This window comes from Macaca thibetana, chromosome 9 (genome assembly GCF_024542745.1).
Source record: "Macaca thibetana thibetana isolate TM-01 chromosome 9, ASM2454274v1, whole genome shotgun sequence".
Lineage (NCBI taxonomy): Eukaryota > Metazoa > Chordata > Mammalia > Primates > Cercopithecidae > Macaca > Macaca thibetana.
The window spans coordinates 14,922,104-15,041,666 of NC_065586.1; the positions used below are offsets into that span (position 1 = coordinate 14,922,104).

Genomic DNA, 119,563 nt, shown 5'->3' on the forward strand with positions numbered 1-119,563 from the left:
AAAGCAGGAGCAAGAGAAAAAGCTGGATAGGGAGGTGCCATAGCTTTCAAACAACCAGATCTCACGAGAACTCACCATCTCTAAGACAGCACCAAGCCATGTGGGATCTGCCCCCTTGACCCAAACACCTCCCACCAGACCCCACCTCCAGCAGTGGGGATGACATTTCAACATGAGATTTGGGTGGGGACAAATACCCAAACTATATCAAGCACCACCTCCTGTGCTCCAGGTTTTCTTCCCAGTCAAAAGCATTTTATGCTTTCTTCTCGGGGCTCTGCATTGGGACACCACGAGGAAGCACAGAGATAGACCTGGCTCTTGGGGAGAAAGGGAGGCACGCCATTTCCACCTTAGAAAATGACCAAATCGCAGAGCATGGAACAAAAAGAGCCTGAGGTTTTGTAGCCCGACGTTGTCGACTCTCTCCTTTCATTGTTCATGTTCTTACTGAATCTCACACCAATCTCGGAGGCAGCTGAAAAAACCCAGGCCCAGAAGTGTGTGGTTTACCCATGGCCTACCAGGACCTGAGTGATTCTAGATGTTAGCCCACCTCCCTACAGCTGTATATGCCTGCAATGAGAAACCAGCAAAGGAAACTGCACAGCCCTGCTAAGAAGGTCCTGGCCCAGACGCTGATTAACTGTACATTTAAGTTACATTATTGCCTTTACATTGAATTGTGGTTACAGCTATTTCCTGGATGTCAAATCCTCTAAGAATTTTTATTTATTTATTTTTTAAAGATAGGGCCAGGCGTGGTGACTCATGCCTGTAATCCTAGCACTTTGGGAGGCCAAGGTGGGTGGATCACTTGAGGTCAGGGGTTTGAGACCAGCCTGGGCAAAATGGCGAAACCCCATCTCTACTAAAAATACAAAAATTAGCTGGGCCTGTTGGTGGGTGCCTGTAATCCCAGCGATTTGGGAGGCTGAGGCAGGAGATTTGCCGAACCTGAGAGATGGAGGTTGCAGTGAGCTGAGATTGTGCCACTGCACTCCAGCCTGGGCAACAAGAATAAGACTCCATCCCCCTAAAAAAGAGAGACAGGATCTCAGTCTTGCCCATGCTGGAGTGCAGTGCCACAATCACAGCTCAATGCAGCCTCAAACTCCTGGGCTCAAGTCATCCTCCCATCCTTTGCCTCCTGAGTAGCTGGGACTACAGGTACACAACACTGTGCCTAATTTTTAAAATTTTTTGCAGGGACTGGGGGGACTTGCTATGTTGCCTAGGTTGGTCTCGAAATCCTGGGGTCAAGCAATACTCCCTCCTCGGCCTCCCAGTGTTCTAGGATTACATCCTCTCAGAATTTTTAAAAGCAAGAATTTTTAAAAGCAGGCCTGTAGGCCAGGCACGGTGGTTCACGTCTGTAATCACAACACTGGGAGGCTGAGGCGGGCAGATCACGAGGTCAGGAGTTTGAGACCAGCCTGACCAACATGGTGAAACCCCATCTCTATGAAAAATACAAAAATTAGCCAAGTGTGGTGGCGCGTGCCTGTAATCCCAGATACTTGGGAGGCTGAGGCGGGAGAATCACTTGAAGCTGGGAGGTAGAGGTTGCAGTGAGTCAAGATCATGCCACTGCACTTCAGCCTGGGAGACAGGGCGAGAGTGTGTCTCAAAATAAATAAATCAACAAAGAAACGAGCAAACAAACAGTCTTGAAATAAGCCGCAGCAAAACTACAATTGCACATAACATTAACAACAACAACAAAAAGTGCATATTGTAAATCCAACAGCATCCACTAAAACAAGAAAACAAAGAGCTATGGCTAATAAGGCAATAGAGATATACGGAACAGTTTTTAATACTTTTATTTCTAACTTTAAAGAATTATTATCTTAGAAGCCGGCTGCGGTGGCTCACACCTGTAATCCTCGCACTTTGGGAGGCTAAGGCAGGCAGATCGCCTAAGGTCAGGAGTTTGAGACCAGCCTGGCCAACGTGGTGAAACCCATCTCTACTAAAAATGCAAAAGTTGGCCAGGCGTGGTGGCGAGCTCCTGTAATCCCAGCTACTCAGGAGGCAAAGGCAGGAGAATCACTTGAACCTGGGGGATGGAGGTTGCGGTGAGCTGAGATCACACCACTGCACTCCAGCCTGGGTGACAGAGCGAGATTCTATATATATAAAAAAAGTGTAAGTCACTAGTTGTAACTGTGGAGGCCAGGCACATCACATCAGGGGCCTAACCCATAGCTGGATGGCTTCCTAGATGAAATACGATACATTTCTTATGCACTATCCACAGGTGGCAGAGTGTCTGAGTGGGATGAAGGAACAGTATAGGAAATCTTATATTGCTGGTAGAACTTAGCCTGAATTCTCTACATATGGGGATGGGAGACATTAGACTTTCACAGCCTTATCAATGTAAGCACTGTTCTTTATGTAACTGGCAGCAACTTCAGCCAGAAATAAGAATAGCCCAGTGTCCTCTGTATCACCAACACAAAGAGCCACAGGCCAGGAATGCTGCCAGGATGAACCAGGAAAAGCCCTGCCCCAGCCCTCGGGGCAGACTGCAGGTGCTTGTGAGTCTTGGGCAATTTGAGTGGGGTTGGAGGGTGCCCAACACCCTGGGAACCCACTTCTTGCATTAGTGTGACCTGGATGCAAGACACGGCATCAAAGGAGATCATTTTGGAGTTTTAAGATTTGACCGCCCTGTTGGATTTTGGACTTGCATGAGGCCTGTAGCCCCTTTGTTTTGGCCAATTTCTCCCATTTGGAATGGCTGTATTTACCCAATGCCTGTACCCCATTGTATCTAGGAAGTAACTAACTTGCTTTTGAGTTTACAGCTAATAGGCTGAAGGCTGATAGACTTGCCTTGTCTCAGATGAGATGTTGGACTGTGGACTTCTGAGTTAATGCTGAAATGAGTTAAGACTTTGGGGGACTGTTAGGAAGGCATGACTGGTTTTGAAATATGAGGACATAAGATTTGGGAGGGGTCCAGAGTGGAATGATACTGTGTCCCCACCGAAATCTGATCTTGAATTGTAACTCCCACAATTCCCACGTGTTATGGGAGAAACCCGGTGAGAGGTGGCTGAATCAAGGGGTGGGTCTTTCCTGCACTATTTTTGTGCTAGCAAATGAGTCTCATGAGATCTGATGGTTTTAAAAATGGGAGTTCCCCTGTGCAAACTCTCTCTCTGTCTGCTGCCATCCATGTAAGACATGACTTGCTTCTCTTTGCCTTCCACCATGATTGTGAGGCCTCCCCAGCCATGTGGCACTGTAAGTCCATGAAACCCTTTTCCAGTATAGATTACCCAGTCTTGGGTATGTCTTTCTTAGCAGCATGAAAATGGAGTAATGCAGAGACATTGCAGGGGAAACAGCAGGGATGTGTTAAAACTCACTGGGAGGGCATGTGGGAGAATTGATGAAATACAGGTTCCAAGAGCATGGAGCAGTCATTTGGGCTGTTAGTACCAGTATTGCCCTGAATTCTTGCAAATATATTCAGCATCTTGACTGGGAATTGCACCTCAGGCTGGGTGCGGTGGTTCACACTTGTAATAATAGCACTTTGGGAAGCTAAGGCAGGAGAACTGCTTGAAGTCAGGAATTTGAGACCAGCCTGGGCAACATAGACAGACCCTCATCTCCAAAAAGAAATTTTTAGAATTAGGCACGTGTGGTGGTGTGCACCTCTAGTCCTAGTTACTTGGGAGGCTGAGGTGGGAAGATTGCTTGAGCCTGGGAAGTTGAAGCTGCAGTGAGCTATGATAGCACCACTGTATGCCATTCTGGGTGACAGAGCAAGACTATGTCTCTCTAAAAAAAAAAAAAAAAAAAAAAAAAAAAGGAATTGCAACTCAAAGAAAAGCTAGTTTAAAAATCTCCTAGAAGATTGCATGTGTGGCTAGGTGCCATGGTTCATGCCTGTAATCCCAGCACTTTGGGAGGCCAAGGCAGGTAGATCACCGGAGGTCAGGAGTTTGAGACCAGCCTGGCCAATACGGTGAAACCCCATCTCTGCTAAAAATACAAAATTAGCTGGGTGTGGCGATGCATGCCTGTAATCCCAACTACTTGGGAGGCTGAGGCAGGATAATCACTAGAATCTGGGGGGTGGAGGTCGCGGTGAGCCGAGATCGTGCCACTGCACTACAGTTTGGGCAATAAGAGCAAAACTTTGCCTCCAAAAAAAACAAAAAAAGAGAAGATTGCACTTGTAGGTGACTTTTAAGATGCTGCACTAGCACCCTTTCCCCATGATTGTATCTTTACTCACTCTAAGCATACGGGCAGCTACTGCTAGAAAGAGGCCTGTCTGTATTTTAGCCAAGACTCCGCCGGAAGAAGGCAACATTTTAGGATCTGGCCAACAGCAAGACTGTGCAGTTGTCAGTTTGGAAGTCAAGACCCCACAGGGAGAAGTCACTGTATCCCCTAAGAAGAAGGGCATCACTTATGATGATTTGTTAAGCAAAACTGATCCTCATCTTATGAGGAACCAAAAAGGTCACCTGTGCCAAGGTAGGTATACTTCCCGCTGTCTTTAGTTCACTTTGCTTCTGAACCCCTGAACCTCACAGTCCCACAAGAGCCTGTGCTTGGGTGGTCTTTTAGAGTGGTCTCACCTCCTAAGTCTCAGACATTGAAATTTCACCTTTCCACTGCAGCCATCAAACACTTTCCCCATGACCCATTCCTTCTTTCCTATGGACTTACTCTCTGTCCCCATCGCGACTTCCCATCCTGGGGCCTCTTTTTCCCTGGAAAGTGGAGCCCTCTCCTGCTGTCTCTTTGTCACTCCCCAGTCATAATCCCATTACACCCTTTCTCTTTATGGGGTACCCTCGATTTTCCTTCCCCGTTAGTTTCTGTCCTTCCAACCTGCCAGTTCTCATGCTTGGGCCAACCCATCTGTCCACCATCTTTGTTTCTGAGCCTATACTCATTGCTACAGAAGATCAAGAAAGCTGGCTGACACCAGTGGTGAAAGATACAGATTTCAGTGACAGCTATTGGCACCTGTGGATTCAGCCTTTCCAGTTGCTCCCACTATTGACCATTCCAACTTTATCCTAATCACGAGTCATCCCATAATTGCCCAGTGATCTCTCCTACATCCCTGGGAAAAGAAGCCATCTGTGTAAACTCTAACCTCTTCTGCTTCAGCTTCAAAATATCTCTATAGCATTGCTCCTTCCTTTCTTCCTTTCCCCCCATCCTAGATGAACAAGTTTCATCATGCCTTTTTAGCGATAACCGCTACCCCGTCTTCTACTCCTATTCATGCATTTATTGTTCATTCCGCATGATAGGAATTCCTTGTTCATTCTTGCATGGTAGGAAGAAAGGATGAACAAAACCACCAAAGCCTCCACACTCAAAGAGCTTACCATCTAGCAGGATAGAACATCGGTGATTATTACAAAAATCCTCTTTCTACTCCAGGACTTTGCTCCATCTCAAAGGGATGGTCTCAAACCATCCCTTTCTCTCTTTTTAATTTTCCTAAATTCTGCCTCCCTGTTAAGCACTCTCTCCCTACCTCAACCATCAGATTACTCATCGGATCAGTTTACCTGGCCAGCTCACTCTACTCCCATGGGGCTCCCAAGGCTTCTCTGTTGAAGATAGCAAACAACGTTGGTGCTCAGCCCAAATCCCCTATTGAGTAGAGTGGGTTTGCCCCAATTTCAGCAGCAAACCCCAGAGGGGCTCCCAGGCTACTGTGCTTTTCCCACAAGCAAAGAGAAGTACCCGAAGCTTCTCTTTCCTGCATTAGAATTATCCCATTGTCACCAGCATGATAGGATACTTTCAGTTCTTGTCTTCTCTGATCTCTTAGAAGCATTCCACACCTTTTTTTTTCTTTTTTTTTGACGGAGTTTCACTCTGTGGCCCAGGCTGGAGTGCAGTGGCATGATCTCGGCTCACTGCAAACTCCACCTCCTTGGTTCAAGCGATTCTCCTGCTTCAGCCTCCTATGTAGCTGGGATTACAGGCATGCACCACACATCTGGCTCATTTGTGTATTTTTAGTAAAGACGGGGTTTCACCATGTTGGCCAGGCTGGTCTCAAACTCCTGACCTCAGGTGATCCACCCACCTCGGCCTCCCAAAGTGCTGGGATTCCAGGTGTGAGCAATCGCACCTGGCCCACACCTTTGACCCGTTGGTATCCTCCTGGCTCTTCCTGAGAGGCCCAGTTACCTCTTTGTGCTCCTACTTCCCTGGCATCCCCATCTAACTCTTCTTTCAGCTTCTCTTTTTCTGCTTGGTGTTTACATGCCAGTGATTCTCAGGACTCTAGCCTACACTCTTCACCTGCAAACCACTGACTTTCAGTGAGTTGGTCACTGAGTTTGAGGAGAGTATCCACAACTCCCGACCCTTGAATGGTACCAGGCACAGATACAACAAATACACACGGTATTTTTCTTTTTTCTTTTGAAATGGAGTTTCACTGTTTTTGCCCAGGCTGGCGTGCAATGGCACGATCTCAGCTCACTGTAACCTCCGCCTCCTGGGTTCAAGCGATTCTCCTGCCTCAGCCTCCCGAGTAGCTGGGATTACAGGCACCCACCACCATGCCCAGCTAATATTTTGTATTTTTAGTAGAGACAGGGTTTCACTATCTTAGCCAGGCTGGTCTGGAACTCCTGACCTTAGGCAATCCACCTGCCTCAGCCTTCTGAAATGCTGGGATTACAGGCATCAGCCACCACGCCCAGCCCATGAGATGTTTTAATACAGGCATGCAATGTAAAATAATATCACGGAGAATGGGGTATCCATCCTCTCAAACATTTATCCTTTGTGTTACAGACAATCAAATTATACTCTTCTAGTTATTTTAGAGCCAGCCACTGCTGGCTCAGGCAGCCTGCTTTGATTCCCTTATCTGAACCCCACCTATATCCTGCTGATTGGTCCATTTTACAGAGAGCCGATTGGTCCATTTTGACAGAGTCCTGATTGGTGCATTTACAATCCATGAGCTAGACACAGAGTGCTGTTTTACAATCCTTTAGCTAGACATAAAAGTTCTCCAAGTCCCCACTAGATTCGCTAGACACAGAGCACTGATTGGTGCATTTACAAACCTTGAGCTAGACACAGCACTGATTGGTGCATTTACAATCCTGCAGCTAGACATAAAAGTTCTCCAAATCCCCACCCGACTCAGGAGCCCAGCTGGCTTCACCTAGTGGATGCCATGCCAGGGCTGCGGGCAGAGCTGCCCACCAGTCCCGTGCTGCAAGCCCGCACTCCTCAGCCTTTGGGCGGTGGATGGGACTGGGTGCCGCGGTGCAGGGGTAGGTGCCCATCCGGGAGGCTCAGGCCTTACGGGAGCCCATGGAGAGGGCAGGGCTCAGGCATGGTGGGCTGCAGGTCCCAAGCCCTACCCCGCGGGGAGGCGGCTGAGGCCCAGCGAGAAATCGAGCATGGCGTCATCGGGCCAGCAGTGCTGGGGGACCCGGCGCACCCGCCTCAGCTGCTGACCCAGGTGCTAAGCCTCTCACTGCCCAAAGCCGGCAGTGCCTGCTGGCTACTCCAAGTGCAGGGCCTGCTGAGCCCATGCCCACCTGGCACTTGCACTGGCCCACGAGCACCACATACAGCCCCACGAGCACCACATGCAGCCCCACTTCCCACCTGCTCATCTCCCTCCGCACCTCCCGGCAAGTAGAGGGAGCTGGCTCCAGACTCAACCAGTCCAGAGAGGGGCTCCCACAGTGCAGCGGTGTGTTGAAGGGTTCCTCAAGTGCACCAAGAGCAAGTGAGTGCTGCTAGCACGTTGTCACCTCTCACCAACTCTTTGAGAGCCCAAGGTAGGTGGATCACCTGAGTTCAGAAGTTCTGGCCAACATAACAGAGGTGGAGGTTGCCATGAGCTGAGATTGCGCCACTGCACTCCAGCCTGGGTGACAAAGCAAGACTCCATCTCAAAAAACAAACAAACAAAAAAAGACTTCAGTCCCTTCTTGCTCATGCTATTGTGCTCTCTTGCCCCCTGCCTTCCTTTATGGGATCAGACGCAGCACAAAAGCCCTCACCAGATTCCAGTGCCATGCTCTTGGACTTCCCAGCCTCCAGAACCATGAGCCAAATAAATTTGTATTGTTTATACATTATCCCCTCACACATATTCTGTCATGGTGACAAACTAAGTAACAGACTAAGACAGCAGACTAAGACAGCATCTATATCTGATGATACTAAACCCACTGTAATAGGCAGAATAATTGCCCCCCAAAGATGTCCACGTCCTCATCCCTGGAACCTGTGAATATGTTACCTTGTGTGACAAAAGAAACTTTACAGATGTAATTAGGTTAAATATCTTGAGATGCAGAGATTATACTGAATTTTCAGGGTGGGTTCACTGTAATCATAAGGGTTCTCCAAAAAGGGCACTGGATGAGTCAGAGTTAGAGAAAGTTACGTGATCATGAAAGCTAATGTCTGAGTGATGAGAGGAAGGAGCCACGCTGGAGAAAGCAGAAAGCCTCTTGAATCTGGAAAGGACAGGATAACAGATTTTCTGCCTAGACTTTCCAGAAGAAACCACACCTTGTTTTTACCAAATAAGACCCGTTTCCGACTTCTGGCCTCCAGAACTATAACAGAATAAACTAATGTCATTTTCCACTACTTGGTTTGTGCTCATTTATTAAAGCAGCAGTAAGAAGGACACCTACACAGATCAGATGGGGCAAATAACTATCCTTAGTCTTGAAGTCTACATAGCTTCAGTCATGGGCTTCCATTTTTTGGCCATGAACCACATTTTGGTTATAGATAGTATCCATTCCAAGGAAGCTGGTCAGGCAGTTTCTTCCTGGAACAGTTCCCAGTAATTAGCTTGAAGGTTTTAAATGCCACTTCATCTTTCTGCAGCAAGTCCTACTTCAAAAACATGACCCTTAGCACCATCGTATGCCATATGGGGTCCCTGTGACCAGGGTTTTCCCAGTGTATGGTATGATGGGCATAGCTGGTATTTTCACATCATGCCAACCTTTCTCAGAAGACAGATAAACTTTCTTCTTGGCCCCTTTGTGGCCACCTTTTATAAAGTGCCTGTCTCCAATAACTACCGTTCATGATGTTACTGAGAGGAACAGCTACACCCACTGCCAGCTGCTTTTAGTAGATGTATTTGTGTTGTGGTGTGGGGCTCGGCTTAGTAGATGTGTTTGTGCTGTGATGTAGGACTCTGCCCACAGGTTGTGGTCCATAATGGCAACAGCCTCCCTACCAAGAAAACAGCCCAGTCCTGCTCCATACCAGATGCTGGTGCCCAGCTTCAATCATGGGTTTTCTTACTCCCAATGGTGCACACAGTTGCCAGTTTCAGACTGCAGATCGAGATAGCAACAGGGCCAGAGTGTCAAGCTTTGGTCCAAAACTAGGAATGAATGAACATTCCTGAAGAATTTCTTTTGCTCCAGGGTCAGAAACCCGTGAGTTTTCTGCCCTTAAACTGTACATGGTGACAATGTCGAGAAGCCAACAATTGCTCTTTAACCACATATTACCCAAAGATCAGTGGTTCTCAAACCTGGTTGCACACTGGACTCTAACAAGGAACTTTTTAAAAAATACAAATGTCTAGGCTCCATCCCGTTACAGTTAAACTATAATATCTGTGGGTGGGACACAGGCATTGGTTTTTATTTTTAAAAAGCAAAAGCAAAATCTCCCCCAGGTAATTTTAAATGGTTAAAAAAACAACAATCGAGATTGAAAACTATTGCCCTAGATTCCTGCTTTCTGTAGAATGATGAGCCCAAATCCAGCCATCCCCTGGCTGCCACCCGTGGGCCTAGATCCCAGGTAAGTACTTAGAACACACAAAAACATTTTTTTTTTTTGAGACTTAGTCTTGCTCTGTCGCCCAGGCTGGAGTGCAGTGACGTGATATCGGCTCACTGCAAGCTCTGCCTCCTGGGTTCACGCCATTCTCCTGCCTCAGCCTGCTGAGTAGCTGGGACTACAGGCACCTGCCACCGTGTCCAGCTAATTTTCGGTGCTTTTAGTAGAGACGGGGTTTCACCATGTTAGCCAGGATGGTCTCGATTTCCTGACCTTGTGATCTGCCCACGTCAGCCTCCCAAAGTGCTGGGATTACAGGCATGAGCCACCGGGCCTGGCCCCACACAACAAAAACATTTTCAGGCATGCCTGTGGGGAAGCTTCTGTCAAAGAGTGGCTGGGCAACTCATCTTCAGCAACATCTTATTGCCCCAATCATACATCATGAGTGCCTATGGTTGAGGTTCTTGGCTAGCACATTAAGGATAAATTGCAGTAGGACTCATCAGGTTATCTGGCTGATTTCTATAAATCAAAATGATTGAGTTTTTATTCTATGAAGATCACCAAAGTGTTGACAAATTTGAGACCTCTACTACTTTCAGCAATGCCTGAACTAGATCAGCCTCCACAGGACACAAGACTTTATGAAACTAGTGAGAAGTGACAATGTGGTAGCAGCCTTCATTCGCTCTTGGTGACTCCTTGGCCTTGGTGTCCACTCTGGCCGTGCTTGAGGAGCCCTTCAGCCCACCACTGCACTGCGGTAGCCCCTCTCTGGGCTGGCCGAGGCCAGCCGGCTCCCTCTGCTTGCAGTGAAGTGTGGAGGGGAGGCACGGGCAGGAACCAGGGTTGCACGTGGCCCTTGCGGTCCAGCAGGAGTTTTAGGTGGGCGTGGGCTCAGCAGGCCCTGCACTGGCAGTAGCCAGCTGGCAGTGAGGAGCTTAGCACCTGGGCCAGCAGCTATGGAGGGTGTCAAGAATGCGTCAGTAAGGGCCACTACATCCGACCTTCCTCAGTCCTCTTTGTGGTATAAGAGGAAAACTAGTGTTTCTGTTGCTGCATCGGTGAGCACAACTATTCCAATCAGCCATTGAGGGCCAGGAGATTGACTTCCTCCTGGACACTGGCATGGCCTTCTCAGTGATAATCTCCTGTCCTGGACGACTGTCCTCAATATCTGTTACCACGCGAGGAATCCTGGGACAGCCTGTAACCAGGTATTTCTTCAACCCTATCCAAAAGGAAGTAGCTAGAGCGGTCATTGGTCAAATTCCCAACAGCAGTTAGGGTGTCCTGTTTAGAGGGGGGATTGAGAGGTAATCAGCCCTCACTCTCAGCGCCTCCTCGGTCTCAGCACCCACTCTGGTGGCACTTGAGGAGCCCTTCAGCCTGCCACTGCACTGTGGGAGCCCCTCTCTGGGCTGGCCAAGGCCAGAGCCAGCTCCCTCTGCTTGTGGTGTGGCGTGGAGGGAGAGATGTGGGTGGGAACTGAGGCTACGCGTAGCACTCGTGGGCCAGCGTGAGTTCTGGGTGAGCACAGACTCGGCCAGCCCTGAACTCAGAGCGGCCAAGCCAGCACCACAGGCCCCAGGCAGTGAGGGACTCAGCACCAGGCCAGCAGCTGAGAAGGGTGCGCCAGGTCCCCTAGCATTGCTGGCCCACCTGCACCATGCTTGAATTCTCACAGGGCCTCAGGTGCCTCCCTGCAGGGCAGGGCTCCGGACCTGCAGCTCTCCATGCCTGAGCCCTGCCCCCCATGGACTCCCACACAGCCTGAGCCTCCCAGACAGGCACGCCCCCTGCTTCGTGGCACCCGGTCTCATCGACTGCCCAAGGGCTGAGGAGTGTGGGCATGTGGCACGGGACACAAAAGCAGGCTGCCTGAGTCAGCAGTGGCAACCCACTCGGGTCGCCTTCCACACTGTGGAAGCTTCGTTCTTTTGCTCTTTACAATAAATCTTGGTGTTGCTCACTCTTTGGGTCTACGCCACCTTCATGAGCTGTAACACTCACTGCAAAGATCTGCAGCTTCACTCCTGAAGCCAACAAGACCACAAAACCAACAGGAAGAACGAACAGCTCCAGATGTGCCACCTTTAAGAGCTGTAACACTCACTGCGAAGGTCTGCAGCTTCACTTCTGAAGTCAGCGAAGACCACGAACCCACCAGAAGGAAGCAACTGCAGACACATCTGAACATCTGAAGGAACAAACTCCGGACACACCATCTTTAAGAACCGTAACACTCACTGCAAGTGTCTACGGCTTCACTCTTGAAGTCACCGAGACCAAGAACCCACCAATTCTGGACACACTGGGATGACAGGCGTGAGCCACCACGCCCAGCCCATGAGATGTTCTAATACAGGCATGCAATGTAAAATACTGTCATGGACAATGGGGTATCCATCCTCTCAAACATTTATCCTTTGTGTTACAGACAATCCAGTTATACTCTTCTAGTTATTTTAGAATGTACAGTTAAGTTATTATTGACTACAGTCACTCTGTTGTGCTATAAAATAGCTGGACATCACACTTCCTTCCTCCCTCTCCCATGGTCTCCATATCTAAGAAATGATCAATTCCTACTGGTTTCATGGTCAAAATAGCTGAGGAACCCAAGCCACCTTTTCATCCTCAGCTCCTCCACTTTAGCACAAAGGCAGAATGCATTAGGGGTGAACAGCATAGTTTCTGGAACCAGACTACTTGGGTTTGCCCTCTGGTCTGTTCCCTAGCCACGTGTCTTTCAGTCAGTTACTTAACCTCTCTGTGCCTTAGCTTTTTTTAATCTTCAAAATGGGGGACATAATACCTTAATTATTCTTGTGAATAATGCCTACATGATTGTAAACATGAAAAGTCTTAATAGGTATTGAAAGCTTAGAAGGGTGTTTGGCCCCTAGTGTTATGTGTTTGCTAATATCATAAGGCCAGGTATCACTCTTAATCGTCTAGATCTATAAAACAGCCTCTTGTTTTTACTGTCAGTCAGTCATTCTGAAAGTCAATTCACATTTTTCCACCTTCCAGTGGATTCTCTTCTTCTTTTCTTTTTTTTTTTTTTAGACAGAATTTCGCTCTTGTCGCCCTGGAGTGCAGTGGCGCAGTCTCGGCTCACTGCAACCTCCGCCTCCTGGGTTCAAGTGATTCTCCTGCCCCAGCCTCCCCAGTAGCAGGTGACTACCACCATGCCCAGCTAATTTTTTGTAGTTTTTAGTAGAGATGAGGTTTCACTATGGTGGCCGGCTGGTCTCGAACTCTAGACCTCAGGTGATCCGCCCGCCTTAGCCTCCCAAAGTGCTGGGATTACCGGCATGAGCCACCGTGCCCCACCAGATTCTCTTCCTCTTAAGATCAAGTCCAAACTCCTCAAAAGTTTTTGCTTATAAAGTCATTCATAACCTGCCTCCTAACTACTTTCTCATTTCTTCTTTACCACTTGCTCTCCCCCGTTCTGCCTTCCAGTTATTTTTTCTTTTTCTTTTTTATTTTTTCTGAGACAGAGTCTCGCTCTTGTTGCTCAGGCTGGAGTGCAATGGCGCGATCTCAGTTCACTGCAACCTCTGCCTTTTGGGTTCAAGGGATTCTCCTGCCTGAGCCTCCCGAGTAGCTGAGGTTATAGGCATGCGCCACCACATCCAGCTAACTTTGTATTTTTAGTAGAGACAGGGTTTCTCCATGTTGGCCAGGCTGCTCTCGAACCACTGACCTCAGGTGATCCGCCCATCTAGGCCTCCCAAAGTGCTGGGATTACAGGCATGAGCCACCGCACTGGCCTTGCCTTCCAGTTTAGTTAACTTCTTTTGTTTTCCTAATAGATGGTCCATTGTGTCTCTTCTGGGGCATAGCCCACGTTGTTCTTCCTGCTTTGTTCTTTTTGTTGTTCTTTCATAATGTTCTGAGATTACCTCATTTCCTGTGTCCTCTCTTCCTGTGGCTATCCAAAGAAAGTCATCTTTCAGACTGTTTGCTCAGAGTTCATCTCAAAACCTGGCAAGTGAGTATTTTATATTTTCAATTATCTAAAAATCCTAAGAGTAATACCTTCTCAGATATGTCTCATGTACACAGCTTATAATTAGATTATCTTTTAAGCTAATCTGTGAATATTGCTTTATATCTAGAGAATTTAGTCTGTTTGTGTATTGGGGTTTAATCTGTCATCTTGTATTCTACTTTTTATTTGCTTTACCTGTTCTATGTTTCTTTCCCTTTCCTTTTCTCAGTTCTCTTGTTGATTAAATAAACATTTGTCTCTTCCAGTTTCGATGATTTACAGTCTGTTTCTGTTCTTCTAAGGGCTAGCCTGAGAAATTAAGGCATGCATATTTATACAGTCTAAACTGAGTAAAACCTCACAGATAATGTAAGGACCTTTCTTTGCCTGTTCCTGACTTTGACATTATTTTTGCCTTGTGTTTTAATTATATATATATATATTTTTTTTTTTAATTTTTTTCTTTCTTTCTTTCTTTTTTTTTTTTTGAGATAGAGTTTTGCTCTGTTGCCCAGGCTGGAGTACAATGGCACAATCTCAGCTCACTGCAACCTCCGCCTCCCGGGTTGAAACAATTCTCCTTCCTCAGCCTCCCAAATAGCTGGGATCACAGGCGCCCGCCACCACACCCAGCTAACTTTTTAATTTTAGGAGAGATGCGGTTTCACCTTGTTGACCAGGCTGGTCTCAAACTCCTGACCTCGTGATCCGCCCGCCTTCACCTCCCAAAGTGCTGGGATTAGAGGCAAGAGCCACTGCATCTGTCCCTAATTTCGTATATATTTTAAGGTCCACCAGACATTACAATTACCATTTTATATAATCAATGTTCATTTACAATAGCTCACATATTTATCACTGTCTTTTTCATTCTTCCTTGCATCTCCTATGTTCCATCTGGGATCATTTACTTTCTGCTCAAAGTATATCCTTTAACGTTTCTTTAAAAAGTGTCTCTGGCGACAAACTGAGTTTTTACTTGTCTGAAAATGTCTTCACGTTGTGCTGTTTCCTAAAAGCTGTTTCTACTGGGTATAGAATTCGAATTTGGCAGTTCTTGTCTCTTAGTACTTGAAGATATCATTCTATTGTCTTCCATGTTTTTGCATTGCTATGAGTCCATGCCCACTTCTTCTCATCTCCTGGCTCCTTTTAATAATTTTCTTCTGTGTTTCTTTGTTTTGCTGTTTCATTGTAATACATCTCTATAAAGATTGCTTTTTTGGTAATCTAGTCTGCTGGACATTTGCTGGGCATGTTTTATCTTTGGAATAGTTTTATGCATCAGTTCCACAAAAATCTAAGCCATTATCTCTGGAGTATTGTCTCTGTCCCACTCTCCCTCTTCTCTCATCTGGTACTTCAATGAAATGAAAGCATCTAGAGATTTAACCTTGAGGAGAGAGTCGCTGTTATTTTTACCGGAGGATCCCTCCAGTGTTGAAAACAAAACCCAGGACATTTTACTCAACTTGGAAAACATTTCTTGAGTCAACTTGGACAGTGGTTAAATGGTTAATCCTGCCAGGTATTAGTTGGTCACAGACCATGCCAAATCAAAAAAAAAATGATACAAAACAAGGTTTTAATATACTTCAATTAGAAAGAGTTGCAGGAATTCAATCTACTTTTATGAAAACTTTGTAATGCTTCGTAACAACTTTTAATTCTCAACACCAAAAAATTTGAATCCCAGCTCTGACTGCCTCTTTCCCTTGGAAGAACTTGCTGTCTTTTTCTGCCTTTCATATGATTGCCAAGAAGGAACTATTTCCGTGTAAATTCAGTGAAATCCTCATGAGTCATTCAGGTGATTTTTTTCTGAGAGGTGATGATGGCTCTGGCCCAGAATTACTAAGAAAAGGCTCTAAGAAACAAACAGATGGGCTCCCAACCCTCCATAAACTTTCTTCCTCTATTTAGGAACATCTTTCTGTTCCTAAAAATGCCCTCCACTACGTGATAAAAACTGGAGGCTGAGGGATTCACCTGGGCTCTCTGGAATTGTGTTGAAAGTCACAACTAAGCCTGTCAAGTTAACTGTGGCCTTAAAATGAATACTTGGGATCCAAGGAGCTCCTAGGAAGTAAGAAGATAAAGACCTTTATAAATGACAGATCTGCACTTGAGGTCAGGAGTTCGAGACCAGCCTGGCCAACATGGTGAAACCCAAGTCTCTAATAAAAATACAAAAATTAGCCAGGCATGGTGGCGGGCGCCTGTAATCCCAGCTAAGGCACAGGAATCGCCTGAACCTGAGAGGTGGAGGTTGCAGTGAGCCAAGGGAGCACCACCACACTCCATCCTGGGCAATAGTCTCAAATAAATAAATGACAGATCTGGCCGGGCGTGGTGGCTCACTCCTGTAATCCCAGCACTTTGGGAGGCCAACATGGGTGGATCACTTGAGGTCAGGAGTTTGAGACTAGCCTGGGCAACATGGCGAAACCCTGTCTCTACTAAAACTACAAGTTATCTGGGCGTGGTGGCAGGCACCTATCCCAGCTACTTGGGAGGCTGAGACAGGAGAATCACTTGAACCTTGGAGGTGGAACCTGGGAGGTGAGCCAAGATAGAGCCACTGCACTCCAACCTGGGTGACAGAGTGAGACTCTGTCTCAAAAATAAATAAATAAATAAATAAATAAATAAATAAATAACAGATCTTTCAGTATTTTTCTTCCCTTTTCTGAATATTTGAAGCTTGCAAAATGGGAAGTTTGGCACAGCAGTGAAGCCTTTTTTTTAGAATTCCTCTTTCTTGAGATTTATTTTATTTTATTTTTTGAGATGGAATCTCACTGTGTCGCCCAGGCTGGAGTGCAGTGGCACGATCTCAGCTCACTGCAACCTTCATCACCCAGGTTCAAGCCATTTCCCAGCCTCGGCCTCCCGACTAGCTGGGATTACAGTCATGTGACACATGTCCAGCTAATTTTTGTATTTTTAGTAGAGATGGGGGTTTCACCACGTTGGCCAGGCTGGTCTCGAACTCTTGACCTCGAGTACTGGGATGAGCCACCATGCCCAGCCTCTTTCTTGAGATTTAAAAGAGTACACCTTTATAAACACCTAGAAAGCTAAGACATCTCTGTTGTCAAAACAAACATCCCTCACCCTTACCCTAATTTTCTAGTATGTATGGAATATTTTCTGCTCTTTTAGGAGCAGGCTTGTTTCATGGCTAGAGTCTGGAAATGTTGCATCTTTGTCTTTCTGTATATACGTTGGCAATCCTGATAATGGAAGCGCTTCCTGCTAATTGGATATGAATGGGGTTGGGTGGGGGTGGTGACTCCTTATCTGAATAACATCAATTGTGTTGCTTCTAACCCATTTCTTCTTCTCCTTTGTCATCACCACTATCACTTTATTCTCTTCCCTGTCTTCTCCTTCCTTTGCCTCTAACCTTCTTCATTTTTAACAGAAGTTGGAGCAGTCAATAAGAGTCAGAGCCTTTAAACAGAAATCTACTCACTTTTCTGTGTGCACAAGGCTGAGCAGAGGTTCTGCCTCTCAAGAGGAACTGAGTGCTGTTGGGCATTCAACACACCGCAGAGACCAGCAATCTTGCACCCTCACCTCACAGCATGGACAGAGGAGACCAAGCTAAGAGAACCAGGTAGGTCACTCCTTGCGCCACCAGGCTCTTCCTCCATCCCAGGGGCTCCGATACCCTGCCTTTGTGCGGCTCTCTTTTTAGTTTGAAAGAGGCTTCTAGGCCAGGTGCAGTGGGTCACGACTGTAATCCCAGCACTTCGGGAGCCTGAGGCAGGTGAAACACCTGAGGTCAGGAGTTCAAGACCAGCCTGGCCAATGTGGCAAAACCCCATCTCTACTAAAAATATCAAAAATTCGCCAGGTGTGGTGGCGCACACTCAGGATGGTGGTAATCCCAGCCACTCAGGAGGCTGAGGCAGGAGAATTATTGGAACCCAGGAGGTGGAGGTTGCAGTGACATGAGATCGCACCACTGCACTCCAGCCTGCTTAACAGCGAGACTCCATCTCAAAAAAAAAAAAAAATTAGTCTTTTTTGCTTTCATCTTTAAACTAGTAATGATGAACATAAGTGCCCAAGTAAAAAGCAGGGAGTTTTTCTCCAGAAATTATCTACCCACTGCAAAAAAAGTTTTCATTTGTGCCTAGGTTCATCTAAAATCTCTCATTTTATGGGTGTTCTCAATTATTTTGTTATGAAGAACAAAGTACCCGTTACAGAACACAAGTTAACCTGAAAAGGTATCAGTTGGTGTTAGTTTCTGATGTTTGTAGAGATCAACTGAAAAAACAAGAGAGGGGTATAACAGATTTCATCATTATATTAGGGTTTAGAACCTCAAATTTGGGAATATTATATATCTTTGTAAGGAATTTAATGGTCAATTTGGAAACTTTATAGAAATCATTGAAATTGTGGCGAGCACAAATGTGTACAGATAGGATGACTTTTTCAAAAAGAACTTTTCCTATATCACCTGATTGAGTACCTGGATCTTGGAATAAAATTCCAGTGACATTATAAGTAGATTGGTTTGTTTGTTTTGAGACGGAGTTTCAGTCTGTCACCCAGGCTGGAGAGCAGTGGTGCGACCTCAGCAGTCTGCAATCCCTGCCTCCTGGGTTCAAGTAATTCTCCGGCCTCAGCCTCCCGAGTAGCTGGGATTACAGCTGCTCGCCACCACACCCAGCTAATTTTTGTATTATTATAGAGACAGGGTTTTGCCATGTTGGCCAGGCTGCTCTCGAACTCATGACCTCTGGTGATCTGCCTCCCTTGGTTTCCCAAAGTGCCAGGCTTACAGGCATGAGCCACTGAGCCCAGCCTATAAGTAAATATAAAAAGCACTGTTTATCAAACATTCAGCAGGAAGTCAAAATTATATGCTCTATAAAACTGACATATAACTTGAAAGTGGCTCTGGAGATCATGAAGACACCAAGATTGAAGGTGCCCATGAACGGTTTGGATAAAACTATTCTCCAAATTGTGAAAAAGGCAATTTCTAAATTAACATTTATGTCACTTTAAGTGTGCATATAAAATGCACTTACTGAATGTTATATATAGGTATGTGACAATTTCACCTACATCCCTAAAAGTTTATTTAATTTAGAAATTAGAGACAAGTGCTGGGTGTGGTGGCTCATGTTTGTAATCCCAGCACTTTCAGAAGCCAAAGTGGGCAGATCACCTGAGGTCGGGAGGTCGAGACCAGCCTGACCAACAGGGAGGAACTCCGTCCCTACTAAAACATAAAAAAAATTAGCTGGGTGTGGTGGCACTTGCCTGTAATTCCAGCTACTCGGGAAACAAAGTGAGACTATGTCTTTAAAAAAAAAAATTAGAGGCAAGATGTCACTCTGTCACTGAGGCTGGAATTCAGTGGTGCAGTCATAGCTCTCTGCACCATCAAACTCCTAGGCTCCAGAGATCCTCCTGCCTCTGCCTCCCACGTAGCTGGGATCATAGATGTATACCACTATGCCAACCTAACTTTTAAATTTTTTGTAGATATGAGGTCTCACTATGTTGTTCAGACTAGCTTCAAACTCTTAGTTGCAAGTGATCCTCCTGCCTTGGCCTCCCAAATTGCTGGGATTACAGGCATGAGCTACCATGCCCAGTCCTAAAAGTCTATGCATTCAAATTTTCAGCACAGACTGTTGAAACCTTTTTGCCCTTTCTTATTGGAAAAATTTGCAATCGCTTTATATTTGAACATTTTTTTTATAATTAATAAAGATTTTCATTAAAACACAGGTAATTCAGTATGGGGAACTTAATTGATATACATAATGTTACATATATTTGAATTTTCTCTCTAGGAATGAAAACGTTTTCAACTGCTTATACAAAAACCCTGAGGCAACTTTTAAGCTGATTTGCTTTCCCTGGGCAGGAGGTGGCTCCGTTCATTTTGCCAAATGGGGCCAAGATACTCATGATTCACTGGAAGGTATGTTCATTTTTAACATCATTTAAACAATTTATAAGGGCAGATGACATAAATGTATTAGAATTTGAAGTTTGGTCAAGACTTTCCTTCCTGGTAGGTAATTAATAATAAACTTTCAAGATTACGCTTCCATAGAATAACTTTTATATTTCTAAAGTAAGTTGCCTTTACTTTGTTCTTATCGTTAGCGCTAGAAGGACCTTTTAGGAGATGATATTCTAATACCACATTTGTCTTTGGTATAATTACTGATATGGTTGAACTGAATCTACCATCTTGCAATTGTTTCCAATTTGTCCCATGATATGTTCTATTTTCCCTTTTTCTGTTTTGCTTTTGAGTACAATCTAAAAGACTGCTATAAATCTAGGTGCAGTGGCTCATGCCTGTAATAGCAGCACTTTGGGAGGCTGAGGCAGGAGGATTGCTTGAGGCCAGGAGTTCAAGACCAGTCTGAGCAACACAGTGAGACCCTGTCTCTATAATAATTATTATTATTTATTTATCTATTGTTTTTGAGTCAGAGTCTTGCTCTGTCATCCAGGCTGCAGTGCAATGGCGCAGTCTTGGCTCACTGCAACCTCCAACTCTCGGGTTCAAGCAATGCTCGTGCCTCAGCCTCCTAAGTAGCTGCACTTATAGGCATGTGTCACCACACCCCTCTAATTTTTGCATTTTTAGTAGAGACGGGGTTTCACCATGTTGGCCAGACTGGTCTTGAACTCCTGACTTCAAGTGATCTGCCCACCTCGGCCTCCCAAAGTGCTGGGATTACAGGTGTGAGCCACTATGCCCGGCCAACATGCTTAATTGTGGATAGTTTCTTTTTCTATGTTTAAGTTCACTGATCTTTTCTTCTTGGTGTGTAGTCTGCTGTTAATCCTGTCTGGTGTTTTTAAAACATTTTTCATATATTTTACATTTCTACAAGTTCCATTTGGCTCTTTGAAAAATCTTTAGTTTCTGTTCTTATCATGTTCATATTTTCATTTACATTATTGAGCACATTTGTATTTAATAACTGTTTAAGGTTCTTGTCTGCTGACTCCATCGTTTGTTATTTCTTGTCTGTTTCTTATGTTTGATGCTCCCCCTGGACCTGTTATGGGTCATATCTTCCAGCTTTTTGGCATGTCTGGTGAGTTTTGATTATATGTTAGACATTGTCAGTTTTGCTTTGTTGGGTCCTGGATTTTGTTGTATTCCTTTACAGTGTGTTTGATTTTGCTCTAGCAGCAAGCGAATAAGTTATTTGGGATCAGCTTGATGTTCGATTCTGGAGATGCTTATGTTGTGTATTCATTAGGAGATGACTTGTCATTGTTTCTGTTAGGCATCCTGAAGTGCTACTAGCCCAGGATCACTTCCAGTTATTTTTGCAGCTTCACTTTCTATAAATTTGAAGTTTATTTATGTTACTTGCACTCCAGTCTACCAAAGTAACATAAATAAACTTGAAATTTGCATAAATACAAGGCTTTGATTAAAAAAATGTAAGGGCAGATTTTTTCCTCCATCCAGAGCCAAGGGAAAATCAGAAAGTTCTTCTTTTCTCCTTTGCCATTTGGAAAATAAATACTTTATTTCTAGTCTACCTTTTTCACAGAGGTTCTAGAATTTAGGATTTCTTGGCTTTGTGTAAAGGACTCAGTTCTAACTCTCAAATTTAATGCTTTCCACTGCCTTATCTCCTGACCCTCTAGGTCACCCCTGAAACCTGATGTTTTATTTTCCTGATATAGGTAATGGCTGTTGGGGTAAGCATTTCATCAGCACATGATCATCAGTGGAATTTTCAGTTCCTTTTTTTTTCTTTTTCTTCTAGGTGTTCCCTTTATCTTATTGTGAGCAGATACTTAGTCTGCTATATTTTATGCTCTTGCTTTTATTATCAGCACATTGTAAAACTTTTACCTTGCTGCACTTAAATGTTATCATTCGTTTCCTTGAAATTTTTTCCATCACGTAAATATGAGCCCTTTTATAATATCACAATATCTCATTGACTGTCTGTGACTGTTCACTTGTGATTCTCCATCTCCAGTGCATTCCTTAAGGCTTCCTGGAAGAGAAAGCCGAATTGAAGAACCTTTTGCAAATGACATCTCCCAGTTAGTTGATGAAGTTGTTCGTGCTCTGCAGCCAGTCATCCAGGACAAACCATTTGCGTTTTTTGGCCACAGGTATTTGATATCCGTTTTAAAAATTTCAGGGGAGTTCCTTCTATCTTAAGTTTGTGGTTAATGTTGTTCTTTGTGTTTTGTAAGATGCATACCTTTTTATTGGTTAGACAGCATGTTGGGTAATTATGACCATAACAACTTTTACAATTAACCAGTTTGTATGGTAAGTATACCTGTTTTTTTTCCTTTTAGGCAAATAAAGTCAACACTTGTAAAACCAAGACTTTAACAGCAGCTTACATTCTATTTATTTTTGAAATAAGAAATTATGCAAAGTATGTGTTTCTTAAGCTACATTGTGTAATTTTCAGGTTAAGTCAGAGACCCTGGGCTTCTGGCTATCTCTTTTCAGTTGTATGAGCTTGCAAAAATTTCTTAGGCTTCTGAGTTAGTTTCTTTTTCTAAAGGGTACGATAACAACAGTTCCCACTTGTGAGGCTTAAATGAATACCGATCTTAAATAAATTGGTATATAGTAAGGTCTCAATAAATTTTGGCTATTATATCTTATAAGATTAACAAATATAGTCAAGAAGAAATTAAAAAACAAAAAGTACCCATCATCCTCCTACCCGGATAAGAATGCTTTAAAATTCTGATGTGGTTGCTTAGTATTTTTACACAGTGGGGTCTGGTTTTATATATTTACTTGGTCTTTTTCACTTAAAAACAATGTATACTCACAGGATGTGAAAGAAATTTATTGCTATATTTATCTTATAGTAATATTACATTAAATATATTAAATTAAATATATTTATATTATTGCTATAAATATCTTTCACATCCTGTAAGTATACATTGCTTCCTGATTTGCTTGATTAACCTCTTTTTGTGGATATGAGGTATTTCTGTCTTTTTCTGTTATAAACAATAGTTCAGTGAACATTCTTTTCTTTTTTTGGAGACAGAATCTCACTTTGTCACCCAGACTGGGGTGCAATATCATGATCTCAGCTCATTGCAACTGACACCTCATGGGTTCAAGCAATCCTCCCACCTCAGCCTCTCAAACAGCTGGGATTACAGGCACATACCACCATACCTGGCTAATTTTTATATTTTTAATGGAGTTGGGGTTTCACCATGTTGGCCAGGTTGGTCTCAAACTGTAGACCTCAAGTGATCCACTTGCCTTGGCCTGCTAAAGTGTTGGGATTACAGGCATGAGCTACCGCACCCAGCCCAATGAACATTCTTATAGAAAATTTAGTATACATCTCCTATCACTTTTTTAGGATAAATTCTCAGAATTTACCTTAAATAATATGCACATTCTTAAAGTTCTTTTCAAGACAGGGTCTTGCTCTGTCACCCAGGCTGGAGGGCAGTGGTGCGATCATGGCTCACTGCAACCTCTGTCTCCCAGGCTCAAGTGATTCTTCCACCTCAGCCTCCCAAGTAGTTGGGACTACAGGAGCACGCCACCACGCCCTGCTAATTTCTTGTCATTGATGTTTTATAGAGATGGGGTTTCGCCATGTTGCCCAGGCTGGTCTCCAACTCCTGGGCCCAAGTGATCCACCCACTTCTGCCTCTCAAAATGTTGGGATTACAGACATGAGGAACTACATCCAGTCTGTAAAAGTTCTTGATATATATTTCCAAATTACCTGCACTTTACACTCCGTGCACAATGAACATGATGCTGAGTTTCCTGTCTTTCATAAAATATATACATACGCAATTTACAAATAAGCAACCTCTGGCAGTTTTGTCTACCAAATGTATTTACATAATATCAATAGCAGTTCACAAACATTTTCAGCCCCAGTACCCCTTTATACTTTTAAGATGCATTGAGGAACTCAAAGAGCTTTTGTTTTTATATGATATATCCGGCGATATTTATCATACTGGAGGGAAAAACTAAGAAAATTTAAAGATATTTATTAACTTATCTAAAAATAACATTAACAAACCTACTTTACATTGATATAAATAATACATTTTTATGAAAAAGATTATATTTTCCAAAAACATGTGAGAAGGTGAGAAGAGTGGCATCATTTTATACTTTTGCAAATCTGTTTAATGTCTGACATAATAGAAGGCAGATGGATTCTCATTTCTGTCTCTGCATTCAAACTGTTGCTATATCACGTTATATAGCTTCTGGAAAACTCCACTGTGTATGCATTAGACTAAAAAAGGCAAATAACATTTTAGTATTTATCCTGAAAATAGCTTTGACCTCATGGACCATCCATTAGGAACTCAGAAATTTCCAGGGGTCCCTAAACCATATTTTGAGAGCTGTGGATATACGCTATCAAAGGCATAGTGACACACATCTTTAAGGAAGAAAAGGAAATTTAAATTAATTCGAAGAGTGAATTATCTAGGCTGTCTTTGAAACACTTTTTATGCTGATATAAATCACTGAAAAGATAGACTTCTTAATCATCTCACGCTTTTCTTTTGACTATTACATGATCTTTGTTGTGTTTATGATACTGTTCCTATCGGCTTTCTGTGGATCATCATGAGTTTCGGTTAACAGTTCTTGTCATGTTTTTCTTTCCTGAATTTAGTATGGGATCCTACATTGCTTTTAGGACTGCACTACACCTAAAAGAAAACAATAAACCAGAACCACTGCATTTATTTTTGTCAAGTGCAACTCCTATACATGTAAGTAATTTCGCTTTATCCTAGGAAGGGCAGTGGAGAGCAGGGAAATGGGGATAAAAATGAAGCCATTATTTCCCTATCTGGTAAATTCTGGTCCAGTATAATGATGATGGTAGGGACACTATTAGGTTGGTGCAAAAGCAATTGAGGTTTTTGCCACTACTTTCTTTTTCTTTTCTGAGATGGAGTCTCACTCTGCTGCCCAGGCGAGAGTGCAGTGGCATGATCTTGGCTCACTGCAACCTCTGCCTCTCGGGTTCAAGCAATTCTCCTGTCTCAGCCTCCTGAGTAGCTGGGACTACAGGTGTGCGCCACCACGGCTGGCTAATTTTGTATTTTTAGTAGAGACGGGCTTTCACCATGTTGGCCAGGCTGGTCTTGAACTCTTGACATCAGGTGATCCCCCTGCCTCAGCCTCCCAAAGTGCTGGGATTACAGGTGTGAGCCACCACGCCCGTCCTGCCATTACTTTCAATGGCAAAAACCACAATTGATTTTACACCAACCTAATACTTGCTGTTGAAAAATCCCTTGAATCTCTTTCAATATCATTCTCTCTCTGTTTCCCGGAAATGCATTTCAACTGTTCCCTACTGGTACTATTCCTGGCGTCTCTGAGCTAATGCTGACCATAGTGCTTTTTCCTTCATTCTGGGTCAGCTGGGAACGTAACCAACTTTGAGCAAAGTGACTGCATCAGAACCAGGAAAGACTCCTTGAAATTTTAAAAGAGGACAGTGATGTCAAGTTCTTAGAACTACCATGGCTTTTTAAACCCGGTGCTGTTGCTCCTGCTGCTCTTCCTCCTACCTCTTTGGTCTTCCCCACTTCATCTGGAGAAAGATCCTGCCTGTCCCAGGATTCTAAATCTACAAAGCCATTTTGGTGGCATTATGATGCTGCAGTTATTACTGATGAGCCTTCTTCTCCCTGCTTTCAAAACGACATAGTTCTTTCCTGAAGCCTATAGATAAAGCAGTCTCCTTTCCAGCCTTGGTTTAATGACTTTTCCCTTAGATCAACAGTTTTCAGTTTATGAGCCAAGTGTGTTATATGAAATATCAGGCCTGTGTTGTTGTTCATGTTTCAAGTCAAAGGCCTGGCCTCGCATTCCCAAAGAAGATGAATTGTCAGAAGAACAAATTAGTCATTACCTTACGGAATTTGGAGGCACCCCCAAGGATTTTGTTGAAGACAAGGAACTTGTGCAACAATATAGTCCCATGATAAGGGCAGATCTGAGCCTTGTTAGTAGTTGCACGTAAGTAACAGAGACAAGCTTTTTTCTTTCTTTTTTTGGTACAGTTACTTGTAGAAAAACATAGATTGGCAGTACTCTGAGGTTACTTATGTGGGAAGACAAAATTCTAAGAGTTTGGTTTCATTTCCTTTGGGGCCACCTATGGTATGTATACTGGTTTAGAATGGAGTCTAGGCACAGAAATTGTATCTATGAAAGATGTCCAGCATGGCCAGGCACAGTGACCCATGCCTGTAATTCCAGCACTTTGGGACACCAAGACTGGTGGATCAATTAAGGCCAGGAGTTCAAGACAAGGCTGGTCAACATGGCAAAACCCCATCTCTACCAAAAATACAAAACTTAGCCGGACATGGTGGTGCACACCTGTAATCCTAGCTACGTGGGAGGCTTAGGCAGGAGAATCACTTGAAGCCAAGAGGCGGAGGTTGCAGTGAGCCAACATCATACCACTGCCCTCCAGCCTGGGCAGAGCGAGACTCCATCAAAAAAAAAAAAAAATGTCTAGCTTGTATTTTTCTTTAAAAAGTATATGATTAGACATGCGTATTTTATCACATAATAACATAGTAAATATTTTTTGAGTAAATTAATGCAAAAGCATTTTCATCTTCTTAGAAGGGTCAGCAGAAATAGATTGTTCGTAATTTTAAGTGTGGAGGCAAACCAGTGGGGAGAAATATTCTGGTTTTGCTTTTTTGTAAATTTTGTTCCAGAACTCATTAAGTTCTGTGAATATCTCTTCATTCCCTTGTCTCATGGGATATCTGTATAGACACTTGATTCTTCTGATAGAACTGAAGTTCTGATACTCTGTATATCCTTCCCCAATAATCTTTTTTATTCTTATTTTATTTGTTTGTTTTGACATGGAATTTCACTCTGTCACCCAGGCTGGAGTGCAGTGGTGTGATCTTGGCTCACTGCAACCTCCGTCTCCCAGGTTCAAGCGATTCTCCCGCCTCCTGAGTAGATGGAATTACAGGCACCTGCCACTACACAGAGCTAATTTTGCATTTTTAGTAGAGGCAGGTTTTCACCATCTTGGCCAGGCTGGTCTCAAACTCCTGACCTGAGGTGCTCCACCCACCTCAGCCTCCCAAAGTGTTGGGATTATAGGCGTGAGCCACTGCGCTCGGCCAGGAATACGTGTTTGAGATCTACTGCACAGCATGGTGACTACACATGTATATTTCAAAATTGCTAAGAAAGTAGATTTTACATGTGCACATCATTTTAAAAAGTTTAAGTATATGAGGTGATGGATATGTTAATTTGCTTGACTTAATCATTCCATAATGTATACTTATATCAGAATATCACATTGTACCTCACCAATTTATACAATTGTTATTTGCGAATTTAAAACAAAATTGAAAAAAAACTGAGAAGTAATCCAAATCACTATGGACATTGAATGCAATCACAGATGCAAAAGCTGGCTTTTTTTTTTTTTTTTTTTTTTTGAGTCAGAGTCTTGCTTTGTCGCCCAAACTGGAGTGCAGTGGCACAACCTCTGCCTCCCCCGTTCAAGCAATTCTCCTGCCTCAGCCTCCCGAGTAGCTGAGACTACAGGCACAGACCACCATACCCAGCTAACTTTTGTATTTTTAGTAGAGATGGGGTTTCTCCATGTTGGCCAGGATGGTCTTGATCTCCTGACCTCGTGATCCACCCGCCTTGGCCTCCCAAAGTGCTGGGATTACTGGTGTGAGCCACCGCGCCCGGCAAGCTGGCTTTTAATAATTAAGCCTTGCACAATAGTGAAACATGCCAGCTTTAAAGTCGGCTTAGCAGACTGAAACACTGTGTCTTACTATGAGAATCTGAGCAAGTTTCTTTAACAGTTTGTTTCTCATCTGTCAAAGAAGGGATAAGAATAGCAACTATTCAAGGTGGTGTGTGAGAATTAACTGCTTGGTAGAGGGGAGGGTCTGGCACACAACAAACCACGAGCTATTTTGAAAAAACAAAACACAACCAAAAAAACTCACAACCAATGAGTTTTTTCACTCCAAAGAAAGCTCCCAAACACCACAAATAAAACATTAACATACATCATTCACGGGGTCATTGCACTCATAGAATGTAGAAAATGTTGACATTCTCACCCTTTCTCCACTGAGTCAAATTGCAGCAGTTACTCACAACTTTTAACTTCCTCTCTCCAAATTTCAAAAACTCTTCCAAATCTTGCCCTTTTGCTCCTTCTCCTTTTCAATCCGTCCTCGTTATGTCCCAGCTTTTTCCAATATAAATGAAATCAGGCCTACAGAGTGTTTCCAGTTCTCTTTCCCCATCATTACCACCAAAGCTCAGAGCTAGTGGCCGAAATGGAAATTGTCAGCCGAGAAGTGCCAGAAGCTGTGACTACTTCAACTCATATAAGCTGTCCTCCTCTCTTGCTTGGGACAATTGTTACCGTTCCTTCTCTGGGATCCTGATGCCACATATACTAGGGTGTTTCATAATTGATATTGTCCCAAATCTCTTGCAAGTTCTGTTTTGTCTCCTTTTTAAAAAAGTTTCTTTGTGTTTCAGTGTGAAGAATTTCCTCTGCCTGTCTTCAAGGTCACTGACTTTCTTCAGCTGTATCAAGTCTACCGATGAGCCTGTCAAAGGACTTCTTCATTTCTGTTATTTCTACAAATTCCATTTGACCCTCTTCTGGTTTTCACCTTTCTAATGAAATTCCCCATGTGTTCATGAATGTTACCCACCTTTTCCACTAAATCTGTTGACAAATTAATCATACGTATTTTAAAGTCCCTGTATGAGAGTTCCAACATCTGGGTCTTATCTGCGTCTGATTCTTTTGACTACTTTGCCTCTTAACAATGGGTTATTTCTTGGTTTCTTGTGTGTCTGATAATAATAATAATTATTATTCTTTGAGATGGAGTTTTGCTCTTATTGCCCAGGCTCTAGTGCTATGGCAGAATCTCAGTTCACTGCAACCTCCACCTCCTGGGTTCAAGCAATTCTCCTGCCTCAGCCTCCGGAGTAGCTGGGATTACAGGCACATGCCACCACGCCCAGCTAATTTTTTGTATTCTTAGTAGATACAGGGTTTCATTGTGTTCGCCAGGCTGGTCTCGAAATCCTGACCTCAGGTGATCCACCCACCTTGGCCTCCCAAAGTGCTGGGATTACAGGCATGAGCCACCATGCCCAGTGATAATTTTATAAAATCAAAACCCGGTTATCATGCACAAAAACAGTAGAGACCGAAGGTAATGTTTTACACCTAAATTTGAGCACGCCTCTCCTTTTTGACAGGCTGTTAGGGTGGGGAGTTGAGTTAGTCTAGACTGGGCTTGAGCTGGGTAGGGTTTTGTTGTTGCTGTGATCACCTGCAGTGCACCACCAGCTCTCAAATCCTCTGGTATAATTACTATGTGTCTAGTGTGGGATGCAGTTGTTGCAGAATTTTTCTCACCGGTCCTGCCCTACCTTTGGCGTTCAATGTTCCCTGTGACTCACAGAACAGCCTCTCTTCCTCCTGTTGCCCTCCCCAGTGTAGATAGCTGTTGCTTGTTACTCAATGTATGTTAGCCTGTGGGTAACACAGGGAGTTCCTGGACATCCTAGATAGTCTGAAGCATGAGTTCTAGGTGCCCTCCACCCCGGTGCCTGGTCTCTGTGAGTGGGGCTTTCTCAGCATGCCTGCTCCTTCTCTCTTGCAAACACATTTTTGCCTTGTATTTGTGGTTGCCTTGGTGGAAGATTCCTGCCCCGTCCTACAAGCAGCAGAACTCTGCTTGGTTTTGGTGTAGAATTGTTTCCCATCCCTTCCTCAGGGGTCAGGGCTTATGTTTTTATCCTCCCCCGCCACAGCCACAGGGCTTTGCCTGCACCATGGGGGTGAGAGAGTTTCATGCTCCTCCTCCAGCAGCTTAAGGCTTCTGCTTACAATGAGAGCAGACCTGGTCAGGTGGCAGTCTAGTGCCAGTCCAATTGCCACAGAAAATTAACTGCACTGTGGAGGTGTCTCTCTAGCCTCTTGCCTCACTCCTAATTTTTCTCGTCAACTCCTAGTGAAGGCCCATGAAAAAGAGGCTGCATGGTTGGGCACGGTGGCTCATACCTGGAATCCCAGCACTTTCAGAGGCCGAGGCGCGTGGATCACTTGAGATCAGGAGTTCGCGACCAGCCTGGTCAACATGGTGAAACCATGTCTCTACTAAAAATACAAAATTAGCTGGGTATGGTGGCAGACACCTGTAATCCCAGCTACTCAAGAGGTTGAGGCAGGAGAATCGCTTGAATCCAGGAGACAGAGGTTGCAATGAACTGAGATCACACCATTGCACTTAAGCCTGGGCAATAGAGCGAGACTCCATTTAAAAAAAAAAAAAAGACAAAAGAGGCTGTGAGTCAGTGTGAACACCATCTAACACACCATTCTCACTGGGTCTCCAACACTTTAAAATTTCGGCTGATTTGAGTCTTACCGCATGTATAGCAGATACCTCTTCTGCCTGGACATTGTGCCACCTGACCTTGTCTACTGGCCCCATCTCTCTGTAGTGGGAGTCTGTCCTCCTTGGAATTTGATTTCTAGCTTGCCTCGCAAACACAGCTCTCTGTTGAGTTCACAAGTCATGATGCTGTAGTTTTTCTGTTGTTTGTTTTTTTTTCTCATTTTTAGGATGGGGTGTGGGTGTGGGGTGCTGCTGCTTTTTTACATTCTGGGCATGAGCTAATCCTTGCCGGGATGATTGCAAGACCCACTCCCGTGGACCTATCACATACACTTGGTCCCGCTCTGATCCATTACCCACACTCTATCCAGAGGATAAAAGTCCAGTTTGATCATGGTGTACCTTGTTTGATCTTTTTGGTGACTTCCTTTCACTCTTAGGACAACCAAATTCCTTTATGTGGCCTAGACTTATACCTGCATACCTCTTACACCTTAATTTGTCCCAATACTCCACTTTGTTCTCTGAAAAATAGCCTTTGTTGTTGTTGTTGTTTTGTTTTGTTTTTTGAGATGGAGGTTCACTCTTGTTGCCCAGGCTGCAGTGCAGTGGCACGATCTCGGCTCACCGCAACCTCTGCCTTCCAGGTTCAAGGGATTCTCCTGCCTCTGCCTCCCGAGTAGCTGGAATTTCAGGGATGCACCATCATGTCTAGATAGTTTTGTATTTTTAGTAGAGACAGGGTTTCCCCATGTTGGTCAGGCTGGTCTTGAACTCTTGACCTCAGATAATCCACCCATCTCGGCCTCCCAAAGTGCTGGGATTATAGGCGTGAACCACCATGCCTCGCCTGGCCTTTTTTTTTTTTTTTTTTTTTTTTTTTAGACAGGGTCTTACTCTGTTGCTCAGGCTGGAGTGCAATGGTGCAATCACAGGTCACTGCAGCCTTGACCTCTGGGCTCAAGTGATCCTCTCACCTCAGCCTCCCAAGTAGCTGGGAACTACAAGTACATGGCCACACCTGGCTAATTTTTTCATGTAGTAGAAATGGGGTCTTGCTATGTTGCCCAGGCTGGTCTCAAACTCCTGGTCTTAAGCGATCCTCCCGCCTTGGCCTCCCAAAGTGCTAGGATTACGGCATGAGCCATCACACCTGACCTAGCCATTAATTTGTCATCTTTCTCTTCCCTCTCTCTCTGCTGGCTCTTTGCCCTTTGACTGGTTCTTTTCTATTCATTCAGCTTTCAGATCCTCTCCCTTTCCCCAGGAGATCTGCCTTGATCCTATCCCCACCTCCACCCTCCTGCCAAGACTTCTCCTTCTCTTGGACTTTGTAGCACCTTCCCTCTCTCTCTAGTTGAATGATTGTTTCCGTAATGTCTGTCTCCCAGCCAGTCTCTCAGCTGCAGGAGGGAAGGGACTGTGTTTGTTTCTCCACGTGCCCCTAGTGTCTAGCGCAGCACTGAGCCTCTGACTCAATAAACATGTTTGCTGCTGTTGTGAGGTTCTGTGCAGAGCAACCCTCTGCTGGGTCAATGAGAGCTGACAGTTACCAAAGAGGTCTTTGTTTCTGATGACAGTTTAAAGGACTGGCTCCACCAGCCTTACCTTGAGTTGAACTGTGTGCCCCCCAGTGCCATCCTGCTGCCACTTGTCACATCCTAGAAGTTAGATATTGGAAATTAGCCTCCACACTGAGTCTCAGGCAGGCTCTGACAGGTAGAAATGCCATTGGTGAAAAATGTTTTACACTGCTAGAAGTAGCCAAAGAAAAGAAGTGAACCCACCCTAAGTTTCATTGACATTAGGAACAGGAAAAGATTCTGGGATGTTGATTTTGAACAATTACTAACTGGCTCTTTTATGTTTACAGCTCTAACATACCATCTAAGGCTGTTCTTTCTTGTGACTTAACATGTTTTGTTGGATCTGAAGACATAGCAAAGGACGTGGAAGGTGAAATTATTTTTAGTCTCGGGTATTGTATTGAAATATATATTTGATGACTTTAACCTGTCACCCAGGCTGGAGTGCAATGGCGCAATCTTAGCTCATTGCAACCTCTGCCAGGCCAGCTTTTAAATTTTTTTTATTTTTAATTTTTTGGTTACATAGTAGGTGTATATATTTATGTTTGATGGTTTTTGACCAATGTCAACTAGCAGTTACTGCAATGAGCAAAAAATTAGTTGAAGTTGTATTTAGTATAAAAGGAGAGATGTTGGTCTTATGTAAAATAAGAGAACTGCTGTATACTGATAGGTCTCAAAGAAATAAAAAATGCAGGACACCTAGTATAAAAGTTAAAGAAAGAGGAAAGACACATGAAACACAGCTTAACAGTCAAAGACAGGTTTTCTTTAGATAAAACCTGAGAGGGGCTCCTGGCCGATTTCAGTCAGGAGCACTTTCTCTTACAGATGAAAAGTATATACTGGTTTTAGGGTGATGGGCTTATTACAAGCTTGGAATGTTCTGTGTGAGGGAGAAGTTTTATGGTGGGGTTGGAATGTCTCTGGGAGGAGGGGAGGTTATCTTGGGGCAGATATCTTTCTGGCAGCCAGAAGCAGGGTTATCTCAAGGCCTTCATCTTCCTGGCCAGAGGGGGGTTATCTTGGGGCTAACATATCTCTGGTTGGGGAGGAGTTTCGAATGTTTCTGGTTGGAGATGTTATCTATGGTTTATGGTTATGGTGACCTCAGCCATTAGACTGATGCCCTTTGGATTTAGGTGGTTTTTGATTAAGGTAAACTTTAGAAGGAGGGGCTTGGCCAAGATGGCAATGCTCCTGCTTTGTCACCTGGAACATAAGGCTTTGAAAGTAACTGTACTCCAGGGTGTCAGCTCTTAAAGAAATAATGTCTTGAAGTGAATCTTTAGTTGCTGTTGGGGTTGTTATTGAATATAATCTTGTTTATTTTCAGCCTGGAAAGATGTAACCAGTGGAAATACTAACATTCACCAGCTTCCAGGGGATCACTTTTATCTTCTGGATCCTGCCAATGAGAGATTAATCAAGAACTACGTAATCAAGTGTCTAGAAGTATCATTGCTTGCCAATTTTTAGATATTTTTCCTTTCACTTTTAAAATAATCAAAGTAATATGATACTCTTTTCAGTTATTCAGCTGTAGCTCAGTTTTATTCAGATTGGAAATTACACATTTTCTACTGTCAGGAAGATTCATTACATAAATATATTTATGTATCTTGGAACAAAGGTCAAGTCAGTAAAGAATACTTCTGGCAGGCCGGGTGTGATGGCTCATGCCTATAATCCCAGCAGTTTGGGAGGCCGAGGCAGGCAGATCATGAGGTCAGGAGTTCGAGGCTAGCCTGACCAACATGCTGAAACCCCGTCCCTACTAAAAATACAAAAGAATAGCCAGGTATAGTGGCCAGCTCCTGTAATCCCAGCTACTCAGGAAGCTGAGGCAGGAGAATCCCTTGAACCGGGGAGGCGGAGGTTGCAGTGAGCCAAGATCGCACCACTGCACTCCAGCCTGGGTGATAGAGCGAGACTCCGGCTCAAAAAAAACAAAACAAAAAAAAGAATCCTGGCAGAGTCTTTTCTCTTCATATTAAAATCTCACCTGATTCTCCTTTATGGGAAGTTTGTCAACAAAATTCATGATTGGTAAATTATCAATTTTTTCCTTCAGTTAGTTTAATGGTGAAGATGATTAACAGGGGAAACGCTTGAAGTAAATGATTGTTTCAACAACACACCATGGCTCAAAGCTTGGTCTCATTTTTTCAAATGTAGAATAGCCCGTATAGTAAGAAAATGTAATCTACTGCTTTCTTAAAAGAAGATAGCCCTAAATAATTATTGTCACCTGTACAAGCATGTCCTCAGAATGCTTATACCCCAGCCCTCTAAGGAGTTTCTTCCACATCACTTGCTTGGGGGGGTCTCTGCCACCCTGGCATGACTGGCTGGGACCTGGGTCCAGTCCCCCCAGTGGACAACCAATCTAGAGTCTGGCCCATGACAAAGGGAGTGGCCAAGCACAAATGTCGCACCTAAGAGGCTGCCTCAGCCTCACTCAGCAATAACTTGAACTTGACTTAGGGAGAAAGCACAACAGCTGGAAGTAAACAGGAATGAAGAGAAAAAGAAAAGCAGAAATAGGAGCCAGGCACAGTGGCTCAACACCTGGAATCCCAGCACTTTGGGAGGCTGAGTAGGAGGATCATTTCCGGTCAGGAGTGTGGGAGACCCCTGTCTCTACAAAAGATTTTAAAAATCAGCCAGGCATGGTGGTGTGCACCTGTGGTCCCGGCTACTTGGAAGGCTGAGACTGAAAGATTGCTTGAGCCCAGGAGGCCAAGGCTGCAGTGAGCTAGGATCATGTCATTGCATTCCAGCCTGAGTGACAGAGTGAGACCCTATCTCAAAAAATAAAAGTACATAAGGTCTTAGTAAATAAGATCAGTAAATAAGATTAAAGAAAATGCATACAGGTGGTATTTTCTGAAATTTATCACTCTTTTTTAAAAAAGTACAAAAAATATAAAATTAACTATTTGGGGAAGGCACTTTGAGTTAGAATTCATGTAATAAATTTAGGCTACAAATAGTCTTAAGCAAATTATGTTGTAGTATGTGTTGTACTTTATCCTTTAATTTGATACTATTTTCAGGGTTCCCTTACTGAAAGATTGGTACAAAAGTAATTGGGAGGTCGGGCGTGGTGGCTCATGCCTCTAATCCCAGCACTTTGGGAGGTCGAGACGGGTGGATCACCTGAGGTCAGGAGTTCAAGACCAGCCTGGCCAACATGGCGAAACCCCATCTCTACTAAAAATACAAAAAAATTAGCTGGGCGTGCTGGGGGGCTCCTGTAATCCCAGCTACTAGGGAAGCTGAGGCAAGAGAATCACTTGAACCTGGGAGGCGGAGCTTGCAGTGAGCCAAGATCGTGCCACTACACTCCAACCTTGGCGACAGAATGAGACTCTGTCTCAAAAAAAAAAAAAAGTAATTAGGATTTGTGATTATTAATTTGAAAAATGTTTAGTTGATATAGTCTGCAAATTGAAGTTTCGTGATGGAACCAATGCCAGGCTTTGGGGTGAGCTTTTTCCCCTGCATCTCTACTTGGTGGAGGTAAAGCTCATATGGGAATAACTTTTAGGAGTTCTCAAGCCCTCAACTGTAAGACACCAAGTCTGTCATTGCTGGTGTCTTCTCTTTGAAGAAATTAGGTCTTGATATCATTGTGGAAGACGTCTATCATCACACGAAATTTAGAAAGATGAGAATTATCTTGATTGCCAAAATTTTCCCGATGAGAAATCAACCTTGATTTTTAAAACTAAACTTTTTGAGATAACTGTAGATTCCCTTTTATTTATATGAAATAATACAGAGAGATTTGTGTAGTCTTTAACCCAATTTCCTTTAATGGCAACTGTTATAGGAAACTATAGTGTAATATCACAAGCAGGATATTGGTGTTGCTACAATCAGGACACAGAACATTCCATCACTGCAGGATCATCCCTCCTGCTGCCCTTTTAAAGCCACACCGACGTCCCTCCTCCCTGGCGACCACTATTCCATCCTTTGTGTCTATAAATTTTCCCTTTCAAGAATCCTGGCTGGACGCGGTGGCTCGTGCCTATAGTCTCAGCACTTTGGGAGGCCGAGGTGGGTAGATCACCTCAGATCAGGAGTTCCAGACCAGCCTGGGCAACATGGTGAAACCCTGTCTCTGTGAAAAATACAAAAATTAGCCGGGCATGGTTGCATGCATCTGTAGTCCCAGCTACTCGGGAGGCTGAGATGGGAGGTTTGCTTGACCCTGGGAGGCAGAGGTTGCAGTGAGCAGAGATCGTGCCACTGCACTGCAGCCTGGGTAAAACAATGACACCCTGTCTCGAAAAAAAAAAAGAAAAGAAAAGAAACAGAACGTTACATAAATAGAATTATACATGTAACATTGGGGACTGGCTCTTTCTGCTCAGCATAATTCCCTGGAAATTCATCTAGCAGACCTAGACAGTTCTGTTGTGGTGGCAGTAACATGAATTGATCTATTCCTCTGGTCATACAATTCCAAATATAAATTTTTATGCGGGGAATAGAGGTGTGCTATTTTAGGGGATATTTCTCTCTTTTTTTATTTTATTTTTTATTATTTGAGACGGAGTCTCGCTCTGTCGCCCAGGCTGCAGTGCAGTGGCCGGATCTCAGCTCACTGCAAGCTCCGCCTCCCAGGTTTACGCCATTCTCCTGCCTCAGCCTCCTGAGTAGCTGGGACTACAGGCGCCCGCCACCACGCCTGGCTAGCTTTTCGTATTTTTTAGTAGAGACAGGGTTTCACCGTGTTAGCCAGGATGGTCTGGATCTTCTGACCTCGTGATCCGCCCGTCTTGGCCTCCCAAAGTGCTGGGATTACAGGCTTGAGCCACCGCGCCCGGCCGGGATATTTATCTTAAGGAATCTCAAACAATTTTCTGAATTGTTAACAAGAAGACTATCTTCTTTCAAAGAGCCTGTGTACCTTCCAGAAAGACTGAGTAGGGGGCTAATATTATATTCCAGACTCTTTGGTAGAACTGAACAGATGGGGTACAGTAGTGGTACAGTTTATCACTAAATATTTTAGTTTGTTTTTTCATTTGTCTTAAATGTAAAAATTCAAAGAAAAACAGGAGATATTTCTATGGTGGCTTTTTAAATGTCTTTTAACTGCTATGGACAGACTTGTAAATTTCTTTTTTTTTTTTTTTTTTTTTGAGATGGTGTCTCACTGTGTCCCCCAGACTGGAGTGCAGTGGCGGGATCTTGGCTCACTGCAAGCTCCACCTCCCAGGTTCATGGCATTCTCCTGCCTCAGCCTCCCTAGAAGCTGGAACTACAGGCACCTGCTGCCACCATGCTCCGCTAATTTTGTGTATTTTCAGTAGAGACGGGGTTTCACCGTATTAGCCAGGAGGGTCTTGGTCTCCTGACCTCGTGATCTGCCCACCTCGGCCTCCCAAAGTGCTGGGATTACAGGTGTGAACCACCGCACCCGGCCTCTCTTTCAATTCTTAGAACAGCCCTTTGAGAGTGATATTATTTTCCCTCCTCTACAGATAAGGCTTAATAAGGTTAAGTAACTTGCCCCAGGTCACCTAGCACGTTCACAGATGAATGAGGACCTGAACCAAGTATGTTCTCTGGTTCACAGTCTCTGTATCACTGTGACCTCAAAGCCACATGGTGTAAGGAAGGAACAGTCTTACCATTGATTCTTTCTTTCTTTCTTTCTTTCTTTTTTTTGTTTTTGAGACGGATAATAATTTTTGTATTTTTAGTAGACATGAGGTTTTGCAGTGTTGGTCAGGCTGGTCTCGAACTTCTGACCTCAGTGATTCACCCACCTCGGCCTCCAAAGTGCTGAGATTACAGGCGTGAGCCACCACACTCAGCCTTGCAATTGATTCTTAATAACCTATTATTATTTCACCAGTAACATTAACTTATTGTAAAAGATGTGCCAAAAGAACAAACAGCTGTTCAAATCTGTACACATATTACCAGGGCGAGGCTTTCTAAAAAGTCAAACAACAACAGATGTGGAGAAAAGGGAATGCTTATACAGTGTTGGTGGGAATGTAAATTTGTACAACCTCTATGAAAAACAGCACAGAAATTTCTGATGGAACTAAAAATAGAACTACCATTCTACCCCGCAATCCCACTACTGGGCATCTTCTTAAAGGAAAAGAAGTCATTCTATCCAAAAGATACCTGCCTTGTATGTCTATTGCAGCACAATTCACAATAGCAAAGATATGGGATCAACCTAAGTATCCATCAGTGGATGACAGGATAAAGAAAACGTGGTATATGTATACCAGGGGATATTACTCAGCCATAAAAGAAAATGAAATTACAGCTTTTGCAGCAACATGAGTGGAACTGGAGGCTATTATCTTAAGTGAAAAAATTCAGAAAACAAAACAAAACAAAAACAAGAAAATAAAGATTTTTAAAAAACCCTCAGAAACAAACAAAAAAAAAACCATGTTTTCACTTATAAGTGGGAGTTAAGCAGTGTGAACAAAGGGTCCTGGAGTGTGGAATAATAGACACTGGAGGCTTGGAAAGGTGGGAGGGGGTGAGGGATGCGAAATTTGGGTGATGGTTACACTAAAAGCCCAGATTTCCCCACTACACAATATATCCATGTAACAGAACTGCACTTGTGACCAGGTGTGGTGGCTCATACCTGTAACCCCAGCATTGTGGGACGCCAAGGTGGGCAGATCACCTGAGGTCAGGAGTTCGAGACCAGCCTGGCCAACATGGCAAAACCCCATCTGTACTAAAAATACAAAAATTAGCCAGCCAGGGTGGCAAGCACCTGTAATCCCAGCTACTCGGGAGGCTGAGGCAAGAGAATCGCTTGAACCCAGGAGGCAGAGGTTGCAGTGAGCCGAGATCGCACCACTGTACTCCGGCCTGGGTGAGAGAACGAGACTCCTCAAGGAAAAACAAGCAAACGAACAAAAACTGCAGCTGTCCTCTCTAACTCTATAAAAATAAAACACAAAATACTTTTCTAAAAGAACTTTTTTTTTTTTTTTAAGTACCTTAAGTTCTGGGTTACATGTGCAGAATGTGCAGTTTTGTTACAGAGGTATACACGTGCCCTGGTGGTGTGCTGTACCCATCAACCGGTCACCTACATTAGGTATTTCTCCTAATGTTATCCCTCCCCTAGCCTCCCATGCCCCGACAGGCCCTGGTGTGTGATGTTCCCCTCCCTCTGTCCATGTGTTCTCACTGTTCAACTCCCACTTATGAGTGAGAACATGCTTGGTTTTCTAATATTGTGATAGTTTGCTGAGAATGATGGTTTCCAGTTTCATCCATGTCCCTGCAAAGGACAGGAACTCATCCTTTTTTATGGCTGCATAGTATTCCATGGTGTATATGTGCCACATTTTCTTAAAAAGAACTTTTAAAGACACCTGGTTTAAGTAAGTATAATTGAACTATCTATGTAGTTTCAGTATATTCCTAAGTATTACAATTCATGCTAATAACAAAAATCTACATGATACATCAAGTTAACAGTGTGCCTTTCCCTCTAAATGTTAGGTCATGATAGCATTAGGAAGGCTTCAAAAGCAAAAATTCCTCATATGCTGTATTCTAAATTCCATATTTTTCTATCAGCTCCTTTGCTTTAGAAATATAGGCACTCATCGCATCTTCCGTCGACAACCCTAGAAAGATACAAACAGGTTATCTCCCTGATTGGTGCATTGGGAAATTAAGAAAGTTTGCCATAAACTTGTGAAAGACTAAAAAACCTTTTTTGAGGTTCCATGCTTCCCATTTGGCTTTGCCTTTTAAATCTAGCATTCCTGGACACTCTGGCAAGAGGAGGACAGATGCGTTTGCAAGTTAACATTTTACTGTGCACTTCTATAAACATTGTTCAAACGGAGTATATTACTATATTAAGTAATGCTATATTATATATAATTATAATTAGCATATTAATTGTAACATAACATATTAATATTAATAATATATACCAATATTAATGTCTCCAATTATCGCTTGTTTGTAAAGCCCATAGAGTTCTTTCAGTTCTCCATCATCTGGTCTTGCTTTCAGCTTCCTCACATCTTCTGTAGCCCTGTCAAAATCAGCCTAAAGGGAAAAAAAAAAAAGAGCATTTTACCACCAAGGAATAGGAACTCAAAGAGCAGGAAGAGGAAGGTTTCAAACAGAAATGAACTTCTGCTGCTCTGGTTCTATCAGAATGATCTTAATTTACTTGAATTCCTAGGAGTTCACCTCTCCGGGGACTTACCTTATATGAAGAACTACAGAAAATGTTCGGTTTACCTTCTTTTTTCTTGAGACGGAGTCTCACTCTGTCACCCAGGCTGGAGTGCAGTACAGTGGCGCTGTCTCCACTCACTGCAACCCCTACTTCTGGGTCTCAAGCCATTCTCCCACCTCAGCCTCCCAAGTAGCTGGGACTACAGGTGTGCACCACCACGCTCGGCTAATTTTTGTATTTTTTGTAGAGATGGGGTTTTGTCATGTTGGCCAGGCTTGTCTGGAGCTCCTGACTTCAAGTGATCTGCCCACCTTGGCCTCCCAAAGTGCTGGGACTACAGGCGTGAGCCACCGCACATCTGGCGAGTTTGCTTTTTTTTTTTTTTTTGAGACGGTCTCGCGCTGTCACCGAGTCTGGAGTGCAGTGGCGCGATCGCCGCTCACTGCAAGCTCCGCCTCCTGGGTTCACGCCATTCTCCTGCCTCAGCCTCCCGAACAGTTGGGACTACAGGCTCCCGCCACCACGCCCAGCTAATTTTTTTTTTTGTATTTTTAGTAGAGACGGGGTTTCACCATACTGGCCAGGCTGGTCTTGATCTCCTGACCTCGTGATCCGCCTGCCTCGGCCTCCCAAAGTGCTGGGATTACAGGCGTGAGCCACCGCGCCTGGCTTTTTTTTTTTTTTTTTTTTTTTTTTTTTTTTTGAGAAGGAGTCTCACTCTGTTGCCCAGGCTGGAGTGCCATGGCAAGATCTTGGCGCACTGCCACCTTTGCCTCCCGGGTTCAAGTGATTCTCCTGCCTCAGCCTCCTGAGTAGCTGGGATTACAGGTGCCTGCCACTGTGCCTGGCTAATTGTTGTATTTTTAGTAGAAACGGGGTTTCACCATATTGGTCAGGCTGGTCTTGAACTCCTGACCTCATGATCTACCCACCTTGGCCTCACAAAGTGCTGGGATTACAGGTGTGAGCCACCGTGCCTGGCTGCTTTTTTTTGTTTGTTTGTTTGTTTTTGGCATTATTGGTACTCAATGGAGTTTCCTCAATTACGTCACAGATGCGTTCTTCCTCTTCTGCCTCAGTCCTACTTTACTACATGAAGGGACTTTGCTACCGGTTAATACCATCGTCTGGCGTGTTTCTCTTCCAGTGCCCTCATGCCTACATTCTTTAATATTAGCTTTAGACCTAGTCAGCTTCTGAGGGTAATCAATATTCCTGATTTGGTTGAGTTGCTTGTACAGATTCCTTTTCACACTAGACCTAAATTATAAGATTTATTGCAAGTGATTTCTAGAAAAGAGGAGTTGCTTAGCCAATTTAGAGCTGATTAGGGAAAACTGTATACCAGTATACTTGAGTAGTATGTTTTTAGACTTCCTGGAAACTCTATATACAATGTACTTAAGCCTGGTGTGGTGGCTCATGCCTGTAATCCCAGCACTTTGGGAGGCCGAGGCAGGGGGACCACTTGAGGTCAGGAGTTCGAGACCAGCCCGGCCAACATAGCAAAACCCTGTTTCTACTAAAAATACAAAAATTAGCTGGGCATGGTGGCGCACACCTGTAATCCCAGCTGCTCAGGAGGCTGTGGCACAAGAATTGCTTGAACCTGGGAGGCAGAGGTCGCAGTGAACTAAGATAACGCCACTGCACTCTAGCCTGGGCGACAAAGTGAGACTGTCTCAAAAAAAAAAGAAAAAAAAGGACTTAAGCAATAAGGCTTGTCCTGAGTTAACTCTAAAACTGGGACCAGCCTAACCCCGCAAGACCCTCAGGCTGGCCCAGGGTTCAGCCAGTAGCTGAAACAGACAAGGAAGTCCAGTGTACTCTGGAGCCTCAGGGCTCCCAGGTGCTTTATCCCTTTCCTTTTCTAACCTCTTAGTTTATACTCTATAAAGGGCTTCGTGATTATTTTCCTTTATAGATTTTTAAACTAAACTGTGTCTTACCTTATGTTATTTCTTAAAACTCAGGATAAGCAGGAATTGTCCGTAGGCTGGCTGTCAAACAGGGGAAGTTCAAGGATGTATGCTAGCTGGCCCCCGCCCCCCACACTTCTTCTCTGATGCCAGAGCTCCCTTTGGATCCAAAGGCCTAGGAGAGAAAGTAGATAGCCCCAGTGTAACCTCAGTACCCTGTGGGCTCAGCGGAGTGGCTGGCTCAAGTTTCCTTCCGGCCCCAAAGACAGGCAGTACTGTGGCCAGGTCCCCCTGACGGCTGAATAGGCAGGCCGCCATAACAACCGTGTCAGCACTGAGTGGTTACATTAAATATTAAAAGCAGAAAGAGCCAGCGCCCTCATACGAAGACGCCAACAACAGCCCACCAAGAGTTTTGCCCAGGCTCTTCCTGGGGCTTGAGGCATAACAACATAATGAAGGAATTCTTAACAGGACCCATTTAGGATTAAACAAGTTTTATGGGGGTCTGAAGAAAATCCCCAGGCCTCCACAAACAAGTTTTACTGGGATCTGAAGGAACTCCCCAAACCTCCATGATTTAGCAGGAAACGAGGGTAATCACTCCAGCACCTGGACCCATCTAGATTAAGGACATTTGCTGAGGCTCCAGAGGAAGGTCTTCAGGACTCAGCCCTTAGTTATAGATTAGAAGTTAGTCACTTAAGGCTTTAGATGAACGCACACTTACATGCAGACATATAACTTAGAAGGCATATAAAGCTCTAGAAACCTCTGTAATCTTGGCAATCATTTCCAGGTCTTCTCCTTGTACCCAGTTACAGAAACCAACTCTCTTCTTTCCCAGTTTATCTGCATCTCATTATTGAGCTGAGAGAATAAGCAGCGCGGCTCTCAGTTTGGTCCAGGAACAGTAGTACATGCAGAACAGTTGTTTTGTGAACAAAATCACCTGTAAGTTGGAGATCAGGGTCTTCAGCCTAAATAACCTTGAACATGGCCCATCCTCCTACCCATTTCCCACAGGGGACTGAGAAGCACGGGGGCATGGAATAACGGGCGCCTTGTCTTCTGAGTGTCTTCCTAAGAAACTCTTGGCTGCTTTATACTAATGCCATGGTTAAGAACATGGCTCTGGAGCCAGACTGCCTTGGTTGGAATCCCAACTCCATCACTTAAGAGCTGTGTGACCAGGCTGGGAGCAGTGGCTCATGCATGTAATCCCAGCACTTTGGGAGGCTGAGGGAGGCGGATCACCCAAGGTCGGGAATTGGAGACCAACCTGACCAACATGGGAAAACCTCGTCTCTACTAAAAAAACAAAAAAAAAATTAGCTGGGCATAGTGGTGCATGCCTATAATCCCAGCTACTCGGGAGGCTGAGGCAGGAGAATTGCTTTACCCTGGGAGGCAGAGGTTGTGGTAAGCCAAGATCGCTCCATTGCACTCCAACGTGGGCTACAAGAGCAAAACTCCATCTCAAAATAATAATAAATAAATAAATAAGTAAAATAACATGCTCCTTGATTTAACCATGGGTTTATGTCCCAATAAACCTATGGCAGGTCGAAAATGCATTTAATGCGCCTAGCCAACCTTAAACGTCCTCAGAACACTTACCTTGCCTGCAGTTGGGCAACATCGTCTAACACAAAGCCTATTTTATAATGAAGTGTTGACTATGTCAAGTAACTTACTGAATACTGCATTCTAAGTGGAAAACAGAATGGTTGTATGGGGACTCGAATTATTGAATGCATATTGCTTTTGAACCATAGTAAAGTGGAGATATGAATTGAACCATTCTACGGGACCATCTGTATGCAAATAAACCCTAAGTGTTTCATATAATTCAGTTTCACAAACCAGAAACTCAGGCATTGCTGTTCCCTGTTTGTGGACATACAGCTTGGTATTTTAGATATCAAATGTATTTATTTTCTATTTATTTATTTTGAGATAAAGTCCTCCTCTGTCACCCAGGCTGGAGTGCAGTGGCACGATCTTGGCTCACTGCAACCTCCCTCTCCCGGGTTCAAGTGATTCTCCTGCCTCAGCCTCCCAAAGTAGCTGGGACTACAGGCGCCTGCCACCTCATCCGGCTAATTTTTTAGTAGAGACGGGGTTTTACCATGTTGGCCAGGCTGGTCTTGAACTCCTGACCTCAGGTGATCCACCTGCCTCGGCCTCCCAAAGTGCTGGTATAACAGGCGTAAACCACCGCGCCTGGCCCAAATATTTATTTTTATTTATTTATTTTTTAAATATTTTTTTCTTGAGGCAGGGTCTCACTCTTGTCTCCTAGGCTGGAGTGCAGTGACTCGATCACAGCTCACTGTGGCCTCAACCTTGGGGGCTCAAAGAATCCTCCCGCCCTAGCCTCCCCAGTAGCTGAGACTACAGGCATGAACCACCACACCCAGCTAATTTTATTTTTTGTAGAGACAGGGTCTCCCTATGTTGCCCAGGCTGGTCTTGAACTCTTGCACTCAAATGATCCTCCCTCCTCGGTCTCAGAAAGAGCTGGGATTACAGGCATGAGCCACTGCATCCAGCCATTGAATGTATTTTTTATCAATTCTTTTTGTGGCACAACTGCCAGTAAAGAAACCACTCAGTCTGCAAGTGCTGAGTACTAGCAGAATTAGTACTGCCACTGAATTTCCTAGAGTCATTGAAAAATTTAATCAAGGAATTGTAAGTTGATCTTTCCTAATTTTAGTTTCATTTTGTGTTTTTAATAAAATGAAAGCAAGGACAAAAAAAAATAATTTCCACCACCACATATATAGCATAGTTACAGTAGTCACTGTCACTAGAGTTCCTATTATGGTGAAATTTACATTCATATTCTCTTTAGGTATTTTGGGAAAATAAAATTTTGAAATGCTTAATAATAACCGGAAGATGTCTACTTCTACTGAGATAAGTGGTGATTTCCCCCAAAGTCCAATCGAATACAGCATATTTTCTGCTGTTCTATTAAATGTAGCATTTTTATGTAGAGTTGCTGTAATGTTCTGAGCTGAAAGTGACAAAAGGTTACATAGATGGCATTCGAGAAAATACATTTTGAATGAATATGAGCAAAGTCAAGCCTAAAGCAAAAAGGGCTTGGATAAGACAAAAATTAAGATTGTATCACTGCATGTGCTTCATCTGTAAAAGTCTTGTAAGTAATACAGTCACTAAATTCATATAAAAATATGACTAATTTTGAAAGGTTTTTTTTTGTTTGTTTGTTTTTCTAGACAGAGTTTTGCTCTGTCACCCAGGCTGGAGTGCAGTGGCACCATCACGGCTCACTGCAACCACCGCCTCTCAGGTTCAAGCAATTCTCTGCCTCAGCCTCCCAAGTAGCTAGGACTACAGGCGTCTGCTACCTACCATGCCCCGCTAATTTTTGTATTTTTAGCAGACACGGGATTTCACCATATTGGCCAAACTGGTCTTGAACTCCTGACCTCATGGTCCACCCACCTCGGTCTCCCAGAGTGCTGGGATTACAGGTGTGAGCCACCGTTCCTGTCCTGAAAGTATTTTAATACAGTGTGTTCACTAACTTTTTGTTTTTTTCTTAGAGTTTTGCTCTTGTTCTCTTGTTGCCCAGGCTGGAGTGCAATGGCACGATCTGGGCTCACTGCAACTTCCACCTCCCAGGTTGAGTGATTCTCCTACCTCAGCCTCCTGAGTAGCTGGGATTACAGGAATGCACCACTACGCCCGTCTAATTTTGTATTTTTAGTAGAGACAGGGTTTCTCCATGTTGGTCAGGCTGGTCTTGAACTCCCGACCTCAGGTGATTTACCCACCTTGGCCTCCCAAAGTGCTGGGATTACAAGAGTGAGCCACGACGCCCAGCCTAACTTTTTTCTTTAATATTTCTTAGAACCTTTTTCCTGTGTAACATATCTATATTCCTGTGTAATATATCACATTATATATATGAATGAATTCTTGGGCTGTATCACATGTCCAACTCACCTCTTTGTCATAGCTGGTATATTGCTAGTATATTGTGCAACAGTGGAGTAGCGAACTTCCCACTAGAATGAATGGCATTAAAGGACAAAGGTTTCACTGAAGCATGGCTTATTTATTGTTTTGCCAAGTGTTCCAAATTTTACATAAATTTGTATAATACTATAAAACTGAACCCGGTGCGGTGGTTTATGCCTGTAATCGCAGCACTTTGGGAGGCCGAGGTACACGGAGCACTTGAGGCCAGGAGTTTGAGACCAGCCTGCAAAACACAGTGAAATCCATCTCTACTAAAAATATAAAAATTTGGCTGGGTGTGGTGGCTCGCGCCTGTAATCCCAGCATTTTGGGAGGCCGAAACGGGCAGATCACGAGGTCAGGAGATCGAGACCATCCTGGCTAACACGGTGAAACCCTGTCCGTACTAAAAACACAAAAAATTAGCCGAGCATGGTAATGGGTGCCTGCAGTCCCAGCTACTCAGGAGGCTGAGGCAGAAGAATGGCGTGAACCTGGAAGGCGGAGCTTGCAGTGAGCTGAGATCACGCCACTGTACTCCAGCCTGGGCGAAAGAACAAGACTCCGTCGCAAAAAAAAAAAAAAAAAAAAAAAAAAAAAAAAAAAAAAAAAAAAAAATATATATATATATATATATATATAAATTAGCTCTGTGGGGTGGTACGCATCTGTAGTCCCAGCTACTCAGGAGGCTGAGGCAGGAGAATTGCTTGAACCCAGGAGGCCACAGTGAGCCAAGATGGCACCACTCTACTCCAGCCTGGGCGATGCAGTGAGACTCCATCTCGGAAAAAAAAAAAAGAATTGCCTTAAAATGCAACATGGGCCTGAGCCTAAGTCAATAACTAAAGATCAAAAGTTTGTAAAAAGTCAACATGCTGACAAAACTCTGATTTTCTTTGATCTGATCAATGTACATGTTGGTATGTACATTGGAAAAAATGCAAACAGCAACGCTAAGGCTACTGACATAGTTTCTCCTTTTATCAGGGTAAGAACTGTGTGACTCATGCCTTCATTTAAATCTGGAGCTAAATTCAAACAACTCTGGGAATTATGATTTCAGAATGCAGTGGGCCCGGCGCGGTGGCTCATGTCTATAATACCAGCACCTCAGGAGGCTGAGGCAGGTGGATCATGAGGTCAAGAGATCGAAACTATCCTGGCCAATAGGGTGAAACCCCATCTACTAAAAATATAAAAATTAGGCCGGGTGCGGTGGCTCAAGCCTGTAATCCCAGCACTTTGGGAGGCCGAGGCGGGCGGATCACAAGGTCAGGAGATCGAGACCACAGTGAAAACCCGTCTCTACTAAAAATACAAAAAAAAAAATTAGCCGGGCACGGTGGCGGGCGCCTGTAGTCCTAGCTACTCAGGAAGCTGAGGCAGGAGAATGGCGTGAACCCAGGAGGCGGAGCTTGCAGTGAGCCGAGATCGCGCCACTGCACTCCAGCCTGGGCAACAGCGTGAGACTCCGTCTCAAAAAAAATAAAAATAAAAATAAAAATTAGCTGGGCATGGTGGTGCGTGCCTGTAGTCCCAGCTACTCAGGAGACTAAGGCAGGAGAATCACTTGAACCTGGGAGGTGGAGGATGCAGTGAGCAGAGTTCACGCCACTGCACTACAGCCTGGTGACAGAGCGAGACTACCTCTCAAAAACAAACAAACAAAAAAGAATACAGTGTAAACACCATAATCTTTAGAATGTTAAGTAATTCAACACAAATCTAAATAGGAGGAGCATTAGACCAACTTTCTTGTTTTTCATAGAAAAGAGTCCATTGGTACTTGTGACTTAGCCTCCTAGGTGTCTTCATTATCTTTTTTTTACTAACCACTAAGGGAACATTAAGGCTACATCTTTCATACTGAAGAAATATATGTCTGAAATTCAGCAAGTCTGTCCATTTTATTTCCATTTCCTATTTCTCCCTATTAAACCTAAGTAAAGCTAAATTTATGTCTAGTAAAAGCATTTATTATAAGATCCTTTTAAATAAAACTTTTAAGTCTATGTTAATTAATCATAGATTTAGCATGATTTTTGCCCAGTATGAAGGATGGATATTTCCAATTAATGTGATGCTTATTTTGAGTTTTCCTTTATATATGTATATAAGTGTGTGTGCGTGTGTGTATATATATATACATATATATATATATATTTTTTTTTTTTTTGAGGCAGAGTCTCACTCTGTCACCCAAGCTGGAGGGCAATGGAGCAATCTTGGCTCCCTGCAACCTCCACCTCTTGGGTTTCAAGCGATTCTCAAGCCTCAACATCCCAAATAGCTGGGATTGCAGGCACCTGCCACCACGCCCAGTTAATTTTTTTTTTTCTTGAGAAGGAGTTTTGCTCATGTTGCCCAGGCTAGAGTGCAATCGCAGTGCTTCCCCCAGCTGCGATCTCAGCTCACTGTAACCTCCACCTCCCAGGTTCAAGCAGTTCTCCTGACTCAGCCTCCCAAGTAGCTGAGATTACAGGCATGTGCCACCATGCCTGGCTAATTTTGTATTTTCAGTAGAGATGGGGTTTCCCCATGTTGGCCAGGCTGGTCTTGAACTCCTGACCTCAGGTCTCCCGACCTCAGTCTCCCAAAGTGCTGGGATTACAGACCCAAGCCACCATGTCCAGCCTTTCCTTGTTACACTTTAGTGTATTTCTTGACCTTTTTAACATAATAAGCATTTGTCATTGCGACTGAAACAAAATCATAAAATATTAATTTATTTACAGGATCTGACTTTAATGTGTTTCAGCCAATAGAAATATGTTTTAATAGAAGAATGGATTCAAGGAATCATAGTGAAAATTCTGGACACTTTATTTCGGTTAAATGACTGATATATTTTGTTCATAAAATAAGTAGCTGAGAAAACAAGTACAAGATTATGCCTTTGAAAAACTTGCTATGGCAGTTTGGTGAATAGACGATTACATGAACTAAAATCGTACATTTGACTTTCCAAGACTATTAGTGACCTCCTACACTGCTTTTAAATCCATGATCTCAGTACCATGACAGCCACACGGTGTACATGGAATCTGTGTTAGGCCATCTTCTCACATCGGTTCATGAAAAGATCAGGTACAACAGTGACCTCACTCAATGAATTGCAGCAATTGGGATTTCTCCAAGCAATTAAGAAGTGAAAAAGAATAAACGATTCCTTCCCAGAAACAAGAAAGGGAAGACAGTGAGAAGCCGGATTTTACACTCCCTTTTTGAGAGAGAGAGAGAATGCAGTTTTGAATGGAAGTAATGGAAAGGTGGTGGATATTTTGACAATCTACTGAGCATGTTTTCAGAAATGTGCCAACTATTACCTGGAACTCCAGTATTCGTATACAGCTTTTAGAACATCACTCCATAACTCCAACTCTGTGATTTTACTGATAAAGAAATAACAGTTTTCGGCCGGGTGTGGTGGCTCAGGCCTGTAATCCTGAGAGGTAACAATGTGCTAGCAGCCCTCACTCTCAGCGCCTCCTCGGCCTCCGGCCTGGCGTCCACTCTGGCGGTGCTTCAGGATCCCTTCAGCCCGCCATGGCACCATGGGAGCCCCTCTCTGGGCTAGCTGAGGACTGAGCCTCCTCCCTCTGCTTGCGGGGAGGTGTGGAGGGAGAGGCGTGGGCGGGAACCAGGGCTGCACTTGTGGACCAGTGTGAGTTAGGGCGGGGGCGGACGCGGGCTTGGCGGGCCCCCGCACACGGAGCGGCCTGCAGGCACCGCCAGCCCAGGGCAGTGAGGGGCTTAGCACTCGGACCAGCAGCTGCGGAGGTTGTGCCTGGTCCCCCAGCAGTGCGGGCCTGCCGTGCCGCAGTCAAATTCTCACTGGGCCTTAGCTGCCTCACCGCGAGGCAGGGCTCGGGTTCTGCAGCCTGCCGTGTCTGAGCTCCTCCCCCTGCAGTGGGCTCTGGTGGGGCCTGAGCCTCCCCCAGGGGCGCTGCCCCCTGCTGCCTGCTCCATGGCGCCTGGTCCCATGGACAGCCCAAGGGCTGAGGAGTGCAGGCGCCGCTGGGGACTGGCGGGCAGCTCCGCCTGCAGCCCAGGTGCAGGATCCACTGGGTGAAGCCAGCTGGGCTCCTGAACTGGATGGGGAATTGGAGAACTTTTGTATCTAGCCAGAGGATCGTATGTGCACCAATCAGCACTCTGTATCTAGCTAACCTAGTGGAGGCTTGAAGGACTAGCACTGTGTGACTCTGTGTCTCTCTCAAGGATTGTAAATGCACAAATCAGTACTCTGTGTCTAGCTCAGGGTTTGCAAATACACCAGTCAGTACTCTGTGTCTAGCTCAAGGTTTGTAAATACACCAATTTGTACTCTGTGAAAATGTACCAATCAGCTCTCTGTAAAATGGACCAGTCAGCAGGATGTGGGTGGGGCCAGATAAAGGAATAAAAGCAGGCTGCCCAAGCCTGCAGTGGCTACCTGCTTAGGTCTCCTTCCGGAGTGTGCAGGTGTTGTTCTTTTGCTCTTTGCAGTAAATCTTGCTGCTGCTCACTCTTTGGGTTCATGCTGCCTTTATGAGCTGTAACACTCACAGCAAAGGTCTGCAGCTTCACGCCTGAAGCCGGCATGGCCATGAATCCACCGGGTAGAACAAACAACTCTAGGTGTGCTGCATTTAAGAGCTGTAACACTCACCACCAGGTCTGCAGCTTCACTTCTGACAGCAAAACCATGAACCCACCAGAAGGAAGAAGCTCCAGACACATCTGAACGTCTGAAGGAACAAACTCCAGACACACTATCCTTAAGAACTGTAACACCCCAAAGGTCCATGGCTTCATTCTTCAAGTCAGTGAGACCAAGAACCCACCAATTCTGGGCACAATCCTAGCACTTTGGAAGGCCAAGGTGGGTGGATCAGGTCAGGAGATCGAGACCATCTTGGCTAGCACAGTCAAACCCTGTCTCTACTAAAAATACAAAAAATTAGCTGGGCATGGTGGCGGGCACCTGTAGTCCCAGCTGCTCAGGAGGCTGAGACAAGAGAATAGTGTGACCCCAGGAGGCGGCGCCACAGCACTCCAGCCTAGGCAACAGTGAGATTCCTTCTCAAAAAAAAGAAAAAAATTAGCTGGGTATGGTGGTACATGCCTGTAATCCCAGCTACTCAGGAGGCTGAGGCACAAGAATTGCTTGTGCTTGGGAGGCAGAGATTGCACTGAGTTGAGATTGCACCACTACACTCCAGTCCGGGCAATAGAGTGAGACCCTCTCTCTGAATCAATCAATCAGTCCCCCATCAACCTCATAGCTCAGGAGGAGTAAGTCTGAGGCGTATGTTTTACACTGGCTCTGGGAACTTCTCCAGTAGGAGTTAAGCTTCGATTACCTGCCACAATATCTGACTGGATAACATACTCTGTTGGGTTCCTCCCTGCCTTGCTGCCTCTTCCACCAGTTACCTACGGTTCTTTTCCTCCTGAATAACCTCCTTGTATTTGAAGCCTTATCCCAGGGTTGGCCTCTAGGTTCCCCCACCTGAGACAATGTAATTTCAATGTTGCCTGGAATCTCTACAGAAATAGCCTGGGTGTTGATGAGCAAGGAAGGCAGTACTAACCCGTAAGCCTTAAGAAGGCCCCTGCTCAAACATCAGTGAGTATTGAGTGCTTTGAGATGAGCTAGATAACAGATCCTTTTCATTTTAACTACTTCTTCACTGATAAGCTTGTTTTGGCCTCATTTCCAAGTTCTGACCTTTAAATAGATTTTTGTCTTTTTTGATTTTGTTTTTTTGAGACAGGATCTCACTCTGTTACCCAGACTGGAGTGCAGTGGCACAGTCATGGCTCATGGCAGCCTCAAACTCCTGGGCTTAAGCAATCCTCCTGAAGAGGAAATTAATGAATTTTACAATATGTAAGGCCAGAAAATCAACTTTCCCCTCAGGGCATAGTATAATGTAGCACCCCAGTAGTCTAAGTTAGAGAATACTAACAGCCTGTTTTTCCTTCTGTGCTTAGAGAACCTTATCTCTTCCCACTAGTTTCACATTGCTTGAGGCTCAGTGAGTTCCTGCTTCACCTCCCTAGTGCAGCTGCAAAGTTACAAAGTTGATACAGAAACATGGTTTCCCAGGGATGTAGAACATGTAGTATAGATAAATGTAAAAGACTGATCAACTGCCTTTGTTCTGGCTTCTGTAAGTACGCTTCCTGTATCACATAGCTCCCAGCCACCGAATGCTTAAAAGTTGGCTGCTTTCTTTGTCTGGTGCTCAGACTTTCTGGACCCTAGTCCTGCTGAGCCAGTGATCACCTTAATAATAAAGGGCTCTCCTGAACTCTGCTCGGTCTCTCCTGTTTCTGGTTTTCCTGTTAAGATTTCTGGGGACTCATCCAGGATTGGAGATGGCAGGTTTTTGTCTCCTTTGCCTATGGGCTAGAGCACCAGGATGCGGGAGACTTGGGACCCTTGGCACCAGAGGGTAAGACTTAGCCCAGAAGGAGAATGGCTCTCCGGTGTCTTTGAGCTTTCCCCTGACAGTGCAAATAGAACTGACTCGGGAGTTGCAGGATAGTCACAGGAGCAGAGTATAGGCAGAATACTGAACCGCAGTAAGGTTGGACCCTAGGAAAGCCTATCCCATGAGGACAGAAAGGGAGCTTGATCACCTCCCAGGGAACGACCACTAATCCAACCCAGAGTGGCTAGGGGTAGCAGGACTGGCCTGCCAATCTGGATGAATCTCGTGTCCTCACTAACTAGTGAAAGTGGCTCACTGAATCTGGAGACAGGAACTGGGAGTGGTGTGTGTATATGTGTGAATATGGGAGCCTAACTAGGCTCACCTGGGACATGAGAGAGGCTCATTTTGTCCAATGAGGAATCCTGGGGCAAGGGAGGTGTGTGAAAGTGTGTGAAAGAGACGGTCTTGGGAGAGGCCAACGTGGGGAGTGACATGGACAGGTGCTGCTCTCTTAGCGCAGACTATGTCCTCTGAGGCAAGTGTGGGACGAGCCAGACGTAGGTGACTGTATAAGTCTGACAGGATTAGCTTCATAACTTCACAGCAGTAGTTGGCTGTGATCTGGCCAAGCAACGTCTGAACCTCCCGTAATAGGTCCCAGTCTGATGAATCCAAGAGTGAAAGTGAGAGTGAAAGTGTGCCATGAGGGAGGAAATGGGAGGAAAAGCATCAAAGCCAACTCCATTAGCATGTATGTTGAAGAACTTTAGAAAAGGCTTTGATGGTGATTGTAGAATGAAGTTAACACCGCAGAGGCTAAGAACTCTTTGTGAAATTGACTGGCCCTCCTTTAATGTAGGGTGGCCAGCCAAGGGAACCACAGATAGGGAAATAATTGGCCAAGTGTTTCAAGTGGTCACTGGGGTCAGACGACAGCCTGGGCACCTTGATCAGTTTCCATACATAGACTCCTAGCTGAGCATGATTCAGACCCATCTGAAATGGCCACAGGCCTGTTTTATAAGATTATTGTAAGACTCTAGTGGCTCCTACAAAACAAGGAACAATAGAAACTGACCCAGGCTGGGACTCAAATCAGGCCCAAGGGCTGCTGAACTTGCTGAGATACCAAGACACTCTGATCCAAAGAATAAAGGCAGAGTTCTTGACCGCAACCCTGGTTGAAAGGCTAGATTTGCAAGAGGACATGGACGTGTTTGTGGACGTGGTCGTGGTAGAGGACAAGCTAGGCCAGGTCAGGAGACCAGGACAGGTCAGGAAGGTCAGCCTAGACTAAAGAGAGATCAATGTTCAAGATGCAAGCAGACAGGACATTGGAAAGATGAATGTCCAGAGAAAGAAAAGGATAAGGGTAACAATCATAGACAGAATGACTGGACAGGGCCTCCTTCAGCCGCTGGGCAAGGCATAGCAGGATCTGATATGGATCTAATTAGGCTGACAGGAGCCAATGACTACCTTGAGGACTGAAAGAGACCGGACTCCATCTCATTAAACCCCGATGAGGCTATGGTCTCAATGGTAGTAAGGGGCTGAAAAATAGACTTTATAGTAGACACAAATGCTGAACACTTGGTTGTGACTCAAACAATTGGGCCATTATCAAAAGATTATGCTAATATTATCGGGGCCACAGGTATCACAGAAAAGACACCCTTTTGAAATCAAAGAGATGTATGATTGGAGACCGAGAAGTCCAACATAAGTTGTTATATTTGCCAAACTGCCCAGTGCCATTATTAGGAAGAGACTTATTACAAAAGCTGCAGGCTCAGATCTCCTTTACACCGAGTGGAGATATGACCTTAAGCCTAACGCAAAGAAAGGCTATAGTGCCAACTCTTACAGTACCCAAGGCAGAAGAGTGGAGACTTTATGAAAGTAGTTGCCAGAAGTGTAAAAAGGAGTACAGCACAACTGAGAAAGAAAAACTATTCACAGACTTACTTCTTAAGTTACCAGGAGTCTGGGCAGAGGACAATCCCCCAGGGTTAGCAGTAAATCAAGCACCCATCATAGCAGAGCTACTATGAGGAACCTACCCGGTGCAAATCCGTCAGTATCCCATTCCCATGGAGGCTCACCAAGGGATTGCAAAGCACTTAAAATGACTCCTTAAATTTGTAATAATAGAGAGATGTCTCTCCTCATGGAATACCCTCCTACTGCTAGTGTTAAAACCTTTTGGCGACTACCGGCCTCTACAAGACTTAAGGCAGTAAACGAGGTGGCAGCCATACTGCATGCTATTGTGCCTAACCCGTACACCCTGCTTGGACAAATACCTGCTAGTGCTGCTTGGTTCACATGCTTGGACATTAAAGATGCATTCTTCTGCATCAGATTGGCCCCTGTAAGCCGAGACATTTGCCTTTGAGTGAGGCCCATCTCAGTATACCTGGACTAAGACTTCCCCAAGGATTTAAAAACTCCCCAACTATCTGAAGAAGCACTAGCCTCAGACTTAAAGGCTTTCACGCCACCTAGTGACCGATGTGTCTTAATGCAGTCCGTAGATAATTCATTGCTAGCCACACCCACCAGAAAAGAAGGTATCCAAGGAACAAAGAGCCTCCTTCGAGGGCTGTGGAAAGCTGGCTATAAAGTATCTAAGGAAAAGGCACAGATCTGTAGCCAAGGAGTCTGCTATCTTGGCTTTTACATCTCCCAAGGGCGGGTGAGCTTAGGCAGGAGTGAAAAGAGACTGTCTGTAGCATTCCTCTGCCAGACACAGGGCGGCAAGTCTAGGAATTCCTATGGTCTGCTGGTTTCTGCCGCATCTGGATCCCCAAGTATTGGCTCCTAGCAAAACCTTTATATGGGGCGACGAAATCAGGGGAAAAGGAGCTCCTCCTCTGGGAAAAAGAACAGGATATGGCTTTCAAGAAAAGCAAGAAGGCCTTAATCCAGGTGCCAGCACTAGGGCTGCCAGACATGACAAAGCCCTTTGACCTGTATGTTCATGAAAGAAAGAGGATGGCCACAGGAGTCTTGGTGCAAATGTTAGTGTCATGGTAGCGACCTATAACATATCTGTCCCAACAACTGAACTTGTTGGCCGCAGGATGGCTGCCCTGTTTCAAGGCGTTGGCTGCCACTGCTCTGTTAGCTGAGAATGCTAACAAGCTCACTTTTGGACAGAAGTTAATAATTCGGGTGCCCCATACAGTTGTCACCTTAATGGAACAGAGAGAACACCGTTGGCTCTCTAACCCTAGAATGCTGAGATACCAAGGGCTCCTATGTGAAAATCCACACATCACCTTAGAGACTGCCAACACCCTAAATCCGGCCACACTGCTGCCAATAGAATATGCAGAGCATGGGAAGCCCCCGTTGAGTGCCCCACGGTATCACTGCCGTGTAGAAACAGTAGATGAAGTACTTTCAAGCCAGCAAGACCTAAAAGACCAGCCCCTAAAGCACCCGGACATAGAGTATTTCACTGATGGAAGTAGCTTCATGTCGGAAGGTATCAGAAAGGCTGGATATGCAGCAGTCACATTCAGCTCAGTGGCCAAGGCCCGCCCCCTGCCGGTAGGAACCTCAGCGCAGAAGTCAGAACTAACAACTCTCACAACAGTGCTACTTCTAGCAAAGGGAAAGTCAGTGAATATCTATACTGACTCAGGATATGCTTTTGCCACCTTGCATGCTCATGAAGCTATTTGCAAAGAAAGAGGACTGTTAACTACTGAAGAAAAAGAAATAAAGAACAAAAAGGAAATAGAGCCGCTCCTAGAGGCTGTATAGGCGCCAAAGGAAGCAGCAATCATCCACTGTAAGGGACATCAAACGGGAGAAAGTGATGAGGCTACAGGAAACAGAAAAGCAGACAAGGAAGCAAAAAGGGCTGCAAGGGCACAAATAACAAAGAAGGAAGAGGTTTATGCTATGCCCATATTAGAACCTCCCCTTGCAGAGACTCCTAACTACTCATCCAATGAGAAAGCGTGGTTCACGCAGGGAAACGGGAGTCATCAAAAAGGAGGCTGGTGGAAGTTTTCAGATAGGAGGCTTGCCATTCCAGAAGCCATTGCCCCCGATTTATAAAGCAGTGTCACCAAGGAACACACATGGGGAAGACAACGTTAGAAATTCTCATAGGGCGGTATTTCTGTCTGCCACGCCTAAGTGCCTCGAGCCGGCTGCGAGCATGTGTTACTTATACCCAGAATAACCTAAGGCAAGGGCCTACTCGGGCCCCCAGGAATTCAGGAAACAGGAGCAGTGCCACGTGAAAACCTATTTGTAGACTTGACCGAATTGATTCGGGCTGGAGGCTATGGGTACATGTTAGTGTTTGTCTGCATCTTTTCAGGGTAGGTGGAGGCATTCCCCACCAGGACAGAAAAGGCACGAGAAGTAACCAGGATATTATTTAAAAACATTATTCCTAGATTTGGACTGCCTCTAACTTTAGACTTGGACAAAGGACTAGCTTTTGTGGCAGAAGTAATACAGCAACTAACACATATGTTAAAGATTAAATAGAAACTGCATACAGTCTGTCACCCACAAAGTTCTGGAAAAGTTGAAAAGACGTATCGGACACTGAAACAACTGTTGAAGAAGTTTTGCCAAGAGACTCATTTGCGGTAGGATCAGGTATTGTCCATGGTCCTTCTCCGAGTCAGGTGTACCCCTACTAAATTAACCAGGTATTCACCCTATGAAATAGTATACGGCCGACCACCGCCACTTATATCTCAGGTAAAAGGAAATTTAAAGGAAATTGGAGAACTGACCCTAAACACAAATGCAAGCCTGAAACCTGCAGCCTCAGTCCAAGACAAATGGACAAGTCAGCAAGATCCAGAAAATCCAACTTGACTGATCTTGCAGAAAGACCAAGGTGCGTCAGAAAAGGATGACTGCCCTGCTCCGACCATACCGGAGGCTGCTCGGTCCACGCATGGCTGAAGTTTGAGGAAACACCAAGCTGTGTCCTAGTCACATAATCAGAAGCTGACTATTCTACTCAGGGCCAAAACCCAAGGAAGATGGTGCCAGATAAGTACATGTGGATAGAATTTGCCAGTGTAGTTATTCTTTTGCTTGTAATAATTGTCTTACTGTCATGTTAGCTTTGCAATTGCTGTCAAACCTGCTGCCCAAGAGGATGCCTGTGCATAGTCTAAACCTGATTGTACTAGCAGTAAAAATGCTAACAGCTATCCAAGGAAACCAAGATAGTTGCCATCACTGCATGATAGAAGCTTAGTCTAGGGAAAATATAACTAAGACTCTGTTATATCAAACTTATTATGAGTGTAGAGAAACTCCCCTGAGGACATGCATTTATAATCAAACCAGCTTCCTCTGTCTGTGACCCAGGAAATAGGCAACCTGAAGCCTGTTACGACCCAGCCTCCTACCCTATAACTTCTGGTATGAAATTCAAATAAGGAAACCTTTGTAACCCTCATATGCCAATCCTAAAGATGTTAGAACTAGGAAACTCACAAGCAAAACATAGGTATTCCCTTATTCACATAAAGGACCTGTTTCTACATATTTTGATGCCTGTCAGGCTGCACACCTCAGCAACCTGAACAATCTAGAGGTCTGCAAGAACTTCAGACACAAAAGAGTCAGCAGTAAGGCTGCCAAGATCATGATAGGAGAACCAGAAAAAGAATGTCCTGATTGTAACATTCCATAGACCATACATGAGTTCCACCAACACCTATATAGAAGGAAAGTGGCTCTGCTTGCCAGTCAAGAAGCAAAACTTGGTTGTACGATTAAAACATGCAACCCCCTTAATCTGACCATATTAAAGCCAAACGTGCCTTTTTGGACTAAAGGACATCAAGGAAAGCTAAGCTTTAATCGAGAAAGAGCAAACCTAGGTATTCCATTGGTCATTATTAAAAAGACTTAACAAGCTAAAATTCAAGTCAGTCCAATGTCACAGTTCAGATTTTTCAAGTCCTTCAGTAAACATTTGAACCCCAAGGAGCCAAAAGTTCAAATTCCACCAATGTCACTGAGACCCTATTTGCTCAGCTAGCTAAAAGTATTGCTACTAATTTTGGAGTCACTTCATTTTATGTATGTGGAGGTACCAGTATAGGTGACCAATAGCCCTGGGTGGCTAGAAAACTAATACCACAAGATAATTTTATCATACCAGAATTTGTTGCAAAGTTCAATACAAACCCAAGTGTGTGGCTATTAAAAATCCCTATCATTAGAAGATACTGCAAAGCACTATAGGGAAAAGACTTTCAGACTCCAGTAAGAGATAAAATCTGTCTAGGTCAACAATATTTTCAAGAGTCTAAGAACAAGACACAGTGGAGAAGCTTCATAGACAATTCCTCTGTGCCAGATTTTAACCCTCTCTCTCAGTTTCCAGCGCTGGATCAATGGTGGTATTAACTAGACGCTCCAAATGTTTGGAGAGCACCAGCCAGGTTATACTGAATCTGTAGGACAAAAGCCTGTCAACTATTGCCCAAGAAGTGGACCGGAGCCTGTGTGTTAGGAACAATAAGGCTGTCCTTCTTGCTCCTAGACCACAGTCCGCTTTGCAACAGGCATCTTCCCAGATGCTGGCATTACTGCTAGACCAAGGAGCCCTCTAGTGGCCCTCCCCGGGAATAACAGAAGGCTTGCACTCCTGTCTTCTGGTCACTTCTCACTATGTCCCCTCAGCTCCTATCTCTGTATGGCCTGGTTTTTCCTAGGTTATGAATGTACAATGAGGATTATTATAATACTGGAGTAAAGAGTAATTGCTACAAATTAATGATTAATGATATTCGTATATAATCATATCTGTGATCTATATCTAGTATAACCATTCTTATTTTATATATTTTATTAGACTGGAACAGCTCATGCCCTCGATCTTTTGCCTCGGCACCCGGGTGGCTTGCCGCCCACATTCCTGTTTTTCCTTCTCTGCTCAGGGAGACTTATCTGTTCTCACTAGTTTCACATTCTTTGAGGCTCAGTGAGTTCCTGCTTCACCTCCCTTGGGTGGCTGCAAAGTTCAAAGTTGATACAGAAACATGGTTTCCCAGGAATGTAGAATATGTAGTATAGATAAATGTAAAAGACTGATCAACTGCCTTTGTTCTGGCTTCTTTAAGTACGCTTCCTGCATCAGGTAGCTCCTGGCTACTGACTGCTTAAAAGGTGGCTGCTTTCTTTGTCTGGTGCTCAGACTTTCTGGACCCTAGTCCTACTGAGCCAGTGATCACCTTAATAATGAAGGGCTCTCCTGAACTCTGCTCGGTCTCTCCCATCTCTGGTTGTCCTACTACCCTCTCACCTCAGCCTCCCAAGGAGCTGGGACTAAAGGCACATGTCACCATGCCTGGCTAATTTCTTTTGTATTTTTTGTAGATACGTGATTCTGCTATGAACTCAAGTGATCCACTCACCCTGGCCTCCCAAAGTGCTTCGATTACAGCATGGGCCACTGCACCAGGCCTAAATAGATTTTTGGATAGGGGCTCATATCTGTCAATTCATTCAACTTTAGCTCCCATTTTCCAGAACCACTGTCTTCATCCTGAAACTCCATTAGTTTTCCCAAATCAAACTCATGCCTCTTCAACTGCTTTTTCCTTTCTTACACACATCATAAAAAGGATATGTAGATTGGCAAGCTGCTTTTACGCCTTTCCCAATACAGTCTGGAATTGCCTTATTTACCACTTCCCTCAGGTCTCTCTGGTCAAGACTTTTATCATCTTCTTCCTGATTTGGCAGATGTTATGTTTTAAATGTGTCCCCCAAAGTTCATATATTGGAAACTTATCCCCCAGGGTAACGGTGTTGAGAGGAAGGGACTAATAGGAGGCAATAAATATCATTATAACAAGATTGGGTTTGTTATCGTAGGAGTGAACTTGTTATAAAAGTTACTTCGGCTGGGTGCGGTGGCTCAAGCCTGTAATCCCAGCACTTTGGGAGGCCGAGACTGGTGGACCACGAGGTCAGGAGATCAAGACCATTCTGGCTAACACGGTGAAACCCTGTCTCTACTAAAAAATACAAAAAAAAAAAAAAAAAAAAAAAAACTAGCCGGACGAGGTGGCGGGCACCTGTAGACCCAGCTACTCAGGAGGCTGAGGCAGGAGAGTGGCGTAAACCCGGGAGGCGGAGCTTGCAGTGAGCTGAGATCCGGCCACTGCACTCCAGCCTGGGTGACAGAGCAAGCCTCCCTCTCAAAAAATAAATAAATAAATAAAAATAAAAGTGACTTCAGGGCCAGGTGCACTGGCTCATGTCTGTAATCCCAGCATCTTAGGAGGCCGAGGCAGGTGGATCACCTGAGGTCAGGAGTTCAAGACCAGCCTGGTCAACATGGTGAAACCTGTCTCTACTGAAAATACAGAAATTAGCTGGGCTTGGTGGAAGGCACCTGTAATCCCAGCTACTCGGGAGGCTGAGGCAGGAGAATCGCTTGAACCTGGGAGGCGGAGGTTGCAGTGAGCCAAGATTGAGCCATTGCACTCCAGCCTGAGGGACAAGAGCAAGATTTCGTCTCGGAAAAAATAAAAGGGAGTTTAAGCTGGGCATGGTGGCTCACGCCTGTAATTCCAGTGTGTCTGGAATTGGTGGGTTCTTGCTTGGTCTCGCTGACTTCAAGAATGAAGCCGCCGACCCTCATGGTGAGTGTTACAATTCTTAAAGATGGTGTGTCTGGAGTTTGCTCCTTCAGACGTTCAGATGTGTCTGCAGTTTCTTCCTTCTGGTGGGTTCGTGGTCTCACTGACTTCAAGAGTGAAGCTGCAGACCTTCACTGTGAGCATTACAGCTCTTAAAGGCGGCACGTCTGGAGTTGTTCATTATTCCTGGTGGGCTTGGGGTCTCGCTGGCTTCAGGAGTGAAGCTACAGACCTTCATGGTGAGTGTTAAAATTCATAAAGACGGCATGAACCCAAAGAGTGAGCAGCAGCAAGATTTATTGTAAAGAGTGAAAGAACAAACCTTCCACAGTGTGGAAGGGGACCCAGCGGGTTGCCACTGCTGGCTCAGGCAGCCTGCTTTTATTCCCTTATCTGAACCCCACCCACATCCTGCTGATTGGTCCATTTTACAGAGAGTTGATTGGTCCATTTTGACAGAGTCCTGATTGGTGCATTTACAATCCATGAGCTAGACACAGAGTGCTGATTTCCAATCCTTTAGCTAGACATAAAAGTTCTCCAACTCCCCACCAGATTTGCTAGACACAGAGCACTGATCGGTGCATTTACAAACCTTGAGCTAGACACAGAGCACTGATTGGTGCATTTACAATCCTGCAGCTAGACATAAAAGTTCTCCAAATCCCCACCTGAATCAGGAGCACAGCTGGCTTCACCTAGCAGATGCCACGCCAGGGCTGCGGGCAGAGCTGCCCACCAGTCCCGCGCTGCAAGCCCGCACTCCTCAGCCTTTGGGTGGTGGATGGGACTGGGTGCCGTGGTGCAGGGGTCGGTGCCCATCCGGGAGGCTCAGTCCGTACGGGAGCGCATGGAGAGGGCGGGGCTCAGGCATGGTGGGCTGCAGGTCCCCAGCCCTGCCCTGCGGGGAGGCGGCTGAGGCCCAGCGAGAAATCGAGCATGGCGTCATCGGGCCAGCAGTGCTGGGGGACCCGGCGCACCCGCCTCAGCTGCTGACCCAGGTGCTAAGCCTCTCACTGCCCAAAGCTGGCAGTGCCTGCTGGCTACTCCAAGTGCAGGGCCTGCTGAGCCAATGCCCACCTGGCACTTGCACTGGCCCATGAGCACCACATGCAGCCCAGTGAGCACCACATGCAGCCCCACTTCCCACCTGCTCATCTCCCTCCACACCTCCCCGCAAGTAGAGGGAGCTGGCTCCAGACTCAACCAGTCCAGAGAGGGGCTCCCACAGTGCAGCGGTGGGTTGAAGGGTTCCTCAAGTGCACCAAGGGCAAGTGAGCACTGCTAGCACGTTGTCACCTCTCACCAACTCTTTGAGAGCCCAAGGTAGGTGGATCACCTGAGTTCAGAAGTTCTGGCCAACATAACAGAGGTGGAGGTTGCCATGAGCTGAGATTGCGCCACTGCACTCCAGCCTGGGTGACAAAGCAAGACTCCATCTCAAAAAAAAAAAAAAAAAAAAAAAGACTTCAGTCCCTTCTTGCTCATGCCATTGTGCTCTCTTGACCCCTGCCTTCCTTCATGGGATCAGATGCAGCACAAAAGCCCTCACCAGATTCCAGTGCCATGCTCTTGGACTTCCCAGCCTCCAGAACCATGAGCCAAATAAATTTGTATTGTTTATACATTATCCCCTCTCACGTATTCTGTCATGGTGACAAACTAAGTAACAGACTAAGACAGCAGACTAAGACAGCAGTCTTCTATATCTGATGGTACTAAACCCACTGTAATAGGCAGAATAATTGTCCCCCAAAGATGTCCACGTCCTCATCCCTGGAACCTGTGAATATGTTACCTTGTGTGACAAAATAAACCTTACAGATGTAATTAAGTTAAATATCTTGAGATGCAGAGATTATACTGAATTTTCAGGGTGGGTTCACTGTAATCATAAGGGTTCTCCTAAAAGGGCACTGGATGAGTCAGAGTTAGAGAAAGTTACGTGATCATGAAAGCTAATGTCTGAATGATGCGAGGAAGGAGCCACGCTGGAGAAAGCAGAAAGCCTCTTGAATCTGGAAAGGACAGGATAACAGATTCTCTGGCTAGACTTTCCAGAAGAAACCACACCTTGTTTTTACCAAATAAGACCCGTTTCAGACTTCTGGCCTCCAGAACTGTAACAGAATAAACTAATGTCATTTTCCACTACTTCGTTTGTGCTCATTTATTAAAGCAGCAGTAAGAAGGACACCTACACAGATCAGATAGGGCAAATAGCTATCCTTAGTCTTAAAGTCTACATAGCTTCAGTCATGGGCTTCCATTTTTTGGCCATGAACCACATTTTGGTTACAGATAGGATCCATTCCAAGGAAGCTGGTCAGGCAGTTTTTTCCTGGAACAGTTCCCAGTAATTAGCTTGAAGGTTTTAAATGCCACTTCATCTTTCTGCATCAAGTCCTACTTCAAAAACATGACCCTTAGCACCATCGTATGCCATATGGGGTCCCTGTGACCAGAGTTTTCCCAGTGTGTGGTATGATGGGCATAGCTGGTATTTTCACATCATGCCAACCTTTCTCAGAAGATAGATAAACTTTCTTCTTGGCCCCTTTGTGGCCACCTTTTATAAAGTGCCTGTCTCCAATAACTACCGTTCATGATGTTACTGAGAGGAACAGCTACACCCACTGCCAGCTGCTTTTAGTAGATGTATTTGTGTTGTGGTGTGGGGCTCAGCTTAGTAGATGTGTTTGTGCTGTGGTGTAGGACTCTGCCCACAGGTTGTGGTCCATAATGGCAACAGCCTCCCTACCAAGAAAACAGCCCAGTCCTGCTCCATACCAGATGCTGGTGCCCAGCTTCAGTCATGGGTTTTCTTACGCCCAATGGCGCACACAGTTGCCAGTTTCAGACTGCAGATCGAGGTAGCAACAGGGCCAGAGTGTCAAGCTTTGGTCCAAAACCAGGAATGAATGAACATTCCTGAAGAATTTCTTTTGCTCCAGGGTCAGAAACCCGTGAGTTTTCTGCCCTTAAACTGTACATGGTGACAATGTCGAGAAGCCAACAATTGCTCTTTAACCACATATTACCCAAAGATCAGTGGTTCTCAAACCTGGTTGCACACTGGACTCTAACAAGGAACTTTTTAAAAAATACAAATGTCTAGGCTCCATCCCGTTACAGTTAAACTATAATATCTGTGGGTGGGACACAGGCATTGGTTTTTATTTTTAAAAAGCAAAAGCAAAATCTCCCCCAGGTAATTTTAAATGGTTAAAAAAACAACAATCGAGATTGAAAACTATTGCCCTAGATTCCTGCTTTCTGTAGAATGATGAGCCCAAATCCAGCCATCCCCTGGCTGCCACCCGTGGGCCTAGATCCCAGGTAAGTACTTAGAACACACAAAAACATTTTTTTTTTTTTGAGACTTAGTCTTGCTCTGTCGCCCAGGCTGGAGTGCAGTGATGTGATATCGGCTCACTGCAAGCTCTGCCTCCTGGGTTCACGCCATTCTCCTGCCTCAGCCTGCTGAGTAGCTGGGACTACAGGCACCCGCCACCGTGTCCAGGTAATTTTCGGTGCTTTTAGTAGAGACGGGGTTTCACCATGTTAGCCAGGATGGTCTCGATTTCCTGACCTTGTGATCTGCCCACGTCAGCCTCCCAAAGTGCTGGGATTACAGGCATGAGCCACCACGCCTGGCCCCACACAATAAAAACATTTTCAGGCATACCTGTGGGGAAGCTTCTGTCAAAGAGTGGCTGGGCAATTCATCTTCAGCAACATCTTATTGCCCCAATCATATATCATGAGTGCCTATGGTTGAGGTTCTTGGCTAGCACATTAAGGATAAATTGCAGTAGGACTCATCAGGTTATCTGGCTGATTTCTATAAATCAAAATGATTGAGTTTTTATTCTATGAAGATCACCAAAGTGTTGACAAATTTGAGACCTCTACTACTTTCAGCAATGCCTGAACTAGATCAGCCTCCACAGGACACAAGACTTTATGAAACTAGTGAGAAGTGACAATGTGGTAGCAGCCTTCATTCGCTCTTGGTGACTCCTTGGCCTTGGTGTCCACTCTGGCCGTGCTTGAGGAGCCCTTCAGCCCACCACTGCACTGCGGTAGCCCCTCTCTGGGCTGGCCGAGGCCAGCCGGCTCCCTCTGCTTGCAGTGAAGTGTGGAGGGGAGGCACGGGCAGGAACCAGGGTTGCACGTGGCCCTTGCAGTCCAGCAGGAGTTTTAGGTGGGCGTGGGCTCAGCAGGCCCTGCACTGGCAGTAGCCAGCTGGCAGTGAGGAGCTTAGCACCTGGGCCAGCAGCTATGGAGGGTGTCAAGAATGCGTCAGTAAGGGCCACTACATCCGACCTTCCTCAGTCCTCTTTGTGGTATAAGAGGAAAACTAGTGTTTCTGTTGCTGTATCGGTGAGCACAACTATTCCGATCAGCCATTGAGGGCCAGGAAATTGACTTCCTCCTGGACACTGGCATGGCCTTCTCAGTGATAATCTCCTGTCCTGGACGACTGTCCTCAAGATCTGTTACCACGCGAGGAATCCTGGGACAGCCTGTAACCAGGTATTTCTTCAACCCTATCCAAAAGGAAGTAGCTAGAGCGGTCATTGGTCAAATTCCCAACAGCAGTTAGGGTGTCCTGTTTAGAGGGGGGATTGAGAGGTAATCAGCCTTCACTCTCAGCGCCTCCTCGGTCTCAGCACCCACTCTGGTGGCACTTGAGGAGCCCTTCAGCCCGCCACTGCACTGTGGGAGCCCCTCTCTGGGCTGGCCAAGGCCAGAGCCAGCTCCCTCTGCTTGTGGTGTGGCGTGGAGGGAGAGATGTGGGTGGGAACTGGGGCTACGCATAGCACTCGTGGGCCAGCGTGAGTTCTGGGTGAGCACAGACTCGGCCAGCCCTGAACTCAGAGCGGCCAAGCCAGCACCACAGGCCCCAGGCAGTGAGGGGCTCAGCACCAGGCCAGCAGCTGAGAAGGGTGCGCCAGGTCCCCTAGCATTGCTGGCCCACCCGCACCATGCTTGAATTCTCACAGGGCCTCAGGTGCCTCCCTGCAGGGCAGGGCTCCGGACCTGCAGCTCTCCATGCCTGAGCCCTGCCCCCCATGGACTCCCACACAGCCTGAGCCTCCCAGACAGGCACGCCCCCTGCTTCGTGGCACCCGGTCTCATCGACTGCCCAAGGGCTGAGGAGTGTGGGCATGTGGCACGGGACACAAAAGCAGGCTGCCTGAGTCAGCAGTGGCAACCCACTCGGGTCGCCTTCCACACTGTGGAAGCTTCGTTCTTTTGCTCTTTACAATAAATCTTGGTGTTGCTCACTCTTTGGGTCTACGCCACCTTCATGAGCTGTAACACTCACTGCAAAGATCTGCAGCTTCACTCCTGAAGCCAACAAGACCACAAAACCACCAGGAAGAACGAACAGCTCCAGACGTGCCACCTTTAAGAGCTGTAACACTCACTGAGAAGGTCTGCAGCTTCACTTCTGAAGTCAGCGAAGACCACGAACCCACCAGAAGGAAGCAACTGCAGACACATCTGAACATCTGAAGGAACAAACTCCGGACACACCATCTTTAAGAACGGTAACACTCACCGCAAGGGTCTGCGGCTTCATTCTTGAAGTCACCGAGACCAAGAACCCACCAATTCCGGACACACTGGGATGACAGGCGTGAGCCACCGCGCCCAGCCCATGACATGTTCTAATACAGGCATGCAATGTAAAATAATGTCATGGAGAATGGGGTATCCATCCTCTCAAACATTTATCCTTTATGTTACAGACAATCCAGTTATACTCTTCTAGTTATTTTAGAATGTACAGTTAAGTTATTATTGACTACAGTCACTCTGTTGTGCTATAAAATAGCTGGACATCACACTTCCTTCCTCCCTCTCCCATGGTCTCCATATCTAAGAAATGATCAATTCCTACTGGTTTCATGGTCAAAATAGCTGAGGAACCCAAGCCTTCTTTTCATCCTCAGCTCCTCCACTTTAGCACAAAGGCAGAATGCATTAGGGGTGAACAGCATAGTTTCTGGAACCAGACTACTTGGGTTTGCCCTCTGGTCTGTTCCCTAGCCACGTGTCTTTCAGTCAGTTACTTAACCTCTCTGTGCCTTAGCTTTTTTTAATCTTCAAAATGGGGGACATAATACCTTAATTATTCTTGTGAATAATGCCTACATGATTGTAAACATGAAAAGTCTTAATAGGTATTGAAAGCTTAGAAGGGTGTTTGGCCCCTAGTGTTATGTGTTTGCTAATATCATAAGGCCAGGTATCACTCTTAAACGTCTAGATCTCTAAAACAGCCTCTTAACTTGTTTTTACTGTCAGTCAGTCATTCTGAAAGTCAATTCACATTTTTCCACCTTCCAGTGGATTCTCTTCTTCTTTTCTTTTTTTTTTTCAGACAGAATTTCGCTCTTGTTGCCCTGGAGTGCAGTGGCGCAGTCTCGGCTCACTGCAACCTCTGCCTCCTAGGTTCAAGTGATTCTCCTGCCCCAGCCTCCCCAGTAGCAGGTGACTACTACCATGCCCAGCTAATTTTTTGTAGTTTTTAGTAGAGATGGAGTTTCACCATGTTGGCCTGCCGGTCTCGAACTCCAGACCTCAGGTGATCCACCGACCTTAGCCTCCCAAAGTGCTGGGGTTACCGGCATGAGCCACCATGCCCCACCAGATTCTCTTCCTCTTAAGATCAAGTCCCAACTCCTTAAAAGTTTTTGCTTATAAAGTCATTGATAACCTGCCTCCTAACTACTTTCTCATTTCTTCTTTTACCACTTGCTCTCCCCCGTTCTGCCTTCCAGTTATTTTTTCTTTTTCTTTTTTATTTTTTCTGAGACAGAGTCTCGCTCTTGTTGCTCAGGCTGGAGTGCAATGGCGCGATCTCAGTTCACTGCAACCTCTGCCTTTTGGGTTCAAGGGATTCTCCTGCCTGAGCCTCCCGAGTAGCTGAGGTTATAGGCATGCGCCACCACATCCAGCTAACTTTGTATTTTTAGTAGAGACAGGGTTTCTCCATGTTGGCCAGGGTGGTCTCGAACTACTGACCTCAGGTGATCCGCCCATCTAGGCCTCCCAAAGTGCTAGGATTACAGGCATCAGCCACCACACCGGCCTTGCCTTCCAGTTTAGTTAACTGCTTTTCTTTTCCTAATAGGTGGTGCATTGTGTCTCTTCTGGGCCATAGCCCATGTTGTTCTTCCTGCTTTGTTCTTTTTGTTGTTCTTTCATAATGTTCTGAGATTACCTCATTTCCCATGCCCTCTCTTTCTGTGGCTATCCAAAGAAGGTCATCTTTCAGACTGTTTGCTCAGAGTTCATCTCAAAACCTGGCAAGTGAGTATTTTATATTTTCAATTATCTAAAAATCCTAAGAGTAATACCTTCTCAGATATGTCTCATGTGCACAGCCTATAATTAGATTATCTTTTAAGCTAATCTGTGAATATTGCTTTATAACTAGAGAATTTAGTCTGTTTGTATGTAATATAATCACTGGTATCTGGGGTTTAATCTGTCATCTTGCATTCTACTTTTTATTCGCTTTACCTGTTCTATGTTTCTTTCCCTTTCCTTTTCTCAGTTCTCTTGTTGATTAAACAAACATTTGTCTCTCCCAGTTTGGATGATTTACAGTCTGTTTCTGTTCTTCTAAGGGCTAGCCTGAGAAATTAAGGCATGCATATTTATACAGTCTAAACTGAGTAAAAACTCACAGATAATGTAAGGACCTTTCTTTGCCTGTTCCTGACTTTGACATTATTTTGCCTTGTATTTTAATTTTTTTTATATATATATGTTCTTTCTTTCTTTCTTTCTTTTTTTTGAGATAGAGTTTTGCTCTGTCGCCCAGGTTGGAGCACAATGGCGCAATCTCAGCTCACTGCAACCTCCACCTCCCGGTTTGAAACAATTCTCCTTCCTCAGCCTCCCAAGTAGCTTGGATCACAGGCATCTGCCACCACGCCCAGCTAATTTTTGAATTTTAGGAGAGATGGGGTTTCACCTTGTTGACCAGGCTGGTCTCAAACTCCTGACTTCGTGATTCACCCACCTTCGCCTCCCAAAGTGCTGGGATTACAGGCATGAGCCACTGCATCTGTCCCTAATTTTGTATATATTTTAAGGTCCACCACACATTACAATTACCATTTTATGTAATCAATGTTCATTTACATTAGCTCACATATTTATCACTGTCTTTTTCATTCCTCCTTGCATCTCCTATGTTCCATCTGGGATCATTTACTTTCTGCTCAAAGTATATCCTTTAACGTTTCTTTAAAAAGTGTCTCCTGGTGACAAACTGAGTTTTTACTTGTCTGAAAATGTCTTCACATTGTCCTGTTTCCTAAAAGCTGTTTCTACTGGGTATAGAATTCGAATTTGGCAGTTCTTGTCTCTTAGTACTTGAAGATATCATTCTATTCTCTTCTATGTTTTTGCATTGCTATGAGTCCATGCCCACTTCTTCTCACCTCCTGGCTCCTTTTAATAGTTTTCTTCTGTGTTTCTTTGTTTTGCTGTTTCATTGTAATACATCTCTATAAAGATTGCTTTTTTGGTAATCTAGTCTGCTGGACATTTGCTGGGCATGTTTTATCTTTGGACTAGTTTTATGCATCAGTTCCACAAAAATCTAAGCCATTATCTCTGGAGTATTGTCTCTGTCCCACTCTCCCTCTTCTCTCATCTGGTACTTCAATCAAATGAAAGCATCTAGAGATTTAACTTTGAGGAGAGAGTCACTGTTATTTTTACCGGAGGATCCCTCCAGTGTTGAAAACAAAACCCAGGACATTTTACTCAACTTGGAAAACATTTCTTGAGTCAACTTGGACAGTGGTTAAATGTTTAATCCTCCCAGGTATTAATTGATCACAGACTGTGCCAAGTCAAAAAAATAATACAAAACAAGGTTTTAATGTCCTTCAATTAGAAAGGGTTGCAGGAATACAACCTACTTTTATGAAAACTTTGTAATGCTCCGTAACAACTTTTAATTCTCAACACCAAAAAATTTGAATCCCAGCTCTGACTGCCTATTTTCCTTGGAAGAACTTGCTGTCTTTTTCTGCCTTTCATATGATTGCCTAAGAAAGAACTATTTCCACATAAAGTACGTGAAATCCTCATGAGTCATTCAGGTGATTTTTTTCTGAGAGGTGATGATGGCTCTGGCCCAGAATTACTAAGAAAAGGCTCTAAGAAACAAACAGATGGGCTCCCCACCCTCCATAAACTTTCTTCCTCTATTTAGGAACATCTTTCTGTTCCTAAAAATGCCCTCCACTACGTGATAAAAACTGGAGGCTGAGGGATTCACCTGGGCTCTCTGGAACTGTGTTGAAAGTCACAACTAAGCCTGTCAAGTTAACTGTGGCCTTAAAATGAATACTTGGGATCCAGAGAGCTCCTAGGAAGTAAGAAGATAAAGACCTTTATAAATGACAGAACTGCACTTGAGGTCAGGAGTTCAAGACCAGCCTGGCCAACATGGTGAAACTCCCGTCTCTACTAAAAATACAAAAATTAGCAAGGCGTGGTGGCGGGTGCCTGTAATCCCAGCTACTTGGGAGGCTGAGGCAGAGGAATCACCTGAACCTGGGACGTAGAGGTTGTAGTGAGCCCAGGTCGTGCCACCACACTCTAGCCTGGGCGATATAGCGAGACTCAGTCTCTAAATAAATAAATAAATAAATAACACATCTGGCCAGGTGTTGTGGCTCATGCCTGTAATCCCAGCACTTGGGAGGCTGACGTGGGTGGATCACTTGAGGTCAGGAGTTCAAGACCAGCCTGGGCAACATGGCAAAACCCTGTCTCTACTAGAAATACAAAAGTTATCTGGGCGCAGTGACGGGCCCCTGTAATCCCAGCTACTTGCGAGGCTGAGACAGGAGAATCACTTGAACCTGGGAGGTGGAACCTGGGAGGTGAGCCAAGATAGAGCCACTGCACTCCAACCTGGGTGACAGAGTGAGACTCTGTCTCAAAAATAAATAAATAAATAAATAAATAAATAAATAAATAAATAACAGATCTTTCGGTATTTTTCTTCCATTTTCTGAATATTTGAAGCTTGTAAAATGGGAAGTTTGGCACAGCAGTGAAGCCTTTTTTTAGAATCCCTCTTTCTTGAGATTTATTTTATTTTATTTTTTGAGATGGAGTCTCAGTCTGTTGCTCCGACTGGAGTGCAATGGTGCGATCTCAGCTCACTGCAACCTCCATCTCCCGAGTTCAAGCAATTCTCCTGCCTCAGCCTCCCGACTAGCTGGGATTACAGCCATGTGACACATGTCCAGCTAATTTTTGTATTTTCCGTAGAGATGGGAGTTTCACCACGTTGGCCAGGCTGGTCTCGAACTCCTGACCTCAAGTACTGGGATGAGCCACCATGCCCAGCCTCTTTCTTGAGATTTAAAGGAGCACAACTTTATAAACACCTAGAAAGCTAGGATATCTCTGTTGTCAAAACAAACATCCCTCACCCTTACCCTAATTTTCTAGTATGTATGGAATGTTTTCTGTTCTTTTAGGAGGAGGCTTGTTTCATGGCTAGAGTCTGGAAATGTTGCATCTTTGTCTTTCTGTATATATGTGGGCAGTCCTGACAGTGGAGGCGGTTACTGCGAATTGGATATGAACGGGGTGCGGTGAAGGGTGGTGACTCCTTATCTGAATAACATCAGTTGTGTTGCTTCTAACCCATTTCTTCTTCTCCTTTGTCATCACCACTGTCATTTTTTTTTCTCTTCTCTGTCTTCTCCTTCCTTTGCCTCTAACCTTCTTCGTTTTTAACAGAAGTTGGAGCAGTCAATAAGAGTCAGAACCTTTAAACAGAAATCTACTCACTTTTCTGTGTGCACAAGGCTGAGCAGAGGTTCTGCCTCTCAAGAGGAACTGAGTGCTGTTGGGCATTCAACACACCGCAGAGACCAGCAATCTTGCACCCTCACCTCACAGCATGGACAGAGGAGACCAAGCTAAGAGAACCAGGTAGGTCACTCCTTGCACCACCAGGCTCTTCCTCCATCCCAGGGGCTCCGATACCCTGCCTTTGTGCGGCTTTTTAGTTTGAAAGAGGCTTCTCGGTCAGGTGCAGTGACTCATGCCTGTAATCCCAGCACTTTGGGAGACTGAGGCAGGTGAAACACCTGAGGTCAGGAGTTCAAGACCAGCCTGGCCAACATGGCAAAATGCCATCTCTACTAAAAATATCAAAAATTCGCCGGGTGTGGTGGCGCACACTCAGGATGGTGGTAATCCCAGCCACTCAGGAGGCTGAGGCAGGAGAATTGCTGGAACCCAGGAGGTGGAGGTTGCAGTGAGACGAGATCGCACCACTGCACTCCAGCCTGGTTGACAGCGAGACTCCATCTCAAAAAAAAAAATAAAATAAAATAAAAAATAATTCGTCTTTTTTGCCTTTATCTTTAAACTAGTAAATATTTACATAAGCGCCCAAGTAAACAGCAGGGAGTTTTTCTCCAGAAATTATCTACCCCCTGCCCCGCCAAAAAAGTTTTCATTTGTGCCTAGGTTCATCTAAAATCTCTCATTTTATGGGTGTTCTCAATTATCTTGTTATGAAGAACAAAGTACCCGTTACAGAACACAAGTTAACCTGAAAAGGTATCAGTTGGTGTTAGTTTTCGATGTTTGTAGAGATCAACTGAAACCACAAGAGAGGGGTATAACAGATTTCATCATTATACTAGGGTTTAGAACCTCACATTTGGGAATATTATATATCTTTGTAAGGAATTTAATGGTCAATTTGGAAACTTTATAGAAATCATTTAAATTGTGGCGAGCGCAAATGTGTACAGATAGGATGACTTTTTCAAAAAGAACTTTTCCTAATATCACCTGATTGGGTACTTGGATCTTGGAATAAAATTCCAGTGACATTATAAGTAGATTGGTTTGTTTGTTTGTTTTGAGATGGAGTCTCACTCTGTCACCCAGGCTGGAGAGCAGTGGTGCGATCTCGGCTCTCTGTAACCCCCGCCTCCTGGGTTCAAGTAATTCTCCTGCCCCAACCTCCCGAGTACCCAGGATTACAGTTGCCCACCACCACACCCAGCTAATTTTTGTATTATTATAGAGACAGGGTTTTGCCATGTTGGCCAGGCTGCTCTCGAACTCATGACCTCTAGTGATCTGCCTCCCTTGGTTTCCCAAAGTGCCAGGCTTACAGGCATGAGCCACTGAGCCCAGCCTATAAGTAAATGTATAAAGCACTGTTTATCAAACATTCAGAAGGAAGTCAAAATTATATGCTCTATAAAACTGACATATAATTTGAAAAGTGACTCTGGAGATCATGAAGATACCAAGATCGAAGCTGTCCATGAACGGTTTGGATAAAAGTATTCACCAAATTGTGAAAAAGACAATTTCTAAATTAACATTTATGTCACTTCAAGTGTGCATATAAAATGCACTTACTGAATGTTATATATAGGTATGTGACAATTTCACCTACATCCCTAAAAGTTTATTTAATTTAAAAATTAAAGACAAGGGCGGGGCGTGGTGGCTCATGTTTGTAATCCCAGCACTTTTGGAGGTTGAGGCGGGCGAATCACCTGAGGTTGGGAGGTCGAGACCAGCCTGACCAACATGGAGAAACGCCGTCTCTACTAAAACATAAAAAAATTAGCTGGGCTTGGTGGCACTTGCCTGTAATCCCAGCTACTTGGGAGGCTGAGGCAGGAGAATCACTTGAACCTGGAAGGTGGAGGTTGCTGTGAACCAACATCGTGCCACTGCACTCCAGCCTGGGCAACAAAGTGAGACTAGGTCTTAAAAAAAAAAAAAAATTAGAGGCAAGATGTTACTCTGTCACTGAGGCTGGAATTCAGTGGTGCAGTCATAGCTCTCTGCACCATCAAAATCCTAGGCTCCAGAGATCCTCCTGCCTCTGCCTCCCAAGTAGCTGGGATCATAGCTGTGTACTGCAATGCCAACCTAACTTTCAATTTTTTTTGAAGACATGAGGTCTCACTGTCTTGTCCAGACTAGCTTTAAACTCCGGGTTGCAAGTGATCCTCCTGCCTTGGCCTCCCAAATTGCTAGGATTACAGGCATGAGCTACCATGCCCAGTCCTAAAAGTCTATGTATTCAAATTGTCAACACAGACTGTAAAAACCTTTTTTGCCCTTTCTTATTGGAAAAATTTGCAATCACTTTATATTTGAACACATTTTCTTATAATTAATAAAGATTTTCATTAAAACACAGGTAATTCAGTATGGGGAACTTAATTGATATACATAATGTTACATATATTTGAATTTTCTCCCTAGGAATGAAAAGGTTTTCAACTGCTTATACAAAAACCCTGAGGCAACTTTTAAGCTGATTTGCTTTCCCTGGGTAGCAGGTGGCTCAGTTCATTTTGCCAAATGGGGACAAGATACTCATGATTCACTGGAAGGTATGTTCATTTTTAACATCATTTAAACAATTTATAAGGGCAGATGACATAAATGTATTAGAATTTGAAGTTTGGTCAAGACTTTCCTTCCTGGTAGATAGTTAATAATAAACTTTCAAGATTACGCTTCCATAGGGTAACTTTTATATTTCTAAAGTAAGTTGCCTTTACTTTGTTCTTATCATTAGTGGCAGAAGGACCTTTTAGGAGATGATATTCTAATACTGCATTTGTCTTTGGTATAATTATTGATATGGTTGAACTGAATCTACCATCTTGCAATTGTTTCCAATTTTTCCCATGATGTGTTCTATTTTCCCTTTTTCTGCTTTGCTTTTGAATATAATCTAAAAAGACTGCTATAAATCCAGGTGCAGTGGCTCATGCCTGTAATACCAGCACTTTGGGAGGCTGAAGCAGGCGGATTGCTTGAGGCCAGGAGTTCAAGACCAGTCTGGGCAACACAGTGAGACCCTGTCTCTAAAATAATAATTATTTATTTATTTATTGTTTTTGAGTCAGAGTCTTGCTCTGTCACCCAGGCTGGAGTGCAGTGGCGCAATCTCGGCTCACTGCAACCTCCACCTCTCGGGTTCAAGCGATGCTTGTGCGTCAGCCTCCCAAGTAGCTGCACTTACAGGCACGCACCACCACGCCCAGCTAATTTTTGTATTTTTAGTAGAGATGGGGTTTCACCATGTTGGCCAGGCTGGTCTCAAACTCCTGACCTCAGGTGATCCACCCGCCTTGGCCTCCCAAAGTGCTGGGGTAACAGGTGTGAGCCACTGCAGCTGGCCTCTATAATAATAATTTTTTTAAGTTAAAAATAAAAGTATTAAAAATTGTTATGCATGTGTCTATTGCCTTATTAGCCATAGTTCTTTGTTTTCTTGTTTTAGTGGATGCTGTTCGATTTACTATATGCACCTTTTTTTTTTAATGTTATGTGCAATTGTAGTTTTTCTGTGGCTGATTTCAAGATGGTTTATTACTTTTTTTATTTTTGAGACAGAGTCTTGCTCTGTCTCACAGGCAGGAGTGCAGTGGCATGATCTTGGCTCACTGCAACCTCTGCCTCCCAGGTTCAAGCAATAATCCTTCCTCAGCCTCCCAAGTATCTGGGATTATGGGCACATGTCACCACGCCTTGCTAATATTTGTATTTTTAGTAGAGATAGGGTTTCACAGTCTCTACTAAATTCACATTGTTAACAATCAGAATTCTTAACAATTATGACTGGTTAAAGTATATAGCATAAAAAGTTAACAAGTATGTAGACATCTTAAGGTCTGGAGAACCATGACTGATTTAATTCATCTCTGTGCTTCATCTGATCGGGATCAGCCATCTAATTTGATGGCTCCAAGACTTGCAGCTGAGAGTTCAGCTTTAATTCAGAGGCTTGTTTTTATTACACATCTGTTCAACCTGTGGACATCTTGGGCAATTTTGGAAAATTTTTCTTTCACATTTTCCCTCTTCTGATAGTATTCTTAGAGACACACTTACTATCTGTATGAAATCAATGAACTTACTGTATTTTCTTTTTTCTTCCTTCTCCTCTCTAAAAACGGTTGTATTATTTCTACTCTGTCAGAGCATATAACATCATCCCTAATTTTTTTTTTAGTCTTAGAAACACAAAAAAGTCTTCAAAGCTCACCACCAGTCCTTTTGCCAAACTTTCCCTAATCATGTATTGACTGGATGAAGTTTGTCTTCTAGTACAAGGATAGTGAGCTTTTTCTGTAAAGGGCCTAATAGTAAATATTTGCACATTTATGGGACATATAGTCCTTGCTGCAACTTTGTCATTGTCTCACAAAAGCAAGCACAGACAATGCATACAAAATGAGCACAGCTGTGTCCCAGTAAAACTTTATTTACCAGAATATGTGGCTGCAGGCTGGGCATGGTGGCTCACGCCTGTAATCCTGGCACTTTGGGAGGTTGAGGCGGGCAGATTATTTGAGGTCAGGAGTTCAAGACTAGCTTGACCAACATGGTGAACCCTGTCTCTACTAAAAATACAAAAAGTTAGCTGGGTGTAGTAGTGCACGCCTATAATCCCAGCTACTCAGGAGGCTGAGGCAGGAGAATCGCTTGAACCCGGGAGGCGGAGGTTGCTGCGAGCTGAGATCACGCCACTGCACTCCAGCCTAAGCAACAAAGTGAGACTCTGCCTAAAATAAACAAATAAATAAAACCAATGTGGCTGCTGGCTTTGACCCATGGGCTATAGTTGATTGCTGTATCAGTAGATTCTTCAGGCAGACTCATGATTCCAATAGATGCTAAGTTCCTGCATCTGTAAGACTGCTTTGATACTGGAAATAAATTCTTTCTTTTAAAAAAAAATTTTTTTTGTAGAGACAGGGTCCTGCTTTGTTGCCCAGGCTGGTCTTGAACTCCTAGCCTCAAACAATCCCCCTACCTTGGCCTCCCAAAGTGCTGGGATTACAGGTGTAAACTACCATATCTGGCCAGGAGATAAATTCGTGATGTGTATACTTTTTTGAGTTTCTTTAACAATTTGTTTGACTTTTATCTTGTTTCAGATTTTGTTATCAAAGAGTGTGATACCATCCCAATTTGCTTCTTTTATAAATGACTTGGTAATTTGTTTGGAGGGCTGCTTTTTTTCTTCCTTTTATCGTGACAGAGCCTCGTTCTGTCACCCAGGCTAGAGTACAGTGGCGTGATCTCGGCTCACTACAGCCTCTGCCTCCCAGGTTCAGGTGATCCTCCTGCCTCAGCCTCCTGAGTACCTGGGAATACAGACATGCACCACCATGCCTGGCTAATTTTTGTATTTTTAGTAGAGACGGGGTTTCACCATGTTGGCCAGCCTGGTCTCGAACTCCTGACCTCAAGTGATCCGCCTGCCTCAGCCTTCCAAAGTGCTGGGATTACAGGTGTAAGCCACCGTGTCCGGCCACAGATCCTCCAATTCTAACATTTTAATGCAACTACTATGGGTCAAGTTTCTCAAGCATACGATAGGCTTTTTTAATATGTAGTTTTCTTTCTTATTCTATTTCAGGGAATGTTACGGTAGGTAGTTAAGACATAAACAAGGCAGGAGAGGCCCCTCCACCCCCAGCCAGGAATGTCAAGTGATATCGAGGTGATGGTCAGGCAGTTGTTAAACTGCCTCTCTAAAATAATAATTAGTCACCACCAGTTCTAGGGAAAGGCAGTCCCCCAATAGCTACAACACACTGAAAGTTGGCAATCGGCAGATTCCTGATAAGATTTCAGAAGCTGGTCAAGTGGATTCACACATGTGCGCTAAGAGGCAAAATGGTGGCGTTTAACTGGTCCTTCTTCCAGAAAAACTAGTGAGGGAAAAATGCTTTAAGTGAGCGTGCATACAACTCCAGTAAACACACTGGGCACGTGGCCGCTCCCAAGTTCTGGCAGGCCACTGCACATGCAGACAGCCCACCCCAAAGGAAGAATCAGAGTAGAAGGGATGAACCCTCTGAAGCATGCCAATGTATAAACCCCAAGTCAAAGGTCAAACAGGGCACTTGATCTCTCAAGTCATCCACTTGGCCCTCTTCCAAGTGTACTTCACACTTCACTTCCTTTTTTGTTTCTGTTCTAAGCTTTTTTTTTTTTTCTTGACACAGGGTCTTGCTCTGTTGCCCAGGCTAGAGTGCGGTGGTGCAGTCGCAGCTTACTGCAGCCTCAACCTCCCAGGCTCAAGCGATCCTCCCACCCTAGCCTTCCAAGTAGCTGGGAACACAAGCAAAAGCTACCACGCTTGGCTAATTTCTTTTCTTGTATTTTTGTTGTTGTTGTTTTTGTAGAGATGGGCTTTTGCCACCTTGTCTAGGCTGGCATCTTACTCGCTCAAGGATTCACCCGCCTCAACCTCCCAAAGTGCTGGGATTATAGGCGTGAGCCACTGTGCTCAATCCTCTTAAGCTTTTTTTTTTTTTTCTTTTTTTGAGATGGAGTCTTGTTCTGTCACCCCGGCTGAAGTGCGGTGACGCAATCTCGGCTCACTGCAACCTCTGTCTCCTGGGTTCCAGCAATTCTCCTGCCTCAGCCTCCCGGGTAACTGGGATTTTACAGGAGCCTGCCACCACACCTAGTTAATTTTTGTATTTTTAGTAGAGATAGGATTTCACCATGTTGGCCAGGCTGGTCTCAAATTCCTGACCTCAAGTGATCCACCCACCTCGGCCTCCCAAAGTTCTGGGATTACAGGCATGAGCCACTGTGCCTGGCCTTTTTAAGATTTTTAATAAACTTTCACTCCTGCCATAAAACTTGCCTCAGTCTCTCACTCTGCCTTATGCCCCTCAGTCAAATTCTTCCTTCTACTCTACTTCCTTCTACAAGCATCGAGGTTGTTGCAGAGCCACTACGGATTCGTGGCTGCCAACAGGAAGTTTGCATGAATTAAATATTGGTTATTTTCCAGTGTTTTATTTTATTTAGTTTTCCTGAGGCTCTCCATATGTTCCTATGCTGGAACCTTTTCTGCCTTCCATGACTACTACTTTGTTTTGTAATGTTTTCCCTTCCATTACTACTACTTTGTTTTGTAATGTTTTCTCTGTCCCGCTTTTGTTTCCTAGCTCTTTTTCCTGTACTGCATATTCAACTCAATAGAGCACTTTGCATCCGCTGTGTCATGGGCAACTTTTAGTCATTTTTGAAATAATTTTTGTCTTTTTAATCCATTTCTGTCCACTATTCTGTCAGCTATTTGTGCATTTTTGTTTTTTGTTTTTTGTTTTTTTTTTTTGGTCTATTTCTATGAAGAATTTTACATATCTGAGTTACAGTGTTCTTTCGTTTCCACTATTTCTGGTTTAATTTCATCTAAGTTGGAGTGTTGTGCTGTTTGATGCTCTGACATCAAGTCTCAAACAAAATAATGCATTCATTGGAAGAAGAGAGCCCTGTAATTCCTAAAGGCCTTTTTAGAAATTATCGGAAATACTTTTATATGAGGTTTTTAATCAATACCTGATGGTTCAATATAGACAATTAAAGGTCACTCCTTTAAACACGTTTTCAAATAGTTGATCTATAAAAATGTATACCATAAACTTTACCGTGTTCACTGCTCCCCTTATAGAATAAAACAGTACCAATATAATTGAAGTCTCCCTCTCCATTTGTGGCCTCCTCAAACCTTGGCTTAAGCAAGATATAGTTTAATCTCTCATATTTCTAACTTTATTTACTTTTTTTTTTTTTGAGACAGAGTCTCACTCTGTCCCTCAGGCTGGAGTGCAGTGGCACAATCTCTGCTCACTGCAATCTCCACCTCCCGGGTTCAAGCGATTCTCCTGCCTCAACTTCCCAAGTATCTGGGATTATAGGCATGTGCCACTACGCCTAGCTAATTTTTGTATTTTTAGTAGAGACAGGGTTTCACTGTGTTGGCTAGGCTGGTCTTGAACTCCTGACTTCAGGTGATCCACCTGCCTTGGCTTCCCAAAGTACTGGGATTATAGGTGTGAGCCCCTGCACTTGGCCCATATGAATGTTTCATATTGTAAACATTTCTCTGAAACTTGCTTTTCCCTCAATCTATTTTTTAGAATTCCATTCTGTGACTATATCACAATTTATGTATCTATTCAGTTCTCAGGCATTAAGGTCATTTTCATTTTTTTACTATTAGTATAAACAGGGCTTCTATGAGCATCTTACACATGTCTTCTTACATACATGTACGAGAGAGTCTACATCTAGGAATGGAATTTCTGGGTGGTAGAGTATGAATATCTCCAACTACATGAAATATTGTCAAATTGTTCTCCAAAGGAATTATAATAATTTATGCTACGAAAGCAGTATAGGAAAATTCTTATTGCTCTATATTGTTGACAATACCATTGTAATTTTTTGCTCTGTGCATGAAATTATTCTAACTTTACATTAACTAACCCTTGTTACAAGATTAGATTTTTTTTTCACATTTTGATTGCTTGTCTTTTTCTCATTGACATGTAGAAATTTTTTTCTTTCTTTCCTTCCTTCCTTCCTTTCCTTCATTTCCTTCCTCCCTTCCTTTTTCTTTCTTTTCTTTTGACAGGACCTTGCTCTATTGCCCAGGCTGGAGTACAGTAGCATGATCTTGGCTCATTGCAGCCTTAACTTTTCAGCCTCAAGTGATCCTCCTACCTCAGCCTCCTGAGTAGGTGGGACTACAGGCATACACCACTATGCTCGGCTAATTTTCTTTTTTTTTTTTTTTTGAGATGGAGTCTCACTCAGTCGCCCAGGCTAGAGTACAGTGGCATGGTCTCAGCTCACTGCAAGCTCTGCCTCACGGATTCACGCCATTCTCCTGCCTCAGCCTCCCAAGTAGCTGGGACTACAGGTGCCTGCCGCCACCCTGGCTAATTTTTTGCATTTTTAGTAGAGACGGGGTTTCACCGTGTTAGCCAGGATGGTCTCGATCTCCTCACCTCGTGATCCACCCACCTCGGCCTCCCAAAGTGCTGGGATTACAGGCGTGAGCCACTGCGCCGGGCCGCTCGGTTAATCCCCTCCCCTCCCCTCCCCTCCCCTCCCCTCCCCTCCCCTTCCTTTCCTTTCTTTTTGTAGAGACAGCGTCTCACTATGTTGCCAAGACTGGTCTCCATCTCCTGGGCTCAAGTGATCCTCCTGCTTCAGCCTGCCCACGTGCTGGGATTATAGGCATGAGCCACTGTGCCTGGCCAAAATTCTTTGTCTATTCTGGATTCTAATTTTTTTTTAGAAGGTTTTGTGTGTTGAAAATATCTTCTAGTGTGTGCCACCTTTCTTTTTAATGTGGTGTCTTCTGACTCACAGAAGCTTTAAATTTTAATATAATCAAGATTATTACTCTTCTTTTAAACTTTATGCTTTTTACGGCTTGCTTTAAAAGCAAGCCTAACCTAACCCTATACCCTAACTCCAAGTCACAGTTATTTGCCTATCTTTCTTCTATCAATTCTAAAGTATTTTTGTCATATTTGAGCCAGTCTTTTGTATATAGTGTGAGCTAGATATCCAAGTTTACTTATGCCACATGAATAGCCAGTTGGCTTGGCAATGCTTACTGAGAGGTCTATACATTCCCCCACTGGTTTTAAGTGTCAGTTGAATTATAAATTGAGTTTTCACATGTATGTGAGTCTATTTCTGGGCTTTTTTTTTTTTTTTTTGAGATGGGAGTCTCGCTCTGGAGTGCAATGGCGCAATCTCAGCTCGCCGTAGCCTCTGCCTCCTGGGTTCAAGTGATTCTCATCACAGCCTTCTGAGTAACTGTGATAACAGGCATGAACCACGATGCCCGGTTAATTTTCATATTTTTAGTAGAAATGTGGTTTACCATGTTGGTCAGACTAGACTCAAACTCCTGACTTCAGGTGATCCACCTGCCTTGACCTCTCAAAGTGCTGGGATTGTGGGCATGAGCCACCGTGCCTGGCCTGGGTTCTCTATTCTGTCCCATCCGTGTACTTGCCTTATATGATACCAGAAACACAGTGTCTTCATTCCAGCAGCAGGGCAGTCTCAGGGTAATTGGGATGTTTCCTTGATGCCTTCATGGAAAAAAAATGAGTATCTGGAAGTCCATGTGCAGATCTGTTTCTGGATTCTCTATTCCACTGATCTATATGTCTATGTTTACTCCAAAAGTATACTATCTTCATTACTGTGGCCTTATAATAAGCCTTGGATATCAACTAGCATAAGTTCTCCAGCTTTGTTCTTCTTTCTGAATGTTGTTTTGGATATTTTAAGTCCTTTGCATTTCCATACAGCTTTTAAAATCAGATTATCAATTTGCTGAGATTTTGTTTGGGATTGCCGTGAAGTTATAGATCCATTTTGGGAAAATTGACATCATAACAATATTGAGTCCTCTGATCCGTGAGTAAGATCTATTGCTCCAGTTTAAAAAGTATTGTTTTGATTTAGCAATATTTTGTCATTTTTTATTTCTGGCCTGCTTCAGCCTCTTGAGTAGATGGAACTGTAAGAAGGTGCCACCATACTTGGTTAATTTTTTTTTTTTTTTTAAGTTTTTCGTACAGACAGGGTCTCCCTATGTTGCCTAGGCTGGTCTTGGACTCCTGAGCCAAAGCAATCCTCCCACCTTGGCCTCCCAAAGTGCTGGAATTATAGGCATGAGTCAACGTACTTAGCCTTCCAAAATACATCTTTAAATGATCACAGTCTACTTTCAAATTTTATTATACCAGTTCATTTTTAATGAAAGAACCTTATAAAACTGTTATTCCATTCCTCTCTCTTGACCTTTGTGCTACTTTTGTGAAACACTTTCCTACTTATCAATTTTGTGGAGAACAGTCAGTGTCTTTTTTAGTGATTTTAAAGTGAAAAAAAAAATGTTTAGTAAGAACTTCTGAGTGTGTAGGGAAAAACCAAAATGATAAAAAATAATCTTTTATATATATTTACATGATTACCTTTGTTAAAGTAGATTCAGATTTTCATCTGACATTATTTTTATTCTGCCTGAAGAAGTTCCTTTAATATTTATTTTAGTGCAAGTCTGCTGGCATTGAATTCTCGTGGGTTTTATGTGTTTAAAAAGTCTTTAACTTCCACTTTTGAAAGATATTGTCACAGGATATGGAATGGCAGGTTGACAGTTGTTCCCTCCCTTCCTACCCCCTAGTATTGTTCTCTGGCTTGCCCAATTTCCCTCACTCCCTCCATCCTTCCCTCCCTCCCTCTCTCTTGTCTTCCTTCCCTTCCTTCCCTCCCTCCCTCTCTCCTTCCCTTCCTTTCCTCCTTCCCTTCCTTCCCTCCCTCCCTCTCTCCTTCCCTTCCTTTCCTCCTTCCTTCTTTCCCTTCCACATTCCCTTCCTTCCTTTCCTTCCTTCCCTCCTCCCTTCCCTTCCTCCTTCCTTCCCTCCCTTCCCTTCTCTTCCCTTCTTCCTTCCTCCCTTCCTTCCTTCTTTCATCTGTCCACCCATCCATCCATCTCATTCTGTCTCGCAGCTTGAGTGCAGTGGCACAATCATGCCTCACTGTAGCCTCAACCTCCCAGGCTCAAGCAATCCTCCTGCCTCAGCCTCCCAAGTAGCTGGGACTACAGATGTGCACCACCACACACACTCAGCTAATATTTTTTAATGTCTTTTTATAGAGATAAGGTCTCATTTCATTGCCCAGGCTCTCCCAAACTCAAGCACCTTCAGCTTCGGCCTCAACAAAGTGTTGGGATTACAGGCATGAGCCACCACACCTGGCAGGCTTGCATAATTTCTAACAAGAAATGTGCTGTCATGGCCTGGGCACAGTGGTTCATGTCTGTAATCTTACCACTTTGGGAGTCCAGGGCGGGCAGATCACTTGAGGTCAGGAGTTTGAGACCAGCCTGGCCAACATGGTGAAACTCCATCTCTACTAAAAATACAAAAATTACTCAGGTGTGGTGGCATGTGCCTGTATTCCCAGCTACTTGGGAGGCTGAGGCAGGAGAATCACTTGAATCTGGAAGGCAGAGGTTGTAGTGAGCCAAGACCGTGCCACTACACTCTAGCCTGAGCAACAATGTGAGACTCCGTCTCAAATAAATAAATAAGAAATGTTTTGTCATTACCTTTGTATCTATGTCTCTCTTCTGTGGCTGTTTTCTAAGATCATCTTTTTATCAAGTGTTTTTAACAATTTGATGGATAAGCCTTGGTGTGGTTTTCATTGTTTATTCTGCTTGAGTTTCCTTGAACTTCTTGGATCTACAACTTGGTAAGTTTCAAATTTTGAGATATTCAGTCACTATTTTTCTCAAATGTTTTTTCTGTTTCCCTCTTCTCTTCTCTCCTTCTGGGACTCCAATTACACCTATGTTAGATTGATTTATAGGTACCATGGTATACTCATCAGCTGTGCATTTATTTTGTCATGTTCTTTCCATGCTTAATTTTCTTTTTTTTTTTTATTTTGAAGACAGAGTCTCACTCTGTCATCCAGGCTGGAGTGCAGTGGTGTGATCTTGGCTCGCTGCAACCTCGGCCTCCCAGGTTCAAGTGATTCTGCTGCCTCTGCCTCCCAAATAGCTGGGACTACAGGTGCGTGCTACCACGCCCAGCCAATTTTTGTATTTTTAGTAGAGATGGGGTTTCACCCTGTTGGCCAGGTTGATCTTGAACTCCTGACTTCAAATGATCTGCCCACCTCGGCCTGCCAAGGTGCTGGGATTACAGGTGTGAGTCACTATGCCAGGCCAACATGCTTAATTGCAGATAGTTTCTTTTTCTATGTTTAAGTTCACTGATCTTTTCTTCTTCCTGTCTAGTCTGCTGTTAATCCCATCTGGTGTTTTTTGTTTTTTTTTTTTAACAATTTTTCATGTATTTTATATCTCTACAAGTTCCATTTGAGTCTTTTAAAAGTCTTTAGTTTCTGTTCTTATCATGTTCATGTTTTCATTTACATTATTGAGCACATTTGTATTTAATAACTGTTTAAGGTCCTTGTCTGCTGACTCTATCATTTGTTTTTTCTTGTCTATTTCTTATCTTTGATGCTCCCCCTGGACCTGTTATGGGTCATATCTTCCAACTTTTTGGCACGTCTGGTGAGTTTTGATTAGATGTTAGACATTGTGAGTTTTACATTGTTGCATCCTGGATTTTGTTGTATTCCTTTTCAGTATGTTAGATTTTGCTCTAGCAAGCAAGCCAATAAGTTATTTGGGATCAGCTTGATGTTTGATTCTGGAGATGCTCATGTTGTGTATTTATTCATTAGGAGATGACTTGTCATTGTTTCTGTTAGGCATCCTGAAGTGCTACTAGCCCAGGATCACTTCGAGTTATTTTTGCAGCTTCACTTTCTATAAATTTGAAGTTTATTTATGTTACCTGCACTCCAGTCTACCAAGGTAACATAAATAAACTTGAAATTTGCATAAATACAAGGCTTTCATTAAAAAAATGTAAGGGCAGACTTTTTCCTCCATCCAGAGATAAGCAAATCAGAAAGTTCTTCTTTTCTCCTTTGCCATTTGGAAAATAAATACTTTATTTCTAGTCTACCTTTTTCACAGAGGTTCTAGAATTTAAGGTTTCTTGGCTTTGTGTAAAGGACTCAGTTCTAACTCTCAAATTTAATGCTTTCCAGTGCCTTATCTCCTGACCGTCTAGGTCACCCCTGAAACCTGATGTTTTATTTTCCTGATATAGGTAATAGTTGTTGGGGTAAGCATTTCATCAGCACATGATCATCAATGGAATTTTCAGTTTCTTTGATTTTTTTTTTCTTTCTCTTCTAGGTATTCCCTTTATCTTATTGTGAGCAGATGCTTAGTCTGCTATATTTTATGCTCTTGCTTTTATTATCAGCAAATTCTAAAACTTTTACCTCACTGGACTTAACTGTTATCATTCATTTGCTTGAAATTTTTTCCATCAGGTAAATATGAGCCCTTTTTATAACATCACAATATCGAATCGACTGTCTGTACATGTTCACTTGTGATTCTCCATCTCCAGTGCACTCCTTAAGGCTTCCTGGAAGAGAAAGCCGAATTGAAGAACCTTTTGCAAATGACATCTCCCAGTTAGTTGATGAAGTTGTTCGTGCTCTGCAGCCAGTCATCCAGGACAAACCATTTGCATTTTTTGGCCACAGGTATTTGATATTTGTTTTAAAAGACTTCGGGGGAGTTCCTTCTACCCGAAGTTTGTGGTTAATGTTGTTCTTTGTGTTTTATAAGATGCATACCTTTGTACTGGTTAGACAGCATGTTGGGTAATTATGGCCATCACAACTTTTACAATTCACCAGTTTGTATGGTAAGTTTACCTATTTTTTTTTTCCTTTTAGGCAAATAAAGTCAACACTTGTAAAACCAAGACTTTAACAGCAGCTTACATTCTATTTATTTTTGAAATAAGAAATTACGCAAAGAGTATATGTTTCTTAAGCTACGTTGTATAATTTTCAGGTTAAGTCAGAGACCCTGGGGTTCTGGCTATCTCTTATCAGTTGTATGAGCTTGCAAAAATTTCTTAGGATTCTGAGTTAGTTTCTTTTTCTATGAGAGTACAATAACAACAGTTCCCACTTGTGAGGCTTAAATGAATAATGATCTTAAATAAATTGGTATATACTAAGGTCTCAATAAATTTTGGCTATTATCTCACATAAGATTTACAAATATGGTCAAGCAGAAATTGAAAAATAAAAAGTACCCATCATCCTACTACCCAGATAACAATGCTTTAAAATTCTGATGTGGTTCCTTAGTATTTTTCCACAATGGGGTCTGGTTTTATGTATTTACTTAATCTTTTTCACTTAAAAGCAATGTATACTCACAGGATGTGAAAGATATTTTTTGCTATATTTATATTATAGTAATATTACATTAAATATATTAAATTAAATATAGTTATCACATTATTGCTATAAATATCTTTCACATCCTGTAAGTATACATTGCTTTTAAGTGAAAAAAACTTCATGATTTGTTTGATTAACCTCCTTTTGTGGATATGAGTTATTTCTATCTTTTTCTGTTATAAACATTAGTAGAGTGAACATTCTTTTTTTTTTTTTTTTTTTTTTTTTTTTTATGAGACAGAGTCTCACTCTGTCACCCAGGCTGGAGTGCAGTGGTGTGATCTCAGCTCCTTTCAACCTACAACTCATGGGTTCAACAACCATACATGGCTAATTTTTGTATTTTTAATGGAGTTGGGGTTTCACCATGTTGGTCAGGCTGGTCTCAAACTGCTCACCTCAAGTGATCCACTTGCCTTGGCCTGCTAAAGTGCTGGGATTACAGGTGTGACACACCACACCCAGGCCAATGAACATTCTTATAGAAAATTTAGTGTAAATCTCCTATCAGTTTTTAGGATAAATTCTCAGAATTTATGTTAAATAATATGCACACTGTTAAAGTTCTTTTCGAGACAGGGTCTTGCTCTGTCACCCTGGCTGGAGGGCAGTGGTGTGATCATGGCTCACTGCAACCTCTGTCTCCCAGGCTCAAGTGATTCTTTCACCTCAGCCTCCCAAGTAGCTGGGACTAGAGGAGCACGCCACCACGCCCTGCTAATTTCTTGTCATGGATGTTTTACAGAGATGGGGTTTCACAATGTTACCCAGGCTGGTCTCCAACTCCTGGGCCCAAGTGATCCACCCACCTCCACCTCTCAAAATGCTGGGATTACAGACGGGAGACACTGCATCCAGCCTGTAAAAGTTCTTGATATATATTTCCAAATTACCTGCACTTTACACTCCCTGCACAATGAACATGATGCTGAGTTTTCCTGTCTTTCATAAAATATATATATATGAAATTTACAAATAAGCAACCTCTGGCAGTTTTGTCTAACAAATTTACATAATAGCAACAGCAGTTCACAAACATTTTCAGCCCTAGTACCCCCTTATACTTTTAAGATACAATGAGGAACTCAAAGAGCTTTTGTTTTTATGTGATATATCTGGCGATATTTATCATATTGGAAGGAAAAACTAAGAAATTTTAAAGACATTTATTAACTTATCTAAAAATAACATTAACAAACCTATTATATATTGACATAAATAATACATTTTTTTATGAAAAAGACTATATTTTCCAAAAAAAAATGTGAGAAGGTGAGAAGAGTGGCATCATTTTATACTTTTGCAAATCTGTTTAATGTCTGACATAATAGAAGGCAGATGGATTCTCATTTCTGTCTCTGCATTCAAACTGTTGCTATACCACATATAGTTTCTGGAAAACTCCACTGTGTATGCATTAGAGAAAAAAAGGCAAATAACATTTTAGTATTTATCCTGAAAATAGCTTTGACCTCATAGACCATCCATTAGGATCTCAGAAATTTCCAGGGGTCCCTAAACCATATTTTGAGAACTGCAGATATACACTATCAAAGGCATAGTGACACACATCTTTAAGGAAGAAAAGGAAATCAAAATTAATTTGAAGACACTGTGAAACTCAGTACTAAATCTTAGAGTGAATTATCTAGGCTGTCTTTGAAACACTTTTTATGCTGATATAAATCACTGAAAAGATAGACTTCTTAATCAACTCACACTTTTCTTTCAACTGTTACATGATCACTGTTGTGTTTATGATACTGTTCCTATTGACTTTCAGTGGATCATCATGAGTTTTGGTTAACAGTTCTTGTCATGTTTTTCTTTCCTGAATTTAGTATGGGATCCTACATTGCTTTTAGGACTGCACTACACTTAAAAGAAAACAATAAACCAGAACCATTGCATTTATTTTTGTCAAGCGCAACTCCTATACATGTAAGTAATTTAGATTTTTCCTAGGAAGGGCAGTGGAGAGCAGGGAAATAGGGATAAAAATGAAGCCATTATTTCCCTGTCTGGTGAACTCTGGTCCAGTATGATGATGATGCTAGGGATACTATTAGGTTGGTGCAAAAGCAATTGAGGTTTTTGCCACTACTTTCTTTTTCTTTTTTGAGATGGAGTCTCACTCTGCTGTCCATGCTAGGGTGCAGTGGCACGATCTTGGCTCACTGCAACCTCTGCCTCCTGGGTTCAAACGATTCTCCTGTATCAGCCTCCCGAGCAGCTGGGACTACAGGCGTGCGCCACCACAACTGGCTAATTTTGTATTTTTAGTAGAGATGGAGTTTCACCATGTTGGCCAGGCTGGTCATGAACTCCTGACCTCGGGTGATCCCCCTGCCTCAGCCTCCCAAAGTGCTGGGATTACAGGTGTGAGCCACCACGCCCATCCTGCCATTATTTCAATGGCAAAAATGACAATTGATTTTGCACCAACCTAATACTTGCTGTTGAAAAGTCCCTTAAATCTCTTTCAATATCATTGTCTCTCTGTTTCCCTGAAATGCACTTCAACTGTTCCCTACTGGTACTATTCCTGGCATCTCTGAGCTAATGCTGACCATAGTGCCTTTTCCTTCATTCTGGGTCAGCTGGGAATGTAACCAACTTTGAGCAAAGTAACTGCATCAGAACCAGGAAAGACTCGTTGAAATTTTAAAAGGGGACAGTGATATCAAGTTCTACCATGGCTTTTTAAACCCGGTGCTGTTGCTCCTGCTGCTCTTCCTCCTACCTCTTTGGTCTTCCCCACTTCATCTGGAGAAAGATCCTGCCTGTCCCAGGATTCTAAATCTACAAAGCCATTTTGGTGGATTATGATGCTGCAGTTATTACTGACGAGCCTTCTTCTCCCTGCTTTCAAAACGACATAGTTCTTTCCTGAAGCCTATAGATAAAGCAGTCTCCTTCCCAGCCTTGGTTTAATGACTTTTCCCTTAGATCAACAGTTTTCAGTTTATGAGCCAAGTGTGTTATATGAAATATCAGGCCTGTGTTGTTGTTCATGTTTCAAGTCAAAGGCCTGGCCTCGCATTCCCAAAGAAGATGAATTGTCAGAAGAACAAATGCATCATTACCTTACGGAATTTGGAGGCACCCCCAAGGATTTTGTTGAAGAAAAGGAACTTGTGCAACAATATAAACCCATGATAATGGCAGATCTGAATGTTGTTAGTAGTTGCACGTAAGTAATAGAGACAAGCTTTTTTTTTTTTTTTTTTTTTTTGGTACAATTATTTGTAGAAAAACATAGATTCGCAGTACTCTGAGGTTACTTATGTGGGAAGACAAAATTCTAAGAGTTTGGTTTCATTTCCTTTGGGGCCACCTATGGTATGTATACTGGTTTAGAATGGATCCTAGGCACAGAAATTGCATCTATGAAAGATGTCCAGCATGGCCAGGCACAGTGACTCATGCCTGTAATTCCAGCACTTTGGGAGACCAAGACTGGTGGATCAATTAAGGCCAGGAGTTCGAGACAAGGCTGGTCAACATGGCAAAAACCCATCTCTACCAAAAATACAAAAATTTTCCAGACATGGTGGTGCACACCTGTAATCCCAGCTACTTGGGAGGCTGAGGCAGGAGAATCACTTGAAGCCAAGAGGCAGAGTTTGCAGGTTTGCAGTGAGCCAACATCATACCACTGCCCTCCAGCCTGGGCAACACAGTGAGACTCCATCTCAAAAAAAAAAAAATGTCTAGCATGTATTTTTCTTTAAAAAATTTATGATTAGACATGCATATTTTATCACATAATAACATAGTAAATATTTTTGAATAAATTAATGCCAAAGCATTTTCATCTTCTTAGAAGGGACAGCAGAAACAGATTGTTACTTATTTTAAGTGTGGAGGCAAACCAGTGGGGAGAAATATTCTGGGTTTGCTTTTTTTTAAATTTTGTTCCAGAACTCATTAAGTTCTGTGAATATCTCTCCATTCCCTTGTCTCATGGGATGTCTATATAGATACTTGATTCTTCAGATAGAACTGAAGTCTTGATACTCTGTAAATCCTTCCCCAGTAATCTTTATTATTTTATTTTATTTATTTATTTATTTATTTATTTATTTTTGAGATGGAGCCTCACTCTGTCACCCAGGGTGGAGTGCAGTGGTGTGATCTTGGCTCACTGCAACCTCCGTCTCCCAGGTTCAACAGATTCTCCTGCCTCAGCCTCCTGAGTAGCTGGAATTACAGGCACTTGCCACCACACCCAGCTAATTTTGTATTTTCAGTAGAGATGGGTTTTCACCATGTTGGCCAAGCTGGTCTCAAACTCCTGACCTGAGGTGATCCACCCACCTCAGCCTCCTAAAGTGTTGGGATTACAGGCGTGAGCCACTGCGCTTGGCCAGAAATAAGTTTTTCAGATCTACTGTACAGCACAGTGACTACACATGTATATTTCAAAATTGCTAAGAAAGTAGATTTTACATGTGCACAATATTTTAAAAGTTTAAGTATATGTGGTGATGGATATGTTAATTTGCTTGACTTAATCATTCCATAATGTATACTTATATCAGAATATCACATTGTACCTCACCAATTTATACAATTGTTATTTGCGAATTTAAAACAAAACTGAAAAAAACTGAGAAGTAATCCAAATCACTATGGACATTCAATGCAATCATGGATGCAAAAGCTGGCTTTAAATAAACCTTGCACAATGGTGAAACATACCATCTTTAGAGTCCACTTACCAGACTGAGACCCTGTATCTTACTCACTGCAAGATTCTGAGCAAGTTTCTTTAATGGTTTGTTTCTCATCCATCAAAGAAGGGGTAAGAATAGCAACTCTTCAAGGTGGTGTGTGCAGGTATGCAGGTATAAGTCTAGGCCACATAAAGGAATTTGGTTGTCCTAAGAGTGAAAAGAAGTCACTAAAAAGATCAAACAAGGTACACCATGATCAAACTGGACTTTTATCCTCTGGATAGAGTATGGGTAATGGATCGGAGGAGGACCAAGTGTATGTGATAGGCCCAACTGTGTGGGTCTTGCAATCATCCCGGCAAGGATTTGCTCCTGCCCAGAATGAGAATTAACTGCTTAGTAGAGGGGAGGGTCTGGCACACAACAAACCACAAGCTATTTTGAAAAAACAAACACAACCAAAAAAACCTCACAACCAATGAGTATTTTCACTCCAAAGAAAGCTCCCAAACACCAAAAATAAAACATTAACATAAATCATTCACGGGGACATTCCACTCATAGAATGTAGAAAATGTTGACATTCTCACCATTTCTCCAGTGAGTCAAATTGCAGTAATTACTCACAACTTTTCACTTCCTCTCTCCAAATTTCAAAAACTCTTCCAAATCCTGCCCTCCTGCTCCTTCTCCTTTTCAATCTGATCTCTCCCTGTCCTTGTTATGTCCCAGCTTTTTCCAATATAAATGAAATCAGGCCTACAGAGTGTTTCCAGTTCTCTTTCCCCATCATTACCACCAAAGCTCAGAGCTAGTGGCCGAAATGGAAATTGTCAGCCAAGAAGTGTCAGAAGCTGTGACTATTTCAACTCATAGCTGTCCTCCTCTCTTGCTTGACTACTGTTATTGTTCCTTCTCTGGAATCCTGGTGCCACATATACTAGGGTGTTTCATAACTGATATTGTCCCAAATCTCTTGCAAGTTCTGTTTTGTCTCCTTTTTTAAAAAGTTTCCTTTGTGTTTCAGTGTGAAGAATTTCCTCTGCCTGTCTTCAAGGTCACTGACTTTCTTCAGCTGTATCAAGTCTACTGATGAGCCTGTCAAAGGACTTCTTCATTTCTGTTATTTCTACAAATTCCATTTGACCCTCTTCTGGTTTTCACCTTTCTAATGAAATTCCCCATGTGTTCATGAATGTTACCCACCTTTTCCACTAAATCTGTTGACAAATTAATCATATGTATTTTAAACTCCCTGAGAGTTCCAACATCTGGGTCTTATCTGCGTCTGATTCTTTTGACTGCTTTGCCTCTTAACAATGGGTTATTTCTTGCTTTCTTGTGTGTCTGATACTTATTATTATTATTATTATTTGAGATGGAGTTTTGCTCTTATTGCCCAGGCTTGAGTGCAATTGCGCAATCTCAGCTCACTGCAACCTCCGCCTCCTGGGTTCAAGCAATTCTCCTGCCTCAGCCTCCCAAGTAGCTGGAACTATAGGCACATACCACCAGGCCCAGCAAATTTTTTGTATTCTTAGTAGGGGTGGCGTTTCATCATGTTTGCCAGGCTGGTCTCAAAATCCTAACCTCAGGTGATCCACCCACCTCGGCCTCCCAAAGTGCTGGGATTACAGGCATGAGCCACCACACCCAGTGATAATTTTATAAAATCAAAAACAAGTTATGCATAAAAACAGTAGAGACCGAAGGTAATGTTTTACACCTGAATTTGAGCACGTTTCTCCTTTTTGACAGGCCATTAACGTGGGGAGTTGAGTTAGTCTAGACTGGGCTTGAGCTGGGTAGCGTTCTGTTGTTGCTGTGATCACCTGCAGTGCACCACCAGCTCTCAAATCCTCTGGTATAATTACTGTGTGTCTGGTGTGGGATGCAGTTGTTGCAGAATTTTTCTCACCGGTCCTGCCCTACCCTTGGCGTTCAATGTTCCCTGTGACTGACAGAACAGCCTCTCTTCCTCCTGTTGCCCTCCCCAGTGTAGATAGCTGTTGCTTGTGACTCAATGTATGTTAGCCTGTGGGTAACACAGGGAGTTCCTGGACATCCTAGATAGTCTGAAGCATGAGTTCTAGGTGCCCTCCACCCCAGTGCCTGGCCTCTGTGAGTGGGGCTTTCTCAGCATGCCTGCTCCTTCTCTCTTGCAAACACATTTTTGCCTTGTATCTGTGGTTGCCTTGGTGGAAGACTCCTGTCCCTTCCTACAAGCAGCAGAACTCTGCTTGGTTTTGGTGTAGAATTGTTTCCCATCCCTTCCTCAGGGGTCAGGGCTTATGCTTTTATCCTCCCCCGCCGCAGCCACAGGGCTTCACCTGCACCCTGGGTGAGAGGGTTTCATGCTCCTCCTCCAGCAACTTAAGGCTTCTGCTTACAATGAGAGCAGACCTGGTCAGGTGGCAGTCTAGTGGCAGTCCAATAGCCACAGCTAATTAACTGCACTGTGGAGGTGTCTCTCTAGCCTCTTGCCTCACTCCTAATTTTTCTCGTCAACTCCTAGTGAAGGCCCATGGAAAAGAGGCTGCATGGTTGGGCACGGTGGCTCATACCTGGAATCCCAGCACTTTCAGAGGCGGGGCTGGTGGATCACTTGAGATCAGGAGTTCGAGACCAGCCTGGCCAACATGGTGAAACCATGTCTCTACTAAAAATACAAAATTAGCTGGGTGTGGTGGCAGACACCTGTAATCCCAGCTACTCAAGAGGCTGAGGCAGGAAAATCGCTTGAACCCAGGAGAAAGAGGTTTTAATGAGCTGATTTCATACCATTGCACTCAAGCCTGGGCAATAGAGCGAGACTCCACCTAAAAAAAAAAAACACACACACACACACAAGAGGCTGTGAGTCAGTGTGAACTCCATCTAACACACCATTCTCACTGTATCTCCAACACTATAAAATTTTGGCTGATTTGAGTCTTTCCGCATGTACAGCAGATATCTCTTCTGCCTGGACATGGTGCAAGGTGACTTTGTCTACTGTCCCCATCTCTCTATAGTGGGAATCTGTCCCCCTTGGAATTTGATTTCTAGCTTGCCTCGCAAACACAGCTCTCTGTTAAGTTCACGACAAGTCATGATGCTGTAGTTTTTCTGTTTTTATTGTTTTTGTTTTTGTTTTTCTCATTGTTAGGATGCAGTGTGCGGTGCTGCTGCTTTTTTACATTCTGGGCAGGAGCAAATCCTTGCCAGGATGATTGCAAGATGCACTCACTTGGGCCTATCAAATACACTTGGTCCTCCTCCGATCCATTAACCATACTCTATCCAGAGGATAAAAGTCCAGTTTGATCACGGTGTACCTTGTTTGATCTTTTTGGTGACTTCCTTTCACTCTTAGGACAACTAAATTCCTTTATGTGGCCTAGACTTATACCTGCATACCTCTTATACCTTAGTACTCCACTTTGTACTCTGAAAAATAGCCTTTTTTGTTGTTGTTGTTGTTGTTTTGTTTTGTTTTTTGAGACAGAGTTTCGCTCTTGTTGCCCAGGCTGGAGTGCAGTGGCGCGATCTCGGCTCAACTCAACCTCTGCCTACCGGGTTCAAGGGATTCTCCTGCCTCTGCCTCCCGAGTACGTGGGATTACAGGCATGCACCACCATGTCCAGCTATTTTTGTATTTTTAGTAGAGACGGGATTTCTCCACGTTCATCAGGCTGGTCTTGAAATCCCGACCTCAGCTGATCCACCCACCTCGGCCTCCCAAAGTGCTGGAATTATAGGCATGAGCCACCACGCCTGGCCTTTTTTTTTTTTTTTTTTTTTTTGAGACAGGGTCTTACTCTGTTGCTCAGGCTGGAGCGCAATGGTGCAATCACAGGTCACTGCAGCCTTGACATCCTGGGATCAAGTGATCCTCCCAGCTCAGCCTCCCGAGTAGCTGGAACTACAAGTACCTGACACCACACCTGGCTAATTTTTTTATGTAGTAGAAATGGGGTCTTGCTGTGTTGCCCAGGCTGGTCTCAAACTCCTGGCCTTAAGCGATCCTCCTGCCTTGGCCTCCCAAAGTGCTAGGATTACAGCGTGAGCCATCACACCTGACCTAGCCATTAATTTGTCATCTTTCTCTTCCCTCTCTCCTTGCTGGCTCTTTCTCTTCCCTCTCTCCCTGCTGGCTCTTGTCCTTTGACTGGTTTTCTATTCATTCAGGTTTCAGATCCTCTCCCCTTCCCCAGGAGACCTGCCTTGATCCTATCCCCACCTCCACCCTCCTGCCAAGAGTTCTCCATCCCCTGGACTTTGTAGCAGTTGAATGATTGTTTCCGTAATGTCTGTCTCCCAGCCAGTCTCTCAGCTGCAGGAGGGAAGAGACTGTGTTTGTTTCTCCACGTGCCCCTAGTGTCTAGCGCAGCACTGAGCCTCTGACTCAATAAGCATGTTTGCTGCTGTTGTGAGGTTCTGTGCAGAGCAACCCTCTGCTGGGTCAACAAGAGCTGAGAGTTACCAAAGAGGTCTTTGTTTCTGATGACAGTTTAAAGGACTGGCTCCACCAGCCTTACCTGGAGTTGAACTGTGTGCCCCAGTGCCATCCTGCTGCCACTTGTCACATCCTAGAAGTTAGATATTGGAAATTAGTCTCCACACTGAGTCTCAGGCAGGCTTTGACAGGTAGAAGTGCCATTGGTGAAAAATGTTTTACACTGCTAGAAGTAGCCAAAGAAAGGAAGTGAACCCACCCCAAGTTTCATTGACATTAGGAACAGGAAAAGATTCTGGTATATTGATTTCAAACTATTACTAACCAGCTCTTTTATGTTTACAGCTCTAACATACCATCTAAGGCTGTTCTTTCTTGTGACTTAACATGTTTTGTTGGATCTGAAGACATAGTAAAGGACGTGGAAGGTGAAATTATTTTTAATCTCGGGTATCGTATTGAAATATATGTTTGATGGCTTTAAAATTTTTTTTCTCTTTTGAGACGAAGTCTCGCCCCCCCTCACCCAGGCTGCAGTGCTATGGCACGATCTCGACTTATTGCAACCTCCACCTCATGGGTTCAAACAATTCTCCTGCCTCGGCCTCCCGAGTAGCTGGGATTACAGGTGCCAGCCACCATACCTGGCTATTTTTTGTATTTTTAGTACAGAAGGAGTTTCAGCATGTTGGCCAGGCTGGCCTCAAACTCCTGACCTCGTGATCTGCCCGCCTTGTCCTCCAAAGTGCTGGGATTATAGGCATGAGCCACCACGCCCAACCAGCTTTTAAATTTTTTGTATGTTTAATTTTTGTGGGTACATAGTAGGCGTATATATTTATGTTCAATGGTGTTTGACCAGTGTCAACCATCAGTTACCATAATGAATACAAAATTAATTGAAGTTGTATTTAGTATAAAAGGAGAGATGTTGGTCTTGTGTAAAATGAGACAACTGCTGTATACTGATAGGTCTCAAAGAAATAAAAAATGCAGGACACATAGTGTAAGAGTTAAAGAAAGAGGAAAGACACACGAAACACAGCTTATCAGTCAAAGACAGGTTTTCTTTAGATAAAACCTGAGAGGGGCTCCTGGCCGATTTCAGTCAGGAGCACTTTCTCTTACAGATGAAGAGTATATACTGGTTTTAGGGTGAGGGGATTATTACTAGCTTGGAATGCTTCTGTGTGAGGGAGAAGTTTTATGGTGGAGTTGAAATGTCTCTGGGAGGAAGGGAGGTTATGTTGGGGCAGACATCTTTCTGGTGGCCAGAAGCAGGATTATCTCAAGGCCGTCATCTTCCTGGCCAGAGGGGGGTTATCTTGGGGCTAACATGTCTCTGGTTGGGGAGGAGTTTCGAACGTTTCTGGTTGGAGATGTTATCTATGGTTTATGGTTATGGTGACCTCAGCCATTAGACTGATGCCCTTTGGATTTAGGTGGTTTTTGATTAAGGTAAACTTTAGAATGAGGGGCTTGTCCAAGATGGCAATGCTCCTGCTTTCTTACCTAGAACATAAGGCTTTGAAAGTAACTGTACTCCAGGGTGTCAGCTCTTAAAGAAATAATGTCTTGAAGTGAATCTTTAGTTGCTATTGGTGTTGTTATTGAATATAATCTTGTTTATTTTCAGCCTGGAAAGATGTAACCAGTGGAAATACTAACATTCACCAGCTTCCAGGGGATCACTTTTATCTTCTGGATCCTGCCAACAAGAAATTAATCAAGAACTACATAGTCAAGTGTCTAGAAGTATCATCACTTGCCAATTTTTAGATATTTTTTCCTTTCACTTTTAAAATAATCAAAGTAATATGATACTCTTTTCAGTTATTCAGCTGTAGCTCAGTTTTATTCAGATTGGAAATTACACATTTTCTACTGTCAGGGAGATTCGTTACATAAATATATTGAGATATCTGGGGACAAAGGTCAAGCCAGTAAAGAATACTTCTGGCAGGCCAGGTGCGGTGGCTCATGACTGAAACCCCAGCACTTGGGGAGGCCAAGGCGGGTGGATCACAAGGTCAGGAGATCAAGACCATCCTGGCTAACACGGTGAAACCCCATCTGTACAAAAATTACAAAAAATCAGCCAGGCATGGTGGCGGGTGCCTGTAATCTCACCTACTCAGGAGGCTGAGGCAGGAGAATGGCGTGAACCCGGGAGGCGGAGCTTGCAGTGACCTGAGATGATACCACTGCAATCCAACCTGGGCGACACAGCAAGACTCCATCTCAAAAAAAAAAAAAAAAAAAAAAAGAATACTTCTGGCAGAGTCTTTTATTCTTCATATTAAAATCTCACTTGATTCTCCTTTATGGGAAGTTTGTCAATAAAATTCATGATTGGTAAATTATCAGTTTTTTTCTTCAGTTAGTTTAATGGTGAAGATGATTAACAGGGGAAATGCTTGAAGTAAATGATTGTTTCAACAACACACCATGGCTCAAAGCTGGATCTCATTCTTTCAAATGTAGAATAGCCCCATTTAGTAAGAAAACGTAATCTACTGCTTTGTTAAAAGCAGATAACCCTAAATAATTATTGTCACCTGTATAGGCAAGTCCTCAGAATGCCCATACCCCAGCCCTCTAAGGAGTTTCTTCTACGCCACTTGATGGCCAGGAAGGGAGAGAGGGAGAGTGGCTCTGCCACCCTGGCATGACTGGCTGGGACCTGGGTCCAGTACCCCCAGTGGACAACCAATCTAGAGTCTGGCCCGTGACAAAGGGAGTGGCCAAGCACAAATGTCGCGCCTAAGAGGCTGCCTCAGCCTCACTCAGCAATAACTTGAACTTGACTTAGGGAGAAAGCACAACAGCTGGAAGTAAACAGGAACCAAGAGAAAAAGAAAAGCAGAAATAGGAGCCAGGCACAGTGGCTCAACACCTGGAATCCCAGCACTTTGGGAGGCTGAGTAGGAGGATCATTTCAGGTCAGGAGTGTGGGAGACCCCTGTCTCTACAAAAGATTTTAAAAATCAGCCAGGCATGGTGGTGTGCACCTGTGGTCCCGGCCAGTTGGAAGGCTGAGGCTGAAAGATTGCTTGAGCCCAGGAGGTCAAGGCTGCAGTGAGCTAGGATCATGTCATTGCATTCCAGCCTGAGTGACAGAGTGAGACCCTGTCACACACAAAAAAAGTACATAAGGCCTTAGTAAATAAGGTTAAGGAAAATGCATACAGGTGGTATTTTCTGAAATTTATCACTCTTTTTTAAAAAAGTACAAAAAATATAAAATTAACTATTTGGGGGAGGCACTTTGAGTTAGAATGCAGGTAATAAATTTAGGCTACAATTAGCCTTAAGCAAATTATGTTGTAGTATGTGTTGTACTTTATCCTTTAATTTGATACTATTTTCAGGGTTCCCTTACTGAAAGATTGGTACGAAAGTAATTGGGAGGTCTGGCGTGGTGGCTCACACCTGTAATCCCAGCACTTTGGGAGGTCGAGACGGGCGGATCAGCTGAGGTCAGGAGTTCAACCAGCCTGGCCAACATGGTGAAACCCCATCTCTACTAAAAATGCAAAAAAATTAGCTAGGCATGGTGGCGGGCACCTGTAATCCCAGCTACTAGGGAAGCTGAGGCAAGAGAATTGCTTGAACCCAGGAGGCAGCGGTTGCAGTGAGCCAAGATTGTGCCTCTGCACTCCCACCTCAGCCACAGAATGAGACTATGTCTCAAAAAAAAAAAAAGTAATTAGGATTTGTGATTATTAATTTGAAAAATGTTTAGTGGATATAGTCTACAAATTGAAGTTTCATGATGGAACCAATGCCAGGCTTTGGGGGTGAGCTTTTTCCCCTGCAACTCTACCTGGGGGAGGTGAAGTCCATATGGGAACAACTTTTAGGAGTTTTCAAGCCCTCAACTCTAAGACACCAAGTCTGTCATTGCTGATGTCTTCTCTTTGAAGAAATTAGGCCTTGATATCCTTGTGGAAGACGTCTATCATTAGGCGAAATTTAGAAAGATAAGAATTATCTCGATTGCCAAAATTTTCCCGATGAGAAATCAACCTTGGTTTTTAAAACTAAACTTTTTGAGGTAACTGCAGATTCCCTTTTATTTGTAAGAAATAATACAGAGAGATTTGTGTAGCCTTTAACCCAATTTCCTTTAATGGTAACTGTTATAGGAAATATAGTGTAATATCACAAGCAGGATATTGGTGTTGCTACAATCAGGACACAGAACATTCCATCACTGCAGGATCATCCCTCCTGCTGCCCTTTTAAAGCCACACTAACCTCCCTCCTCCCTGGCAACCACTATTCCATCCTTTGTGTCTATAAATTTTCCCCTTCAGGAATCCTGGCTGGACGCGGTGGCTTAATACTTAATAATTTAAGTTATTAAGTAACTTTAAAAGCAAGTTACTTAACCTTATTAAGCCTTATCTGTAGAGGAGCGAAAATAGTTATCACTCTCAAAGGGCTGTTCTAAGAATTGAAAGAGAGGCCGGGTGCGGTGGCTCGTGCCTGTAGTCTCAGCACTTTGTGAGGCCAAGGTGGGTAGATCACCTCAGATCAGGAGTTCCAGACCAACCTGGGAAAACATGGTGAAACCCTGTCTCTGTGAAAAATACAAGAATTAGTCAGGCATGGTTGCATGCACCTGTAGTCCCAGCTACTCGGGAGGCTGAGATGGGAGGATTGCCTGACCCTGGGAGGCAGAGGTTGCAGTGAACTGAGTTGGTGCCACTGCACTGCATCCTGGGTAAAAGAATGACACCCTGTCTAAAAAAAAAAGAAAAGAAAAGAAAAAGAACGTTACATAAATGGAATTATACATGTAACGTTTGGGGACTGGCTTTTTCTGCTCAGCGTAATTCCCTGGAAATTTATCTAGCGGACCTAGACAGTTCTGTTGTTGTTGTAGCAGTAACATGAAGTTGATCTATTTCTCTGGTCATACAATTCCAAATCTAAATTGTTATGTGGGGAATAGAGGTGCACTGTTTTGGGGGGATATTTATCTTAAGAAATCTCAAACAATTTTTTGAATTGTTAACAACAGACTCTTCTTTCAAAGAGCCTGTGTACCATCCAGAAAGACTGAGTCGGGGGCCAATATTATATTCCAGACTCTTTTTACTCTGATAGAACTGAACACATGGGGTACAGTAGTGGTACAGTTTATCACTAGATACATTTTAGTTTGCTTTTTTATTTGTCTTAAATGTAAAAATTTAAAGAAAAACAGGAGATATTTCTATGGTGGCTTTTTAAATTTCTTTAAACTGCTATGGACAGACTTGTACATTTCTTTTTTTTTTTTTTTTTTTTTTTTTTGAGATGGAGTCTCGCTCTGTCACCCAGGCTGGAGAGCAGTGGCGGGATCTCTGCTCACTGCAAGCTCCGCCTCCTGGGTTCATGCCATTCTCTGCCATTCTCCTGCCTCAGTCTCCCGAGTAGCTGGGACTACAGGTGCCCGCCCCCACACCCGGCTAATTTTGTGTATTTTTGGTAGAAACGGGGTTTCACCGTGTTAGCCAGGAGGGTCTTGATCTCCTGACCTCGTGATCCACCCACCTCAGCCTCCCAAAGTGCTGGGATTACAGGCATGAGCCACCGCACCCAGCCTCTCTTTCAATTCTTAGAACTGCCCTTTGAGAGTGATAATTATTTTCCCTCCTCTACAGATAAGGCTTAATAAGGTTAAGTAACTTGCTCCAGGTCACCTAGCACGTTCACAGATGAATGAGGACCTGAACCAAGTATGTTCTCTGGTTCACAGTCTCTGTATCACTGTGACCTCAAAGCCACATGGTGTAAGGAAGGAACAGTCTTACCATTGATTCTTTTTTTTTTTTTTTTTTTTTTTCCCGTTTAAGAGACGGATAACAATTTTTGTATTTTTAGTGGAGATGAGGTTTTGCAATGTTGGTCAGGCTGGTCTCGAACTTCTGACCTCAGTGATTCACCCGCCTCGGCCTCCCAAAGTGCTGAGATTACAGGCATGAGCCACCACGTTCAGCCTTGCCATTGATTCTTAATAACCTGTTTTTATTTCACCAGTAACATTAACTCTTTGTAACAGAACAGATGAGCCAAAAGAACAAACAGCTGTTCAAATCTGTACACATATTACCAGGGTGAGACTTTCTAAAAAGTCAAACAACAGATGTGGAGAATAGGGAATGCGTATACACTGTTGGTGGGAATGTAAATTAGTACAACCTCTATAAAAAAACAGCATGGGAATATCTGGCGGAACTAAAAATAGAACTACCATTCTACCCAGCAATCCCACTACTGGGCATCTTCTTAAAGGAAAAGAAGTCATTCTATCCAAAAGATACCTGCCTTGTATGTCTATTGCAGCACAATTCACAATAGCAAAGATATGGGATCAACCTAAGTATCCATCAGCGGATGATGGGATAAAGAAAACGTGGTATATATATACCAGGGGATATTACTCAGCCATAAAAGAAAATTTTGCAGCAACATGAGTGGAACTGGAGGCTATTATCTTAAGTGAAAAAATTCAGAAAAAAACAAAACAAAACAAAACAAAAAAACAAGAAAATAAAGATTTTTAAAAACCCTCAGAAACAAAAGAAGTACCACGCTTTCACTTATAAGTGGGAGTTAAGCAGTGTGAACACAGGGTCCTGGAGTATGGAATAATAGACACTGGAGGCTTGGAAAGGTGGGAGGGCGTGAGAGATGAGAAATTACCTTTTGGGTACAATGTACAGTGTTTGGGTGATGGTTACACTAAAAGCCCAGATTTCCCCACTACACAATATATCCATGTAACAGAACTGCACTTGTGACCAGGTGTGGTGGCTCACACCTATAACCCCAGCACTGTGAGAGGCCAAGGTGGGCAGATCACCTAAAGTCAGGAGTTCGAGACCACTCTGGCCAACATGGCAAAACCCTATCTGTACTAAAATACAAAAATTAGCCAGCTAGGGTGGCAAGCGCCTATAATCCCAGCTACTCGGGAGGCTGAGGCAAGAGAATCACTTGAACCCAGGAGGCAGAGTTTCCAGTGAGCCGAGATCACACCACTGTACTCCGGCCTGGGTGAGAGAACGAGACTCCTCAAGGAAAAACAAACAAGCAAACGAACAAAAACTGCAGGTGTCCTCTCTAACTCTATAAAAATAAAACACAAAATACTTTTCTAAAAGAACTTTTTTTAATTTTAAATACCTTAAGTTCTGGGTTACATGTGCAGAACGTGCAGTTTTGTAACAGAGGTATACACGTGCCCTGGTAGCTTGCTGTACCCATCAACCGGTCACCTACATTAGGTATTTCTCCTAATGTTATCCCTCCCCTAGCCCCCCACCCCCGATAGGCCCCGGTGTGTGATGTTCCCCTCCCTGTGTCCATGTGATCTCACTGTTCAACTCCCACTTATGAGTGAGAACATGCTTGGTTTTCTGATCTTGTGATAGTTTGCTGAGAATGATGGTTTCCAGCTTCATCCATGTCCCCGCAAAGGACAGGAACTCATCCTTTTTCATGGCTGCATAGTATTCCATGGTGTATATGTACCATATTTTCTTAAAAAGAACTTTAAAGACACCTGGTTTAAGCAAGTACAATTGAGTAAACTATGTAGTTTCAGTATGCTCCTACGTATTACAATTCATGCTAATAGCAAAAATCTACATGATACATCAAGTTAGCAGTGTGGCTCTCCCTCTAAATGTTAGGTCATGATAGCATTAGGAAGGCTTCAAAAGCAAATATTCCTTGTATGCTGTATTCTAAATTCCATATTTTTCTATCAGCTCCTTTGCTTTAGAAATATAGGCACTCATCGCATCTTCCGTCGACAACCCTAGAAAGATACAAACAGGTTATCTCCCTGATTGGTGCATTGGGAAATTAAGAAAGTTTGCCATAAACTTGTGAAAGACTAAAAAACCTTTTTTGAGGTTCCATGCCTCCCATTTGGCTTTGCCTTTTAAATCTAGCATTCCTGGACACTCTGGCAAGAGAAGGAGAGATGCGTTTGCAAGTTAATATTTTACTGTGCACTTCTATACACGTTGTTCAAACAGAGTATAGTATATTTTAAGTAATGATATACTATATTATATAATTATAATATATTAATTGTAACATTAATATATTAATATTAATAATATGTAATACCAATATTAATGTCTCCAATTATCGCTTGTTTGTAAAGCCCATAGAGTTCTTTCAGTTCTCCATCATCTGGTCTTGCTTTCAGCTTCCTCACATCTTCTGCAGCCCTGTCAAAATCAGCCTAAAGGGAAAAAAAAAAGGAGCATTTTACCACCAAGGAATAGGAACTCGAAGAGCAGGAAGAGGAAGGTTTCAAACAGAAATGAACTTCTGCTGCTCTGGTTCTATCAGAATGATCTTAATTTACTTGAATTCCTAGGAGTTCACCTCTCCTGGGACTTACCTCATATGAAGAACTACAGAAAATTCTTAATACGGAAAATGTTCAGTTTACCCTCCTTTTATTTTTTTATTTTATTATTATTATTTTTCAAGCCAAGGTCTAGCTCTCTCGCCCAGGCTGGAGTGCAGTACATTGGCACCGTCTCCACTCACTGCAACCTCTACTCTGGGGCTCAAGCCATTCTCCCACCTCAGCCTCCCAAGCAGCTGGGACTACAGGTGTGCACCACCAAGCTCAGCTAATTTTTGTATTTTTGTAGAGATGGGGTTTTGTCATGTTGACCAGGCTTGTCTTGAACTCCTGACCTCAAGTGATCTGCCCACCTTGGCCTCCCAAAGTGCTGGGACTACAGGCGTGAGCCACAGCACACCTGGTGAGTTTGCTTTTTCTTTTTTTTTTTTTTTTTTTTGAGACGGAGTCTCACTCTGTTGCCCAGGCTGGAGTGCCATGGCAAACTCTCGGCTCACTGCAACATTTGCCTCCCGGGTTCAAGTGATTCTCCTGCCTCAGCCTCCCGAGTAGCTGGGATTACAGGCACCTGCCACCATGCCTGGCTAATTATTATATTTTTAGTAGAGACGGGGTTTCACCATACTGGCCAGGCTGGTCTTGAACTCCTGACCTCATGATCCACCCACCTGGGCCTCCCGAAGTGCTGGGATTACAGGTGTGAGCCACCAAGCCTGGCTGCTTTTTTTTTTGGCATTATTGATACTCAATGGGGTTTTCTCAATGACCTCACAGATGCGTCCTCCCTCTTCTGCCTCAGTCCTACTTTACTACATGCAGGGGCTTTGCTATCGGTTAATACCATCGTCTGGGGTGTTTCTCTTCCAGTGCCCTCATGCCTACATTCTTTAATATTAGCATTATTTAGACCTAGTCAGCTTCTGAGGGTAATCAATATTCCTGATCTGGTTGAGTTGCTTGTACAGATTCCTTTTCACACTAGACCTAAATTATAAGATTTATTACAAATGATTTCTAGAAAAGAGGAGTTGCTTAGCCAATTTAGAGCTGATTAGGGAAAACTGTATACCAGTACACTTGAGTAGTATGTTTTTACACTTCCTGGAAACGCTATATACAATGTACTTAAGCCTGGCGTGGTGGCTCATGCCTATAATCCCAGTACTCTGGGAGGCCGAGGCAGGGGACCACTTGAGGTCAGGAGTTCGAGACCAGCCCAACCAACATAGCAAAACCCTGTTTCTACCAAAAATACAAAAATTAGCTGGGCATGGTGGCGCACACCCGTAATCCCAGCTGCTCAGGAGGCTGTGGCATAAGAATTGCTTGAACCTGGGAGGTGGAGCTTGCAGTGAGCTAAGATAACGCCACTGCACTCTAGCCTGGGCAACAAAGTGAGACTCTGTCTCCAAAAAAAAAAAAAAAAAAAGTACTTAAGTAGTAAGGCTTGTCCCAAGTTAACTCTGAAAATGGGGACCTCCCAAACCTCGCAAGACCCTCAGGCTGGCCCAGGGTTCAGCCAGTAGCTGAAATAGACAAGGAAGTCCAGTGTACTCTGGAGTCTGAGGGTTCCCAGATGCTTTATCCCTTTCCCTTTCTAACCTCTTAGTTTATACTCTATGAAGGGCTTCGTGATTATTTTCCTTTATAGATTTTTAAATTAAACTGTGTCTTATGTTATTTTTTAAAACTCAGGATAAGCAGGAATTGTCCGTAGGCTGGCTGTCAAACAGGGGAAGTTCAAGGATGTATGCTAGCTGGCCCCCACCCCCCACACTTCTTCTCTGATGCCAGAGCTCCCTTTGGATCCAAAGGCCTAGGAGAGAAAGTGGATAGCCCCAGTGTAACCTCAGTACCCTGTGGGCTCAGCAGAGTGACTGGCTCAAGTTTCCTTCCGGCCCCAAAGACAGGCAGTACTGTGGCCAGGTCCCCCTGATGGCTGAATAGGCAGGCCGCCATAACAACCGTGTCAGCACTGAGTGGTTACATTAAATATTAAAAACGGAAAGAGCCAGCGCCCTCATATGAAGACTCCAACAAAAGCCCACCAAGAGTTTTGCCCAGGCTCTTCCTGGGGCTTGAGGCATAACAAGATAATGAAGGAATTCTTAACAGGACCCATTTAGGATTAAACAGGTTTTATGGGGGTCTGAAGAAAATCCCCAGACCTCCACAAACAAGTTTTACTGGGATCTGAAGGAACTCCCCAAACCTCCATGATTTAGAAGGAAACGAGGGTAATCACTCCAGCACCTGGATCCATCTAGATTAAGGACATTTGCTGAGGCTCCAGAGGAGGGTCTTCAGGACTCAGCCCTTAGTTATAGATTAGAAGTTAGTCACTTAAGGCTTTAGATGAATAAACACTTACATGCAGACATATAACTTAGAAGGCATATAAAGCTCTAGAAACCTCTGTAATTTTGAGTTGGCTTGGCAATCATTTCCAGGCTTTCTCCTTGTACCCAGTTACAGAAACCAACTCTCTCCTTTCCCAGTTTATCTGCATCTCATTATCGAGCTGAGAGAATAAGCAGCGCGGCTCTCAGTTTGCTCCAGGAACAGTAGTACATGCAGAACAGTTGTTTTGTGAACAAAATCACCTGTAAGTTGGAGATCAGGGTCTTCAGCCTAAATAACCTTGAACCTGGCCCATCCTCCTACCCAGTTCCCACAGGGGACTGAGAAGCACGGGGACATGGAATAAGGGGCGCCTTGTCTTCTGAGTGTCTTCCTAAGAAACTCTTGGCTGCTTTATACTAATGCCATGGTTAAGAACATGGCTCTGGAGCCAGACTGCCTTGGTTGGAATCCCAACTCCATCACTTAAGTGCTGTGTGACCAGGCTGGGAGCAGTGGCTCACGCCTGTAATCCCAGCACTTTGGGAGGCCAACGCAGGTGGATCACCTGGGGTTGGGAGTTTGAGACCAGCCTGACCAACATAGAGAAACCTGTCTCTACTAAAAATACAAAATTAGCTGGGCGTAGTGGCACATGCCTGTAATCCCAGCTACTTGGAAGGCTGAGGCAGGAGAATCACTTGAACCCAGGAGGTGGAGGTTTCAGTGAGCCAAGATCATGCCACTACACTCCAGCCTTGGCGACAGAGCAAGAATGTCAGGGGGAAAAAAAAAAAGTACTTGCAATAAAGCAAGACATAAGAAACACTTTTAGTTTATGTTTTAGCAAAGAAAGCAAATTCTTTTTATACACTTAGCTTGGTAAGTTGTATAGAAAAAATAAAAACTAGAAAGATATATACTAAAAATATGTAAACAGTAATTGCCTCTGATTATTGGCAAGTTATGTAGTTTTAAAATATTTTTGTACTCTGCAAATTTTCTATAAAGTGCGTGGACTGTGTTTATAATAAGAACAAAATTGAAATGCTGAGTGGCCAGAGCCGCTACAGGGCAAGGCTATTCAGAAGGGGTGTAGGACCTTCCTCTGCAGGTTTATAGGCCATCTCAGGTGTTCTGTTTGCTGTAACGTCTCATGTTATTTTGCAATGACAGCAACTAGACTCCTTTTGATGTGCCAAACCTTAATTAGAATTCTAAGCCTTTTAAAAAACCCATATAAGGGCTGGGTGCAGTGGCTCACGTCTGTAATCCCCGTATTTTGGGAGGCTGAGGTAGGTGGATCACTTAAGCTCAGAAGTTCGAGACCAGCCTGGCCAAAATGGTGAAACCTGGTCTCTACTAAAAGCACAAAAAAATAGCTGGGCATGGTGCCTCACACCTGCGATTCCAGCTACTCAGGATAGACTGAAGCAGGAGAATAGGTGGAACTCAGGAGCAGAGGTTGCAGTGAGCCAAGATCCTGCTACTGCACTCCAGCCTGGGTGACAGAGTAAGACTCTGTCTCAAAAAAATAAAAATAAAAAATAAAAAAAGATCTAATGAAAGTCCTAGACCCCTCTGCACATTAGAGCTAAGCCCTGACACAGTTTCCCATGCCATTTCAGGGGTCCCCACTCTTTCTCCCTATGCAGGTAGGGAAACCATTTCTAGAGCAGTGGTCAGCATTATTCGCTCTGTCCAGCCTGTCTAGTTCTGGCACCTCAATGCAATACATTCCTGTCTTAAGGGGCTCTTCTGCTGCGCCTTCCTGCAGCAGGCCTTTCCCATCCCAACCATGATAGGCTGGAGTACAAACAATATTGGCCTTGGCCAGGATACTCAGGTATGACTTCTAGCTTTGAGGCACATTGCCCTGAGACTCTATCCAAGAAACAAAGATCCTCTGAGTTGCAGCTTCAGTCGCAAAAAGAGTATCAGCCTCAGCGGGAAGGTGCCAATGTGTCCAGAATTGGTGGGCTCTTGGTCTTGCTGACTTCAAGAATAAAGCCGTCGACCCTCACGGTGAGTGTTACAGTTCTTAAAGATGTTCCTTCTGATGTTTGGACGCGTCTGGAGTTTCTTGCTTCTGGTGGGTTCGTGGTCTCCCTGGTTTCAGAAGTGAAGCTGCAGACCTTCGCCGTGAGCGTTACAACTTTTTAAGACGGTGCGTCTGGAGTTGTTCATTCCTCCCGGTGGGTTCGTGGTCTCCCTGGCCTCAGAAGTGAAGCAGCAGACCTTCGTGGTGAGTGTTACAGCTCATAAAGGCAGCGTGAACTCAAAGCGTGAGCAACAGCAAGATTTATTACAAAGAGCGAAAGAACGACGCCACCGCACACAAAGGAACCCAAGCAAGTTGCTGGTGGCTAGCGCGGGCAGCCTGATTTTATTCCCTTATTTGGCCCCACCCACATCCTGCTGATTGGTCCAGTTTACAGAGAGCTGATTGGCCTATTTTACAGAGAGCTGATTGGACCGTTTTGACAGGGTGCTGATTGGTGCATTTGCAATCCTCTAGCTAGACAAAAGCTCTCCAAGTCCCCACCAGACTCAAGAGCCCAGTTGGCTTCACCTAGTGGATCCCCCATGGGGGCTGCAGGCGGAGCTGCTCGCCAGTCCCGAGCCGTGCCTGCACTCCTCAGCCCTTGCGCGGTGGATGGGACCAGGCGCTGTGGAGCAGGGGGCGGCGCTCGTCGAGGAGGCTCGGGCCCAGCAGGAGCCCATGGCCGTGGGGAGGCTCAGGCATGGCGGGCTGCAGGTCCCGAGCCCTGCCTCGTGGGGCAGCAGCTGAGGCCCAGCGACAACTTGAGCGCAGTGCTGGCGGGCTGGCACTGCTGGGGAACCTGGCACACCCTCTGCAGCTGCGGGCCCAAGTGCTAACCCCCTCATTGCCTGGGGCTGGCAGTGCCAGCCGCTCGGAGTGTGGGGCCAGCTGAGCCCTCGCCCATGCGCACCAGAACTCCCGCTGGCCTGTGAGCACCTCACAGCCTTGGTTCCCGCCTGTGCCTCTCCCTCCACTGTTCCCCGCAAGCAGAGGGAGCCGACTCCAGCCTGGGACAGCCCAGAGAGGGGCTCCCACAGTGCCGTGGCAGGCTGAAGGGCTCCTCAAGCACTGCCAGAGTGGATGCGGAGGCCGAGGAGGTGCCGAGAGCCAGGGCTACTAGCACGTTGTCACCTCTCACTAGGGTTAAGGATGATTTATAATTTTTTTTTTTTTTTTTTTTTTTTGAGATAGAGTCTTGCTCTGTTGCTCAAGCTAGAGTACAGTGGCACAACCATGGCTCACTGCAACCTCCACCTCCTGGTTCAAGCAATCCTCCCACCTCAGCCTCCCAAGTCGCTAGGATTACAGGCATGCGCCAACATGCCTGGCTAATTTTTTTGTATTTTTAATAAAGACAGGGTTTTGCTATGTTGGCCAAGCTAGTCTTGAACTCCTGAACTCAAGTGATCTGCATACCTCCACTTCCCAAAGTGCTGGGATTACAGGCGTGAGCCACCATGCCCGGCCAAGAATGCAAAATATTCTTGATTTGATTCAATGGACCCTGCCCTCCCAGAGCTCATCTCACAGCTCATACTAATTAACAAACCTACTTACTGAACACCTCCGATAGATCAGGCCTTTGCCAGGCAAATGGGCAGGCACAAGGCAGTGTGCTTGAAGGTGCTCATAGCCTGGTAGGAAATGAACAGGGCAAGGGCAGTCACATGGGACTTGCTGCAAATAAGGTGCAGCAGTTGCTCTGGGAACACTGGAGGTAGCGCAGAGGGGAAGGTACGGAACGGAAAAAGCTGTCCCTGAGATGAGATGGTGATTGTGCTGGGGGGTTCAGGTCTGCGTTTGTTGGGTGCAGAGGGGCAGGGAAAGCTGCTCCCAGCAGTGTGGACAGAAATTACTGGAGTTCAACATAAAGGCTGTGTGGGGTTGCATGAATACTCGTAAATAAATAAACAATAAATAATCACCTTGGCAGCACCCACAGGGCCTCAGGGACTGCTGGCGGGTGGCGTGAGCCTGGTCTGAGTCTATTAAGAACATCCTTGTTGGATGGTTAATGAGTGAGCAGACTTTAGGGGGATCAGAAAGTTATCATAGGTGAGATGCAGCTTTAAATATAGAGCTATGAACATTGAATTCCAAAGCATTCTTGTTACCAGTGGACAGTGCCCAAGTTCTTGGCATTTTTAACAAAAAATTGGAGAAAAGGCACAAAGCAAGGAAAGAAAGAAGCAACAAAAGCAGAGATTTATTGAAAGCGAAAGTACATTCCACAGGGTGGGAGCAGGCAGAGTACAGGGACTCAAGAGCCCTGTTACAGAATTTTCTGCACTTAAATACCCTCTAGAGGTTTCCCATTGGTTACTTGGTGTGCATCCTATGTAAATGAAGTAGTAGCCTGCAATCAGAGGCTAAAGTGAAGTTACAAGGTTACACTTCTATGCAAATCAAAACTTGGCTCACGATCAGTCTGATTGGTTGGGGAAAGCAACCAATCAGAGGCTGAAGTGAAGTTACAAAGTTACATTCCTATGCGAATGTCTGATTGGTTGCAGAAAGCAACCAATCAGAGATACATTCGATTTTCCATCTGCTACACAGAGAATGGGGAGGAGGTTGCAAAGGGAGCAGCCGCGGGTCTTTTTATTACATAGGTGTGGAAAGTTGGGGTTTTCCTTTTGATTTAGTTCTAGGAAGTCAGTGTGAATCGGCCTTAGGTTCTTAGGTTCTCTGCCTCCAGACCCTATTCTCCTGCCTCATTCCGAGAGAAAGGCATCATAGTTTTGCAGTATCCTACGCTGCTGCAGAGCTGGACTTGCTGCCTTTGGCAGGAACTGCAGCCTCTGCTGGGCTGACTTCTCCTGAGCGAGGGGTCCTCAGCATCCTAGTTGAATGTTTTGTGCATGGTCTCCCCCGAGATCTCACCCGAGCTTGAGATTCTGCAAGACAAACTGCCTTAAGGCTACTACTGCCGCTCCCTGGACTCCTTCCTGTTCATGCTTTTGACACAAGGCCCCCTCGCCCCACGTTTGGCGTAGAAGTTACGCCAGCATCGCTCACACTGGGTACATCCTGGGTGCATCCTTCCATGCTGATTAGGCGGGCTGCTGTGTAAACTGCCTTTCACATTTCAGCCTCACTGAAGACAGCCTCTGAGGGTGACTCACCTCATCTGACTTTACTTTCTGCAGCCAAAGAACATGGTCATCCCACATAGGGGGTTGACAAGGTCTTCTCAAGCAATTCTTTCCCATCGCGCAACCCAATTAAGAAGATAAAAAATTCTCACACTCAAGGAACTGCAGGGTTCTTAGGTCACACAAATGTGGGCTAGGGGAAGAGGTTAGTCTTTTTTGCCAATTGTTAAAATCATCAGTCCCCTAGATTTGAAAAGATACATCTTCTGGAAGAAGTCTGCTTTTTAGCTTCATCATCTAGGAAAGAAATTTGTCCATTTAGGATAAACATCAGCTCTCCTAAATGCTTTGGTGAGGACAGAAATGTATTTTAAATTTTCAAATAAAATCAGGAGGCTATAGCTGAATTAGAAATTCCATTTGTTTTGCTACTCCAGTGACAGTCTACTTATTCTTGTATAAATAAATAGAAGTCTAGGGACCCTGAACTCGTCACCTTTCCTCTAATTTCCACTCAATGAGCATCTTGGCAGAACACTAGTACCAATATGATCCCTGCACATGCCAGTGAGGTAATAAAGACAGAAGAGGTTTCAATATGTCAGCCAGGTATTACTTGTCATTTTTAAAAGTTACTTTCAGCTGGGCGTGGTAGCTCACATCTGTAATCCCAGCACTTTGGGAGGCTGAGGCAGGTAGATCTCTTGAGGTCAGGAGTTCAAGACCAGTCTAGCCAACATGGTGAAACCCTGTCTCTACTAATAAAACAAAAATTAGCCGGCCGTGGCGGCAGGCACCTGTAATCCCTGCTACTAGGAGGCTGAGGCAGGAGAATTGCTTGAATCTGTAAGGAGGAGGTTGCAGTGAGCCAAGATCACGCTGTTGCACTCCAGCCTGGGCAACAGAGCGAGACATCATATCGGAAAAAAAGTTACCTTCCTCCAATATTAACATGCAAATGCATTGTTAGTAGACAACATCATGGGTCGATATTAATACTCTTTAGCATACTGCTTTCCTGTGACATCCCTAAACTCTTAATTCCTCATTGCAAGTATTTCAAAAGCAAACAACAACAAAAAACCAAAGTACTAAGCTAAAAAGGAACCTTTCAGATCTTTCAGGAACTTTTAGAAGAACGTTTTGATCATTTTGGGGAGAGTTCAGTATAAACACATAAGTCATGCATAAGAATATTTGAGTCAGGCACAATAGCTCACGCCTGTAATCCCAGCATTTTGGGAGGCTGAGGCGGCAGATCACCTGGGGTCAGGAGTTCGAGACCACCCTACCAACATGGAGAAATTCCGTCTCTACTAAAAATGCAAAATTAATCGGGCATGGTGGTGCATGCCTGTAATCCCAGTTACTCTGGGGAGGCTGAGGCAAGAGAATCGCTTGAACCCGGAAGGCGGAGGTTGCGGTGAGCTAAGATCATGACATTGCACTCCAGCCTCGGCAACAAGAGTGAAACTCCTCTCTCTCTCTCTCTCTCTCACACACACACACACACACACACACACAAACAGCCAGGTGTGGTGGCAGGTGCCTGTGGTCCCAGTTACTTGGGAGGCAGAAGTGGCAGGATTACTTGAGCCCAGGAGTTCAAGGCTGCCCTGAGCTGAGATCACGGCATTGCACTCCAGCCTGGGTGACAGAGTGAGAGCCTGTCTCAAAACAAACAAACTAACTAAATGTTCCACCACAAGCTTATCCTTATTGGACTTTTACCACATGTCAGACATTGTTTTAAATGCTTTATATATATAACTCATTTAATGTATCTCTCCTCCATTTTTAGATAAAGAAACTGAGGCAGGGAGAGGGTAACTATGTCACAGGCTAAGTAGAAGTGAGGCACAAATTTGAACCCAGATGGCCCTGGAGTATGTATTATAACTTTACCCAGGATAGCGTCTTGCCTGACTGAAATTGTTAAAGAAGTAAGCCACGTTCTATGAAACTTTGTGCGTGTAAAAGATTACATTTTAGAGGCCGGGCGTGGTGGCTCATGCCTGAAATCCCAGCACTTTGGGTGCCCAAGGCGGGTGGATCACTTGAGGTCAGGAGTTGAAGACCAGTCTGGCCAACACAGTGAAACCCCAACTCCACTAAAAATGGAGAAAAATAGCCAGGAGTGGCGGCGCACGCCTGTAATCCCAGCTATTCGGGAGGCTGACATATGAGAATCGCTTGAACTCGGGAGGCGGAGGTTGCCGTGGGCTGAGATTACACCACTGTCCTCCAGCCTGGGTGACAGAGTGAGACTCCATCTCAAAAAAAAAAAAAAAAAAAAAAAAAAAACCACGAAAATTAGCCGGCCGTGGTGGCATGCACCTGTAACCCCAGCTACTGTGGAGGCTGAGACACGAGAATCGCTTGCACTTGGGAGGTGGAGGTTGCAGTGAGCAGAGATAGCACCAACTGCAACTCAGCCTGGGCAACAGAGTGAGACTGTGTCTCAAAAAAGAAAAAAAAAATTACATTTGAGAATATTTAATAATGAGAAAATGCTCATATTACTGTGTTAAGTGTAGGAATAAAACTGTATATACATAATAATATCATAGGTATGTGTGTAGATATATACCACACACATACACACATGGAAAAAAACATACTAGGACATACTAGGAATTACCCTAGCATGTTAGCAGTGGTTATCACCTGGGTGAAGGAATTATGATTGGATTATTATCAGTAATTATTAGTTTATGTTTGTTGTCTTTTCCAAAGTTTTCCACCCTTAAACATGTTTTTTCACATTAAAAAAAAACAGTATTTTTAAATCGGAGCCTCGCAGATCTCTTCTGCTCAGTATGACACTAAGAGAGGTCCTGGAGGTCTCAACGAGCGAAGGGGAGGGAGCGGGGGATGAGACCCGGTGATCTCGACTCCCTCTCGGAGACGGAGAGAGGAGGCCCGCTCCGTGCTCCTCCGTGCTCGTGCCTTGCCTGCTTTTCCGCTCACGGTCGCTCACCCGACCCCTGGGGTCCAGAACGGTTGCCCTGGGAGCCCCGGCTCGCCGTCAGCAGGCACAGGTGCGGTCTACACCGCCATCTGCGGCGCTGGGGAAGGAGTGGGCGTGTCCCCTGGGTCTCCGCCGACCGCTCCCGGGGCGCCACGCCCACCGCGCGCCCCGCTTGAGCACTCCCCTCGCGGAGCGCCCCTCCCGCGTGGCCTCCCCAAGCCCCGGGTACCTGCAGGGCCATGGTGGCGGCCGCCGCGTTGCTGCTGCAGCTGTTATCCGGTGCTCTGCCCCCTAGGGCGTCCGCGGCTTCTTAAAGGGCCGCGTCTCCGCCAGCCGTTGCCATTGGCCCCGCTCCCGGCCCGGCCGCTTCCCATTGGTCGCGGGCGCGGGGGCGAGGCTGGGCTGTGAGCTCCTTAGCGCGCCGGGTTGCCCGGGCTGCAAATGGAAAGACCAAGAGAAGAGAATTTAAATGAGTTTCTCCCCGCTCTGGGCTCTCTCTTCTATTCTTTCTCAAGAGGGTCTTTGCAGGAAACCCAGAGAGGTCTCCCCAGGGCACAGGCCTCCCCTGGAATGCCTTCTTAAAAAAGAAGAAAGAAAGAAAGAAAGAGAGAGGAAAGAAAGAATATACATATTTATCTAGAGAGACCCCCCCAACTCTAAAATATATACGTAATGTCTTCAATTTTTAAAAAATGTATATACGTAAATATGTATTGACCGGGGGCAGTGGCTCACTCCTGTAATCCCAACACTTTGGGAGGCTGAGGCCGGCAGATCACCTGAGGTCGGGAGTTCGAGACCAGCCTGACCAACATGGAGAAACCTGGTGTCCACTAAAAATACAAAATTAGCTGGGTGTGGTGGCGCATACCTGTAATCCCAGCTACTCGGGAGGCTGAGGCAGGAGAATCTCTTGAACCTGGAAGGTGGAGGTTGCTGTGAGCTGAGATTGCACCATTGCACTCCAGCCTGGGCAACAAGTGCGAAACTCCATCTCAAAAAAAAAAAAAAAAAAAAAAAAAAAAAAGAATAAATAAATATATATGCATTTAAAATTTTATACAGAGGTGAGGGGTCTTGCTAGGTATATATATAATATTTTTTCTCTAAAAATTTATATATATACATTTATATTTAAAATTTTAAAAATTAAAAATTTTATACATTAAAAGTACAAATTAAAAAAAAAATATATATATATATATATATATTTTTTTTTTAAAAGAGAGGTGAGTTTGCCCAGGCTGGTCTTGAACTCCTGACCTCAAGCAATCCTCCCACCTTGGCCTCCTGAAGCACAGGATTCCTTCTTTATACATTCTTCTCTCCTGTCCATTATTCCTAGAAACGTGAATGATGAATGCGTCTCCTCCACTCTGCCTCTAGGCGCAGTTTATCATGAGTGAAAGTGGCCTGTGGTTTGCACCTCTTCTCCTCTTTATAAAGCAAAAACACCTAAATTCTGGACACATGCTACAATCAGCCGAACTCGTTTTTAATTATGGTAAAGGCACAGGACTAAAAGCCTATTCAATTTGACCCAGTTTTCCAGGGAAACAAACCCAGTGTCACTCCAAGTCTGCAGACACGCCGAATAGGATTACATTTCCAAAGGACTGGAACCGAATTGGCTGGTCATATGAGGAGCTAATTTCCGACGCTTCGCATTGATGGAGAAGGGTGACTGGGAGAAAAAAGAAACTCAATACGGCAAAGTGACTGAGCTTGAGCGTACGACAATACAACAAGCAACCTTTCAGCTTGTTTTTGCATAAAGCTACATTTAAAAAATATTTGCTTTTTCATGAAAATCTTTTTTTTCTCCTCACAAATATTTTCGTGGTGAAATCAGTGCATTTCCAAGTAAAGGACCAAAAGCAAAATGTTAGAAAAACCTACTGGGCAGTTGTGTTTGAAGTCCTAGACGATGGGAAAGGTCCCGTGGGGTACTAAGGCTCACGGCAGCTTCAGCACAGCCTGGCCTTCCTCTGGTAACCTAGTCCTGGCTGCCGGCAGCACCCGGTCCGCGGTGTTTCAGCGGGAAATACTGCACTGAGTGCGGGTATCAGTCCATATCTTCAGCTGAGACATTCTGGAATTATCGTCGCTGTAAGAAACCAGAAGAGGGGAGGGACGGACGCTACATTGTTTTCTGCTTTATTCTCTAAATCCAGAATGTTCTTTTAAGACCTCTTTTGAAAGTATTTTCTTCTCCTGGGTTGCCATTCCCCATCTCATTGCCAGGTCATGTGGGTCTTGTCTCAAGACGCAAGAAAGGGCCAGGAACGGTGGCTCATGTCTGTAACCCCAGCACTTTGGGAGGCCGAGGTGGACAGATGATTTGAGGTCAGGAATTCGAGACCAGTCTGGCCAACATGGCAAAAACTTTTCTTTTCTTTTTTTTTTTTTTTTTTTGAGACGGAGTCTCGCTGTGTCTCCCAGGCTGGAGTGCAGTGGCGTGATCTCGGCTCACTGCAAGCTCCGCCTCCCGGGTTCACGCCATTCTCCCGCCTCAGCCTCCCAAGTAGCTGAGACTACAGGCGCCCGCCACCACGCCCGGCTAGTTTTTTGTATTTTTAGTAGAGATGGGGTTTCACCATGTTAGCCAGGATAGTCTCGATCTCCTGACCTCGTGATCCACCCGCCTCGGCCTCCCAAAGTTCTGGGATTACAGGCTTGAGCCACCGCGCCCGGCCCAAAAACTTTTCTTCTAAAAATCTCTTCTAAAAATACAAAAATTAGCTGGGCATGCTGGCAGGCACCTGTAATCCCAGCTATTTGAGAGGCTGAGGCAAGGAGAATTGCTTGAACCTGGGAGCCAGAGGTTGCAGTGAGCCAAGATCATGCCACTGCTCTCCAGCCTGGGCAACAGAGTGAGACTCTTGTCTCAAAAATAAATAAATAAATAAAATAAAATAAAATAAAAACCATAGCATGAGTTTCAGAATAGGTTTTTATTTTTCTATTTAAAAAAAACATCCATTGGGATTCTGATAGGGATTGCATTGAATCTTTAATACCGTCAAGATGAACATTTCTTAACCATGGCAGTGCATTCAATTACCTGGAAAAAAGACACAAACCCCAATCTGATCCCTATTTCCCACCACCATTTTGATGTAATGGCTGTAGGGTTGGACCCAAGCCTCACAAATGATGCATCCAGGGTTTTGCTCTCTTCTCTGCAATGACAATTTAGCTCTCCTTCTCTGAATAATACATGTGGTCCTCCAGGATGGACCAGGTCCTGCTGACCTCTTCAACCACATCTCTCACTCTTTCCCACAGGCATGGATGCTCCACCCTGAGTAACTGAAGGACTTCAACTTCCCTTTCTCCAGGTTGTTGGATAGTTGCCGCTCCACTGTCTGGAACACTCTTTTTCTTCTTTTATTTTCTTTTCCCTCCCTCCCTCCCTCTCTTTCTCTTTCTTTCTTTCTTTTCCTCCCTTCCTTCCTTCCTTCCTTCCCCTTCCTTCCTTCCCTCCCTCCTTTCTTTTTTCTTTTCTTTTCCTTCCTTCCTTCCTTTCTCTCTTTCTTTCTTTCCCTTCCTTTCCTTTCCTTTCTTTTTTTCTTTCTTCTCTCTCTCTCTCGTTTGTTTTTGAGACGGAGTCTCAATCTATCACCCAGGCTGGAGTTCAATGGCAAGATCTTGGCTCACTGCAACCTCCACCTCCTGGATTCAAGTGATTCTCCTGCCTCAGCCTCCCTAGTAGCTGGGATTACAGGCGTATGCCACCGTGCCCGGCTAATTTTTGTATTTTCAGTAGAGATGGGGTTTCGCCATGTTGGCCAGGCTGGTTTCGAACTCCTGACCTCAAGTGATCCACCTGCCTTGGCCTCCCAAAGTGTTGGGACTAGAGGCGTGAGCCACCACACCTGGCTCTTTTCCCACTTTCTTCACTAAGCCAACTCTTAAGACTCAGTCAACATGGCAACACCTCCAGGAAGACTTTGAGACAAGAAATAGCTTTAGTCTGGTCTTCTGGCCTATGAGCCTCTGGCCATCTCTCTCCGTCTTTCTTCTGTTCTCATTCTTACCTACCTTCAAAGGGTTTCTACTCCACTTGGCCTCCCGGCTGTTCAAACAGGCCTATTGCACTCCTGCTCTCGCGTCTCTACCTCAGAATTATCTTCCCATGGTCGGCCTGGCTCAGTGCTTCCACTCCTCTAGGTCTTTGCTCATCTGTCATCTCTCAGGAGGCCTTTTATCACCCATCCTAGCACCCCCTTCCACTCTTCCTTGCTTTTTCTTCTTTCTTTCTTTCTTTCTTTCTTTCTTTCTTTCTTTCTTTCTTTCTTTCTTTCTTTCTTTCTTTTTTTTCTTTTTCTTTCTTTTCTTTCTTTCTCTCTCTCTCTCTCTCTCTCTCTCTCTCTCTCTTTCTCTCTTTCTTTCTTTCTTAGACAGAGTCTCACTCTATTGCCCAGGCTGGGGTACAGTGGCATGATCTCGATTCACGCAAACTCCACCTCCCAGGTTCAAGTGATTCTCCTACCTCAGCCTTCTGAGTAGCTGGAATTACAGGTGTGCGCCACCACATCCAGCTAATTTTTGTATTTTTAGTAGAGACCAGGTTTCACCATGTTGGCCAGGCTGGTCTCGAACTCCTTACCTCAAGTGATCCACCCGCCTCAGCTTCCCAAACTGCTGGGATTACAGGCGTGAGCCACCACGCCTGGCCTTCCCTGCTTTTTTTCTGTAGCACTTTGAATCATCTGACAACTTATATCATTTACGTTCTTTGTTTACCCTTTCTCCTCCTTTAGAACTCTGGCTCACC

General features: G+C 44.2%; 4 protein-coding genes across 8 annotated transcripts; 2 read left to right on the forward strand and 2 right to left on the reverse strand.

Moving 5' to 3' along the window:
* Positions 1–13,741: 13,741 nt before the first annotated feature.
* OLAH (oleoyl-ACP hydrolase) lies at positions 13,742–92,837 on the forward strand. 4 transcript variants are annotated; one of them, XM_050803311.1, is made up of 8 exons: positions 13,742–13,807; positions 17,235–17,429; positions 19,636–19,766; positions 21,811–21,949; positions 24,484–24,583; positions 25,675–25,844; positions 32,142–32,224; positions 33,194–34,514. In XM_050803311.1, the coding sequence occupies exons 2-8, from the start codon at positions 17,398–17,400 to the stop codon at positions 33,334–33,336; spliced, it is 798 nt and encodes a 265-aa protein (XP_050659268.1). In that variant the 5' UTR covers positions 13,742–13,807; positions 17,235–17,397; the 3' UTR covers positions 33,337–34,514. The 4 variants fall into 4 exon arrangements, with proteins under 4 accessions (XP_050659268.1, XP_050659266.1, XP_050659265.1 ...); XM_050803309.1 differs by lacking the exons at positions 32,142–32,224; positions 33,194–34,514 and adding an exon at positions 92,540–92,837; XM_050803308.1 differs by lacking the exons at positions 32,142–32,224; positions 33,194–34,514 and adding an exon at positions 28,386–28,709.
* Positions 35,656–104,166, reverse strand: LOC126962401 (acyl-CoA-binding domain-containing protein 7-like). The gene is made up of 5 exons (XM_050803314.1): positions 104,084–104,166; positions 96,033–96,083; positions 39,816–39,933; positions 39,588–39,650; positions 35,656–39,500 (listed from the first exon to the last, which is right to left on the reverse strand). Exons 2-5 carry the CDS (start codon positions 96,060–96,062, stop codon positions 39,427–39,429), a joined length of 285 nt encoding a protein of 94 aa, XP_050659271.1. The 5' UTR covers positions 96,063–96,083; positions 104,084–104,166; the 3' UTR covers positions 35,656–39,426.
* LOC126962402 (acyl-CoA-binding domain-containing protein 7) lies at positions 35,656–115,139 on the reverse strand. 2 transcript variants are annotated; one of them, XR_007728680.1, is made up of 5 exons: positions 115,013–115,139; positions 104,084–104,201; positions 103,854–103,916; positions 102,765–103,766; positions 35,656–38,497 (listed from the first exon to the last, which is right to left on the reverse strand). XR_007728680.1 is itself a non-coding variant. In XM_050803315.1 (4 exons), exons 1-4 carry the CDS (start codon positions 115,022–115,024, stop codon positions 103,693–103,695), a joined length of 267 nt encoding a protein of 88 aa, XP_050659272.1. In that variant the 5' UTR covers positions 115,025–115,139; the 3' UTR covers positions 101,225–103,692. The 2 variants fall into 2 exon arrangements, 1 of the variants encoding a protein (XP_050659272.1); XM_050803315.1 differs by lacking the exon at positions 35,656–38,497 and having other exon boundaries at positions 101,225–103,766.
* On the forward strand, positions 71,778–90,030 carry LOC126962958 (S-acyl fatty acid synthase thioesterase, medium chain-like). The gene is made up of 5 exons (XM_050804720.1): positions 71,778–72,061; positions 74,378–74,508; positions 85,981–86,119; positions 88,675–88,774; positions 89,857–90,030. Exons 1-5 carry the CDS (start codon positions 72,030–72,032, stop codon positions 90,028–90,030), a joined length of 576 nt encoding a protein of 191 aa, XP_050660677.1. The 5' UTR covers positions 71,778–72,029.
* Positions 115,140–119,563: the final 4,424 nt, after the last annotated feature.

Bases quoted from the DNA above. Each gene is read 5' to 3' on its own strand.
- LOC126962402 (XM_050803315.1), bottom strand. The intron at 103,917-104,083 runs GTATTACATATT...TTCTCTTGCCAG, and splicing joins AATTGGAGACATTAATATTG to AGTGTCCAGGAATGCTAGAT. The intron at 103,767-103,853 runs GTTTTTTAGTCT...GTATCTTTCTAG, and splicing joins GGCATGGAACCTCAAAAAAG to GGTTGTCGACGGAAGATGCG.
- OLAH (XM_050803311.1), top strand. From the start codon at position 17,398: ATGGACAGAGGAGACCAAGCTAAGAGAACCAG. The intron at 17,430-19,635 runs GTAGGTCACTCC...TTTTCTCTCTAG, and splicing joins GACCAAGCTAAGAGAACCAG to GAATGAAAACGTTTTCAACT. The intron at 32,225-33,193 runs GTGAAATTATTT...GTTTATTTTCAG, and splicing joins CATAGCAAAGGACGTGGAAG to CCTGGAAAGATGTAACCAGT.
- LOC126962958 (XM_050804720.1), top strand. From the start codon at position 72,030: ATGGACAGAGGAGACCAAGCTAAGAGAACCAG. The intron at 74,509-85,980 runs GTATGTTCATTT...CTCCATCTCCAG, and splicing joins TACTCATGATTCACTGGAAG to TGCACTCCTTAAGGCTTCCT. The intron at 86,120-88,674 runs GTATTTGATATT...TCCTGAATTTAG, and splicing joins TTTGCATTTTTTGGCCACAG to TATGGGATCCTACATTGCTT.
- LOC126962401 (XM_050803314.1), bottom strand. From the start codon at position 96,062: ATGGCACTGGGGCACACAGTTCAACTCCAG. The intron at 39,651-39,815 runs GTATATATTATT...TCCTCTTGCCAG, and splicing joins AATTGGAGACATTAATATTG to AGTGTCCAGGAATGCTAGAT. The intron at 39,501-39,587 runs GTTTTTTAGTCT...GTATCTTTCTAG, and splicing joins AGCATGGAACCTCAAAAAAG to GGTTGTCGACGGAAGATGCG.